General features: G+C 43.7%; 1 protein-coding gene and 1 long non-coding RNA gene across 3 annotated transcripts; one reads left to right on the top strand and one right to left on the bottom strand.

The window, feature by feature from the left end:
* The first annotated feature begins 75,396 nt into the window (after positions 1-75,396).
* On the top strand, positions 75,397-108,417 carry LOC138790007 (uncharacterized). The gene is made up of 3 exons (XR_011362826.1): positions 75,397-75,464; positions 97,787-97,940; positions 108,006-108,417. It is a non-coding gene; the product is annotated as an uncharacterized lncRNA (long non-coding RNA).
* Positions 108,418-108,704: 287 nt separating this feature from the next.
* On the bottom strand, positions 108,705-124,442 carry PDGFB (platelet derived growth factor subunit B). Of its 2 annotated transcripts, none has more exons than XM_069968909.1 (7): positions 124,043-124,442; positions 121,200-121,296; positions 114,414-114,506; positions 113,985-114,178; positions 111,901-112,042; positions 111,061-111,235; positions 108,705-109,366 (listed from the first exon to the last, which is right to left on the bottom strand). In XM_069968909.1, exons 1-6 carry the CDS (start codon positions 124,097-124,099, stop codon positions 111,099-111,101), a joined length of 720 nt encoding a protein of 239 aa, XP_069825010.1. In that variant the 5' UTR covers positions 124,100-124,442; the 3' UTR covers positions 108,705-109,366; positions 111,061-111,098. The 2 variants fall into 2 exon arrangements, with proteins under 2 accessions (XP_069825010.1, XP_069825011.1); XM_069968910.1 differs by having other exon boundaries at positions 111,061-111,232.
* Between the last annotated feature and the right edge of the window lie 19,737 nt (positions 124,443-144,179).

Genomic DNA, 144,179 nt, shown 5'->3' with positions numbered 1-144,179 from the left:
TTACTCTTCAAATGATAACAATGGTGGAACTAAACAAGAACACAAGTCTGGTTTTGACGTATCCAATTTATAATTTTCATGTTCGTCTGAGGAAGATGTTTTAAAAAGAGAAAATCTAGAAGAATAATTACTATCTGATTATATAACCAATTTAGAGTCCTCAAGAGAGACTAATCCTGTACCGGAAAGTAAATTATATTATAATGTGTGAATCTTGTCTTGACAAGCTTTATTACAGGTGTGCTGGAGGTCGTAAGGACAGTGTGAGATGCCAACAGAGGGACTTGGAGAGTTTTCCATCTGTGTACGGAGAGTGTACATGAAATCATTATCAACCTATATTTGAAAGCCGGCCTAAGCTTGGTTAAAAGCCAGACGGGAATATTATTTTATCTCCAGCAATTCAGCAATATTAGTGAGTGGCATCACATACATTAAACAGTTTTTCACCTTGCTAGAATTCTTTTTATCGTGCCAGCAACCCACTACCATCACCGAAATCAATACCTCCATACAACGATTGATTAAAAGTGGAAACACGAACAATTGGAGACCGTTCAATTACTTCAGGGAAGAGCGGTCTGCTCGGATGGCGATGGCCAATGTGGTATGCCAAGACACATATAGAGAGTAGTTTAGTAGGTGTAAAGCCCAGAATTGTAATCACTTGTGATGTTAAGCAAATTGGTTCAGGAACATTTTCGAGGATGCCATTAATTTTCTCTTCGAAAACAACTGGAACATTAAGATTCCATGGTCTGTAGTACAGAAAGATGCGATAGCATTGGAAGTTATAAAGGAATACCCAGCCATTATATAGGACTTTAATATACATAATAACTATGGGGGGAAAATGGCTGCTAACCACAAACATCAGTGCACTTCTTTAGGTTCTTGGGATAACCTCATGAAAAGAAACATTTCTGATGGTTCATGCCTGGGAGGTTAAAAATAGCTTTCATACTAGGTTCCAACATGATGACAACAGGATGATGAGACATATGACATCTCAAGGGACAAAATTTTAAACGAGAAGATATGAAGATGTTATAATGGTGACGGATGCAACCAAATGTAGGTGGCAACACTGTTAAAGAGGAGACCTAAAGTCCTTTTGCCCATAGGTCATGTAACCTCTGTAATCTGGCTATTAGTGTCTGGGGTGGGCCTGGTCTGCAATCTAAATAAATTTAGGAGTCTGAAGTCTAATAACTTGTGGGGCTAATAAGGAGACTGATCATTTATGAGGCTGGTCAAGGATCTAAATAAATGTATAGGTCTGGTCTGGGATCTGAATACATTTAGGGGTCTGGTCTGTGGTCTTATAACTTGTAAGCCTGTTTTGGGGACTGAAAATTTATGGGCCTGGTCTAGGGTCTGGCTCGGGTTTACACAGCGTATGACACCGGCTGTGTCACAAAACGGTCGGTGTCAGTGAAGTTTATCCCAGTCCGTACTACAGTACCGGCAGGGTAAACTTCCTTTCTATTGAATTGGAATGCAGGCTCATCCGTGTGCACCCGCATCCCAATTCACCATTGCACACAATGGTGCCGCACTTTCCATTGTGTGACCTGTCAGGGATGTGCGGCTGCTATTCAATGAATATCGGCCGCACAAAACTGACATGTCAGTTTTTACTGCGGCCGCTAAGGATCCCAGCCGGAGTGTATACTATGTGTATACGCTCCATCTGGGATTCCTTCTGACTGCAGTTCAATGTAAAATTTCCATAAATTTTAGATTGTGTAAACGTAGCCTAAAATAGTTAAGGGATCTAGTCTGGGATCTGATCATTTGTGGGCCTGCTCCGAGGACTGATCTTAGATCTTAATAACTTCAAGCATTTGAGTATGGGTAACATATCAGTACTTTGTTTGTTTCATTATTCCTAAGCCTAACAAAGAATAATGCCATGCTTGGTTGCCTGGTTGTATTTTTTTTTTCATTTGACTCAACAGGAAATTGCAGTCTTTTCAGTGAATGTGTCATCAGAAAATGATCTGTTCTTTAAAGGGGATTTCTGGGCAAAATGAACTGATGAACCGTCCACAGGATAGCTTATCAGTCACTAATCGGCAGGGTGCCGACATCTTGCACCTGTGCTGATCAGCTGTTTGGTGCCGCACTACACAGTGAATGGATTGTGCCTCTAAGTAGTGAGACCCGCTGTGTTCAATAACTTTAAAATGAGGGCAACATAAACTAGTGATATAAATGCTGAACAGATCGGTGTATTACTTAAATCATTTTGTTCAGCCGTTCTTCTAATATGCAGGAGAATAGGATTCTTGCCACACCACTGCCCCCGCCCTCTAGCTGCTGATTGACAGTTGACTGCCTATACACAGCAGGGATAGATAACTGCCAATCAGCAGCTGATGGGCGGAGTTTTCTGCTTCTCATGAACATGCACATAATGGGGAGGACTGCATATTGTCCATGTTATTCAGGAGATCTCTGGATCAGCTGCACGGAACAATGTAAGTGATACATTATTCTGTTCAGCCTCTCTGTCACTAGTTTATACTACCCTGCTAGGACAGCAGAAACCTAGTGACAGAGTCTCTTTAAACCATAGGCTGTGTCCATGTTTTCCCAGACTTCCTAGGGCTCTATCCAGCTTCTTCAGCCAACGGTATTCAAATGCAGAGCAATCCAACTTGTGTTCATCTATAGTCCTAGGTCATTGAGGAGTTAAAGGGGTACTCCATGCCGGGGGGGGTTATATTTTGGTGGATCGCCGGGGAGGGGGTGGAAATTGAAGCCGGAGGTCACTTACCTCCCCTGTTCCAGCGCTGGTGCCCGGGTCGCAGCGCCCGGTACTCCCGTCTCACGTGACGTCTCAAGGCAGGTCTGCCATTTAGCGGCCGAGGCGGAACTCCGGAGTCCGCTTCCTGGTGAAGTCTCAAGGCAGTTTTTCCCAGGAAGCGGACTCCGGAGTCCCGCCTCGGCCGCTAAATGGCAGACCTGCCTTGAGACGTCACGTCTCATGCAGCAACACTAACAGAAAGCGGCCGGGGGACGGGAGTACCAGACGGCGCGATCCGGGCACCGGCGCTGGAACGGTGGAGGTAAGTGACCTCCGGCTTCAATTTTCACCCCATCCCCGGCGATCCTCCAAAATACCCCCCGGCCCGGAGTACCCCTTTAAGAACTCATTGCCTTATTTAGATTTGATGTCATGTCTGTATCCTCCTGCGAGGGGTCTTTTTTGCACCTGTGTTTATACCTTTTCTTCTTATAAAACTTTGTAATGTATGTTAATTTTCTATCGGGCCCCGTTATCTATCTGATCCCCCCCCCCCCCAAAGTCAGGAAGAACCAAAGACGCCGACCAGGATCGTCTCCAGAGGGATAGTCAGTATTAAATGTGTTTGTTTGTCTCTTTTTTTATTGGAACACCGGAGTTGTCCTTTAGCGTGCGTTACAGGATCTGCAGCAGATTTGATGGAGCAGATTTGAATCTGCAGCGGATCTGCAGCATATCCGCAGCAGATTTGATGGCCCAGAATTGATTTGCTTTGAATCAAATCTGCCGCGGATCTGCTGCAGATTCAAATCTGCGCCATCAAATCTGCTGCACATCTGCTGTAGATCCTGTACGTGTAAACGCACCCTTAAGAAGTTTTTCAATAAAAATCCCTTTGACACCTTTAGCAACTTTATTTGGAATAATAATAGATGAAATGCTTCCTAAGGCTCGATTCACACGTTGTAAGAGTGCGGCTGTATGTGCGGCTGTAATTGTGCGGCGGTATTTTTGATGGTTCGTGTGTATGCTGGGAAGTATAGGATATGCGGCTGCACAGTGCACACTATCTCTGAATCTACGGCCCTATCGTAAACGGACCCGTAAAAAATGAACAAGACCATTGTTTGCGGCTGGACATGCGGCCGTGGATTGACAGGCGGTCCGTACGGAGTACTTCAAAAATAGCCGGCAATGATGCCGAATGCCGATGCCTCTAATAGTTAATATATTAAATTAATCAAACACATTTTATTTGTAATCAAGACACTTTCGTTGATCAATAATTTATTTCTAACGAATCCATCATTTTGCAATTAAATATACTGTTAAAAAAAATAGATATATAAATAAATGTATATTTATCTATATATTTATTTTTTGACAGTATATTGAATTGCACAATGATGGATTCGTTAGAATTAAATTATTGACCAACGAAACTGAATTTATTTCCAAGAAAATGTGTTTTATTCATTAAATATTAATTAGTACAGGAAGCTCTATAAGCCGGTAATTCATATGCCGGCAATAGAGCTTTCTGTACTAATCATCACTTTACTTTAATGAAAACATCAAATGTTTCTTCTAATTATGTTATGACAATAACATTATTAGAAGAAACATTTAGAATTATATGTGCGCTCAGCTGATTGGCTGTTCGGCTGAGCGCACATATAATTAGCCGGTCCGCAGTACAGTCACTTCATTGTGCTGCGGACCAGCGAAGAGGACACATCGGGGTGAGTATAGAGCTCTCCCCACCCCCTCCCCAGCACTGCACCCCTCCCAGCAAGGAAGGGGGGGTCAGTTAACCCCTTCCTTGCTGGGATGGGTGCAGTCTGACATCAGTCTGGCCCCCCGGGGGTTAAGGGGGATGCAATACATCCTCCCTTAACCCCTTGGGGGTCAGACTGTAAGCAGCGATCTGTAAAGATGCTGCATACTGTAAGGAGCACAACACCGCTCACAATGATGGGTGTTGTGCTCCTGTTTGTGTTTTTTTTGTGTGTTTCTCCCTTTTTGTTTTTCAGATATCGGTATCCTGGGGATTACGTCGGATTCCATGGACTACGTCGATGACCAGCGGTTGTTCTTTGAATTTTTTAAATAAAATGGTCAATGAGGGGTGTGGGGGTGTTTTTATTTGAATAAAAAAAATTTTAAACTTGTGTCTTGTCTTTATTTCTTTACTTTTTAGACTTAGTAGTGGAAGCCGTCTAATAGACGGAATCCATTACTAAGTTGGGGCCTAGTGTTAGCCGGTATAAAATGGCTAACACTAACCCCCCATTATTACCCCAGTACCCAATGCCACCAGGGGTACTGGGAAGAGCCGGGTGCCAGTGGTCCCGGAGCGTCAAAATTGGCGCTCCTGGACCGGGCGGCAGCAGGCTGGTAATATTTAGGCTGGGGAGGGCCTAAACCAATGGCTCTTCCCACCCTGGTGTTACCAGGCTGCTGTCGTTTGGTTTTTAACCCGGCTGGTTATAAAAATAGGGGGGACCCTATGCGTTTTTTTTTTTAAATAAATAAATAATTAAAAAAAAAACGCATAGGGTCCCCCCTATTTTTATAACCAGCCGGGTTAAAAACCAAACGACAGCAGCCTGGTAACACCAGGGTGGGAAGAGCCATTGGTTTAGGCCCTCCCCAGCCTAAATCTTACCAGCCTGCTGCCGCCCGGTCCAGGAGCGCCAATTTTGACGCTCCGGGACCACTGGCACCCGGCTCTTCCCAGTACCCCTGGTGGCATTGGGTACTGGGGTAATAATAGGGGGTTAGTGTTAGCCATTTTATACCGGCTAACACTAGGCCCCAACTTAGTAATGGATTCCGTCTATTAGACGGCTTCCACTACTAAGTCTAAAAAGTAAAGAAATAAAGACAAGACACAAGTTTAAAATTTTTTTTATTCAAATAAAAACACCCCCACACCCCTCATTGACCATTTTATTTAAAAAATTCAAAGAACAACCGCTGGTCATCGACGTAGTCCATGGAATCCGACGTAATCCCCAGGATACCGATATCTGAAAAACAAAAAGGGAGAAACACACAAAAAAACACAAACAGGAGCACAACACCCATCATTGTGAGCGGTGTTGTGCTCCTTACAGTATGCAGCATCTTTACAGATCGCTGCTTACAGTCTGACCCCCAAGGGGTTAAGGGAGGATGTATTGCATCCCCCTTAACCCCCGGGGGGCCAGACTGATGTCAGACTGCACCCATCCCAGCAAGGAAGGGGTTAACTGACCCCCCTTCCTTGCTGGGAGGGGTGCAGTGCTGGGGAGGGGGTGGGGAGAGCTCTATACTCACCCCGATGTGTCCTCTTCGCTGGTCCGCAGCACAATGAAGTCACTGTACTGCGGACCGGCTTATTATATGTGCGCTCAGCCGAACAGCCAATCAGCTGAGCGCACATATAATTCTACATGTTTCTTCTAATAATGCTATTGTCACAACATAATTAGAAGAAACATTTGATGTTTTGAGTAAAGTAAAGTGATGATTAGTACAGAATGCTCTATTGCCGGGAATATGAATTACCGGCTAATAGAGCTTCCTGTACTAATTAATATTTAATTAAGAAAACACATTTTCGTTTAAATAAATACAGTTTCTTTGTTCAATAATTTAATTCTAACGAATCCATCATTGTGCAATTCAATATACTGTCAAAAAATAAATATATATATAAATATACATTTATTTATATATATATTTATTTTAACAGTATATTTAATTGCAAAATGATGGAATCGTTTACATTTAATTATTGAACAATAAAAGGGACTTTATTAGACAGAAAATGTGTTTTATTAATTCAATATATTAACCATGAGAGACATCGGCTATAGTGCAGAGGATCGCAAACCCCGGTAATAGCGATTCATGTAAACTGTGTTCCCTGCTTTCCCAGATGCATCCAGAGGTGTTTCCATCACTTTCTTAACATTTTATTTCTTATTTTTAGTTGAACCAGATTTCCAAGTAAATGACCGTATGTTTTGAGCCGCATGTCTATTTTTTCCCACGGCAGTAGTTTCACCCGCACATTTACAGCCGCATAAAAAATACAGCCGCACAGTTACAGCGTGTGAACCCAGCCTAACCCGCCTGTACGTAATATTCCCCCCAATATCTTTTCTCTTCTTTTTTTTTTTTTTTAGATCCAAAGCTTGTTTTTTTAAAAAAATATTTGTTCTGTGAATGAAGGTACGACACCAGATGTGATGATCTCGTATGCAACAAATAGTTCACAGAATTTTTTTTTTCTGAACACCAGCTTGAAATCTGCCACCTGAATCTATTCCTGTCACACACACAGCTCACTTTTAAATTTACAATCTTTTTTATTCAAATTGCAGTTGTTGTTATGACCCCTCTCACTTAAAGGGAATATCATCTCTTTATTACATCATCTATATATTTACCCAAAATAGTTTCACCTGTAACGTTGCCTCTGTGGTGCTCATTGCAGTGCCTTGAGGCTTGTAAAGAAAAATTGTCTATACACAAAAATATGTCTGTAAAGAATCCCAACCACATCAATGAAAGTTTGAAGAATTTTTGGAGTTTGAAGTTTAAAGAATTTTTCATCCAAAGATTCTTCCCCCGAGGCCATCATGGTGTATACTGGATGGGGACAGAGATTCTGCTATATGTCTGATCACATCCTCAGTCAGGCTGTCTCCACTAGTCCATCTGGTTCTAAATATTTATTGTGCCCCTCTTTACATACAGAGGCATAGAGAGGTTTACAGTTATGGGATTTCATATATATCTTTCACTGGCTTATATCCCCAAGAGCAAAACTATCAGGCATGTTGAAATCCAACATACTCAGTCCTTTTCTCCCCCAACATCTGACATCTGAAGATGGTTGGAAGGAAGGCGTGCGTATTAGAGGGACAGTCAGCAGTGGCGGATTAAATGTATCCTGGGCCCCGGGCTGTCCACCCAACCTGGTCTGGTCCCCCTCCCCCCCCCCTATAGCTGGTCCCCCTTCCCCCCCTTATAGCTGGTCTCCGTCTTCCACCCCCTTATAGCTGGTCCCCCTTTCCCCCCTTATAGTTGGTCCCCCTTTCCCCCTTATAGCTGGTCCCCCTTCCCCCCCTTATAGCTGGTCCCCCTTCCCCCCCCTTACAGCTGGTCCCCCTTTCCCCCCTTATAGCTGGTCCCCCTTCCCCCCCCCCTTATAGCTGGTCCCCCTCCCCCCCTTATAGCTGGTCCCCCTTCCCCCCCCCCTTATAGCTGGTCCCCCTTCCCCCCCCCCTTATAGCTGGTCCCCCTCCCCCCCCCCCCCCTTATAGCTGGTCCCCCTTCCCCCCCTATAGCTGGTCCCCCCCCCCTTATAGATGGTCCCCCTTCCCCCCCCCCTAGCAGATAACACAAAAAAAAACAACACAACTCACCTGCCGTCCGTTCTCCCGTCGAGCCTCTCTCCTTCTGCAGCCTCCGGCTGTTGTGCGGCTGCCGGGGGTGTCCCGTCCTATCCCCGGCAGTGCGCGCATCACAAAGCTCCCCGTGCGCCGGAAGTCACAGCCCATATTATAATCCGCCACTGACAGTCAGTGTCGCACTGGCCCACCAGAGGATCCTCCGGTGGGCCCCCTGCTTTACAACCTGCACTAACACTTTCTGACATGTTGTTTCTCACTGGTTCTTTAATGGTGGGCCTCCAGGATCATTTCCTCTGGTGAGCCCCAGATACCCCAGTCCGACACTAGGGACAGTTGATCTTTTCAAATTTAGGTTTGACCAACGTTAAGGTGTATGCCCAGCTTAAAGGGGTTTTCTGTGGCTATACACAGAATAAGCTGTCAACGACTGACCAGTGTCTTGCATTATGCAGTAACCAGGACCAGAAGCCCTGCACCATTCACTGTATAGTGGTGGCACTGGGTGACTGCAGCTCAGCTCAACACTTGGCTTCCAGCTCTGTTCAATGCCCAGTGCTGTTTATGGCTTGGCCATCAATCATATAGTCCTGAAAACGCGTTCACACGTTCAGGATCTGCAGCAAATCTGCAGCAGATTTGATGGCGCAGATTTCAAGTTGCAGATTCAATGCAAAGTAACTCTGGGCCATCAAATCTGCTGCGAATCTGCTGCAGATCTGCTGCAAATTCAAATCTGCGCCATCAAATCTGCTGCAGATCCTTTACGTGTGAACGCACCCTAAAGGGGAACTATCAGCAGGTTAGAGGAATGTAACCTGCTGATAGCCCCCTAGTGCCACAGGGCACCGAGAAAGAAGGTATGTCTGTCTCCTCGTGCAGGAGTTGAATTCACAGCCCAGAGCACCACTAGGAGCACTGCCCCACCCCCATTGTGCCGAACCGGCTCGGCGTGATGTAGTGCTCCAGGACATGGATTTAACTACTACCTGCACAGGAATGGTGGAGAGGAGGAAGGTAAGATACATACCTTTCTTCTTGGTGCTCCTGAGCATTAGGTGGCTATTAACAGGTTAGATTTGTCTAACCTGCTGATAATTCCCCTTAAAGAGTCACTGTCGTTATAATTTTTTTTGCAGAAATCAATAGTCCAGCCGATTTTAGGAAACTTTGTAATTGGGTTTATTAGCCAAATCTGCCATTATCTGCATGTAAAAAGCCTTTTCCCAGGTCCCCCCTCCTCTCCTTTCTGCCGTCCACTCTTCAGAATCAGGAAATCTCGACTGTTTTTTCATCAGTCGGATCTGTCTGGTCTATGAAGAGGGGAGGGGGGAGGAGGAAGGAGTGAGATTAGTGGGCAGCTGAGAGCTGAGAACAAAGGATTGCTCAGTGGGGGAGCTATTTAGACCCCTAATTAGAGGTCAGAGAGGTCAGTGTTAACTGTCAGAGTAGAGAGCCTGTGATGTGAATGTAAATTAACTCTTTGTTGTCCTGTTTTGCTGCTTTTACTTTCTCCATTGGAAAACCATGAAGACAGGGGGGAGAGCTTCAAACTGCTTTTTCATGATAAAAATTCATTTTTCAACTAATAAACCCAATGACAAAGTTTCTTAAAATCGCCTGTACTATTGATTTATGCAATAAAAATTTTAACGACAGTGACACTTTAAGGGTGCCATCACACATACAGGATCTGCAGCAGATTTAAGGGCGCTGATTTAAAGCTGCAGATTTTCTTTGAATCTACAGCTTCAAATCTGCTGCACCATCAAATCTGCTGCAGATCCTGTATGTGTGAACGCACCCTTAAAGTGTTACATTAATGGACAGTGTCACCTAGGTGGGACTTTGTGGCAGCTATGCCATGTATCTCTTGGGAGAAGAGTCACAACTGCCATGAAGCCCCGCCTAGATGACACTGTGAACAGATGAAATGAAGCAATTTTAGAGAAGAAGGAAGACGCAGACAAGTGTTAAACAGGTATATATCACATGTGAAGCATCTGAGCTTGTGGATGGTGCGGAGAATCACACATACAGTATGAGGTGTGTGGGTGTGTGTGTGACAGTATCACTTTAAGTGTTTGTGCTATCAGCTCTGTAAATGATTAATGCTTCTCCATGACCAATTTGACTCTTCTTCTGCCTTAAATGGCTAGCATATGTTTTCATTCTGTGTATACATAATAGATATATATATATATATATATATATATATATATATATATATACATACATATACATACACACTACCGTTCAAAAGTTTGGGGTCACCCAGACAATTTAGTGTTTTCCATGAAAAGTCACACTTATTCACCACCATATGTTGTGAAATGAATAGAAAATAGAGTCAAGACATTGACAAGGTTAGAAATAATGATTTGTATTTGAAATAACATTGTTTTTACATCACACTTTGCTTTCGTCAAAGAATCCTCCTTTTGCAGCAATTCCAGCATTGCACACCTTTGGCATTCTAGCTGTTAATCTGTTGAGGTAAGCTGGAGAAATTGCCCCCCACGCTTCTAGAAGCAGCTCCCACAAGTTGGATTGGTTGGATGGGCACTTCTGGCGCACCATACGGTCAAGCTGCTCCCACAACAGCTCAATGGGGTGGTGATCTGGTGACTGCGCTGGCCACTGCATTACCGATACAATACCAGCTGCTGCTTCTGCTGTAAATAGTTCCTGCACAATTTGGAGGTGTGTTTAGGGTCATTGTCCTGTTGTAGGATGAAATTGGCTCCAATCAAGCGCTGTCCACTGGGTATGGCATGGCGGTGCAGAGTGATAGCCTTCCTTATTCAGAATCCCTTTTACCCTGTACAAATCTCCCACCTTACCAGCACCAAAGCAACCCCAGACCATCACATTACCTCCACCATGCTTAACAGATGGCGTCAGGCATTCTTCCAGCATCTTTTCATTTGTTCTGCGTCTCACAAACGTTCTTCTTTGTGATCCAAACACCTCAAACTTGGATTCATCCGTCCACAACGCTTTCTTCCAGTCTTCCTCTGTCCAATGTCTGTGTTCTTTTGCCCATCTTAATCTTTTTCTTTTATTGGCCAGTCTCAGATATGGCTTTTTCTTTGCCACTCTGCCCTGACGCCCGAAATCCCGCAGCCGCCTCTTCACTGTAGATGTTGACACTGGTGTTTTGCGGGTACTATTTAATGAAGATGCCAGTTGGGAACCTGTGAGGCGTCTGTTTCTCAAACTAGAGACTCTAATGTGCTTATCTTCTTGCTTAGTTGTGCAATGCGGCCTCCCACTTCTTTTTCTACTCTGGTTAGAGCCTGTTTGTGCTGTCCTCTGAAGGGAGTAGTACACACCGTTGTAGGAAATCTTCAATTTCTTAGCAATTTCTCGCATGGAATACCCTTCATTTCTGAGAACAAGAATAGACTGTCGAGTTTCAGATGAAAGTTCTCTTTTTCTGGCCATTTTGAGCGTTTAACCCTTAGGGGACACATCCAGTTTTGGCATTTATGACACAGCCAAATTTTTCAAATATGACATGTGTCATTTTATGCCTCTGTAACTTTGGAATGCTTTTATCAATCCTTGTGATTCCAAGATTGTTTTTTCGTGACATATTCTACTTTATGTTAGTGGTAAATTTGGATCGATACCTTTAGCGTTTTTTTGTGAAAAACTCCAAAATGTTGTGAAAAATGTAAAAATTATTGCATTTCTCTAAATTTGAAAGTTTCTGCCAATAAGGAAGATAGTTATACCACATAAATTATTGATTAATTCATATCTATAACAAGTCTACTTTATATTGGCAGCATTTGGTGAACATGCTTTAACTTTTTTGGGGGATTTTAGAGACCGTAATTGTTTAGTAGCAACTTTCAAAATTTTTGTGAAAATTTAAACTCAGATTTTTTTAGGGACCAGATCAGTTTTGAAGCATATTCTAGAGGCCTGTTTACTAGAAAACGCCCATAATTCACCCCATTTTGAAATCTTCACCCTTTCAAGTATTCAAATTGACATTCATACAGTTTTTTAACCCTTTACGCATTTCACAGGAATAACTTCAAAGAAAGTGTGGAAAGTAAAAATTTCCACTTTCTTTGCAGAGATCCCAATTCAATCCTATTTTTTTCATACCAAACCAGCTATAAAAAGTAAAATGTAATAAAACATTTATTCCTCTGAATCTGCAGTTTTTATTAATAGCCCATTTGTGGACATAAAGTATTGCACAAGCGCACAACATGGCTTAGAAGAGAGGGAGCACCCTTTGGATTTTGGAGCGTGGATTTGGCTGGAATAAATGTAGGAGACCATGTTACAGTTACAGAGCCCCCCTAGTGCCGAGACAGTGGGAACCCCCCACAAGTGACCCCATTTTGAAAACTACACCCCTTAAGGAACGTAACAAGGGGTACAGTGGGCATTTTGACCCCACAAGTTTTTCACAGTTTTTTGCAAAAGGGGCCCATGAACATTAAAAATCACATTTTTCACACTTACACGTTAGTGAAACCCCAAATTTTCCAAATTCCAAAAAGCTTGGAGAAGCAAAAGCCCCCCAAAATTTGTAAAGCAATTTCTCCTGAGTAAGAAAATACCCAATTTGTGAACGTAAAAAATTGTACGGACGCACAACACGGCTCAGAAGAGAAGGAGCACCTCTGTCTGTGTGTGCACTCCAACTGTAGCAGTAAATGCAACAACGTTTACTGACACTAACGGAGGCTGATGTTTATTAACGGACGCTGAATTACACTAACAGATACTGACACTAATGGACGTTGATACTTACTAACAGACACTGGCGGTTACTAACGGACGCTGACTGATGCTTACTAACAGACACTGACTGGCGCTTACTAATGCACGCTGACTGACACTTACTAACGGATGCTGACTGACGCTTACTAACGGACACTGACTAATGATTACTAACGGACACTGACTGACACTTACTAACGGACACTGACTAACGATTACTAACGGACACTGACGCTTACTAACAGACACTGACTGGCGCTTACTAATGCACGCTGACTGACACTAACGGACACTGACTGACGCTTACTAAAGGACACTGACTGACGCTTACTAACGGACACTGACTAACGATTACTAACGGACACTGACTGACGCTTACTAACGGACACTGACTAACGATTGCTGGCTGACGCTTACTAACAGACACTGACTGATGCTTACTAATGCACACTGACTGACACTTACTAACAGACACTGACTGACGGTTACTAACGGACACTGACTAACGATTACTAACGGACACTGACTGGCGCTTTCTAACTGACGCTGACTAAGATCTCCCTTATCACTGGGAGATCACAGGGGAGGGGGTATTTATTATGTGTGTGTGCTTTGTGTATACACTATGTGGATGCAGGCTCTGATCTCCTCACATAGCATTCAGCTAGTGGGGGATCAGACCCTGCATCCAGCCTCTGGTCCTCACTGTCAGACACTGTGATTGACAGCTCTGATCACAGAGCTGTCAATCACAGTACAGAGAAGCAATGTGACCAGCGTCATTGGACAAACGCTGGTCACATGCTTCCCAGGAGGAGGCCGTCCCTGGATTCCTGAGCTCAGGGTGAGTCCCGGGACCAGGGGGCGTGGCTATCGCGGGTGAGGGCGTGGCTACCGCGGACGGGGGTGCCGATCGCGGGGGGGCCGCGGGAATCGCGGGGGGGCCGCGGGAATCGCGGGGGGAGGGGGGGCGCCGATCAAGTGCGGGGGGGGGGGGGAGGGCTCCGATCGTGGGGGGGGGGGGGGGGGGGGGTCATCAGAGGCAGGGGAGGAGGAGAGGGAGGGATCTCTGCCCCAGCTTCCCCCGGTCCCGGACCTCAGCAGAGACCGGGACCCGGGGGTTACTGCTGACTGTGCACCGGCATCAGTGGATCGTTACCGATCCCCTGATGCCGGTGATTGCCTTTCCTGGACCCCTGCTGGGGGTCCAGGAACGGCTTCACTAAACTGTCAGCTATCAGCTGACAGTTTAGTTTCAGCTCCCGGTCACTGTTTACATAAACAGTGAGCACTGGGAGCCGGGAAGTTATAGTACGTCCTGGTGCGGAAACTAACCTCCTGCCAGGACGTACTATAACTGCATGGTGCGGCTATGGGTTAATTGACCCCACAAATGTGATGCTCCAGAAACACAATCTGCTCAAAGGAAGGTCAGTTTTGGGCCTTTATACACCTATGTAGATATTGCACCAAAAACCAGACATTTGCAGCTAGAATAGTAATTTACCACATTAGCAATGTATAGGGTGTATTTCTTTAAAGTTAGGACTAGTTTAAAGTTATCTTCATTGAAAAGTACAGTGCCTTTCCTTAAAAAATAAGGGCATTTCAATGTGACCCCAAACTTTTGAACGGTAGTATATATATATATATATATATATATATATATATATATTGTAAGTTCCAGGTACATTTCATGCTATTTTGTTGTAAGCAGGTTATTAGGTTGCAGAACGGTATTAGTCAAATGTAATTCTTCGCTATTCTGTATTTCAAAGTGTAACCATGGGAACTTAAATAAATATAGCTTCACAATAGAGAGCAAGGATAGGAAACGGTATTAAACAACATTTGCATACATTCTCCGAGAACTCCGAGAAAGTTCCATTAGTTTAGTGTGTAGCTTTATCTGTCTTTTTATACCACCCAATATCTGTAATAAAGGGGCTTAAAGGACAACTCCGGCGGGACCCCCAAAAAAAAAAAAAACACAGACACACACAGACACCACACTCACCATCCCTCCGGTGACGATCGCCACTCCATTCGCCCGCCGTCCGCCTCACCGTCACCTGCGTCCGCCGTCCAGCGATGTCTCCTTCTTCCGGGTCCATGAGAGAGAAAAGGCTGCCAGCGCGCTTGCGCACCGGCAGCCTTTTCATTGGCTGGATCGCATCACATGGCTTCCAGCAAGCTCAGCCAATCAGGGCTGAGCAAGCTGGAAGCCATGTGATGCGCTCCAGCCAATGAAAAGGCTGCTGGTGCGCATGTGCACCAGCAGCCTTTTCTCTCCCATTCACTCTCAATGAAGACGCCGAGAAGGAAGAAGACCCGGACCGCCCCCAGCTCTGACATCACCCGACACCAGAGAAGAGGACCGTGACGACCGTAATAGGTAATGTATATATTCTTTAACTTCCGGGGTGGGGGGTCGGAAAGTGGGGGAAGGGGGCCAGACCGGGTATTTAACCACATTACAAAGTTATATAACTTTGTAATGTGTGTTAAATAAGCCAAAAAATTTTTTCGCCGGAGTTGTCCTTTAACTATGCGCGTTCATCGGCTTCATTTGGCTGTCCTGGCATGGATAGGGGTATATAGGCTATTATTATCTGGTATGTTTAAATGGTTATTGTTATTATTTAAAGAGTACCATTGTGTGTCTTAAAAAAAAACAATCATGAAGACTTTCTTGGGCGTCATCTGTGATCCTTCCTAACCCCTTTTTTTTTTTTTTTTAAATCTTTTGCTTTGACATCAATTAGCCTACATCCTCTGCTCACCTAATGTGCAGTTCTTCTAAACTGTGTGGACGTGTACAGGAAGTGATGTCATCTGCCCTCACAGCTGCCACGTAAGGGCAGGCGTGCAGTAAGCAAAGCTCAAGGATAGAGATAATACCTGCAGCACTAGTGTTGAGTGAGCATGCTCGGTCAAGCAGAGTGTTCAATTGAACATCAGGGTGCTGGACATAGCTTGATGCTTAAAGGGGAACTCCACATAAGGAAAATGTGTTTCCTATTAAAAGTACATTAAAAGTTATATAGATGTGTCTATATAATGTATTACCATATCTGTACGGTTCTGCCACACTGGTAGCTGATTGACATCCAGGAAGTGAAGAAAAATGGCCTCTGTGTCAATTCACATTGTCTCCTGCTCCCTCTGTTATCCCCCCTTAGGAGACAAATCTTCCATGCCTCTGTCTCACATTGTGTGTGTTTGCTGAGCACAGGCTGATGATGCAGACAGGGGGCAGGGTGTGATGTCACAGGAGGCTTGGCTGGTTTTTTGGTAGTTTCAAAACTGGGATAGACAGGTAAGTAATGCTATATGCTTCATTTTTTTTAACCTCAACCTGGAGTTCCCCTTTAACCAAGCACTGGGGTGTTTTTTGCTGACAGAAGCTTGACTATTTAAGCAGTTTCCAAGCTCCTGGTATCATCATTCATTATGATGTTGGAAGCACCGAAACGCTTTAAATATTTGCACTAATGTACTGACACCCTGTGTCAGTACAGTAGCATGAATATTTAAAAAGCACCTTTACAATAAAAAACAAAAACACAGCCATATTTACATGCCTGCACTCCTTCCAATGCCCTCCGCTGCTGACTCTCAGCCAATCACTCAGGGCCGTCTTAACAGCATTATGCAAAAGAACACTGCAGAGACACCATCACATGTCTCGACGTCAGTGAACTAGCCAGACCTTCCCTCCGGGAAGGAACAACCAAGCCAAAGGCGCGCTCCAGTCAAGGAAACCACCTCAGCAAGGTATCCATCCACAGACAGCTGTTTCAGGGTTTTTGCCCCTCATCAGTGTGGAGTAGGTTTCTGGCTAGTGGGAGCAATGACTAGTAAGTGCATGCAAAAGGACGCTGGTTGACCTCAGGGAGATCAACCAAAACACCGCAGGGACACCATCACGTGTCTCAATGTCAGTGTATTCTAGAACATTGCCCCCTGGGAAATCAAATATGCAAAAGAACACTGCAGAGACACCATCACATGTCTCAACGTCAGTGAACTAGCCAGACCTTCCCTCTGGGAAGGAACAACCAAGCCAAAGGCGCTCTCCAGTCAAGGAAACCACCTCAGCAAGGTATCCATTCACAGACAGCTGTTTCAGGGTTTTTGCCCCTCATCAGTGTGGAGTAGGTTTCTGGCTAGTGGGAGCAATGACTAGTAAGTGCATGCAAAAGGGACGCTGGTTGACCTCAGGGAGATCAACCAAAACACCGCAGAGACACCATCACGTGTCACAACGTCAGTGTATTCTAGAACATTGCCCCCTGGGATATCAAATATGCAAAAGAACACTGCAGAGACACCATCACGTGTCTCAACGTCAGTGAACTAGCCAGACCTTCCCTCCGGGAAGGAACAACCAAGCCAAAGGGGCTCTCCAGTCAAGGAAACCACCTCAGCAAGGTATCCATCCACAGATTAACAGCATTATGGGCCCCTGGGCAGAGGTGCGAATTGGCCCCCACATCTTTGCATATATTGCCACACATAGTAGCCAATCACCCCATATAGTGCCCCCCAAAGTAGCCATTCCCACCATATAGTGTCCCCCATAGTAGCCAGTGCCCCCATAGTAGCCAGTGCCCCCATAGTAGCCAGTGCCCGGCATAGTAGCCAGTGCCCCATAGTAGCCAGTGCCCCCCCATAGTAGCCAGTGCCCCCATAGTAGCCAGTGCCCGGCATAGTAGCCAGTGCCCCCATAGTAGCCAGTGCCCCCCATAGTAGCCAGTGCCCCCATAGTAGCCAGTGCCCCCCATAGTAACCAGTGCCCCCCATAGTAGCCAGTGCCCCCATAGTAGCCAGTGCCCCATAGTAGCCAGTGCCCCCTATAGTAGCCAGTGCCTCCATAGTAGCCAGTGCCCCCCATAGTAGCCAGTGCCCCCCATAGTAGCCAGTGCCCACCATAGTAGCCAGTGCCCCCATAGTAGCCAGTGCCCCCCATAGTAGCCAGTGCCCCTATAGTAGCCAGTGCCCCCCATAGTAGCCAGTGCCCCCATAGTAGCCAGTGCCCCCCATAGTAACCAGTGCCCCCCAAAACAACAAACCAGTTACTCACCTGTCCGGCGGCCCCAGCAGCTCCTCTCCCGTCAGCGCGCACTCCCTACATCCTCCGGGGCGGTTGCTGGGTACAGAGAGACTGCCTGTGCCGGAAGTGTCCTGCAGCCTCCATCATGAATGATAGAGGCTGCTGACACATCCGGGACACAGGCAGCGTCTCTGTACCCCGCTGCCTGTTCCCGGAGAATAACGGGAGCACGCTGCCGGGAGACATCAGCTGCTGGGGCCGGCGGATGGGTGAGTTCCGGGACCGCCCGCCCAGCCCACCCAGCCCGCCCCTTCTATCGCCGCTTAGCTGAGCCGATCAGAAGCCCAGGAAAGTGCTGCTCATTGCACTTTCCTGGGCTTCTGATCAGCTCAGCTGAGCGGCGATAGAAGGGGTGGGCTGGGCGGGCGGAGGGGGTCGCTTAGGGCCGCTCACTATGCATATGCATAGTGAGCGCCAATAGAGGGGCAGGCGGGACGGCTTCCTTGCGGTGCTCAGCACTGCTTGGGAGCCGTCCTTGCTTTATAGGACGCACTTAGTTTTATAAGTGCGTCTTATAAAGCGAAAAATACAGGTATGTCACAGAGGGCAGGGGCCCCCTAGGCGCAAGGGCCCCCGGGCAGCCGCCTACCATGCCCAATTGGTAAGACGGCCCTGCAATCACTGGTTGCGGCAGGACAGTGCAGTGATTAGCTAAGCAGGCTGTCACTAAGACGGGAACCAAAGCCAGCACCAGAAGGTATTAGTGGGAGCGCGGTCAGATACATATGGCTGTTTTATTGCTTTTTTACTATAGCAGCTGCACAGCATCTTAGGTTTAATAGATACTGTGCAAGACATTTGCGGTAAGAAAAAGGGAGACATGTAGTGGCTGCATGTTTAAGGTTAATTTAAACGTATAAAACATAAATAAAATTATAACATCTATATTAAAAAAACAACAACACATATTATGAAACCATTAGCAATCAAAACCCCTACTGATTTATTTAAAATAAATTATTGTGACAGTCGTTACCATAATGTTTCTAAGCAACATTTCTGTTTTTTCAGTTTTTCAGTTTTAGTATGAAGAAAGTTTGGTAAAATCAGATGTGTGCCACATACATATATGTAAAGGAGGACAAATTGCTGTTATTAGTAAAGTAACTTACATCCCTGTACTGTTTTTCTCCCCCATGAATCTAATAACTTACTAGTTTTCCCTCTGAACTGTGACCCTGCTGTTGCCATGCAACAGTGCACACACTTTTCCACAGTCCCCCTTTGTTACAGGCTCAGTTAAAGGGGTTATCCAGAGCTAAACATGGCCACTTTTCCCCTTCTCTTGTCTCCCGATTGGGTGGGTTTGGAACTCAGTCCCATTGAAGTAAATGGAGCTTAATTGCAAACCACACCTAAACTGGAGACAAAAGAGGGGGAAATGTGGCCATGTTTTTGTAGCGCTGGATAACCCCTTTAAGACAAACTGCCAGTACTTCCTGGAGATTGCCATAGAATCCCTTTGTGAGTTGTAACTAGAGATGAGCAAACTTTTCAAAAGTTTGTTCTGACCGGATTGGATTTTTTTGAAAAGTTCGGTTCGACCGCATTTCGTTTTTCTTCGTATTTCACTACTCATCCTTGTGGATGTCGAAGTGTGAGCCAGCCACCACGTCACATAGGGAGTGGGCTAGTGCAAGATCCCTGCTGATTGGATGTGTTCCGGGCATCATGGGAAAGCACTTTTTCCGTCTGGAACACTTCCTGCTTTCTAAAATGGCGGCTGCCATTTTAGAAAGCAAGAAAAAAAAAATAGGAGCGGACTTCCAAAAATCCGAATCCGACCGGATCCCATAGCGGCCGAACCGGTTTGCTCATCTTTAGTTGTAACCAAGGGCAACAATGCAGAAAAATGCGGGATTAGTAAGTCTATATTTCTCAAACATTTTTAGAAATGCTTGTATCTGTGAAACATGTTTGATTTCACATAATGCATCAGTTTATACCAAGTTTTCCTAATGACACAACCCCTTTAAGAGATGTAAAGGAAATTAAAAGGGTTTTCCAAAAGGTTTTATTTTGAGGTGCTTTTAAATAACAAACAAACCATACTCAGCTGCCCTGTTCCTCGGTTTTCATAGGTGCTCATTGCTGCCTCCCACATCTTATGTTTTTCCTACAGCTGAGGCATGTCACTATTGCAGCCAGTGATTGGCTGAGCATTTCCTGCAAGAATAAGACATCATAGGATGCAGGGAACAGCCGCAAGGGGTGGGCACCGGGATATGTCATAAAGACAGCTATGGGGGATCAGGAAAAGTGAGTATGACTACAATGCAGGTTTGTATTTTATTATAAAAATCAATGTTCCTTAATAAAACAAGTCATCCACAAAATATAACTATAAAAAAAGTAAAACCCCCATTATGCCTATCCACATACAGTATATATATAGCATCATATAACTACTTTGTGCAGCACAATTTTGGTCATAACTAGAAAGATCTAAAGGCCCTGCCCAGTTTGCAGCCAGGCATGACAGGAGCTGCTCTCTCACAAGTTCAGAGCTGACTCATATGAAGATCCAGATCATTTATGAGAATAGGGGGAAATGATACGTCTCACACTGCAGTTTGTAGATGTGACAGAACTGAAAACATTGGGGTTATCCAGGATTAGGAAAATGTAATTGTTTGTCTCAGTTTGGGTTTTGCAGCTCAGTTCCATTGAAGAGAATGGAGATGAATTGTAATACCACATACAACCTGAGGACAGGAGTGGCGCTGTTTCTTTCAAGCTGTGTTTTTTGCAAGTTGCACATGTGTGCTGTTTCTACACTCATTGTCTATGAAGCTGCTGTTGATAGCTTAGTGCAAAGCTTGTGATCTGACTCTAAGGGTGTGTTCAGACTACGGAATTCTCGCGGATAAATTCTGCGGAATTCCGTCGCCTGTACGCGCTCACAGCCGTAGTCCGTAGTCTGAACCCGCCCTTATCTCTTATCCTGTACATAGGGTATAAATGTTATAACTCCTTTAATGTAGTTTTCCAAGATTAAAAAAAACATAGAAACTTTCTTTCCAAACAGCACCACTCTTTTTCTCAGGTTGTGTGTGGTATTACATCTTGGCTTCATTCTCTTTAATGAAACTCAGCTGCAATACCACACATAAACTGCGGACATCGATGGCGCTGTTTTTTGAGGGGAAAGAAGCAATGTTTTTCTAATACTGAATAATCCCTTTCAATATTATAGCCGCATTATTTGTAGTTAAGCACTAGATATTTCTCATTTCATGTTTTCCTGTCATGGTCCTATGGGGGAAGGGCTCCTCATTAACCGTTCACATTGTACAAAACATAGGACTTAATTACATGCAAATTGAATAATATTGTGATTATAATTACTGGGTATAACCCGGAATCTGTGAATGTTATGGTGTTAGTTTAAGAAATAGACATGATTGTAATAGTTTTTTAATTAAAGATAATTAATAGGCGGAATGTTTTAATGGACATGAACCTTGCACCCTCTAATACATAAAATAAATATATAACAGGTTGTGCCTCCATGATTATATAACAAAGACTTTTAAAGAAGCAGTTCACAAAAAAATATTATTGATGTGAGCGCGCCGGATTTGACCGGTGCCGGGAACGAAGCTGCACTGCAGAACACTGATCAGCTGCGGTGAGTATACGTTCCAGCACCTACTGGGGGGGGAGGGGGCAATAATATTTTTTGGTAAACTGCTTTTCTATAAGTCTGGTGTTTTTAAAAATTCGGCAGCCGGCAGAGGCAGGGGCGACTTTGATAACAAGTAGGAACTTATCTTTCTACGCAGTGAGCGGCAGGACCCCTACCGAAAGGAATTTTTCCCCTGAGTTGTGATGACATCACGACTTGGGGAAAAAGGCCTTTCGGTAGGGGTTTTGTGGCCGGTCGTGCCGCTCCCCGCGTGCATGGGGAAAGATAAGTTCCTACTTGTTATCAAAGTCCCCCCTGCCATATTTGCCGAAAATGCCGGACTTTCCCATCTAAGTTTGCTTTCACCTATCCATAGGATGATGAATAACAAGCTGATTGCCGGGGATTCTGACCACCGGGACCCCCATAGATCCCAATAATGGGGGCACAATCTCCCATGATGAATTTTTCACTTAGATATGAATAACCCTTTAAAGGGGTAGCTGGAGAAATAGCTTTATATTTAATGTTGTCACCTGCCACCAAAGGTCACCTTGACCAGTGGCTTAGTGAGTATTTCCTATGTGACAAGACTGACACCAGGGGATCATCATCAGTGGGGGATGGCTACATGGGAGTACATTAGGGATGGTACGAACCGAGTTCGGTTCGGGTTCGTATGAACCCGAACCCTCGGTAATGACTCCTGCTGTCTGCCCGCTCTGTGCAGCGGGCGGATCCAGCGGGAGGACCTCCCGCTGTATCCGCCCGCTGCACGGAGCGGGCAGAAAGCTGGAATCCGGTGCCGAGCGTTCGGGTTCATCCAAACCCGAACCTCGGCGGGTTCGGACCATCCCTAGAGTACATATTACATTCTTACCTTTATCTTCTGTGATAGTAGTAGTTTATTCCCTATGCTAATGAGGCGTTTTGGTGCACTGGGACAGGACTATCCTCCCCCCGATTGCCTGGGGCGATCAGTGCACTGAGGGCGGTAGTCCCGCCCCCAGTGCCCCAAAACACCTCATTAGCATTGGAGATCTCACGGAAAGGGTGCCAAGGATAAAGGTAAGAAACTTAACTTCATCCCTAGCATCCTATGTGCTCTAGGAACATATAAGCAGGTTAGCGGCTCCTAATTTCCCTTTAATCCCAGTTCACCATTTGCAACATCATCCACATAACCTGCAGGACAAATGTGACGTTTTACAACTACAAATAGTAGTCCACCCTACAGCAAAAGGCTAGGTTCACACACCGTCTTTTTTGGTCTCTGACGTCCGTCATTTTGAGGTCAAATAACTTCCGCTATTTTGAAATCAGGGATGTCATTTCAAAATAATGGACGTTACTTGGCCTCAAAATGACAGTTGTCCAAAAAGATGGCCGTTGAACGGTCAGAAAAAGACGGCGTGTGAACCTAGTCAAACAGTGGACTGTAAAAGTGGACTATGTCTAACAAGAAACACAATTAGCAAACTCTATGTGGGTGCTTCAATGGGTACAAACTCCAAAAACAGATCACTACGTAATATTAAAATGATTAAAAAAAAAACAAAAAAATAACAGATTTGAAATGCTAATTTATTCCGGTAGCTATAATCTCCTTTGGGAAAACAAATATGGACCAAAAACTTTACAAGGATAATATAGGTCTCCTGGCACCAAAACCACCTCTAGGTACCAGTGGACTATCCTTACCATATGTACTTGTTGGTGAAGAGACGTTTAAAATGTCCAAAAATCTGCTAAGATTATACACCAGTAAAGGAACACTACAGAAGATTTTTTTTTTAACTACAGGCTCACTTGTGCCAGAAGATTGGTCAAGTGTGCTCCTGGCATATTAGCAGGCAAATGGCAGATATAAAAGAACGCTATCCAAATGAAAGCGGAGGGAAAATCTGTGTTGTCTTATAAAACTTAAGCCTCCTGCTTGTAAGTCACTGGCAGATGTTATTTGTCTGCGTAATTATTGTGATGACTACTTGGCTTCCCCAGAGGTTAGTGTTCCTTGGCAAAATGTAGTTTGTTAAGTTGTTTGTGTGTTTTTTTCACATATTTACTAAAATGACATCAATGAATGAAAATTGGCTTTGTTTTTAAGGGGTTAACTCTTTAAACGGAATCTGTCACTAGGTTTATGCCGCCCTAAATGAGGGCAGCATAAACTAGTGACAGAAATGCTGAACAGATCGGTGTATTACTTACATAATTTTGTTCAGCCATTCTCCTAATATGCAGGAGAATGGGATTCTTGACACACCCCTCCCCCCACCCTCCAGCTGCTGATTGACAGTTGACTGCCTATACACAGCATGGATAGATAACTGCCAATCAGCAGCTGGTGGGCGGAGTTTTCTTCTTCTCATGAATATCCAGGACTACTGGGCTCATGCACATAATGGAGAGCACTACATATTGTCCATGCTATTCAGGAGGATATCTCTGGATCTGCTGCACAGAACAGTGTAAGTGATACATTATTCTGTTCAGCTTCTCTCTCCACACATCTTTCTTTCTTCTAGAACATCTTCTTGGAAAACATAATAAAGTGATGTCCTGGAGAAACCATCAGTGTGGCAAAAACGCAAAATGGATAGGAGAGTAATAGAAGTCCACAGGGGGAGTCTGCCTAGGGCTTGTTGCCAATGCATCAGTAAAAAACCTGCGATACATGGATGGTGCATCCATGTGTCGTCCATTAAAGGGGTTTTCCTGCGGAAATCATTTTCTTTCAAATCAACTGGTTTCAGAAAGTTATATAGATTTGTAATTTACTTCTTTTTAAAAATCTCCAGTCTTACAGTACTTATCAGCTGCTGTATGTCCTGCAGGAAGTGGTGTATTCTTTCCAGTCTTACACAGTGCTCTCTGCTGCCACCTCTGACAACTAATATTAAATACACCCACCAACTTTAAATCTACTTCTATTATTAACATGCATACCAAAGGGACATTTAGGACCTCTGTAGCCATGTTAGCCAAATGTACATCTGTCTGCTTGCCCGTTCTGCAGGTTAGAGATGTTCTTCCCCCCCCCACCCCACTGACCCCCCCCACAGAGAACTACATATCCTTCCTCACCGAGACATAACAAACAATCTATTCAACTCCTTTTCATGAATAATCTACTACCCACTTTATCAGAGTTGCTACTGCTCACCAATACTAGATTTAAAGGGGTACTCCGGGACGGGGGGTATTTTGGAGGATTTCCAGGGAGGGGGGGAAATTGAAGCCGGAGGTCACTTACCTCCCCCGTAGCGGAGTCCCGCCTCGGCCGCTGAATGGCAGAGCTGCCTTGAGACGTCACATCTCATGCACAGCTCTGACTAGGAAGCGGCCGCGGGACGGGAGTACCGGGCGGCGCGATCCAGGCACCGGCTGGAACGGGTGAGGTAAGTGACCTCCAGCTTCAATTTCCACCCCCTCCCCAGCAATCCTCCAAAATACCCCCCGGCCCAGAGTACCCCTTTAATATCCTCTCATAGGATATTAGCAGCGCTTCAAATACTTTCTAGGAACTTGCACTTACAGCCCTCTCGGTTTGAAAAACTAGCCCCACAAGTAAAGGGGTTATCCAGCGCTACAAAAACATGGCCACTTTTGTCTCCAGTTCAGGTGCGGTTTGCAATTAAGCTCCATTCATTTCAATCGAAATAAGTTACAAAATCTGCACCCAAACTGGAGACAAGAGAGGGGCTGTCTCTGGAATAAAGTGGCCATTTTTGTTTAGCACTGGATAACCTATGTACATAAGCATTACATAACTCTATGTAAATGCTTATTATGACTATTACTATGTTTGTACATCTACATGTTCAATAAAAAGACATTTCAAAGAAAAGAAAAAACTGATGTGTTAATGAAGCCCTCTTGTAGGGTACAAACACACACAGCAGATATGCAGCAGATACGCAGCAGATTTGATACTGTGTTCAGTTATTTAGATCTAATCTGCTGCGTATCTGCTGCGTATCGCAGCAGTAAATACGCAGCGTATAAGCCGTGTGTGTTTGTACCTGTAAAGTAAATTCTTGTTTTTTTCCTAAAAAAACAACTCCAGAACATCTTGCTGCACTGTGCCATTCCTCTGCTGTACCTGTTGGACATGTATGGCTAAGTGTGACACTCATGTGACATTTGTATTTTGTTATTCACAATTTGGTACAGACCCATTATGTTGAAGTAGATATATTTAAATTTATAAAATATCTAGTAAAAATTATGTTTTATAATATAGATTTTCTGTTTTGGTTTATCTGTCATGAGAGCGAGGGGCCTAAGGGTCCTATTACACAGGCCAATTAAGACCTGATCAATATTGTAAAACGAGGACCAGTCTGCTAGATCATTTACTGGATCTATTACACAGCAAGGGCTGCACAGACATCGTTAGCCCCGTTACCTGTCCCTGTCTCCTGCGCTCTGCATGCTTCCCGATCCCACCGGTTCAGCTTCAGAGGGGTCTCCGAGCTGACAGGCCGCTCAGCCAATCACAAACCATGGCCTAAGTAAGAACAGTGACTGTACTGTACACTATTAATACAAATTAAAAATGTCAGGAAAAAAGTTCCAAAAAACAAACAAGTACAACCATTTTCTATAAGTCACCACTAACCCTCATGTTTAAGTAGTTGTTTTGACTTTTTTTTTTTTTATTCCATACAGATGAAAGAAAATTGTTGCAGATTGATGGCATTTTGCCACCGGCGGTCTGATCTGTTCAGATCTTTTATAAAACGAAAGTCGTGCACCAGCGATATTGTCAGGAGTCATGTTTAATAACCTGAGATCTAATGCTGTGCTCAGTTTTAAGGTGACCACATCCGCACCAACATCCTGGATTACATTTTGATTCACTTCCTCATAGATGACAAAGAATATGAAATCATTTGCATCTCCCAGACGAGGGATGTACCTAGACTTTTATTTTACTGACTAATCAAAACCTGAACCAGCGGTTTTCAACACATTTTAGGCGATTTTTATATTACACTTTGGGTGGAAAAGTAGCTTTTAATTTACAAAATAGTTCCGAAATTCTAACTCACGCAATCTTTGAAGATTTTCATCCTGTAGATAGAAATTTCACTGTGATTTTTTTTGTGTAGCCTTAGAGTGGATTCATGAACAGCTTGCTGTGTTTTTTAAGGGTAACTTCACACGTACTGGATCCGCAGCGGATTTCACGCTGCGAGTTTGCAGCCAAATTCGCTGCGGATCCTTGTAGTGTGAAGTTAAATGGGTCACATACCTGCAGCGGAATAAAAATGATGTGACCCGGCCCCTTTTACCCCCCGCGGCCCGCAGCCTGCAGCCCCCGGCCTGGAGCATACATTACCTGCCTGTGGCTGCAGCTGTGTGTGAGGCTCCCGTCAGTCCCCATCAGCCAATCAGTGCATGGCAGATGGGGACTGCTGGGAGCCTCACACACAGCCGCGGCGCCAAGCAGGTAATGTATGCTTCGGGCCGGGTATGTGGCCCATTTAACTGCAAATTCGCAGTGTGAAATCGGATCCGGTACGTGGAAAGCTACCCTTAAAGGGAATCCATCACCTGGATGCCCCTTACAAGGATGCTGACGCTATCAATAAGGCCCCATGGCAAGGAGATGAATGGTACCAGAAGGAAGAAAGTCTTGATTTGCTAATAGCAAGTCTCAAAGAGGCGTTCCCAGAGTGCTTAAGCACAGTGGACTGGAACACCTTTCCGCTCCCCCTCTCCTCTCTCTCAGAGTGTTTTGGACAGCTTTTAGCACTGAACCCTGTCCAAATCCCACACGTGTCATGCCTTTGTATTGAGGTGTACAAACGGTATGGCATTGAGCCCCACAGGAGGCTTATGCAGTCCATGCAGTGTGTAACGAATAGGCTTTGACATCCATTTACTAGTGGTATATGTGCAAGATTTGGACATGGATTGGTGCTGGAATCTGTCAATCATGCAGGAAACAAGAACAGCGAGAACATTCCAGCCTGAGCCACTATGGTGCCCTAAGAGTTTTTTTTTTTGACAATTGCAATTAGCGAATTAAAGGAAAAGTCCAGGGGGGGGGGGGGGCAAGAATTCATTACAGGCAGGGGGTGGGATGAAGTGAAAAAAAGAAGATTTAGTCACCTGCTCCTGGACTCAACCGACTGTCTTCTGAGCTCCCCTCCGGCGATGTCTCGACCTGGCTGACGGATGCCCCACTCAGCCACTCAGTGACTGGGGCCGGACACCACTGCAGTCACTGATTGGCTACACGGGCTTTGACAGTGAAGATGGCGCCCATGCATTAAGGAAGAGGCTTGACATTCATGTATTTAGACCCTATTACACTGGACGATTATCGTGCGAATTAACGGTTCGAATTTAAACGATAATTGTTTTGTGTAAATGCAGGCAACGATTATACGACCAACGAAAAATCATTCATCGTTAGTTTGGTGCTGACACCAAAATCATTGCTAATCGTTCGCTGTAATTCCACGTTTGTTCACTAATCATTCAGTGTCATTCCACATCTTTCCTTTATTTGCTGAGATCAGATGGAGTAAGCGATCTTAATAACGACTATTGTTCTGGTGAAAGATTTCAGGTTAACGATAAATGATCTTGTTTATGAACGTTTATCGTTAATCGTTAAAAATTGCTTTGTCTAATAGGACCCATAGTGGTGCATGTACAAGATTTGGACAGGGCTTGGCGCTAGAGGCTGTCAATCACGGAGCAAAGGTGGGAAAGCAGGGAGAGGGTTCTGCCTGCAACACTACAGGGCCCTGGGAATACCTCTTTGAGCTAAGTACAACTACTGCTACAACTTTTAAAGGAACATTAAGCATAAATTCCAAACAAAGAAGAATATATATATATATATATATATATATATATATATATATATATTTTTTTTTTAATGACTGTATTGTTTTTACTCCTTAAAATAGAGTAAATAGAGTGTTGGGCTATGTTAACACAACGTATGAGACAGGCCGTTCTGTGACCCGGACGGTCTCTGAAAAGATCTTCCCGGCCAGATGATCTTTAGGGCCGCAGAGTTCATCCGTGCGCGCCTGCATCAGAACCCTCCACTGCACACTGTGGAGCGAGCGCCACTGACGGGGTTTTCTGTGGCCGCTATTTAATGAACAGCGGCCGCAGAAAACTGACCTGTCATACATATGTATACACTCCGGCCGGGATTCCATAGGCAGCAACGGCATGTATATTTTCGTATTAATCACGGACGTTGTTGCAATCGTCAACAACTGGCGTAGTTATACGAAAATATAAGTTGTGTGAACATAGCCTCAGTGCGCGCCAACCTGGAAGCTTAGACAGAGAGGAATGGGTTTAGGCTGCATTTTACCTACACGGTGAACATTGTGGCCATTTTCAGGGCATTATTGTGTGTATTTTATTTTAACCAATATGTCATGTATCACCCTCTTGCCAGGGGCCATTATTCCCGTATACTTGGCTATTTTGTGAGACCCATATTTAAAAATAGGCCTTAGAATTGATGTAATTCCACTGTGTCTATGAGGGGTCCTGTGGCATAGAATGAAGCGGAGATAATGTGATCTGCATAGAGGTTGGTCTGCTCAACCATTAAACTTATTAAATTGTCAGATAAATGGGTAAAGAAATTAATGGCCCTGAACCCTATAGTGCCAACTTGAATGCTGAAGGAGGCAGCTGGGGGTGTAATTGTCAGCTCCTAGTCACATCCACTCCATACTGTTATGGTGATTCAGACTAGGGATGAAGATGAAAGGACACACAGCGATTCACGTTCACTAGCGGTGTGTATCAGAGCTATTCTAAGACAAAAAGGGCAGAGTGGATGGACCATGTGGCCTTTTTCTGGTATTAATCTGTGTTGCTATGGTGTATGCATCCTCTGCTCTAAGCAGTCGGGTTTTTATTTCTTAATAAAACTGCATATGTACTGATTTATTTTGTAATATTATTATTATTATTATTATTAGAGATGAGTATGCTCGAGTCTGAGTTTGATTACCGGTGGCTGAAGAAGTTGGATGCAGTCCTAGGGAGTTCGGTGAAACATGGAAACAGCCATAGACCATAGGATGTTATCAGACTCCACCCAGATGTCAATCAAATCTGACTCAGAGCGACAGGTCTTTGCCTTCACCATCAGGTCTTCTAGGTACGGTGCACACAGTTTATGAAGGAACTTACTTTTAAATCCTTTAGTTTTCATTTTATTATTCCATAAACAAGTGTATATAATATTAGCAAAATACAAAAAAAAAAATCATAAAAACCAATATCACACAATTCATCATGAATCATCAATAAAAATATACCCTTCCCTATCCAACCTCCCTCCACCCTACACTTGCCTGGCGCCACAAGAAAAATAAATTTTTTTTTTTGCTTTTTTCCCAACTTCCCCATCAGATGCATAGAAGAGCATTCTCACAACCATTCTCACAACCGCTATTACACGCGTCAGCAGCGAACAGGTGAGTGCAGAGGGGGCCGCAGGAAGCTGCGGGGGGGGCTGCCTGGGTGATCGTCCGGGCAGCCCATAGCAGATAGCAGCGGTCTGCTGCCGCCGCTCCTATTCCGCGGAGCGATGGCAGCAGATCGCTGCTATATTAGTCCTTTATCTTTCAAAAGACTGCAACGATCAGCCGACATTGTTCATATTCTATTACACAAGATGAATATAGGCCGTATCCTCTGAATATGGCCGATAAACGTTTTGTGTAATAGGGCCTTCACACCTAATCTTTAATCTTAGTATAAACATATTCCCAAAATTCAATTACCTTATTGCAGCTCCATAACAAATGAACAAAACCAGTGCCTTCCCACCCACACCGAGGACACCTATCATGAGACCATCTTCTAATCTTATATAGAAAAGTGTATCAAGGGAAGGTTGTTCCAGACATTTCGGAGAACAAAGCCCAGATCTTCTGTGGATGTCGCTGCTCGGATCCTTCTGTCTCTTTATATAATCCCAGACAGAATAGATCACAGGTGTAAAACGCAGGCCCTCCAGCTGTTTCAAAACTACAATTCCCATCATGCCTGGACAACCAAAGTTAAGTGTGACACCCCGGAACTGGGTGATGTGAGAGCAGGGCTCTGTGGAGGCCATATCACTTCCAGAACTTCTTGTTCTTCTTCATGTAGAAGATAGTTCTTAAAAACATTGACTGTATGTTTGGGGTTGCTGTCTTGATGATTTTGGACCAATCAGATGCCTTCACCCCTCCTAAAATTTCTGCATTGTACTGTAATTGTCTTATGGCTGGGGGTCCAACTGGCTCTTACAGACTTGAGAACAGGACCCCCGAAACCTCTGTGTGTGGAGTGGCAGTAAGAATATTTGACTGATGCTTCATTTATTCTTTGAAGATAACTGAGTCCTCCTTTATGGTTCGCGATAGGGGATTAGTAGGGAAACTACTGCTCCTCTGAGATGCAATACTCTTGTCCTTGTGATCAATCAGGGTTCCTGTGGATAAGGTGATAATTATTCCTATCACACGGAGTAATAATTGGCTGAATCAGTCGCTCCATGTAATAGAAACAAAGATCAGCCGATGAAACTTTCTTTAGGTCTAACCTGAAATCATCGGCAGTCGACCGCTCTTCGCCACATGTAATAGTGATGCACGGCTGACAGATGACGATTGAACAAACAGTTAATATATTACCTCATTCAAAGGGGCTAGGGAAATAAAAGGTCCCAAAGTGTAATTACTGTACATCAAAAATTAAAAGAACCTTGATTCATGGGAATAAACCCTAGTCATCCCTCTCCAGCAATAAGGACTCTCCCTAATCTGTGGCTATATACTATGGGGGAGGACAGGGGGCTATATACTATGGGGGAGCACAGGGGGCTATATACTACTGGTGAGCACAGGGGGCTATATACTACTGGGGAGCACAGGGGAGCTATATACTATGGGGGAGCACAGGGGGCTATATACTATGGGGGAGCAAGGGGGGCTATATACTACTGGGGAGCACAGGGGGCTATATACTACTGGGGAGCTATATACAATGGGGGAGCACAGGGGGCTATATACTATAGGGGAGCACAGGGGAGCTATATACTATGGGGGAGCACAGGGGAGCTATATACTATGGGGGAGCACAGGGGAGCTATATACTGTGGGGGAGCACAGGGGAGCTATATACTACTGGGGAGCACAGGGGAGCTATATACTATGGGGGAGCACAGGGGGCTATATACTACTGGGGAGCACAGGGGAGCTATATACTATGGGGGAGCACAGGGGAGCTATATACTATGGGGGAGCACAGGGGAGCTATATACTATGGGGGAGCACAGGGGAGCTATATACTATGGGGGAGCAGAGGGGGCTATATACTATGGGGGAGCACAGAGGAGCTATATACTATGGGGAAGCACAGGGGAGCTATATACTATGGGGGAGCACAGGGGACTATATACTATTGGGGAGCACAGGGGGCTATATACTATGGGGGAGCACAGAGGAGCTATATACTCTGGGGGAGCACAGGGGAGTTATATACTATGGGGGAGCACAGGGGAGGTATATACTATGGGGGAGCACAGGGGGCTATATACTATGGGGGAGCTATATACTATGGGGGAGCACAGGGGACTATATACTATGGGGGAGCACAGAGGAGCTATATACTATGGGGGAGCACAGGGGGCTATATACTATGGGGGAGCACAGGGGGCTATATACTATGGGGGAGCACAGGGGAGCTATATATTATGGGGGAGCACAGGGGAGCTATATACTATGGGGGAGCACAGGGGACTATATACTACTGGGGAGCACAGGGGTCTATATACTATGGGGAGCACAGGGGTCTATATACTATGGGGAGCACAGGGGAGCTATATACTATGGGGGAGCACAGGGGAGCTATATACTATGGGGGAGCACAGGGGACTATATACTACTGGGGAGCACAGGGGTCTATATACTATGGGGAGCACAGGGAAGCTATATACTATGGGGGAGCACAGGGGAGCTATATACTACTGGGGAGCACAGGGGAGCTATATACTATGGGGGAGCACAGGGGACTATATACTACTGGGGAGCACAGGGGTCTATATACTATGGGGAGCACAGGGGTCTATATACTATGGGGAGCACAGGGGAGCTATATACTATGAGGGAGCACAGGGGAGCTATATACTACTGGGGAGCACAGGGGAGCTATATACTACTGGGGAGCACAGGGGGCTATATACTATGGAGGAGCACAGGGGGCTATATACTATGGGGGAGCACAGGGGGCTATATACTATGGGGGAGCACAGGGGGCTACATACTATGGGGGAGCACAGGGGAGCTATATACTATTGCGGAGCACAGGGGGCTATATACTATTGGGGAGCACAGGGGAGCTATATACTATTGGGGAGCACAGGGAGCTATATACTATTGGGGAGCACAGGGGTCTATATACTATGGGGGAGAGCACAGGGGGGCTATATACTATGGGGGAGAGCACAGGGGGCTATATATTATGGAGAGCACAGGGGGGCTATATACTATTGGGGAGAGCACAGGGGGCTATATACTATTGGGGGGGAGCACAGGGGGGCTATATACTATTGGGGGAGAGCACAGGGGGGCTATATACTATTGTGGGAGAGCATAGGGGTCTATATACTATTGGAGAGCACAGGGAGGCTATATACTATTGGGGGATAGCACAGGGGGGGCTATATACTATTGTGGGAGAGCACAGGGGAGCTATATACTATTGTGGGAGAGCACAGGGGGGGCTATATACTACTGGGGAGAGCGCACAGGAGGGCTGTATATAACTGGAGGAGCACATGAGGGGCTATATACTACAGGGACACCTTAAAACTATGGAGGCACAGAGGGGTGTAACTATGTAGGGGTACGGAGGGGTGTAACTACTATATAGGGGTACAAGGGACCTAACTACTGTATGTGTTGGAGCCTTAAATATTTGTCTGGCAGATTCTGGAGAGAAGATTCACAGCCAGGGGAAGACTTCAAGGTGGCCCAGGCTGGATGGAGAGAAAAAGAAAAGGTGACAGACTCTGATCGGAGAAGACGCCCCCGGTGAGTCACTGGATGTAACTGCACTCTGTTATAGGGTTGTAGTGTTAGGGGTCATGATGTGGCGGTATTATGTAATGGTATCATTGGTGATATCTTTCTGTTTTGTTTAGTGCAGTTTTTATGTAATATGTAATCACTGTATGGTGGAAATAGTGTTATAAGGTAACTACTGTATGTATTGGGGCTACTGATACAGTGTGGGGGCAAATTCAGTACATTATACAATGTGCCAAAAGGGAAGGGGGGGGGGCACTCTTGAGGGCTGTGCACTGGGCCCACCAATGTATTAAAACGGCCCTGGGTCAAAGCAGCACAGAGGATGTCAGGAGAGGAGGGTGCTTATCCTATAGGAGAGGTCCCAGCAGCACAGAGGATGTCAGGAGAGGAGGGTGCTGATCTACAGGAGAGGTCCGAGCAGCACAGAGGATGTCAGGAGAGGAGGGTGCTGATCTATAGGAGAGGTCCGAGCAGCACAGAGGATGTCAGGAGAGGAGGGCGCTGATCTAATAGGGGAGGGTCACAGCAGCACAGAGGATGTCAGGAGAGGAGGGGGCTGATCTTATAGGGGAGGTCGCAGCGTCCCAGCAGCACAGAGGATGTCAGGAGAGGAGGGCGCTGATCTTATAGGGGAGGTCACAGCAGCACAGAGGATGTCAGGAGAGGAGGGTGCTAATCCTATAGGAGATGGTCCCCCTCTTCCCCCCTTATAGGTGGTACCCCTCTTCCCCCCCCTTAGAGATGGTACCCCTCTTCCCCCCTTATAGATGGTCCCCCTCTCCCCCCCTTATAGATGGTCCCCCTCTTCCCCCCCCTTATACCCTTATTGATGGTCCCCCTCTTATAGATGGTCCTCCTCTTTCCCCCCTCTTATAGATGGTCCCCCTCTCCCCCCCCCTCTTATAGATGGTCCCCCTCTTTCCCCCCCTCTTATAGATGGTCCCCCTCTCCTCCCCCTCTTATAGATGGTCCCCCTCTTCCCCGCCCCTTATAGATGGTACCTCTCTTCCCCCCCCCTTATAGATGGTCCCCCTCTTATAGATGGTCCCCCTCTTGCCCCTTATAGATGGTCCCCCTCTTCTCCCTTATAGATGGTCCCCCTCTTATTGATGGTCCCCCTCTTATAGATGGTCCCCCTCTTTTAGGTGGTCCCCCTCTTTTCCCCCCTCTTATAGATGGTCCCCCCTCTTTTCCCCCCTTATAGATGGCCCCCCTCTTTTCCCCCCTCTTATAGATGGTCCCCCTCTTTTCCCCCCTTATAGATAGCCCCCCTCTTCCCCCCTCTTATAGGTGGTCCCCCTTTTTCCCCCCCTCTTATAGATGGCCCCCCTCTTTTCCCCCCTCTTATAGATGGTCCCCCTCTTTTCCCCCCCTTATAGATAGCCCCCCTCTTATAGGTGGTCCCCCTTTTTCCCCCCCTCTTATAGATGGTCCCCCCTCTTTTCCCCCCCTTATAGATGGCCCCTCTCTTATAGATGGTCCTCCTCTTTTCCCCCCCTTATAGATGGCCCCCCTCTTCCCCCCCTCTTATAGATGGTCCCCCTCTTTCCCCCCCTTATAGATGGCCCCCCTCTTCCCCCCCTCTTATAGATGGTCCCTCTCTCCCCCCCCCCTCTTATAGATGGTACCCCTCTTTTAGATGGTCCCCCCTCTTCCCCCCCCCCCCCCTCCGTGCAGGCAGATTTAAAAAAAAAACAAAAAAAAACTCACCTTACAACCCGTTCCCCCGTCGATCCATCCTCTCCTGTCCTGCAGGCTCCATCTGTCCTCGGCTGTTGCGCAGTCCCTTCCTATGCCCCGGCAGCGCGTGCATCAGAGAGCTCCCCGTGCGCCGGAAGTCACAGCCACAGGCGCACGGGGAGCTCTGTGATGCGCGCGCTGCCGGGGGATAGGACGAGACACCTCCGGCAGCTACGCAACAGCCGGGGGACAGTAAGAGGAGGACTCTTGTGACCGCAAGCAAAACAATGCTTGCGGGCACAAGAGCCTGCAGTGGCGAGGGGGGCCGGGCCGCAGCGGCATTATAATGTGGGCGGCGTGGCATGGGCCCCCCGGTGCCCCGGACGGCCGCCCAAACCGCCCACATTATAATCCGCCATTGGGTACATGGCTAGACCGTAAACCGGTTGGCATGTATAGATGTGGAAAGGGATGTGTAGCTTGCCCATACATCAGTAATGGCAAGGCGGCGTCTGCACACTGTACACTAGTGATAAGCGAATAGTGAAATATACGAATATTCGATATTCGTTTGAATATCTCCCGAATATTCGATCAAATATTCGATCCCATTAAAGTCTATGGGAACAAGTATTCGATTATTGAAAAACATCTATTCGACCACTTGGAGGTAAAAACCGGAAGCTGGGGGATTTGAACGCTTATCGAATATTTATCGAATATTCTGCGAACTATTCGATAATATTCGATCGAATACCTTACTATTCGATTGAACAGTATTTGCTCATCACTAGTGAAGGCATGTGATTGGTCCAAAATCAAGCATGCAGAGCACAGGAGTACAACAGGATCGTGGACAGGTAATATATTAACTGTTTGGGCAAGGGCTGCACAGACATGGCTAACAATGTCCGTGCAGCCCTGCTAAGTGATTATCGTGCCATGTAATAGGCCCAGTAAACGAGCAGCGCTCTAGCAGATCGGCGCTCGTTTACAACATTGATTGGGGCTTCATCGGCCCGTAAAATAGTACCCTTAGGTGGTATGAATCCCCCACTCTCTGCAGATCCTGTCCCAGTCTACACGGCAGAGTTGTCAAGTAAACTGCAGACAACAGAACATGATTTTTTTTTTACATGGATAATCATTTAAATCTCCAGAATGGTGAAAGGATTTGTCATTTTCCAATAAATCATTCCCTTTAATTGTTGGAATTTAATAGCTATTTAATCGCTCTTATTGTAAGCCTCAAACACTCAAGCATTTGATTGTCATCTTTAACAAGTTGTTATATAAACTATGTCAAGACACCTCACATTGCTGGTAATGAATATGTATGAGCACAGAAAAAAACCCTACAAACCAGCAATTCCTTTTCACACCATTTTAGCGGTAAGATAGATAAGAAGATACAGAGCTCTTTCTTTAACAATCAAGCAAAGTAAATATTTTGAGAAATGAAAAATAATAAGTGACATAAATTACTGAGATTTAGAGATGAGCAAAACTTAGAACTCTTGCTTTATGGCGGTCTAGGTTCATTCATTGCGGGAACTGTACAATGGGAATAACTGTTGTAGATTTTGGTGCCTTATTGTTTCCCCACTGGTTTGTCCTCAGTCTGTAGGCTCATGCATGTGACAATGCCTTACCTCTGTGCTCGAATAAGCCATATATATATATATATATATATATATATATATATATATATATATATATATACTGTATATATATATATATATATATATATATATTATTTTTTTTTGGGGGGGGGGGGGGATTTGTATCAAGCCACCACTAGGCTGCTCCAGCGTCAGCTTATCATCCTGAAAACAAAAGATTTCGGGCAGTAAAAATCCACCACGCCCAACCCCTATCTCTACCAGAATCATTTGTTAATGGACACTCAGGAGCCCCCCCCCCCCCCCCCCCCCCCCCATTCACCTTATATAAACAGCTGAACCTGCCACTGTCTGACTTTAAAGCCTATTCGGGCCTTAAAGGGGTTGTCTATGGTTAGAACTAGAGATGAGCATGCAGCATTTGATTGGTGGCTGCAGAATTTGGATACAGCCATAGGCTGTATCTATATTTTCCAGGACTCCATAGGGCTGCATCCAACTTCTTCAGCCACCGGTAATCAAATGATGCACAATTGGGTTCAGACCAGGTTCGCTCTTCTCTAGTTAAAACAAAACGCCTTCTTTCTTTTAGAAACAGCACCTCTCCTGTCCTCAGCTTGGGTGAGGAGTTTGGCAGCTTAGTTCAATTAAGGTGATTAGAGCTGAATTGTAATACCACATACAACCTGAGGACAGGGGTGGCTCTGTTTTTGCAAGAAAGTAACTGTCCCTTTTCTAATTCTGGATAACTTTTTTAAAATCTGTACTCCTGTGGTGTCCCACCACGGGTGTTGTTATTGGTTACACCCTTCGTAAAAGCCTGTACTTTAAAGAGTAAGTGGTAATGTAGTAGTACCAGAGTTTTGCCACAAGATGTCGTTATTGCAAGTATGTATACCCAGATATTGCACAGCTGTAGTACCCTAAGGGTTATTGTTTTGTTTATGTATCACATGGGTCTGTACACCAATGACAGTTCTTTCTTCTCATCTATCATCTCTCCCTTTACTTTTACATACTTACTCCTCACCCACTCCCAGCACACCTTACATGCTCTGTAGGAAGGAAATCACATAGGTAAAGGAAGTGAAGGGTCTTTTGTCTTTGGATTCTGTAGAGGAAGGACGCTCCCTACAGTTTTCTCTCAAGCAACCTCACTTCTCGCTTTGCAGTGTTAAGCTACCACGAGAGAGGACAAGTCAGAGATCATCCTAACCCACGCCGTAGACAAAGAGGAACACAGTGCAGGACAGTATCCACAAAGAAGTAAGGAACTGATCCGGACAGAGCAAAGTTGCTAGAAGCCTATGTACTCTATCTCGCAGTGTGGGTGTAATCAGAAAACTCTGACCACTCTGCTCATCCCATGTAACAAGATCTGGGGCTTGTGTCACCCTCTAGGATGGGTCACCCGACACTGGTGGGCAATAGGTGGTGCAAAGACCAATGAGTCAAAACACAGACACAAGTATTCTCTCCACTCTCAAGTATTCTTTTTTTTACCTCTAAAGAGCACAGTACTACTTGGGTTGGGACTCTCTCGACATCCTCCTCTTTACTCTTCTGATCCCCTCTTCTACCTCTCACCACACAACTCAGTCAGCACGACTGTATCACTCCTTCTACTCTCAGTACAGATCTGAACTCTAAAGTATTAAGTAACTTATCAAGTGTAAAGTATTGTATCAAGGCAAAGCTGTATTATCTGCTACCTACCTCAAGTATCTTCAGAGTAAACAGGATTGTATTTATGCTAAAGAGACTCTGTTATTCCTCGTCAAGCACCGACACAACACACACACCTTCCTTGAGTCATCTCCCCTTTCTGTGGGTGGGAGTGCCAATAGTCTGGTTGGGTCACTACTCCACTCCGGACCACCGTGATAAGTACCCAAGGGACCCCGCAACAGTCCGGCAGGTCACTGTCCACAGGAGAACAAGGTATAGGCAGCCCACTAAACTAAAAGCAGGTGTGCCTTTGTGCCCAACCGGCACTGGCGTCGCCACAGATTACCACCAGGCAAGGCTATATCTCGGCCAACCACCACAGAACAGGCCGCTCCTGTAACGCCTGGAGTAGTGGATCCACTGGACCGTCACCAGCGATGGCACTAACCTCACCAGGGAGCGGAGTCTAAGGGGCCGCTGGTTTTCACCAGAGCCCGCCGCAAGGCGGGATGGACTTGCTGCGGCAGGCGACCCCCAGGTCGCTACCCCTGGCTTGGTTGCTAGTGACGGCAGGCGAGGCGTGGCAGGAGCAGTAGGCAGGAGATGGTGCTGGCAGAGGTCTGTAGGCGTAACCGCAGGTGACAGGCTGAACACAGGAGCAATGGTGTAACAGGGGAGCAGGAACCAGGAACAAGGACTAGGGACCAGGTAGCGGATAGGAATCAGGAACAGGGACTAGGGACCAGGTAGCGGATAGGAATCAGGAACAACAGGGAGCTGGGCCAAACGCTATGGGAAGCATGTAGAGGCTCCAACACGAGGGACAGGGCACGCTGGGATTTATAGGGAGTGATTGGGTGCAACTACCAATTAGGGACGGACTGGCCCTTTAAATCTGAGACAGCCGGCACGCGTGCGCCCTAGGAGGCGGGGACGCACGCGCCGGCCGGCACAGACGGAGACAGGAGCGGAGGAGAGGTGAGGCGCCCCCAAGGGCCGAACTAGCAGCAGCGCCGGGTCCCTGCACAAGGACCCCGGCGGCTGCATGGGGCAGGAGGAGGTCGCGGCGGCGGCCCGGAACACGGGACGCCGCCACGGCCGTGACAGCTCCTCCACACCAGAGGTCACCACACTCCTTACTACTCAGACTACATGTAGTAACTCACTAATGTACAGAATTCTCCACCAGAAGAATTTGTCTTATACCGAGAAAAAAAAACTCTTTTACTCACTCTGTCCCATGTTGTGCCCATTTGTGTGCTGCATAGAGGGTAGCAATGTGGCCGGTGAGGGAACTTCTGACTGCAACATCTGCACTCAAATCATGGTGTGATAAGAGGAGAGACATAACATAACATGACAACATAGTGTGGAAGCAGATGAGAAGGGTTCCAGGAGGTGTACTGTGGCACAAACCACATGTGAGACAAGAGGGACCTGCTATTAGATACAGAGAATTAATTCAGAGTCGAGTTGCGTCTGTAGTGTGGTGTCCTCCGGTGTGGAGGCGCAGCTGGTGACTTGCCAGATGTGTAGGTGTGATGCCAGTCCTGTGGTGGTTGGCCGAGGTATAACCATGCCCGGTGGTAATTTGTTGTGACACTAGTGGCGGTTGGGCACACAGGTATGGTGGCACACCTGCTTTTATTTTAGTGGACTGGCTATACCTTTTTTCCCTGTGGACAGTAACCTGCTGGGCTGTTGTGGGGTCCCTTGGGCAATTATCACGATGGTCCGGAGTGTAATGGTGACCCACCCGGACTATTGGTACTGTCCCCCACAGAAAGGGGAGTTGACCCACGGAAGGTGTATTCCCATTACAATAAATAAAATCTGTGTACTAGATATAAGAAACAGGTATGGAACCATGCCTTGTTATGGTTCTTTATACTTGATAGGCGAAATCTGTACTGAGAGTGAAGCAGAAGATACAGCCGTGCTGGCTGGGTTGTGTGCTGAGAGGTAGAAAGTTCAGAAAAGTAGAGAGGAGGATGTTGAGAGAGTCCCAACCCAAGTAGTACTGTGCTCTGCTGGAACTTCAGAGGTAGAAGAGGTAGAATAGTTGAAAGTAGAGAGAATACTTGTGCCTGTGTTTTGACTCTTTGGACTTTGCACCACCTAATGCCCACCAGTGTCGGGTGACCCGTTCTAGAGGGTGACACAAGCCCCAGACCTTGTTAACTGGGATGAGCAGAGTGGTCAGAGTTCTCTGATGACACCTGCGCTGCGAGATAGAGTGCATAGGCTTCTAGCAACTTTGCTCTATCCGGATCAGTATCCTTTGTGGATACTGTCCTGCACTGTGTTCCTCTTTGTCCATGGCGTGGATTAGGTTAATCCCTGACTTGTCCTCTCTAGTAGAAGCTTAACACTGCATAGTGTATAGTAAGGTTGCTTGAGGGAAAACTGTAGGGAGCGTCCTAGCCTGCGTCCTTCCTCTACAGAATCTCAAGGCGAAAGACCCTACACTTCCTCTACCCATGTGACTTCCTTCCTACAGCGCATGTAAGGTGTGCTGTGAGTGGGAGAGGAGTGCGTGTAAAGAAGTAAAGAGAAAGATGATAGGTAAGAAGAAGACAGAACTCTCATTGGTGTACAGATCCATGTGACACATAAACAAAACAATAACCCTTAAACTTTTACAGCTGTGCAATATCTAGGCATACATACTTGCAATAACGACATCTAGTGGTAAAACTCTGGTACTGCTACATTACCACTTACACTTAAAAGTACAGGCTTTTACGAAGGGTGTAACCAATAGCAACACCCGTGGTGGAACACCACAGTAGCATTTCCTAAATTTACTAGCTCAAGTGACCTTGGACAGACATGAGATTGGGGTCTTCAACACTACTACAAAATACCGGTTGCCATTTACCTCTGCGATATAGAAAATTATTCTCTGCAAGTAAATGCTAGAACTTCTTGCTGTTGCAAAAATCTCGTTCCCTGTTAAGGACTGTTTTAATAGACTAGAAAATCTTACAAGGGCAGCAACATTCCTACAGTGTAATTGTAATAAAAGAAAAAAACACACAGAGCACCCTAGAAACATATATACAAAGGATGGGGTAATAAACTCTGCTGAGTGCACGCTTATTTCCTATGGTTGGGCAAGTATGGGTAAAGCAGTCCATTGGCTAGTGCAGTCTTTCAGGTCTCAAACAGTGGATTGCTGACAGATAGGCTTGGATAGAGATTGGAGATGCCAGATTTATCATGTGCTCCCAGGATAAAGCTATTACACGGTTTATTAGACAATGCATTTCAACAATGGATTGTTCTCCTTGTCAGGTCTTATAATTAAGCTGTGTATTGTAATAGGAGACTATTGTTTGTTGTTGTCCTGTTGTTATAGTGACTGATGTGGTGGTTCGTCATCATGGAAAATTTGGCAATGAAAGCTCAAGTCACAGCCGATTTTCACAGGTATTGGATTTGTTCCAATTGTTTTGGTAACTGCAGAGATGTATGTTGCCCTACAACGGAGTAGGGAACCTTGGCTCTCCAGCTGTTGTAAAACTTCAACTCCCATCATGCTTGGACAGCCAAAGATTTAGCTTTGGCTTGGACAGCCCTAGGAGATTTTAAAATTTTAAGTGAATGTACCAGCGGTACATTGCTTTTCTGTTTTTACCATGAATAGACAGGCCCGCCCTCAGTGGGAGGAATTCCCCTCCCCTCTATGACGTGGCTTTATTGATTCTAATGGAGTCGCGTCAAAGAGGGGAGGGGGTTTCCTCCCACTGAGGGTGGGCCGCCAGTCTCCAGTGCTTCAGGCCGGGCCGGTGCCGTCGCTAGTTCATGGTAAAAACAGAAAATTGATCAACATTCGCTTTAAGGGTACCTCATACACCGGATCCGCAGCAGATCAGCAGCAGATTTGATGGTGCAGATTTGATGCTGTGTTCAGTTATTTAGATCTAATCTGCTGCGGATCCGGTGCAGATCCGCAGCAGAAAATTCACTGCGATACGGTGTGTGTCAAGCTACCCTAAATGCAACCACTATCAGGCCTCCTTCAGACACAAATTTTGCATGGTGTTTTGGGGCTGAAGAATGCCCCAAAAATTGACAACAGTTTTTCTGGTGTGTTTTCACTTTAGTGTTTTTTTTTTATTATTATTTGGCATTTTATCCTCTGTGGGGTTTCTTTTCAATCACAAGTCATGTGATTCTTTCATCATGTGATTCAAGGATTTCCATTGAAGAATTGGGTGAAAAAAGACACCTATTTTATTCCCGCCTGTAGAAGTCTATGGGAGGAAAAATGCCTCTATTTCTTGAAAAAGAAATAGCCAGAGCATGCTCTGATTATGATAAACTGCAACTAAGCCTAAGATCCGCTTAAGAAAAACTATAACAGTATACTATACTATATAAGCATCACAGTTTCAGTCTGGTGGCATAGAATTACAGGATAGGCTTTAGAATGCACAGTTCAGCGACTTTGCTGACAGTAAGCATGATATGCAAAAAGCATCACTGGCTTACTTTACAGTACAAGAGCAGGGACTCCTTTCTTTTGACGGGAAACCCTACTCCACATACCATATAAATTACTGTGCAATTACTGTGCGACTTAGGGCCCTTAGGGCCCTATTACACAGAGCGATAATCTGCTGAATCAGGCCGATTCGGGCAGATATCGCTCTGTTTAATAAAGACAATAATCAGCCAAAGAAATTATCGGCTGACGTTTGTCTTTTATCATGTAATAGCTATGTGCGGCCAAAGGCTGAGAAGTGTGTAAACTAGAACAGAAAACTTTATACTTACCTCTCTACGCTCCCCGATGTCCTTTTAGCTTTTCTCTGCTCACCATAGCTGGCATGTCTGAAGCTGTCTGAGCGGTGACTGGCTGCTCAGCCAATCACTGGCCATGGTGCTGTCCCTTCTCCAGGGCATGCAGCTGTGATTCTTTTTAGCCCATTGCCGTTGTCCCCTGCCTTCACTGTCTATTGCAGAGCAGCTGCACCACCTGCCGCAAACCCTGATGTTCCCTTCCGCGCCGTCACTTGTAAATGTACAGGTCAGGCATTAAGAGTGCTGTCACCTGCCGCCAATCCTGTTCTCCCCTACCGCCAGATGTGCAGCTGCACACAGTGTGCCATTTTCCAGTCACCGGCCTCCATATCATAGGCTGTTCCTGCTGTGCTGTACGAGTGTGCTTTGGTGAGCTCCCCCTGGTGGCCGGAAGCTGCCATATTGTATGTTGTACCTGCTGTGCATGTGACATGTAAATTCTTCTTCATGGAAAACTAAGACATCCCCTAAAAATAAGACATAGCGAATCTTAGGGAGCAAAAATGAATGTAAGACACTGTCTTATTTTTGGGGAAACACAGTAGAAGGACACCAGGGAATGTGGAGAGGTAAAATATACAAAATACAGCAAGGGCTGCACGGACACAGCTAACGATATATATATACATATACAGTATATATATATATATATATATATATATATATATATATACACACCGCCTTCACTTTGCAATCATTGAGCCGTGTAATAGGCTTGGTAAGCAAGTGGCTACATCCGTACATTGCAATGTCCTTCTTTGATTTTTACAGTTACATTTAAGGTTTGTCTGCCTCCATCTTTGTCATGCTCCCTTTCCTATCTGTCAAAGACTGTTTTGTATCTTGTTTTGTAGTCACATCAGACATGCCCCTGCATTTTTAATTTAAAGTTTTTAGGATGTGTTAAATATAACTTATCCTCTAATGAGCTTAAATTAGGGGTAAATTACAATAGCTTTAGTGGTCTCTGGTGGTTTAGAGGTTAAAGGGTTTACTATAGAGATGAGCGAACCTGGAGCATGCTCGAGTCCATCCGAACCCGATCGTTCGGCATTTGATTAGCGGTGGCTGCTGAAGTTGGATAAAGCCCTAAGGCTATATGGAAAACATGGATATAGTCATTGGCTGTATCCATGTTTTCCAGACAACCTTAGGGCTTTATCCAACTTCAGCAGCCCCCGCTAATCAAATGCCGAATATTTGGGTTCGGTTACCCTGATCAGCATACAATACCTCCTGCCACTGGACGTTTGGGTGACTACGGCTAGGACAAGTGGTAAGAAGTTTGATAATTACATCCCTGGTGATATATATGATTGTGAATGGGCTAATGGTAACATCACTAATGATCTGAGATGGTGAAGGGTTCAATGTCCCTGATGATCCAGTGTATCAATGAAAACATACCTGGTGGTCAGTGGTAGTGAAGAATCTCATAGAAACATTGATGATTTTGTTTTTACACATTCTGTGGGACAAACCTGAATATAAGCAGCCTCACCACAACTGATCTTGTTCAGGGCCGCTATATGAAAGCTCTGGTTTTCTATTACTGGATGGTGAGTGCGATCTCCTTTAGCAGATACATTTCAATCACCTGATAACACTTAAGAAAATCTAATTATCTAGCATTACAAAAACATAGCTGCTTTCTTCCAAAAACAGCGCCATCCCTGTCCTTAGGTTGTGTGTGGTATTACAATTCAGTTCCATTCACTTTAACAGCAAGAGAGCAAGAGTGGTGCTGTTTTTGGAAGAAAGCAGCTATGTTTTTCTAATCCCGAATAACCCCTTGACACTGTCACCCCCTTTTTGCATTCTGACTTCTCTACACAGGTGTAAAAGGTAAATTTAGCAGTTTTCATACCTTATTTTATATCATACGTCACGGTGCTTGTTCAAGTAAAAAGTGATCTTTTATCATCTGCAGATTGTGCTGAGTGGGCAGGGCTTCACAGCAACAGCGCCACTTAACCCCACCAACAGTGCCACTGTTGGCCCTGCCCCTCCATGATGTCATATGCACATAGGTCCCACCCCCTTGCTGACCATTGGAACAGGCTGGCCTAAAGGTCCAGGCCCCACCCCTTCTAGGTCGGCCCATACCAATGGGCGTCGAGGGGGCAGGACATATGTGTCGATGACGTCACAGAGGGGCGGGGTCAGTGGTGTAGCTGTAGGCGGGGTTAAGTGGCACTGTTGCTGTAAAGCCCCACCCACTTAGCACAATCGGCAGTTGATAAAAGATCACTTTTTACTTGAACAAGCACCATGACGTATGATATAAAATAGGGTAGGAAAACTGCTAAATTTACCCTTTACACCTGTGTAGAGAAGTCAGAATGCAAAAAGGGGGTGACAGTGTCACTTTAAGTGCCACGTAATGTTCTTTATCATCCAAATGTTCAGAATCCTTTAAAAACTTTAAAATAAATAAAAAAAGTTTGTCTCCTGCCTTAGCTACACATGTTCCTTTTTTTCCCCACAAGTTAGTAGCAACGTAAGTAACAGGTCTAGTGAAGAATTCACACAGCATGACACTCAGGACAGAAATACACCTAGTAGCAAACAGCAGGAGTCTTTGTGAAAACTGACGTCATTTACTGCCAGGAATCAATAGTGAGGAGGAGCTTTATAAATAGAATCGACTCATAGGAACACAAAAGAGCATATTATGCCGAAGTAGATGAGCAGAATGCTAAATATATTGCCCTTATTATGGGAGGAATAAGTCTTTCCGAAACATTTTTGTTTTGATTATTATTCTCAGGATTAGACATAGAATTAGGGCTTTGTGCCTATGTAAAATAATACTTAAAGTGTAAGCCCGGAAAAAGCTGGAAATAGAGACACCTACTCTACTCTCATTGGTTGTCAAGCACATAAGAACATGTTCATGGATTAGGTAAGTATAACTTTAGGAGGAGGCTTCACGATGAGAAAAAGAAGGATTTTCTGATTTTGTCCAGAGTTTTACTTACTAGGAAACTATGAGCAGCAGAGGAATAGCTATCATAGAGGCAGGGCAGGCAGCTGCTATGGGGCCCATGCAGAAGGGGGGCCCAGGGATGCTTGCCATCCTGTGTTCTTCTGCTTAACTCCTTATGTTCTGTTGTGTGTGTAAGTGACCCAGTGTTCACTTACATGCTGCAATACAAGAAAGGGTTAAAAAGCACAAGACAAGGAGATCTTTGCTTCACTGCTCTGATAACCCCTGACCTCTGTTCTCCAGAGCTACTGCAGAGGTCAGGGGTTATATACAGTGCTTTGTGTTGTGCCTAGGGGAGGGCGGACAGTTTTTTTCTATGGGGCCCCATGAATCCTAGCTACGCACCTGAGGAGCAGGTTAGGAGCATCTAACCTGCTGACACGTCCCTATAGCGCACAGAGTGCTGAGGATGAAGGTAAATTTCTTACCTTAATCCTCTAGAACTTTGTAGTTTATTATTTATGTAAATTAGGCGGTTTGGAGCACTGGGGGCAGGACTACCACCATTGGTGCACTGATCCACCTCCGGACGGCCCGCCCATTGAAATAGATTTTCATATGGTGCTCTTTAGTGAGTGACATCACTGTAGAGCGCAGCTCCAAAATTTATTAGAAGGGGTGGGCTGGCTGGGGAGGATTGGTGCACTGGGGGTCTTAGTCCCGCTCCCAGTGCACCAAACTTCCTTATTTACAGTACATGTCTAATAATCTACAAAGCTCCAGAGGATCAATGTAAGAAATTTACCTTCATCCTCAGCACCCTGTGCGCTATAGGGACATATCAGCAGGTTAGATGCTTCTAACCTGCTAATAGTTTCCCCTTAAACAATTACTGTCATCAGACATGGAAAAAATTAGTGATCGCACCAGGTCTCACTCATGATGACACCTGTTGTAATACCGAGATACAATTGATGAGAGAGCACAGCAGAGCACATCTCTATCTGGCTGTCAATCAAATCTGTCTCCTTTGCCATACTATATTCTATTGAGTTAGATGTTCGGCCGGCCAAAGTGAGGAGTGCATTGCTGCAAAACAACCCCCCCCCCCCCTTCCCCCCTCATTTTGGGATCGCAGGAGTGATTCTGATCTGTTACAGAGGTCCAATTGCTATCAATCAATAGATGCTCTCCTATGGAAACCTGCACATTGTTTAAATCAAGTTTTATATTAAGGCTATGTTCACACTACGTAAGTTCATGATTTCTGCGGTACTTATGCAGTGCTGCAGGCTGAGGGAATGCCGACCGGAGTGTATACTCAGCCGAGTGGTGACGTTGACACCCCAGAGATCCCAGAGCCCTGTGGGGGTCCGATGGCAGATTCCGTTGCTCATTGCAGGCACGTAGAGTGGTCAATTTCCCCTCTCCCCCTGCAGGCTGCCAGCTATTAGAAAATGCTGGACTTCTCCTGTGTCACTGTTATTATAATTTTCAAAATCTAAATCAACAGTAGATGTGAAATAAAGCAAGTTTGCAATATACATTGATTAATTTTTGTTGTTATCTTGCTGTAAAACAAAGCTGAACTTACCAGAAATCCAGGTCCAGTCTCCTGAAGGCAGGTTGACTTGTGCTGGAGGAAAAAAAGAGACTAAACACAGGAATTCTGGCCAGTACAGAGAGTCACCGCTCAATGTGTCCATCAGTCACATGACTGCCTTCTCTCTGTGAGCGCTCAGATGGCCTGGGATACACAGGACTTCCTGTTTTCTGACTGTTTCCTGTTTCCTGAGGAAAAAACAGTCAGAAAACAGGAAGTGCCGTGTTTTCTATGATAACTAAAAAAAAATAATAATGAATGTATATTACAAACTTGCTTTATATCACATCTACTGTTGATTTAGATTTTAACGACAGGTACACTTTAAGGTCTATTCACTTCAATGGAACTAAGGTCCAAAACCTAAACTGGAGACAAGAGTAATGTTGTCTCTGGAAGAAAGTTGACATGTTTTTCTAACGCTGGATAACCCCTTTAAACATGTATATATATGTATGATTTTAATTTACACATTTTCTATCTATATTTTAAAATAATCCTGGATTCTTGCAGTTTTCATTTCATTCTAGCACCTAAGCCTAATAATAAGCTGACACTTTCCGTTCTGTGGAGAAATCTTTTCCGCAGTCTCTTCATTATCCTCATGAACAGGATCACAGATGCATAGATAAGATGGGGTCAGACCAATCACAATACGCAGTAGTTATAGCCCACTATCTTCCCACTCTGCACAATGACCTTTGCACAGGTCACAGAGCATTCCTACAAAACTCTCCTATAAAACCAATGAGTCCCCTTCAGTCTATTGTTTCCTTGTATCAACGTTGCTGCTGTAAATCATATCTTTAAATGCTGACCAAATCAAAATTCTTTAGCCAAGTGTCAAGAAGGTGGAGCCAAGCTGCTTAAGTGCTAAAGCTTGGCACATTTACTCACTCGCCTTCATTTTTCAGCTACCCTTTGATTGAGGTACACAGCCCTGTTCATCACTCAAAGAGAGACTGATAGATGTGGCAAGTAAGGAGTTGTGCCACGTGTGGCTCTTGAGCAGCTCAGCTCCACCTCCTTGACCCTTGGCTTAGAATTAAAAACATGATTTTGTAGGTTTGACTATTTTTTTTTTCTGAAAATGTACAGTTAGCTTTTATATCCTAACAGCTATTAAATGGTGTCTGCATGTATTAGCGACAAATGTAGCTAGCAGATTTCCTCTAAGGATCCTTGTTGTTATTGTTAAAGGGGTATTCCCGTCTCTACTAATATATTAAATCTTGTAGGACTCCTCAAGTTAATTATTTTTGCAAAAACATTTATTTTTTTAAACTTGTTGACAGCTCGTCTAGTGACTTGTTACTAACCACGGCTCTGCTGTAAAAGCACTGGTCTGGACAACAGGCTGTCATTACGGGGAGGAAAACGCAGCATATCAGAAGGAGACAAGTTTGCTTAATGAATGTATTTGCAAAAATATATAACTTGATGAGTCCTACAAGTATCACTGTATTAGTTGTAATGGGAATACCCCCTTTAAGGTTATGTTCACACAACGTATATTTTCGTAAAATCACGGCCGTTATACAACGGCCGTGATTATTACGAAAATATATGTTACCTTTCCTTCTATTGGATCCCGGCCGGAGCATAAACACATCATATACACTCCGGCCGGGATCCCTGGCGGCGCTACAAACACCTGACACGTCAGTTTTCTGCGGCCGCTATTTTTTGAATAGTGGCCGTAGAAAACCATGTCAGTGCACACAATGGAGCGTGCGGCTCTGCCCGCTTACTCCATAGTGTGCTGTAGGGAATGCTGATGCGGGAGCCCACGGATGCACCCACATCAGAACTCTGCGGTTAGAAAGATCATCCAGCCGGTACTGCAGGCTGGATGATCGGAACGGCCAGTCTCTTACAACGTCTGAACATAGCCTAAAATGGTAAGGATGCCAATATGGATATATATATTTTAAGCTATGACTTTTATTTTATTTAAACAATCTTATTAATAATGTTGCAAATTTTTATGTAGCTAAATTTATTGAAATAAATTTGGGCCTTTTTACATTTGAATTTTTACATTTTATTGCATTGGTAAATCTGCATATTCCAATGTTATATAGCCAGTGTGTACTGATATGGATTTTTCTTTTACATATAAAAAAAATAATACGCTCCATGTCATGTTGGCTATTGATCAAGCAATTCGTGTTGATATACCATCGTGTCATAATGATCAGCAATTATGTTTGCGTTCATGGTCAACAAGCGTGTTATGGCTAATCAATCAGCCGCTTAACAAAGTTCTACTAAATTATGGTGCACGCTCACTGATTTCATGTTTTACTTCCCCTCTGAATACTACATGTATATTGTTGTTCCACATCAAGAATAAGAATTAGTTTTATTACACAGAGGCCGATATATTCCGCAGCACTTTACAATTCTGGGGATAATATATTTATGAAAATAAGTAATTACACCTGTAACCGTGGTGTCCCACCACGGGTGTTTTATGTCTCTCGTTTGCACCTTTCAAAAAAGCTTCTTACTCCAGGTTAAGTGGTGATGAAGGTAGTTTTATAGTTTCACCACTAGAAGTCAGTATTTTCTATATATATATATATGCTCTTATGTGTTGCACAGCTGAAGTTAGGAATGGGTTTTTGTTTTATGTGTACCATGTGCTTTTGCTGGCCTATAGGAGATGCTCTTTACTTCTAGCCTATCTCTTCTTTTCTTTATTTTGCACACATTCTTTTACACCACTAACTGGACTAGCACTGGCGCCATGACTATACCACCCTTGGCTGAGCTGTACAGCGACAATGATAACATCCAACCATCAGTGCCGTACATCACTAACAGTTCCACAATCCACAACATAACTATCAAGTCAAACATGAGGAGTGAGGCCATGCTCGCAAGTATAAGTAGACTGATGCAAGTGAAGGTGGGTGAGCCAGTTGCCTGCCAATGACTGTATGTGTAGGTCTAAGTGCTTGAATGTTGACTGTAGGGGGGATCAATTTAGGGAAACCTGAAAAGCTGCTAAAGGAGGATGTTAGGTGTAAGTTATAAGCAGAGTGTTAGGCACGGGGGGGGGGGGGGGAGCTTTGTGGGTGAGCTGGAGGAATTTGTATTGTATTACATAGTAACATAGTAAATAAGGTTGAAAGAAGACAAGAGTCCATCAGGTTCAGCCTAGGGGAACCCTACTGTGTTGATCCAGGGAAGGCAAAAACCCCTATGAGGCAGACGACAATTGCCCCATCACAGGGAGAAAAATCCCTCCCGACTCCAATGGCGATCAGAATAATCCCTGGATCAACGTATCACCGGAAATCTAATGCCCATAACTTGTAATATTATATTGTTCAAGAAAAGCATCCAGGCCTCCCTTGAACTTATTTAATGAATCGGTCATGACAACCTCATGTGGCAGAGAGTTCCACAGTCTTACCGCTCGTACAGTAAAGAGCCCCCGTCGATGCTGATGATAAAATCTTCTTTCCTCTAGACGTAGAGGATGCCCCCTTGTCATGGTTACAGACCTAGGAGTAAGGTGACCACTACAAAGACCTCTGTACTGTCCATTCATATATTTGTACATTGTGCTCAGATCGCCCCTAAGACGTCTTTTTTCTAGCGTAAATAACCCCAAGCTTGATAACCTGTCCTGGTCCTGTAACCCACCCATTCCCTTAATGACCTTTGTTGCCCTCCTCTGCACCCGCTCCAGTTCAGCTGTGTCCTTCTTATATACCGGTGCCCAAAACTGTACACAGTATTCCATATGTGGTCTGACTAGTGATTTATAAAGAGGCAAAACTATGTTCTCATCTTTAGCATCTATACCTCTTTTGATGCACCCCATTATTTTATTAGCCTTGGCAGCTGCTGCCTGGCACTGATCACTAAAGTTGAGTTTACTGTCCACCAATACCCCCAGGTCCTTTTCGGAATTAGTTTTACCCAGTGTTTTATTATTTAGCACATAACTGTACTTAATATTTCTACTGCACAGAGGAAGGCATTGATGTAGTGACTGGCACAGGGGGAGGCATTGGTGTAGTGACTGGCACAGGGGGAGGCATTGGTGTAGTGACTGGCACAGGGGAAGACATCGGTGTAGTGACTGGCACAGGGGGAGGCATCAGTGTAGTTCTGGCCCAGCGCCGTTTTCTCTTCGACCCAAAACAACCCCCCCACCCGGGACGCCTCACTGCTCCACATCCTGCTCACTGTCTTCCCGGCCAGCGTGTGCATCCCACCTTCTACAGCGTGCGCACAGGGGCTGTCACAAATTTAAAGTGGCAGTGGGCCCTTAATTGGTTAATTACTCATACTCTTCCCTATAAGTGTTGCATCTTACCTGACCCCCCTCCCCTCCCATTGGAGCCTCTGCATGCTTCCTAGTGTATGGTCCCAGCTCTCCTGTGATTCCTGCCTGTGGTTCCGGTCAGTGTTCCTGCACTGCGATTGCTGCTCGTGGTACCTGCCCTATGTCCAGCCGTGAGTCCTGCTCTGGTCCTGCCTATCGCCTACATGTTACCAGCTGCATCTCGCATGCCTCCGCTAGCAAGCCAAGCCAAGCGTAGCGACCTAGGGGGTCGCCTTCTGTAGCAACCCCAGCCCAACTTACGGTGGGCTCTGGTGAAGACTAGTGGCCCCTTAGACTCCCCTCTAGTGCAAGTAGTTAGTTACTCCCTAGGGGAAGTAGTTAGTTAGCCCTGTGTGGGAGGAAGCCGGTTCAGACTAGTTCAGACAGTGTCTTAGTTGGTGAGACACATGTTTATGTAGAAGCAACCAGAGACACTCAGTCCTTTCAGTCTATCTGCTATATCAATGATGCAGTGCTAGACACTACAAGAGGTAGAAAAGTCGGGGATAACCCTAGCCCACAACGAGAACCACTCTACAAGTTGCAGGGCAGTATCCTACTACACAAGAGGAACTAGCCTGGATAGAACAAAGCTACCCGAAGGGCTACGTATTCTATCACGCAGTGCAAGTTAACCGGGACACCCTCGGACACTTAGCTTCACCTAGGTAACCTCGGCTGGGGCTTGTATCACCCTATTAGGACGAGTACGAGTAACTCGATACTGTAGGGCAGAAGGTGATCAGACTATAGTCTAAACACGGGTACAAGTATCACTCTCACTCTCAAGTATCCCTCCTAAGTTCCGGTAGAGCACAAGTACTACATTGGGTTAGGACTCCCTTGACAAACTTCTCTCCTCTATGCTGTTCCACTCTACTCTAAACTTTCAAGCACCGCTACAACTACCTCTACTCTACTCTAAAGTTGACATATTTTGCTGCCTTCGGTCTTTGCAGCATATGCCGATTCCATGGCCGCGGTCCTCTTAAGAACTATTTTTGGATTTTCAGAGGCGGTTTGTTATATTACTGTGGTGCGACCCAGACCTGAGGTGTCAGTTTTGGGACTTACTCATATACTATCCCATATCTTACTCAGTGACCTCACAAGAAAGGAGGACTCTTCATACAAGCAGAGGTGTTTCAGGGGGAATTATTGAGACCAGCATGCCTGTATGCTAGTCTTAAAGGCTTTGTCTGGGATAACATTATATGTTACTATACTGTCAGGGCTGCAGGGGAGATGTCAGAGACATATACTTACCTTATGGTGGTACTTTGCTTTTATTCTACTGTGTGTGAACTTGGCTTATACGTTGAAGCTATTTGGCTACGATAGAACTATGTTTACATCTGTGTCTCTTTTTTTTTTTTTTGTGTGTGTGTGTGTGTTAAGACAATGGACACCTTGTGAGGCTGGTGACTGTTGCGTGACAGATCTAGCACTGTGTCATGGTTTCTATGTACAATGGCAACCATGGCGCAAAATCTTGTCTTTGCTATTGTGACTTAAACACAAACTTTTTTTTTCTTTTGCATTCCCTATCACCTACCAAAAGGTCATGTTTTTATTTTGGAACACTGCCACTGTAGTTTTTGTACCAAATCCAGAGGTGGATCCAATAGGAAAGAGAAGTATAAGTCCTCCATTTATATTATTTGAATCTACTTCTGGCTTTGACACAAAAACAGCAGCGGCAGGTTTCCCAAAAAGCTGCTGTGTGTGAAAGTCCTGCCTAAAAAAAAAATATCTATTTCAATGTGATCTAATCCAGACTGCAGTACCAACTTGTTACCACCAGATGGCAGCGCTGTCACATAGCTTAGTATTTCTCTAAACAATCTAGAACATTTAGAAACAATCTATTCTTATAATGAAGAAAGCGCTGACAATACTGACATATTTCCATGTAGTCCACCATTTGACAGTTCAGGTTTACAACAAGGACCCATCATAATAGCAACCTACAATTATATCAGGTCTGTGTCTTTAATGTTACTGAGAACAACAGCCTTTATTCTGCTGACACATCATATACGGAGCGGATTTGACACCGCAGCAAATGCGCAAAACTGCATTTCCCATCATACCTGGGCAGCCAAGGCTATATCTTCGGGTGCCCAGGCATAATGGGAATTGTAGTTTTGCAACATTCGGAGGGCCTAAGGTTCTATTTGTGCACATTTTATGTCTGAAGCATGTCCACTTACTGGGTATATACACACAGTTTTTACTCATTGTCATTTTCTCTCACCTACTCACACAGAATCAGTGTCATTGCTAAACTGGCTTCGTTAAATACAGGTGGCTGGAGTTTTTCTGCCATCTAGTGGTGAAATGTAAAAGTACATGACATCCCTGCCTATATACAGGATAGCAGATTAACTAGCTGATCGTTGAGGATCTGACTGCTGGGACCTTTACCGATCATGAGAATGGTTGATGGATGGAGTGTGATGAGTGCGAGCCTCTGTACTGTACTATGCCTCTGCGTTCTCGGATCGGATTTTCATTCCACTGTGAGAATGTAGCCACTGTCTACTTAGTTAACCCATCAGCTGCCGGACTAAACAAGTTAATACTTTACCTGCCCTTACTCCAGCCTGCTTACTTTCCGGCTCCTAAGTTACTGACTGCCTGCTCAGCCATCAGTGCGCTGTCCTGCCGCAGCCTCTGATTGGCTCAGAGAAGAGAAGCAGGTGGGAATGTGGTAGGGAATAATATAAGCTTGTTTAAAGGGGAAGTCCGGCCAAAACTATTTTTTAATATGTTATTACTTATGGAAAGTAAGACAAATTTCTAATGTACATTAATTATGGGAAATGCACATATAGGGCTATTTCCCTTAATTTAGTAGATCAGGGAGACTTCAGATTCTCTAAAATACTGTGACGTCACGAACCGGGGGTGTAATTACAATGGAGTGTCCAGCAGGGGGCGCACTATATATAGAAGTCAATGAGTACCATTGACTTCTATATATAGTGCGCCCCTGCTGGACACTCCATTAGAATTACAATGGATGTGTATGTATATGTAATATACAGTGTTTTTGATTGAATACATTTATGGAATACTTTGGGGAGCAAGTGTCCTTGCTGCCCAAAGTAATCCATAAATGTATTTAACCAGTACATTTGGAGGGCACCTGCTCGGTGCTGTTGCTGCCACATATACACAGTACTACTCCTCCCATTATCTGCTCATAGTATGAGCAGATAATGGGGGAGTAGTACCTGTGCTACCCCCATAACGCCGCCGCAAAGCTGCTCCTCCTTTAGCATGCCCCCTCCACCGCTCCCCCTCCTAGCTAACAATTTCTAACTATCCCGCCTCTCTCCGCCGCCGCTCTCTGCTCCCACATACGGCCTCCCGGTCCGCACTGCATGCCGGCCGGGGACAGGAAGCATCGGGAGCGTCGTGCTCCCTTCGGGGTGAAGGAGCACGGTGGTACTCATTGACTTCTATATAAAGTGCGCCCCCTGCTGGACACTCCATTGTAATTACACCCCCGGTTCTTGACGTCACAGTATTTTAGAGAATCTGAAGTCTCCCTGATCTACTAAATTAAGGGAAATAGCCATATGTGTGCATTTCCCATAATTAATGTACATTAGAAATTTGTCTAACTTTCCATAAGTAATAACTAACATATTAAAAAATAGTTTTGGCCGGAGTTGTCCTTTAAAGCCCGTCAGCTGAAAGGTTAAGTGGGCAGCAGAATGACAATCTGCTGCGAGAATGCAGAGCCATAGGCCATAACTGTTCCATGCATCACAGCGTAACATCTGCTATGATGTGGTATGTGTGAAGATAGCCTTAAAGTGTCACTGTCGTATTTTTAATTTTTTTTCCCAGAAATCAATAGTACAGGTGATTTTAAGAAACTTTGTAATTGGGTTTATTAGGCAAATATCTGTATCCATTATCTGCATTCAAAAAGACTTTCCCCTGGTTAGTCAGCAGCAGAGATCAGAGAACAAAGGATTACACAGCAGTAGCTGGGTGAAATCCATGATTCGGAGGTCAGAGAGGCCAGTGCTGACTTCAGAGGAGATAGCCCGGTGATGTAGCTGTAAATTAACTCTTTGTTGTCCTGTTTTGGTGCGTTATCTCACCCCTCTCCATAAGAGAACCATGAAGACGGGGGGGGAGAGCTTCAAACTGCTTTTTCCTGATAAAAATGCATTTTTTGGCTAATAAACCCAATTACAAAGTTTCTTAAAATCGCCTGTACTATTGATTTCTGCAGAAAACAGTTAAACGACAGTGACACTTTTAAAATCATCTACTTTCCCATTTAAAAAATAATTTAAAAAAATCTGAACACCAAGCAAAAAAAAAAACCACCCCACAAGACCAACAATTCTAAATTCTAAAGAAGACAAAAGGGGGCAACAAAGGGGGAGCTAACTAATGTGTGGGGCACAAGGGAGTTAATGGCAGTAAAGACCACAAATGGCAGCTAACTACAGTGTAGGGGCAAAAAAATGAGGCCTAACTACAGTGTGGGGCACAGAAGGGTGCTAACTTTAGTATGGCACCCGATATGAAGCTAACTACAGTTTGGTGGCACAAAGGGGGGTAATTACAGTGTGGGGGCATAAAGGCTTAATGTCACTGGGGGGGGGGGCACTCTAGGGCCTAACTAAAGTTTTCGGCACCATTTTCAGCATTGAAGGTGCACTGTATACACAGAATCCACACAGCTGCATAGCTCTGTTACTGGTGCTAAAAAAAAGTCAAAGCACTTCCAAACTTTGGGCCGCTCCTTAAAGATCACAGCTGCCAGGTGGTTTGCTTATTGTAAAGATCTCTAAATAATTGCCATGCTGTAACAGTTCAAAGTCTGAAAACTTCTTTAATTTCCTTCAGGTCCATCTGTTTAAACCACTGGGGGGAAGAAAAAATTAGCACAAAAATAAATTAAATAGCATTTTGGCAGTGTATTTCACCACAAATAGAAGCAGGTGCTTGAATTCACAAATGGCTAGTATGGCAACTTTTTAAAAGCTCAACTCTTTCCTTCCAAACATTGTGAATTTTGGGGCATCTTGTGATTTGGAAATTTTGAAGCATTTTTTTTATGTTCAACCATCTGATTTTTATGCTTTTTTTTTGGCCCCCAAAGCTGAAGGGTCACCCTGAGGCTATGTTCACAAAAGCATAAAAAGATGTTGTGGAAGCAAAGCCTAAGGCTATGTTCTCGCAACGTCTTTTATGGCCATTTTGCGGCTGCTATTGTGGATGACTGTCATTTTGGTACCAAAAGGCGGGCGTAATTTGCAAATTATTGTCGTCTCTGGAGTGACAGCCGGCTTAGCCAATCACTGGCTGCTTCGCTGTCCCATCTCAGTCAGTGATTGGCTGAGCGAGCGGGGGACAGATCGGAGAAGAGTGATGAGCGAACTTGCTGAACTAAAACAGCTAAGGGTGCCTTTACACAGAGAGATTTATCTGAGAGATTTTTTTGAAGCCAAAGCCAGGAACAGACTATAAACAGAGAACAGGTCAAGGAAAGACTGAGATTTCTCCTCCTTTTACATCCATTCCTGGCTTTGGCTTCAAAAATCTGTCAGATAAATCTCTCTGTGGAAAGGCACCTCTAGTGCAGTTTATTTAAGTTACGTTCAGATGAACTCGAACTTTGCTTCAAGGTTCAGCAAACCGGCCGAACCAAACTTTTGAAGAGTTTGAAAAGTATTTTGAGCACATGGTAAAAAGCATAAAAAAACAAACAAACAAACAAAAAAAACGATGGCAGAATTGCTGTTTTTTATCCATTTGTTTCCACAAGGGCAGGATATCATGTTGTCTAGTTCTAGACAAATTTGATCTACAATGCACTCACTTTCCTCAGGTCTCACAGGTGGTTTCCTTTAGCACAGACAAACTAGCACAGCCAACCTCTGAGCTCTCCTCTAGCCCTTTTGAGGATATCCTGACAGTGACACTTCAAAGGGTATCTCTCTCGTCAAAAAAAACAAACAAAAAAAAAAACCACAATATTTTTATTGGGGGGGTGGGGGGTGGGGTGTTACGCTGTTCTCCCTAGGGTAAAACTGACTTGTTATACAAGTTCCTCAAGTTAGTATGATTACAGCATTATGTAACTTGTGTAACTTTTATTTTATTTGGTGGCTTTTAAAAAAAATTAAAACCTTTTTAAAAAAATAAGAAATGTTCCTTAAAATTGGTCTATTACCATGCTTATGACGCTTTTATTTTTGGTCTAAGGGGCTGTGTGAGGTGTCATGATCTGAACTTTCTATCGATACCTTGATTGCGTATATGCAACCTTTTGATTGCTTATGCCGTTTACCGTGCGAGATCAGGAATGTGATAATTTAATAGTTCTGGCGATTATGCACTTGGCGATACCAAACATGTTTGTTTATTTATTTTTTTTTATTTATAAAATGGGATAAGGGGGGTGATTCAAACTTTTATTAGGGGAGGGGATTTTTTTTATTAATAAAAAAATTATTTTATTTTTCTTTACACACTAACTAAAAGTCCCCCTGGGGGACTTCTAGTATTACTACACAAATCTCTCATTGAAATCTATGCAGTACATATATACTGCATAGATTAATGAGATCTGCGTTCTATTGCTCTCAGCTGCTGCAGTCCCGCCACTAGACCACCAGGTATGGAGGAAAATAGGCATTTAAATGCATCTGTCAACTTTGACAGCTGCATCTAAATGCCTATTTAGCGGGCACGGCAATTGGACCGTAGCCACCCCACTTCTGAACTCCCCTAGTGGCGCCATGGCGTACATTTAGGTCATGGGTCGTCTAGGGGTTAGTAATCATGATCATTAATTTCCGTCCGTAGCTAGAAATAAACAATGGCTCTTTACACAGAATGGCAGTTGTTTGTACAGGCTAATACAGCTAATACAGATACAGTACATCTGAAGAAAATGTTATGGCCTATGACAGTATCCATGTTTTCCCTAGGGCTGCATCAACTTCTTCAGCCACCGGTAATCACATGCCACATGTTCGGGTCCAGACAAATCATAGTTTGTTCAATGGCAATAAACAAAAAAACAATGAAAAAGAGTTCTTAGGTGGCTGACACAATATCTAGGCATTGATATACACCGCTATCGCTTGTACTCCAGCAACAAAGAGTGAGCCAGGTTGACACTAACAAGGTGAGGGGATCGGGGAGTTCACAGAGAGAAGTTTCAGGCTTCCTTGTTCTTCAATGAGAATTTCACCCACTCGTTTCACGTGCTTCACCCGCGCTAAAATGTTGGCACGCTGTGCGCATAATATTATAATGTAGTTGTACACACGTTTCCACCAAACAAGTCTTAACAGAATTCAAGCTTCCTCGGGCATACACTCAATAAAATCTATGTGCTCTGTTTTTTTTTTTTTTTCCCCTTCCATGTTTCCTCCAGGGTTCTCGCTTTCTCTCGCTCTGTAAAAGGAACGTGTTTCTATGATTTATTAGCTGTTGAGAAATGTTTGCATTAAAATATGTTTTATAGTCAACATCTGGTATTCTATGTACCAGTGCACCTTCATTCCTTACCCACAATGCATTGCGCCGTCCACAACCCTCACTTACCTTGTCAGGCTGGCTTACCTCATTCCAACCTTGCAAAAAATAGTTGTTTCTATGTTGGTATTTTATACAAATATAAATTTTCTGTCTGTCTGGACAGTATCATTCGGAGGAGCAGCGTGCGGGGTTAAGAGTTTAGTCCCCTCTGGGCTCATTTCACGGCAGTAGAGTATATGGGCGATTTACAGGATGGGCTTTACAGTAAAATACTTGCTTTGGAGCGGTCTGATAGAATCTCGGCCTTATCAGTTGTTTTATGTTAATTCTATCAGGGAAGAAATCTCAACCCAAGGTAGGGCATTAAAGGAATTTCAGATAAGAGTTCTACTTGAGAAGTAGTTAGCCCAGATTAGCAGCCATTACCTTGACGGATGTTACCGCTGAGAGAGATTAAGCGAGCAGAATCTCCACTTAGACGATCACAATTGCATCTCGATAGGTTATCTTCCAGAATCTGTATAGGAACAAAGATCTAGGGTAGTGTTGTAGTGTAAGGGTTAAATGAAAGAAAAAAAAAAAGGGAGTTTAAGACTATCCCGAGGCACCAGAATTTTTAGCTCATAAATAGCTGCATTTGTTTATCAGCTCTCTACAGAATATGAATACCTGTGTAATGAGATAGAGGAGATACCGTTATCTCCATCAGATAGTTAACCCCTTCCCGCCTGCAACCTGTGGATTTACCCTCGACGTGGGTGGGACTCAGCCTTCAGCAATGCAGCTGTGAGGTTTTGGATCACACACATTTATGGAGATGGAGAAAGAGCGTGTATGTAGTTAAAGGGGAAAACCAAAGGCAGGACTAAATTAGCTATAGCTAGATAGAGAAGTCTGTCACATCAAAGGGTCACAAGAACCAAGTTCAATGCAGTTTTTCAGTTTTTACTTTGGTCATATCCTGAAAGTAAAATTTATTTTGCTGTCTTATAGTAAGATTATGTGGGGTTATCCATTTTTTTTTTATATTTTGCTGGGGTGAGAAAAAAACCCACATACTCACCCATCTTGGTCCCCTGTGCTCCCTCTATGAGGTCTCTAGGACCCCTGCAGCTCTACTTACCTAAAGGAGTGCTCACAGCAGTGACAGCCTGCTCAGCCAATCTCTGTGTGAGGCAGGATGCTGCTGTGGTTAGTGATTGGCTGAGTAGTCTTCTTCCATTTTTCTTCTTTTTAAGTCTGTCACAGCTGTAAGCACTCCTGCTGAGTAATAGAGGACATCTAAGAGGAAGCCGGGGGACTGAGGTAGGTGAGTATGTCTTATTTTGTATTTTGGTGCCACCCCAACAAAGTATACAAATTTCTTTTGTTATCCGAATAACCCCCTTTAATATATAAAAGCTGAGTTGTTATGGTTAACAAAGACAATCTTACTATACGAACGCTTGAGAAATCTCTCCCAAAGTGAATGTGTTACTGGATTATGAATCAACTGTGGTGGTTTTCCCAAACCAGGAGACCTGTAAGTATTACTTTGGCATTACACATAGGCTATGTTCACACAACTGGATTTTAAAGCCGTCATTGCCGGTGGCCAATGACAGACGTTTATAATGATCATTATAGATGGCCGTCAATGGCAAATAACAGGTGTCTTTTTGACGACCGTCGGCAATGACTCCTGCAAAATCCTGTTGTGTGAATATAGCTATAAGGGAACATTTATCAAGACCGTTGTACTCGTACGCAGGTCCTAAATAAAGCCGGGCCCAGAGCAGGAGTAGATTTTTGCCATAATTTATACCTGCAGGCGTAAATCATGATAAATTAAATGCAACGTCATTTTACCAGAGCTTGTTAATCTATGTAGGCTAAACTGTGATAGGTTGCTATGGAGAATCTTACTATACGTTAGCATTATAGATTTCCTCCTAAAATCCGCAGTGTATAATATATATATATCTTGCTTGTAGCAATTGGGGGGAAAGAAGCTTGAAATGCAGAGGAGGAGGATGAGATCTTAGCGGCTTTGTTTCCACTTCATAATATGAAAATGCTGATTTATAAAATGTGTTATCTCTTCATTTGTTAGCGAAAAGAGAAAAGAATAATTACTTCTAATTACTTTCTATTGCATGTAATTTAATTTCGAGGTGGTATGTATCTTATTTCTATGACAACGATACCTGCAAATTCACATCTGACGACTCCGTGTCCAGTGGACATATAAGGCCATACCAAACATTTTTTAATGGCTCCTCTGATCACTGATCCCGATTATCGGCAGTGAGGGTTCCTACTGATTATAATCGCCATGTGTAGGACCATTAAGGTCCCCATACACTTTATACTTTAGTCTGCCGCACCCGCACTGACAGTGGGTACAGTCATCCATAAAAGGTGTATGGGGCTCTCCCAACCAACCACCGACAGATGATGTCAGGGGAGATAGGGGTCGGGCATGATTAGGGAATCACTGCCTGACCTCTTTGTTCTGAGAGAGATAAGCCACAGCCAGAGCTCTATGGGGTATGCAGTAATCCAGCAAGAAAACAGTTAACCCTTCCCAATCCACCCTCCTAATACATACCTTTGGAGACGGAGGACATGTGATCGCTGTCTCTGCGGACTGGGTTTACTATACAATATGCTTGCTAACCCAGCCCTCAGGTGACGTTAGAGACATCTTGTAACTTCTGTATCAAAAGGTGTACAGTAATAAACAAGACTCGGAATTTGCCAGTAAATGTAGTTTTCCAGTCGGTGCCATCTTGGAAATCTACCATCATTTAGAGAACTCCCGAACAAACAATCAGAGTAGCAGGGAAGTGCAGAAAAGGAGTCAAAGTGACTTTTGGGGAGCAATAAGGTAGCCCAGGGGAGTTTGTGACAATTTATTTTGGAGAATCGTGAAAGTAACCCCTTCCCCATAAAGAACATAGGATCACTCGGCCGTGCCTAACGTTTCTGTGTAGGAGAACGGGGGCCGAATGGGGGCCATCAGTTATTGAAGGTGGATGGCTGCCTTTAGACAGCCAACACTCTCTACTGCACTGATGAAAGGCAACAACCACAAAACAGCTGTCTACAGATGAAGATCTTGTTATATAGTACTTAATAGTTGTAAAGACTAAAGACCAGGGGGGAGATTTATCAAACATGGTGTAAAGTGAAACTGGCTCAGTTGCCCCTAGCAACCAATCAGATTCCACCTTTCATTTTCCAAAGAGTCTGGGTGGCATTAAAAGTGGAATCTGATTGGTTGCTAGGGGCAACTGAGCCAGTTTCACTTTACACCATGTTTGATAAATCTCCCCCCTGGTCTTTAGTCTTTACAACTATTAAGTACTATATAACAAGATCTTCATCTGTAGACAGCTGTTTTGTGGTTGTTGCCTTTCATCAGTGCAGTACCATACCATGTTTGATAAATCTCCCCCAAGGTGTGGACACACTGTACCCCTTAAAGGGGTAGTGCAGCGGTAAACAATTATTCACAGAATAACACACATTACAAAGTTATACAACTTTGTAATGTATGTTATGTCTGTGAATGGCCCCCTTCCCCGTGTCCCACCAGCCCCACCCGTGTACCCGGAAGTGTGGTGCGCTATACATACCTGTCACGTGCCGACTCATCTCCGATCTTCAGTCTGCGATGTCGTCTTCAGCGTCATCGGCTGCTCAACTGTGCTCAGCCAATCGCGGCTGAGCATCTGATGACGCTAAAGAGGGCGGCCGGCACTCAGGACGCTCGGAGGGATTCGGCCCGGCCACCCGAAGACGGCATCGCAGACTGAAGATCGGAGACGAGTCGGCACGTGACAGGTATGTATAGAGCACCACACTTCCAGGTACACGGGTGGGGGTGGTGGGACACGGGGAAGGGGGCCATTCACAGACATAACATACATTACAAAGCTGTATAACTTTGTAATATGTGTTATTCTGTGAATAATTGTTTACCGTCGCACTACCCCTTTAACTGGTTTAGCTTTGGGTCCCTTCTGAGGCCGTTGTCTAAAAGTGCCCATACACCTTATAGTAAAGTAGGCCAGACCCACCAGTGCTGGCTTCAGATGGAGAGGCGGGTCGGGTGTGCTTATCCCTTTTTTTAAGGGGGGAAATGATAAACTGCCGCCAGAGCTTTCTGACTTAGCCCTCCCCATAGAGGACACATTATTGCCAAATGTTTATGTGTACGGGAAAGTTTATGAGCTTTAGTCATCCATTGGTGTGCACTGTGCACCCTTTAAACCATCTACACAGGCATCTGGACTTCACTGCAGGAGACCACTGAGTTGCTACCAGGTTATTAGGAGTGCTCCCAGTATCCATAGCAGTTTCGCCTTGTTCAGCAAGAGACACCAGTTCAAAACACCAAAGGGTCAGGATTAGAGATGAGCGAACCTGGAGCATGCTGGAGTCCATCCGAACCCGAACTTTCGGCATTTGATTAGCGGTGGCTGCTGAACTTGAATAAAGCCCTAAGGCTATGTGGAAAACATGGATATAGTCATTGGCTGTATCCATGTTTTCCAGACAACCTTAGAGCTTTAAGTTCAGCAGCCCCAGCTAATCAAATACCGAACGTTCGGGTTCGGATCGACTAGAACCCGAACCTGGTTCACTCATCTTTAGTCAGGATCCCAAGAGTCTGGGAGCAGGTTGGGCTGGCAGAGTAGTCAAAATAATAGAATAATATAAAACACCTTCACAAGACACGGTTAAGCTAGAACCTTAGCTTAGAAAAGCGTTTCCCAACCGGGGTGCCGCGGCACACTGGGGTGCCGGGAGAACCCGCCAGGGGTGCCGCGGGATCCTGGTGGGAAATGTGACACTGTCTCTTTAAGCATCCCGAGAAGCTGCGGCCGCGCAGCTTCTCGGGATGCACAGATCACTTTGATGTTCCGCCTGCACAGTGAGCGGGCTGAACATTAAAGCGAGCAGAATGCAGGAGCAGGACCTGTCAGCGTCCTGCTCCTACATTCACTCCCATAGGCTGCCGACACTTCATATCAGCAGCCTATGGGAGGCCGGGACGTGACCTCTCCGGCAGGAGTGATGTTGTGACGTGAGGAGGAGTGCTGCTCCCTGAAGCCATACAGCGTGGATTAGGTGAGTAGGATGTTTGTTTTTTAGGGGCACCTCTGGGGGCATTATTAGTTCATGGGGGGGGCACCTCTGGGGGCATTATTAGTTCATAGGGGCACCTCTGGGGGCATTATTAGTTCATGGGGGCACCTCTGGGGGCATTATTAGTTCATGGGGCACCTCTGGGGGCATTATTAGTTCATGGGGCACCTCTGGGGGCATTATTAGTTCATGGGCGCACCTCTGGGGGCATTATTAGTTCATGGGGGAACCTCTGGGGGCATTATTAGCTCATGGGGGCACAGCAGGGGATCCTACATACAGGGGGCATCCCACATTCCTACTCACTTTACTGCACATAACACCAAACAGCGCAGTTACTTTGGGAGTCTACAGGAGGGAGAAAGGAAAGGAAGTTGCTAGAAATGTGCGGAGCCTAAATTGTTTGTCTCGTAGTTTCTGAAAAGATGAAACGTATCTGGAAGGAATCATCATGGAGGTCTGGGCCGGATGGAGAGGAAAAGGGAAAGTGACGCCTCAGATCAAAGAAGACGTCACCTGTGAGTCCCTGTATGACAGTTTTCTTATTTTGTAGAACATTATTTAGTAGGGGTGCCCCGAGGAAATTTTTTTTCCCAAGGGGTGCCCCGAGGTGGAAAAGGTTGAGAAGCACTGGCTTAGAAGGTGTAGCTAGTGATGCAGTCTGACATTCCAGGTAAATGACAAGGATTAGCTGGGGATTTGGAGCCTTTATGAGGCAATAAGGCAGTGGGTGGGCCCAATGGGCAGACAAGGCCATGTGGTAATCAAGTGGTGATGTCAACCAGTACAAGCAGTAAGCCAGTGAGAGTGGACCACTGGTGATACAGTAGGAAATGGTGTAAAAAGGGCCTGAGTTATGGAAACATTATTATGGCGCTAGCTGTGCATATCAGATTCCAGTAGTGTTGGACCAGAAGACGACATCATGTGACCTATATCCAACAGGCTTCTCATCTTTTAAAGGTGCGGTCAAGAAAATATTGCTCCCAGTGTCCAGAGATAACGCCCCATTAATAGCCAAGGAAGTTTTAACCTGGACCAAATCTGAAAGCAGTGGTGGTTTATACACTAAAGACTACCGATTTTAGTTTATGGTGGAAGAAGGTGTTTCCCCCTGTTTGACCATTTAAGTGACATAAAGCAATGTCCCGTGTGCCTGGTCAATAGGAAAAAGTCAGAACTTTTAAAAATAAAGCTCGGGATAGGCCAGCAATATTTAACTGTTCCCCTGAGACACAGCTCCAGCATCCACAGAGGAACGACCAGAAGCAGACAGCTCCAGTCTCTGCGTAGTGGCCATGTTGGGTTACTGCAACTCAGCTCCCATTCACTTCATTGAGAATCTACAACTACAGAACCTTAGATTTACCAAAGCTCAGCAATAAATATGTTCCAGCAATGATTTGCGTTTGCTTTTCTGCTGACCTTATGGAAAATCCCATCCGTATTAGCCATTATTGTGACATTTTGAATTATATCTGTATCACCGTCCATCTGACCGTAAATCTTTTTGAGTTGTTAGTGCGATCACAGTTGGTTAGTTTACATCTCCACAATCTGTTATTCCTTGGGTTCTTTGTGTCTGCTCTTGGGGGCCTCCCATGAACATTTAATATCTCCCACTAATTGTTGCTAGGTGACAATCTCAGTCCCTACAACAATTGAGGTCCGCATGTAATAGATCATGGGAAAGTCGTGTTGTTTTCAGACAACTGAATTCCTCTTTTTGGCAAAATTATTTGAAGAATGTTATAGGGTGTAGCATGTGCTTGAATCTGTGCTGTGAAAATTCTTTATGCAACCCCCATAGGCTGGATCCCTGCCAATAGATGCAGGTGACACATATGCTCTATACACATGGGCAACAAAGATCATTGTTGAAAAGCTTTTTATTCCTTTTATCCAATATTATATATCTTTGCGACATGAAGCTGTAAATACACAATTAGTACAATGTATAGTAGATTTTTCTGACTTTCCCAACATTAACTATTGGGTTTTTTTTATGTGCTGGTGTGATATTTTTACTTTTGTACCATTTACACAAATAGTCTTTTTTTTGTTAGAACTACAGAAACTAAGGGATACAAAATACAGTTGTCCCTCGAGATACAATATTAGGCCAGGTTCACACAAGGTATGACAGGGGCCGTTCTGTGATAAGGCCGTGTCACTGAACGGCCGCTGTCAGTGAATGAACTTCATTTATTTTTAATTGGAATGCAGGCGCATTCAGGTGTGCCCTCATTTCAATTACTCATAGCAGCTTAATGTAAAGTTTGGCCGGAGCCACATTTAACATTGCCTGCACTGTCAGTTTTGTGCAGCTGATGTTCAACAAATAGCGGCTGCACAAAACTGAGATGTCAGTTTTTTGTGCGGCTGCAGTGTATACAGAGCGTTCCAAAGTAAGTAAATTGAACGGTCACTGTGATTAAATAACGTCCGTCATTGCAAACCTGCAACAATAGCCGTTGTTCAATCAAATTATACGTTGTGTGAATGTGGCCTTAAAGGGGAACTGTCAGCAGGTTAGAGAAATCTAACCTGCTTATAGCCCTCTATTGCACCCGGGACGCTGAGAAAGATGGTAGGTGTCTTACCTTCCTCCCCGGTGTCTGTCCACTTTCTGTTAAGGTGCGTTTACACGAAATGATAATTGGCCCGATCGTACGATTAACGTTGTCGGAGTAACGATTTTTTTTCATAACGATCAGTGTTTAGACGGTACGATAGATCGTACGAAAAATCGTTTTGCGATCGTTTTGCGACCGCTTAAGCCTATGTCACACATTGGTTAAATCGGCGAACGACTGTTCACACGGAACGATCTGCGAATTTTTTGCGAACGACAAACTACGATTTGATAACATGTTGAAAGATCAAAATTAACAATTTCTCGTTCGTCGTTTGATCGTTCGCTGCGTTTACACGTACGATTATCGTTCAAATTGGATCGTTATTGCGCAAATTCGCACGATAATCGTTACGTGTAAACACACCTTTAGTCGCCGTAATCTTCAGCCGGGAGCACTGCCCCGCCCCACAGCATCTTTTGGCCCACCCACTACCTCGATTATCAGATCCAGACTGTCTGTAGCATTGTATGTTGAGTCTGGTCTCAAGTTACGATGGTCCAGAAAAGACCATTGTATGTTGAAAATATTGTAACCTGAGGCCATTGTAAGTGGAGAGACCACTGTAGTAAAGAAAATTACACTTTGCTCATTTTAGAACATAAAGCGTTACTGTCATTTGTAGTAACTTTTGACATACCACCAGACTTTCCAAAAGGTACTGATCGCAGCGGGTCTCACTCCTGAGGCCCGTTGCGATCCTGTGAAACAGCTGGGGGGGGGGGGGGGGAGTATGACAGTGCGTGTCTCTCCTTGACATTCAATCAAATCTGACTGTTTTGCTTCATGAAGCAAGAGAGTCAGATGTTAGGTAGGCCGGGGAGTGGAGGGCACTGGCACACACTGCCCCCGGCTGTATCTCTGGATTGCAGCAGGATTTGATTTTTTTGATGACCAACCCAGTGCACATGCTCCAATTGCCATACATCAATCCTTGTTTACAGACTGCTCATTGTTCTTTGTTGTTAGTATAGTGGTGAGTGTCCCACAAAAAGTGTAGTAGATGCTTGGAACAAACTTCCAGTAGATGTGGTTGTTAAATCTACAGTAATTGAATGTAAACCTGCCTGGGATAAAACCTAATAAAGGAAATAATATAAGAGCAGACTACTGTAGATGGACCAGCAGGTGTTCTATCTTTCTATTCCAGTAGCTTAAAGGCATAATGCAAGGATAGTGTAGGGTTTAAATTTATTATTAAATACATTACTATTTATACTGCTATTAATATCTTTCTATAGCCCATACCTTTGTATAGTGTATTTAGAGCAGACACAACAAAACCCTATTACCCAGTGTGAATTAGTTTGTCACAATCAATGTTAATCGGAATCTTGTAAAATTCAGGGGCCCTGAGGAGAGCTCACTGAGCCGTGTCTGGAAAGAGATTAAGAAGGCAAATGTGGTGAATAAAAGTACTCAGCGCTCGCTCTCGAAAGTCTGGCTGTCATTGTCCTAACTTTATTGGCACTTGCCCCACCGACAAGCTGTCTGGCCCTGAGCATATATCAGTCTGGCCTTCTTTTACACATACTTTTTAAATATTTGTCCCATCAATCATAGCGTTTAGACCCCCGATCAATATAGTTTAACGTCCACCATAGTCTACATAGATTTGTGTAAAATTATAGGATTCAGTTTGTTCATATATTTGGGTCTGTCTGTGGAACCATAGACATATACTTTGAAAACATTAATTTTCCACTTATTGCATTTGTAGAATTGTAGACATATCATTGTACACTTTGATGTTTTTGTAATTCTAGTGGGGCAATGTGTGGTAAGACTCTGTCCTACTTGCACCATAGAGATGTATGTGAACAAGGGGAGGGATACGTCATGGGTAAACCAAGCACAGATTGGACATCTAGTCAGAATGTTTTGTGCAGCCATTGGTGGGTAGTGGTGCGTCATGGTGTGAAGGGGGTGTGCCACCCTACTGTGCCAAATTTACTACAATGGATGCCTGCACACTCTTGTGATAAGGGCCCTTACTCCTTATGTGTGACTTGCTGGCTTCATGTAAGTTTCTGTAATGTCTGACTTGTCTGTTAATGTACCCCCATACTTACTGGGGAACCCATGTACCAATGGGGTGGACATCTGGCTATCAATGGAGGGGCATATATCTACTGGGGACCAGCTACCTACTGGGGCACCCATTTTCCTATTTGGGTGGATATCTGGCTACCTACAGTGGACAACAGGAGACACCAATCTACCAAATGGTGGCGTAACTACCTCCTGAGGGCACATATCTACCTACAGGTTGTGGTGCCTAGCTTCCTACTAGGGGCTGACTAACAACACTTATCTACCTACAGGGAGCTAATATCTACTGGGACCACCTATCTACCAGTGGGGGGCACCTGGCTGTCAACAAGTAGGCAACTTGTCTACCTACTGTGGGGTGTATTTATCTACCTACTGGAGGCACATATCTACCTACTGGGGGATGCACTTATCCAACTACTGAGGGCATATATCTACCAACTGCGGGATGCACTTATCCGTTTACTGGGGGCATATATCTACCTACTGGGAGGCACATAGCTACCTACTGGGTGGTAGATACCAGAAGGGGAACCTTCCATCTAAAAGGAGCATTACTACTATTTGGGGCATTTTGGGGTGGGGGTGGAAATTATGTTGGAAATTATGTTTGACAGATTCTCCTGATATGAGTCATTGATGGGCAAAGCCATCATGGCAGGTTGAACTGAATGAAGAAAAGGAACAAGTATGTCTGCAGTCAGAGAAGACGTCACGTTTGAATCACTGTTTGTAACTGGATGTAATCACTGTAGTCTGCAGAGTTTATGTATCTACTGCTATATGATGACTGTATAGAGTAATATTGCTCTGCGTATAGGGTGATTTCTTAAGTAACAGTGTAGAGATTATGAATATTCAGACACTATGTTGTTTTGCTATGAGGTCTCAGAGTAGCTGTATTGTTCCCCCCCCCAGTATAATGGTAATATTGGTAAGGTTGGTTTTGTTATACTGTTTTTTTGTCCAGTAACAGTATGGTCATATTATTATGTCACTGTGTGTCAGTCCTGGTATGACAAGTGTGGGAACTGGGCAGCTTTTCAAGAAAAGGACCACGCCAATAGCATCCCTGCACTGATCAATTAGGTTAAAAAAAAAAAAAAAATGTACCCAATGGTATATTTGTTTTAAGCTTTAGAATCTCTTTAAATTAGTTATCAATGTTTAGAAAAACATGGTCGCTTCCTTCCTTGAAACAGTACTACTCCTATCCTGTTTAAGTGTGGGTTTTGCAGCTCAGTTCTATTAAAGTGAATGGAGCTAAATTGTAATACCACACACAACCTGAGCACAGGGGAGGCGCTGTTTTTGCAAGAAAGTTGGCATGCTTTTTCTAACCTCTTTAAGGCAGGTAGTAACATGTTTAAAAAAAATGACCATGGTAGCACTGCTTGTAGTAGCCCGTAGCATTTCAGCAGGTACTTTATGTTTGCACCACTACCACAATGTCCCATTACAGCCTAATAGATCCCCATGTTCATAGCTGTATAAAATCAAAATATAAAATTGTGCAACTTCAGTGATTAATTCCTGATCTTCAAGAGCACAAATTCTGTAAGAAAATAGGAAGCATGTAGGAAATGTGCAAACAGTTTAAATTGTGTACCGAAAGGAGCAGTCTGTTCCAGCCTGGTCTGCAAAACACACTGTTGTGCAACTGATGGCTAGCAAACCTCAGTAGGAAGTTCAGCTGCGGCCAGAATCTGCTACGTGACTAGTGAAAACACTTGCTCTTTCAGTGTATTTCACATCACATTAAGACAACCACTTTTGTAAATGAGGCAAGAACAGCTTGAAAAACCCCAGAGGGAAGTTAAAGCCAAGGAGCTAAAGTTTATTAGTACATGGCGGGTATTCAAATGTTACCGCCTGTGGTTACTGCCACCTAATTTTGGATGGTAGAGGATAGTCCTAAGAAGGGACCCTGTCTATGTTATCTACATGCCCTAATGGGCTGCCATAATGAGATAAGTTCCTCTATGCTACTGTTTTGTATTGCAGCACACAGTATCCCAATAGACAGATACCATGGCTGACATATAATAGGAGACAAAAAGTGAGAATGCAACAGAATCCAATCTTCTAGTGGGTCTTCAAAACTTTATTGTGCTCACAAGCAATACGACGTTTCGACTTGCAATGAGTCTTTGTCAAGTATAATAGGAGGTCACTATTTTGAAATTACAGAATTGAGCTGTCCAGAAACCTAAGATAAAAGTCAGATGATTGTACCGATATAAATACATAGATACCAAGCAAAAAAGTAATAGGGTATGCTGTTTTTACTTACACTTGATCCTTTGTTTTTGCAGATAATATGGCACCGTCAAGGGTGCTGCCAGCAGCCCACTCCTTTGCCTGGTTATAGGTGGTTACCAAATTTGATTTGCACATCAGATTTGACTGCAAAGCAAATGCATAACATAAAAACGATATAAGCAAACACTGAATTTTTTTTTTTTACATTGCATTACTGTTATACCAGGTTGTAGTACATTGCAGTAGGGTGGCTTAGTGGTAAGCGCTGTTGCTTTGCAGCACTGAGATTCTGGGTTCACATCACTTCAAGGACAACATTTGTTTGAAGTTCTCACTGTATTTGCGTAGGTTTCCTTCCATACCGCAAAAACATACAGATATGTATTTGGAACTTAGGATGTGGGGACAGTGATGGGTTTGAGCAATGACAAGCTATGTAAAGTGCTGCTGAATAAGCTGTACAGATATATATATATATTTATATATATATATATATATATATATATATATATATATATATATATTATATTATATTATTATTACTATACTTAAAGGGAACCAGTCAGCATTTGTTCCGATCAGGCTCCCAGAATTGCTGCACAGACCTTGCAGACCCCCATTATGTCTGGGGTTCCTGGCTCTGTAGCTTCATGTCCCAGTAAAACGCTGTTTAATACTGTGTGCGAGGCAGCGGGTTAGGTTGGTAGGTGATCAAATACTTATTTATTGCAATAAAATGCAAACAATGTGATTTTCTGGAATTTTTTTTTTTTATAGATTTTGGGGGAGATTTGTCAAACTGATGAAAAGTATAATTGTCTTAGTTGCCCCTAGCAACCAATCATATTACACTTTTCATTCCTCACAGATTCTTTGAAAAATGAAAGGTGGAATCTGATTGGTTGCTAGGGGCAACTAAGACAATTCTACTTTACACCAGTTTGATAAATCTCCCCTTTGTCTCTCACAGGTGAAGTGTAATAACCTTTGCTGCTAGAGTGCTTTTGTAAGGACGGGGAGGCAGGGACAAGACACGACAGTGAGCCCTAATACTGAACCCACCAACTGTCCCTACCTACTTGTCTTAAACGGCCCTAGGCGGCCGTGGACAAACGTTCCCTGTACTGGATACGTGGACACAGAACAAGACAAACAAACACAATATAGGATAGTCAAACAAGCCAGGGGAGAACCGAACAGGCAGAGCAGTACAAAATCAGGTAACAATTGGATAGTCAAAAAGTCAAGCAAGAGGTAAGGTAACAAAGTCTAGCAAGCAGAGGGATAAGGTACGGGGAACGCAGGAACAGACAGGGGGAAGCTGGGATCAGGGTATGAACCGAATTACCAGGGCTGGGAGAGTGCCTTAGCTTCCTTTTATGCTGAACAAGAGCCCGGTTCCGGATCCCCATTGGACTGGCGCTCAGATCTTCCAGGATCCAGATAGGCAGAGAAACCAGTCAGTCTAAAGACCTACTCAGCTGCAATAATCAAGTCTCCCAGTAATCAGTTTAACTCTCGCATTGCCAGGAAGCTGAGAAGCAAGCGGGTGTGACAAATAGAAGTAAAACCAGACCCAGTTCACACCAGGTTACTGCACAATCCTGACAGCTTCTTTACGGTTAAATAGGGTATTATTATAAAAAAACACCTTTTGACATGTCATAGAAATGAACATTCAGACTCAGCATGTAAGTCAATGGGACCATGTAAGTCCCAAGATTTCGAGCACAAAGAGCGAAGAGAAATCTACTTACCTGTGCACTTTTCTTCCAACTTGTACTTGTGAACACCCACTAATCGACCTGTCTTTAGGACAAAGGTATTTAAATGGCATGTAAACTTTAAGGCTTGGTTCACACTACGCACACACTGTTTGCTCAATTACGGATGGTGTTATGCAATACGGCCGTGTTTTTTTACGTAGTCTGAACATAGCCTAAAGAAACCTGGAGTTTAGGGAAGACACTAAAGAGAATCATCCCTTAGAGATATGTAAGCCAAAGAGTTTGGCCAGAATCTATGAACTTTAGAAATATTAAGATGGTAATTGTGTGTCATCCGCCTCCATAGGGCTTTATTATCCACCCTGGATACACAGGCCTTGTTCTAGTGGGAAGAGATGATCACTAGGAAAGAAAAGATGATTCTATCTTTACCTCACAAAGAGATGGAGACAGTTTTACCGGCCATGTTCGGCTCCCCCTCCTAATGAATAGCAATGGAGTGCTCTTGGAGATGGTAGTGTGGTGTCCCACCACTGGTGCTGTCTGTAACATCTTAGTAAGTCATTCCCTCAGGTTTTCACAAGTGGGAGATGTAGTGTTGTGTTTTCCTCACTGGGTGTCACTACTGTCTCTAGTCAACTTGTAGCACAGTTGAAGTTACCAAGGGTTAAACTGTTTGTACCATGTGTTATATTCTGTTCTTTCCTAACCTATCACTTTTCTTCTCTCTCACCCACTCACTTAGCCCCACCACTCACAGGATGATTTAGTTTTAGCCCCTGTAGGAGGAGTTTGTTCCTGGTGGAAGAAATTACCACTACCACTCCACTCCACTGCTACCACTCCAGGTTGCCGTGACAAGTGCCCAAGTGACCCTAAACACCCCAGGGTTAATGTAATACTGTGTAATGCAGTGTAATAAAACCGGCTATATATAGTAAAGCTGTACCCATCACAGTAGCCCCGCCTCCAGTGCACCAAACTGCCCAATTAGCCTGATGATACAACTACTAAATACACGGAAACTGTGCTGAGGATGAAGGTAAGAGATATACCTTCATCCTCAGCGCCCCATGCCCACTAGGGAGCTATCAGCAGTATGGGTTACTCTAACCTGCTGATAGTTTCCCTTTAATACATATTGATTTACTATGTACAGTTGCTTCTTGATTTAGTCTTGTGTATTGCATAATACGTAGTGAACAAGTCATAGCCGCCTTACACCTATAGCATATGACTGTTGGAATGAGAGTTGTTACGGTAATTCTGGCGGCATGGTTTAAGTAAAGATTAACCTATAAACCTCCAACACAAATTGCAGGCTTTATTATTACACCATTACTATTATGTCATTGTAAGTAGACAATGAAGTAACCCAAACCTTCCCCCCTTTTCCTATTTCCTTTTCAGTTCTTCATTTTTTTTAATTTTTTTTTGGACTTTCTAGTCAGCAAAACAGGATTTTGTGTTTACTAACCGCTGCTTCCTGAAATTTCCAAGTCCAGAGGAATTTTATCTGCAATTGAAAAACAAAACAGAAGCCTTATGAGTCACCGCAGAAAAATTCTAAGCTTCTCGCCCTTTGTCCCCTTTTATAGTTTCGGTCACAGACAGTCAAGGATGCAGGTTACCATGGAGACGAGGGGACACCACGAACTGCGGCAGCATAACAGGAAACAGAAGGGGATCGGAGTGACAAAAGTTCCCGTTTGGGGGTTAAGAAAAGTCTGATAGCTGTCCTGTAAGTCAGAGGAAATCGAACAATACATGTTTAGTAAAATGTTTTCATGTCATTGTCTTAAGGAAGACCTTTAATCCCTGAGCTGGTGAGGATTATTGTGATATATCATGATCCATATCTGAAATATGTACATGTAATACACTTGTATGTGTCACCATTGTCACACTGTCTGGCCTACCTGGCACCACTGTCAGCAAAAGACAATGTGACGCTGCTAATTCTTAGGCCACAATACTCACAATAAGCTTTTATAAAAAATATTATTTATTTTTTTCAGAAAATTATTAGATGTAGATATAATTAAATTATATTGTACAGTCTATGAAAAAATGAAGGGGTGATATTTTATGATTTTAAATTAAAACTTCCACCATTGCTTTTTTTAGACAAAAATGCAGAAATAATAATTGTACTGTAGTCTTTGCCGTATAAATGCAGGAGATAGCTGAATAATACAAGAGCTTGTTACTAGAAAATAAGACACTGCCTTATATATATATTTTTTTTCAAAGAGGCGCTATGTCTTATTTTCGGGGGCTGTCTTATTTCTCATTCTCCCCCTGGGGGAGAGAGGGAGGTAGGTGGCACGGGACAAGCTCGGGAGGGAGGCAGAGGGGGGAGGGAGCTGAATGGCACCGGACAAACATGGTAGAGACTGCTTATAGTAATTTTGGGGCTGCATCCATCTTCTTCAGGCTTTAAACACCAAGAGTTTGGGTTCAGGTGAACCTAAACTTACTGTGAGTCCACTCATCTCTAGTTGTTACCTACAGAGGTCAGGACCCCCCCTGCAATCTCTTACGTGTCCCCTATCCATGGCTTTTGATTGGACCATCAATAGAATAAAGGAAGGAGGGCCTATCGTTCCCTGGGCCCTGGCACTGATATACCATACTGTGCTGTATGCACAGTACTTTCCCATGTTTATGCTAAGGGCCAGGCAAACAGCAAGGAGCTCCTCGTTTTTCTGGCACTATCCTCAGTTTATCGCCACCTACTTTCCCAAATGGCAATAATGCTTGGTGGCTATCGCTGTATCTTTGTTTTCCATATATTTTCCCAGGTCGTCCCTGGGCGGTATCCTCCCTTTGCATGGAGCCGGCAGCGCAGATGAGTTTTGCAGGCCTTGTTTTTTTGTATATTTGCAGGGGGAGAGATGAACAATAAAAAAGCAACTTAACTGACCATCTTGGCTCCTGCGTCAGCACCGATATTGTGCCACTCCGGTCCTAACTGTGCAGCCGCTTCCAAGTTTGGGGTTATGACATAACAAGCCTTCCCCTCCCCCACTGCAGTGGGATCCCCCTTCCGTAGCATATATACATATGAAGATTAAACTGCCTGGACAATACCGTTAAGGATGCACTTACAATTGAAAGTGACATTCAAATTTCTTCTGCACCTCTATTGATGGAGGTCCAGGACCGTTGGACCAACCCTATAGGTGCACAACTGGAAGTGGTTGGGACCAAGAATCCTTCGAGTTATCCTTTAAGTCCCAAATATAAATGGTGGGCTAGGGCAAAAGCGTTAATAAGCAGATCCTTCATGGTGCATGGTCTGGCATTGAGTTTATATTATCAGCAGACAAGAGATTTTCCTTAGCAGAACTAAAGAGCAGCTGCTTTACACGCCTATACATCTGGACTGCAATCTTGTTCTGCTGATGTGATGGAGAATCTCTCATAAGTTGCAAAGATCAAGGTCCGATAGACCTCCCCAATATTGCATACCCTTCCTCCTGCTACCACTGACAACTGGGAACCCAGAAAGGACTTGCTGGTGCCGCCCTCATACTTGAACATAGTGCTGGCGGCATTACCTAGACATTGCTTCTACCTAAAATCAGCTTTACACAATGCAGTTTAATGTAATTCCAGTCCATCCAGTCCATCATTTTGGCGACTTCTAACAAAGAATTTTGAAAGAATTAGAAGATGTCAGAATTTATTTCGGAAGTTCCCTTTTCTTTTTTCTGTGGTACAGCATGTATTCTTTTTTTTTTTTAGGAAATGAATTCTTAGGAAATCATTGAAAAATATTTTGTTTTCTTTGAATTTGCTGAAATAGCACATTCTATATGGTATGTAAGGTATTTGAAGCCTTTTCCTGAATTTTATGTTTTTACATCACATCTCAGATGTTATCGGTTGTAACCTGCTCACTCTGTCCCATAAATCCTAGTAGTTAGCCCATGAACTTGTCAGCCGGCTTTGGAGATGACCACTTCATGGACATTATATAGACGGAACAGCTAATATTAAATGAATGCAAAAAATGAGAGCAAGTACAGCTATTTCTATGGAAGAGTGGAAAGAAATCTGTGAGAGTGCTGAGGCTTGGTAGTCCTCATGTTTGCCATGGTATGGGTTACTATAGCCACAAATGGGCAAATGGTTTTTCCAGAACATCTCACTTGAGCGGCACAGTAAGAAGGGTTGCACTTAAAGCGACTCTGTACCCACAATCTGACCCCCCCAAACCACTTGTACCTTCGGTTAGCTGCTTTTAATCCAAGATCTGTCCTGGGGTCCATTTGGCAGGTGATGCAGTTATTGTCCTAAAAAACAACTCTTAAACTGGCAACCCCGTGCCCTACAGGAGTGGCCTAGATTGTATATGCATTAGGCTGGCACAACCTCTCTGTCCCTCCTCATCATTAGGAATGCTCCAGGCAGATTGCCTACTATCCGTCAGCTGTGTCAGCCCGGCACATGCAAACAGTAAAATAAAAAATTGTACTAAAAACAGCACTGTTCCAAAAATCCAAATGTGCACCATGGAAGAACGTTATATATATAATTTATTAATAAAGCACAAGGTTTACGCGTTTCAGGAGTTCAATAGTTTTCCCTTCATCAGGACGGTGCAATATCATGTACAATCAGGTGAGTATCCAGTTTAAAAAGACAAAAAAGCCCGCCAAACACACCCTTTTCCCTGGGGGGGGGCAAAGAGGGAGGGTATATGTATTCAGTGTAAAACTTCATACTTAAAAACATTAAAACACAATGAAAAACATCAAGTATATAGTACAGAAAACTGTAAGACGAAGAATAACAGATTAGACCTGTAGATCGCTCCAGCGGAGAAGACAGATCTTGAAACAGATACAGCGCAGCTTGGCTGCTGACAACGGCCGTTGTAAGAGTTCAGTGAGGCTGTTCAATTCAGTACCTGACAGGGTTCAGTCAAGGCTCAAATCCCCATCACGCTGCACAAAAGGGGAGGAGTTACAGCAATACGGAGCTACAGCGGGATCCCCATAGCGCCATAGTGTAGTACAAAAGAGGAGGAGGAGTCATCATCAGCACCACTGAGCTGTTCCTGGCGCTACAGCCCGTGATGTGACTGATAGCCAGTGTGATGTAGGACTGCAGATAGACAAATACTGGTCTAAATCACAGTCGCGCTACTTCTAGTAAGGCGGCCTCGAGAGACTTCTAGCCCGGCACATGGGCTGGATCATTAAGATCACCTGTGCAAATGTTCAGCATGGAGAAAATGTTCCAGTGGCATTACTAATGATGAAGAGGGTGGGGAGGAGAAACGGAGGGGTGGTGCAAAGTTAGGACACAGATATTCTAAGCCCCACCCTTAGGGCACAGGGCTGTAAGTTTAACCCCTAGACGACCCAGGGCGTATAGTTACGCCATGGAAGTCTGTCCCCAGACGACCTAGGGCGTAACTGTACGCCCTGGGTGTTTCTCCCGCTATGAAGCGTGCTCCGGAGTGGAGCGCGCTTCATAGCAGGTGGGGGCCGGCTGCAGTGAGCAGCCGGGACCTCACCGGTAATGACACGCTGCAGCGATCGCGCTGCCGCGTGTCATTAACCCCTTAAACGCCGCGATCGCGGGGCGACCGCGGCGTTTAAGTGTAAGTGACAGGGGGAGTCCCCTGTCACTTACCGATCGGGACCCCCGCAGTGTGACTGCGGGGGTCCCGATCGGTAAAACGGACTGCAGGAGGTCTCTCACCTGCCTCCATGCGGTCCGATCGGCGATCTGCTACTCTAAGCCTGCACAGGCAGGCTCAATGAGCAGATCGCCGATAACACTGATCAATGCTATGCCTATGGCATAGCATTCATCAGTGTACAAATCAGACTAATGTATGTACAAGTCCCCCAAAGTGACTTCAAATGTGTAAAAAAAAAAAAGTTAAAAACACTAACACACAACCCCAAAACCCCGCCCCCAATAAAAGTTGAAATCACCCCCCTTTCCCATTATATAAATAAAACATATAAAAATAAATAAATAGATAAACATATAATATACCGTAGCGTGCGTAATTGTCCGATCTATTAAAATATAACAAGCGTCATTGCGAATGGTAAACGGCGTACACGAAAAGAGGGAAAAAAGTGCGCGGATTACCGATTTTATGTTACATTATATATATAAAAAAATTTATAAAAAGTGATCAAAACGTCCGATCTTCACAAATATGGTATTAATAAAAACTAGAGATCATGGCGGAAAAAATGACACCCCATACAGCCCCGTAGGTGAAAAAATAAAAACGTTATAAGCGTCACAATAGTCCCATTTTATTTATAATTAATTGCCAAAAAAAAGGATTTAATTAAAAAAAATATATAACATTAGAGAATCTGTGTAACCTGCATATGGTTGTGTTCGGACTGACCTATAGAATAATGGTATCATGTCGCTTTTACCATATAGTGCATTACGTAGACACAGGAACCCCCCAAACGGTACCATATTGCATTCTTTTTTGCGATTTCACCAATTTATATCTTCATAAATAATATATTTGGGATTCCATCATACATGTTATGGTAAAATGAATGACGCCATTACAAAGTACAACTATTCCTGTAACAAATAAGCCCTTACATGGCCTGTAGATAAAAAACTGAAAGTGCTAGAGCTCTTAGAAGGGGAGGAGGGAAAAACGAAAACACTAAGATCAAAATTTGCGCGGTCCACTGGGTCATTTTGGGCCTGGTCCTTAAAGGGTTAAAAGTAGTTTTTTAGGACAATGACTGCATCACCTGCCAAACGGACCGCAGGAAAGATCTTGGATTAAAAGCAGCTATCCGAAGGTACAAGTGGTTTGGGGGGAGATCAGATTGTGGGTACAATCTCAGCCTATATAGTTATACTTATAGGACCTGTCAGGATAAATATTTTTGTAAATACATTCATTTAGCAAACTTCTTCTGATATGCTGCTCTTTACCTCCCATTGTTGATAGCTCTGACCACCTCTTTGCTCTAAAAGCAGTGGTCTGGATATAAGAGCAAAAGAGCAGAGCAGTAGTCTGTAACTTAGACAACCAGCTGTCAACAATGGGAGGAAAGAGCAGGCCATGTGAAAAAGAGGCAAGTTGCTAAATGAACGTGTTTGCGAAAATATTGAACTTGACGAGTCCTACAAGTATAACTGTATTAGTGGAGATGGGAATACACCCTTCACCAAGGTTGGTATCTATAGTCCTATAGCAGAAAACTGGCATGTCAGTTGTTTGCGGCGCCGCATGGGATCCCGGCCGGAGCGCATAATATGTGTATACGCTCCGTCCGGGATCCCATAGAAGGAGAGGCAGTGTTCCACACCGTGCAAAGTACTTTTACGTAGTGTGAACATAGCCTTACACTGTGCTGTAGAGAGGAGACATTAGACACACAAAGCAGTACAGGACATGTAGTCAGGGGCAGTCTTGGCATTTCTGGGGCCCCAAGCGAAGTTATGTCTGGGGCCCCTCCTCGACACGCGTTACAAAACAATAGACCGCTGTGTGTTGCCCCTAGTAGTATATACCCCTTGTGCGCTACCGCCAGTAATATATACTCCTTGTGTGCTGCCCCCAATAGTATATACCCCTTGTGTCCTGCCCCCAGTAGTATATACCCCTTGTTTGCTTCCTCCAGTAGTATATAGACCCCTGTGTGTTCTCCCAATTATATATAGCCCCCTGTGTACTCCCCCAGAAGTATATAGACCTCCTGTGTGCTGCCCCAGTTGTATATAGACCCCCTGTGTGCTCCCTCAGGGGTATTTAGCCCCCCTGTGTGCTCCCCCACTTGGATATAGACCTCCTGTGTGCTCCCCCACTTGGATATAGACCCCTGTGTGCTCCTCCAGTAGTATATAAACCCCCTGTGTGGTTCCCCCAGTAGTATATAGACCCCCTGTTTGCCCCACCAGTATTATATAGACCACTTGTGTGCTGCCCCAGTAGTATACAGACCCCTGTGTGCTCCCCCAGTTATATATAGACCACCTGTGTGCCTCACAAGTAGTATATAGACCCCTGTATGTTCCCCCAGTAGTATATAGACCCCCTGTGTGCCCCACCAGTAGTATATAGACCCCTGTGTGCTCCCCCAGTAGTATATAGCCCCCCTGTGTGCTACTCCACTTGGATATAGACCTCCTGTGTGCTCTCCAAGTTGTATATAGACCTCATTCTGCTGCCCCAAGTAGTATATAGACCCCCTGTGTGCTGCCCCCAGTAGTATATAGACCCCTCTGTGAAGCCCCAGTAGTCTATAGCCCCCCTGTTTGCTCCCCCTGTTATATAGCCCCCTGTGTGCTCCCCCCATTTATATAGACCCCCGATGTGCGCTCCCCCAGTTAAACAGACCCCTGTGTTCTCCCCCTCCCATATAGTATATAACACAATAAAAAAAAACAATTATACTCACCTGGATCCGGGCGTCTCCTCTTCTCTTAACTCTTGTGGCTGCAGGAAGGGTTTTCCCTGCGATCACAAGAGGCCGCACTCATCCTGTCCTGGCGCCGATGCTCCAGTGATGTCACTGGAACGCCGGCACCACAAGGACAAAGCTGCCACTTGTGACCGCAGAGAAAACCCTTCCTGCGGCCACAAGAGTGACTGACAGGAAGGGAGCCAATGTCTCCCGCCCTCTCAGTGCTGCTGCATGTAACTATGAGCGCTCATTACGAGTGCTCATAGTTACAGTTCAGATGGCAGCAGCGAGCGGGGCAGCGGCCCTGTCCAGCGGTCTTGAGTACAAGAGCAGGGTGTGGGGGCTGTATGGGAGCTGGATGTTGGGGGTCCCAAGCGATCGCTTGGCGTGCTTGGTGCCAAAGACCGCCACTGCATGTAGTATCACACTATAGTGTAGAGAGGAGATACTAGACACACACAGCAGTACAGAACATGTAGTATCACACTATACTGTAGAGAGGAGATACTAGACACACACAGCAGTACAGGAAATGTACTATCACACTATTCTGTAGAGAGGAGATACTAGACACACAGCAATACAAGACATGTATTATCACACTGTACTGTAGAGAGAATATACTAGACACGCACAGCAGTACAGGACATGTAGTATCGCACTGTACTGCAGAGAGGAGATACTAGACACACTGAGAAGTACAGGACATGTAGTATCACACTGTACTGCAGAGAGGAGATACTAGACACACAGCAGTACAGAACATGTAGTATCACACTGTACTATAGAGAGGAGGTACTAGACACACACAGCAGTACAGGACATATAGTATCACACTATACCGTAGAGAGGAAATACAAGATACACACAGCAGTACATGACATATAGTATCACACTATTCTGTAGAGAGGACATACTAGACACACACACAGCAGTACAGGACATGTATCACACTATACTGTAGAGAGGACATACTAGACACACAGCAGTACAGGACATGTAGTATCACACTGTACTGTAGAGAGGAGATACTAGATTCACACAGCAACATGACATGTACAGTAGTATCACACTATACTGTAGGGAGGAGATACTAGACACACAGCAGTACAGGACATGTAGTATCACACTGTACTGTAGAGAGAATATACTAGACATGCACAGCAGTACAGGACATGTAGTATCACACTATACTGTAGAGAGGAGATACTAGACACACACAGCATTATAGGACAAGATGGACAGGTCAGAATGCTGTGGGCTTATTACAACTCACACACAACCTATATACAACTAGATGCTAAAGGTACCTCTACTAATGGAATTCAATTTGTAGGGATGTACTTTATCATTAATTTTATGAGACAGTTATACTACAATATATCTTTCCATATCAAGTCAGCACCATAAGAACAGAAGATCTCTCCACATTAAAAAAAATACAGGTACAGTAAATTTTGCCACTATACTGTTAATGGTGTCAGATAATATTAGATCATTACAGTAAATGCAATTCCCATGGCTTTTGCAATACATTGTTGAAGGAAACCTTCATAAATACTCCAATAAACCATCAAGTCCTGGGGGAACAAAATGTTTTCCGAGCCTGAATTCTGAAATTTAAGACATCCCCTACTATCAGTCTCTAAAACTGTGGAACATAGATAACTTAGCCAACTTTAGGAAGATTTAGACCACCATAGGACTAGCTAAATGCTAAATTGAATTTTATGCCCGGAGTTTCACGTAAATTTTTTTCTACTTTTTGGTATGTCCTAGAGTAACCATTCCTTTAGTTTTATTTCCGCATATCACTTCTTCTTTCGAGTTTGGATTTCCCCAAAACACATATATTTTTATCGCTATGAGTGCCGCGTGCCTCTGACACACGCAGCCACTGTCTATCCGGTAGGTCGCCCTTCCCACTTTCCAAAGCTCAACTGGACTGATCAGACCTTAAACCATAATAATATTCTGTAATATGTTGCACAACATCAGGGTAGAAAAATTGGATCCTATATGTGCAAATTACAACAATGTGCTACCTACTATAGTTAACTCAAGTTCTTTAGAAAATCTGATATTTTATGAACGTAGACATGAGGGTTCCAGTAGGTCAACTGCATCATAGCCATGTATGTGTATTATAGACTCATAGGCAAGCTAAGTAGTGTATTGCATACTATAGACTGAAAGAGCAAAAATGTTTTTATTCTAAACATGTCTTACAGGGAAAGTAAGTTAATAAAAAAAAACTGTTTTCACATGTCCTGATCTACCGTCACCACAGTTCCAGCGGTGCCTGGTCTACAGCTGTGACCCTCTTCAGTCTGTGATTGGCTGAGGGACCACTTTCTCATGTCGAGATGAGAAAACGAGTTGAGCGGTAGATCCGGGCATTAAAAAAAAAAAAATTGTCAAGCAGATAGCTTAACATATGTGGGGTTCGGCTACGCACAATCTTCCATTCCAACCAATGCTTGAAGTACTTCCAAAAGACACATGGGATCCCTATAAAAACACAAACTTGATAGAACTTATCCATTATAAGGATCACTCATCAGATCCATTAGCCTGTTTTTGAACCAGGATATTTTTATATCAGTGCTGTATTCCATTGTTTTTATGTTTTATTTTGTAAGCATCCATGATTTCTAGTGTTAAATCTTTCAATCTCATTACAGAAGTCGCTAGTTTTATCTTTGAGGATATGTTTTTTTAAAAACTGTATCTATAACTAGTAGTGATGAGCGAATACTGTTCGATCGAATAGATATTCGATCGAATAGTGAGATATTCGAATATTTGATATTCGTACTAATATCCCGCGGATATTCGATAAATATTCGATAAGCGTTCAAATCCCACAGCTTCCGGTTTCACCCTCCAAATGGTCAAATAGATGTTTTATACTAATCGAATACTTGTTCCCATAGACTTTAATGGGATCGAATATTCGAATATTTGCGGAATATTCGTACGAATATCGAATATTCGAATATCTCACTATTCGCTCATCACTAATAACTAGATCTTTAATTTCTTAATATTTCCATTAGCAGTAGAAAGGCTTGTTTTTTGCGGGATGGGTTGTGTTTATGTCACAATTTTAGGTCCATATATTGAATTGTAAAACTTGAAAAATAAACTGCAGTTCTACCATGTTTTGGTGTTTTTGTTTTCAGTGTGTTCAGATGTAGTGGCCATCAACATTAGTGGCGGTATGCTATACTGTTGGGAGTGGCATGTTATTCTATTGGTATAGCATGACACGCTCACTGCAGTGTCTCCAATCTGTAGCTGTTAGTGAGCGAATCATGGGGATCAGTTTAGATTAGACATAGACCAGAAAAACATACAGAATATGGAACTTAACCTCAGTTTGTGACTGGTAGCTGTGTTATGTCCATTTTTGTGCAGCAATTTTTTTTTTGCCATTTACCAGAATCAAAGAAATTTTCTGGTTTTTGATGGGTGAACTGTTTTCTATCACACTTTGATTTTCAAAAATATGCAGTTAAAAAGTACAAATGAATACATTATCTTACAGTCATATATCATAAAATGGCCTTTTCTGAACCCAATCCAGGACAAGAAAAGCATTGTGGAGCGGACTAACAGCTGCCGACAAACCATTTGCCTGCTGATATTGAGTCACTAAACATGGAACGCATGACATTCCATGAAAATTGCAATTTCAAAGCGCTTAAAGAAATGGTGCCTCCACATTTAAATGGACATTAGTGAATATCTTAGGGAATTGCGTGACTAATACGTCCCCAATAAACTATTTATATCCAGGTTTAATGGGTAGAAGTTTAATGGGCCAAAGTTTTTGTTTGTATGGTTTCTGTTGTGTTTCTATAATCATGTGGTTCAACATGCCACAAAAACAATAATAACATAAACAACTAAGAAAAAAAGGAAGACATTTATACATTAATTTTTCTTAGGCAGGAAAAAAAAAACATAGCATCATGTACAGTATTTTTGGGGCAAAATAAAAATAAATAAATAAAATTCGCAATTTTTTGGTTGACATTTACTATGTATTATAAACCAAATATATATTTATTTTATATTATGTTTTATGTTATTTTTTATAAACTTTTTAGGGGTTGGAAAAAATTATCATTTTCTTTTTTTTACCTTTGCACCTCTTTTAAATTGAATTTACACTAAATTTTAAATTGAACTTATTCTATGGATGTATGAGAGTGACATATCAAAGTTACAAAAAAATAGGATAACATCTTATTATTTTTGCATGGAGCCTTTAGTATGGCTGTCTACACTGATATTATGTGGTATTATAGAAAGGATGCTCATATTTATGTTGGACACAACACAAAGCGCTATGCAGTCACTGGTGGTGTATGAATAGCAATCAATAGATTGTGCTCCATGGAAAAACAAAACAATTTCCACTATTATCAGTATCGGCATATATGGCTATTGGTTTCTGAACAATCACTGTTGAATATGGGATATGGGTACCTCACAAAGCCATACAACTCATAGTTCATAGTCATGTGCGTAGATTTTTATTCTAATGATATTTGGCATAGAAATTCAGGCTGGAAATTCATTACATCAGAAGCTCGACTGGCTTGACGTTTCGAGGGGAGGGCATTTGCACTGATTTTTTAAAATGTTTTTTTTTTTTTTTAATTCTTTCCTGAGGGTGAAATGAAGCAACATGCCTTCTGCTCCATCAGTGTTAGAGATTGCAGAATAAAAGGGACAGGAATAGAGATGAGTGAACCTCGAGCATGCTCGAGTCCATCCGAACCCGATCGTTTGGCATTTGATTAGCAGTGGCTGCTGAACTTGGAAAAAGCCCTAAGGCTATGTGGAAAACATGGATATAGTCATTGGCTGTATCCATGTTTTCCAGATAACCTTAGAGTTCAGCAGCCACCGCTAATGAAATGCCGAACGATCGGGTTCGGATGGACTCGAGCATGCTCGAGGTTCGCTCATCTCTAGACAGGAAGTGACTTAGCATCTCAAAGTCTGGACAAAGGGGAGAGAACTCCTGGAGGGCAGCTCAGGCACACTGTAAATTGGAAGGAAAGCACACACAAGGCAATTTTTAGACTATGTACAGAGAAAAAAGAGCTTATATAGCAAACTGTGGTAGCTGTAGGGAAGAAACTAAGCATTTTGTTTTATAAAACCTATGGAGTAAGTGTTTAGGCACCATAATATATATGATTTAAAATGCTTTCAAAGGTGCCTATAGCATTCATCAATTTAGTGTTATTTGGTCAATGTTTTGGACTGTTGGGCACTATTACTGCTACAATTACTTGTATACTGTATGACAGCACATGATAGGAAGGCAATAATATTGGGCACTAGTCAAAATAGAGTCAAATTTTTAGACTGTGACTTTCTGTAGGGCGTCTTGATAGATTTTAACTACATAGCTACAGTCCAAAAGTCTGCATGCAAGTCAATGTACTGCTTTGGACTGTGGTTGTAGCTCAATCAAAATCAAGTCGAGCCCTAAAAATACTTCTTAAGGTGCCTTCACACCTACCGTATCGCAGCAGAAAATCTGCTGCGGATCCGCAGCAGATCCGCAGCAGATTTAACTAAATGAATGAACAGAACACAGCATTAAATACGCACTGTAAAATCCGCTGCGGATCCGCAGCAGATTTGTAAGTGCGGATTTGATGCTGTGTTCATTCATTTAGTTAAATCTGCTGCGGATCTGCTGCGGATCCGCAGCGGATTTTCTGCTGCGATACGGTAGGTGTGAAGGCACCCTTAATGAAAATGGGGATCAGGTCAGATCTGGGACTTGCTTGTTCATAGTAGACATTTCAACCAAAGGACTTGCCCATACCAATCTAGCTTCCTCATGATATGAAACAGTAATTTTACCATACCCAAATATGACTACTAGCAGTTATATATAGTTAGGGTGGAGATAAGAAGTCTAAATAACCATCAGATACAGATATATCAGATATGGTGAAGTTATAGGAAGTAACATTTACATAGACACAGTTTTCCCACCGTAGAACATTAACATGTTTGCCTTCTCGGATATCTTGTACAATAAGTTGTCCTTTAATTAGCGCCTTGTGTTCTCCCTTGACTTCTGTATAAGCATATATCATAAAAGATGAAAGAAACGCCAATTAACCTGTACTCATCCCAGTCAGTAATTTTCCTCTATTCTGGCCTGTTATCAAGAGCTGGAGTTGCACATACCTCAAACATGAGAAAGCGGTGAGAAGCATGTCAAATCCTGTGTTACACTGGAAAGCCAATTTGTCAAGCAGATGGATATATTTTTAAAGATAGATCGCATTACTGAGATTATTGTGTGACAGTTTGTGGCTGCGGCCCACTGTGTGTATACAGAGCCGTCTATAGGAGTCCGTGACAATGTGTTACTACGTATGACAACCACTGACTTACTGAGTCCGCCAGTCTGTGTTTAACAATTTGTTTCATGTATTTGCGTTTCTTAACACGTGTCATGTGTGGACATCAACCATATATGTTAGATGGTAGATTCAGGCGTAGGTCACGTTTAAAAAGGGACTGTAATTTTCATTGTCACGTCCTTTGACGCCCCCCCCCCCCCCCATTGTCATGTACTGTCCCTGAACTAGACATAACACAGTGTGGCAGATTTACTAATCCTGTCTGATACTTAGTGTAAACTTAGACTAGACAGTCTAAGGATGTGCCATATTTATCCCAGTAGCTCATGCTGTATACATAGCTCATGTCTTTAAACTTGACTAACTTTTTATACCGACGCTTGGTTTACTTGGTTTACTTTTCAATATCAAAATATTAAGCCACTTCCTCCCATGAAGCCACACCTTCTCTAAGCCGTCTGCTTTTTTTTTTCAATTTTTATTGAATTGCCCTCTCTCATATTGTTTGGCAAGACATGTTAGGCTCTGTTCACATCATGTTAAAAGTCTACATTTGTCCAATGTTAAGGAAAAGCTCCTGGTCCTTTTAGCCTTTGTCAGGCTGGTTTGAGCCCAGAAAAAAACGTCCCACCAGGAATCTGCCTGCTTGGGCAGATGGTCATTCTGGGCCTTCTATATGGGGAATTACTCCATCTGAGATTCCTAGGCCATATGCAGATTAAGTTTAAAACAGTCTTTTTTTGCTATTGAGTTTTCCACACAATGGAAAAACAGCTATTCGAAACAAAGAAACATAGAAGATTGTCAGCAAAAAACGACCACTTGTTTCATCTAGTCTGTCCTTTTAGTAATATTTAATAAGAGGGCAATGGATTTCGTCATAGAGTGCCAGTAGTCAAGAGTGAGAATACCAGACTCATTTCCATCATTGGACCTGTTGGGCTGCAGGCTGGGCCTAGTCAATCAAGTGGGTAAGAGGGCTACCCCCAGCAGTGATGGGCACTGTAGAGTGTTAGGAGTACTACAAGTGGGTGTCAAGATAACCACTGGGAGCCAACCAATGTGAATAAACCCCCGAATCGGCCCTATCCGTCCGATTATCGTTCCGTGTAATAAAGACAACCAATCATTGTCATCGGCTGATCATTGATATAGGTTCTATAGGTTCTATATCATTTGATATAGGTAACGATGTCCCTGCAGCCCTTGTTATACAATTATCAGGCCGTGTAATAGGCCCAGTAAACGAATGCCGATCTAGCAGATCGGCGCTCGTTTACAGGTATTATCAGGCCCCCATCGGCCCGTGTAATACTACCCTAAGTGGATTGTGACTGTGACTGTTTCCTTGCTGTGGAACTCACATTCCAGTATCATCAGGCTGCTTCCTTGCTCTAGTCATCTACCAACGAGGAAATGCATTTATTGCCATATTAGAGTGAACGGCCATATATCTGCACATTGCTATCAGAGCACCTCATCTGACACCATTGTCTGACACCCTCACCAGTGAGTGCTCTATAGGAAATCTACATTGCCATTGGGACCTTTTCCGCATGCGACTATGACACTGCAAAGTCAAGCAAGACATCTTCCCTATGTAGCATTCATCCTGGCTTGTGCACTGCTGCTATACCCCAAGGTCACGCTCCCCAGAAGGAAGCAGATGGCTGGCAATAGATAGGTCTCCAGGCAGACTAGATGGCCTTTTTTATGTTTCTTATAGCTCTGACACAGTAGTAGTATAGTCAGGAATGTATACAGGACCAGGAACAGGGGCCCCTTTAAATAGGCCACCGGGTCTAGTAAAATTGCTCTCAATTGGTATGGATGGGAGCCCAGCCGGGTCTAAACCTGCAGGAAGAGGCATGGAAATATCCGGTCCCCTAACAACCAAAGGAAACTGTCAGGAACAGCTAAGTCCACTTCTTGGGGTGTGATTCAAGCTGAAATAGCCAAACAGCTTTCATAGAGAAATATATAGTAATACAAATATAACCTATAATATTACTTGCTGATAAGTGTAGTATATATGTACGTATGTTCTGTATACAATAACTCCCATGCACCAGCTTGCTTCTGATAAGGCTGGCCGTGCACAATAGCTTCTCCCCTGTCCTCCCTATAAACATATATATTCAGTAGGGGAGTAAATCTAATGTCAGACACTGCGTATCTCCGAGCAGTATAAAAGATTGGGCATGATGAAATCTGACATCTACTATCGGAGGACTCATAATATGACATCAGGCCTCTTATTGCAGCCATACATGTGCAGCAAGGGGGATCAGTCACCCACTAAGAGATGTCATAAGCCGATAGGAATAGATCATGACCTCTCAATCATTTTCTGCACAGCGTTCTGCTGAACATCTCACATCCTGTTTCTTCCAGTGATCACTAGGTTCTCAGGCAACAGTATGAGAAATGGTATAGAACAACCAAGTAATGACTCAAATGAGTCATTATATAGATATATAAAGATAAATTGTGTAATAAAAATATAGGAAATAATTAACAAAGGACCTAATTTACAGGAGAAAAGAGGAGATTGGTAGATCCCTACAAAACTGATGTCTAATATTGAGGCAAGCCCATTGGGATACCTGCATGGTCACCGGTGAGCATTACACACTTTCTTTTCTTCTCTCCGTAAAGAAGCTGGTTGGTGTTTCTTTAAGAGAAAAAGAAAAGACTTTCGTAGATTGGTCATTGGGAAATTACCACAACGGGTTTGCACCAACATCAGTTTTTTCCTCTTTCTTTTCCATGCTAATACCGTCTTATGTTGGACTGTGGTTGGTGTTGGTGGCATCATGTTATCCTGATATACAGTGTAGAAATGAGCGAACCGAACTTCCTGAACCAAGATTTATTTAGAACTTTGCAAAAAGTTCGGTTCAGTACCAAACAAAACTTGGAAAGATGGCGGCCACATATCTTTGTTTCCTCACTTGTCTACTGTCCCCCTGATGTCTTCCTCTGGGTTTCCGGTCAATGCAGGCATTGAAACCTCATTAAGCCAATAACTGACTAAAGGCCCTATTCCGGGGAATGATTATCGGCCGTATTTGGCCATCGTTCATGTCGGCTGATCGTTGAAGTTGTTTGTCTTTCAACATGTTGAAAGACAAAAGACTTATATAACAGCGATCTGCTGCCGTCGCTCTGTGAAATAGGAGCAGTGGTAGCAGACCGCCGCTATATCCTATGGGTTGCCCGGACCATCAGCGATCACCCGGGCAGCCCCCCCCCGCAGCTCCCCCCATCCCTCCCCGGACTCACCCGCTCGCTGCTGCCGCGTGGAATAGCGGCGGCAGCGATCGGGGAATGAGGAGCTAACGAGCACTGACAGCGTTCGTTTGCTCCTCACTGTCGGCCCGTGGGCCTTAAGATTGATTGGCTGAACAAACTGTCACTCTTGTCTGGGAAGTGACAGCCTGCTCAGTCAATCACTGACTGGCTGAGAGTGACAGCCCGCTCAGGCAATTAATGGCTGCAGTGCTGTCCTGTCTCAGTCAGTCATTTGCAGCTGCGGGGACCAGAGAAAGAGGACACTGGGGGATTATATGAAATAATTTAATTTTTTTAACCACGCTAAAACAGTTAAACACCTGAAATCATTGAGCTGTTTTATGCTGCGTTTACACGGAGCGATAATTCGCCCGATCATACGATGAACGATTTCGAAGTAACGTTTTTTTTTTTATAACGATCAGCGTTTAGACGTAACGATATATCGTACGGAAAAATCGTTTTGCGATCGCTTAAGCCTATCTCGCACATAGGTAAAATCGGTGAACGACGAAACGATCTGCGAATTTTTTGCAAACGACGATTTTAGAACATGTTGTAAGATCAAAATGAACGATTTCTCGCTCATCGCATGATCGTTCGCTGCGTTTACACGTACGATTATCGTTCGAATTTGATCGTTATCGTGCAAATTCGAGCGATAATCGTTCCGTGTAAACGCAGCATTAGTGCGGTTCATTTAAGGTTGAGTTCAGACGAACCCAAACTTTATGTTACCAGTTCGCTCATCTCTAATAAAGTGTACACCAGTTGAGCTTGTTACCTGCAACATCCCTTTATATCAGACAGTGATGCACATACAGAGCTCCTCCCTCTTTCTTTCCGCTCATCTCCATGACTTCTAGCTCTCTTAGGGCCCTATTACACCAACAGATTATCTGACTGATTTTTTTGAGCCAAAGCCAGGAATGGATTATAAACAGGGATCAGGTAATAAAGGAAAGACTGAGATTTCTCCTCTTTACAAATCCATTTCTGGCTTTGGCTTAAGAAATCAGATAATCTGTTGGTGTAATAGGGCCCTTAAAGGGTGTCCCAATTCTGCATATTGATTGAAATGAATGGAAGCTTAGCAACAATAACCTAGCAAAGCCGCTACATGGTCAATGCAGCCATCTGCTTCCAGGTCCCATCACAGTACCAATCAGATATTGATTATCTAATCTTTTGATATTCTATTAATATGTGGAGATGGAGAACCCCTTTAAAGAATTCATACACATCAGCACAAAGTTGGCCAATCCCATCAACACTGGTGGGACTATGTATGACGGCCTCCTGACTTTTCCCCAAAACACATTGGGGAGATTTATCAAACATGGTGTAAAGTGAAACTGGCTCAGTTGCCCCTAGCAACCAATCAGATTCCACCTTTCATTTTTCAAAGCGTCTGTGAGGAATGAAAGGTGGAATCTGATTGGTTGCCGGGGGTGACTGAGCCAGTTTCACTTTACACCATGTTTGATAAATCTCCCTCATTATGTAGGAGGGAGCAGAAGGGGCATATATGTTAGATTTCAATTACCTAATCTTTCAATTTTTGTTGAAATAACCCACTGACAGAATGAATGTTCAGACGACCGCTATTGAAGGTTTAAGAAACTGAAAGATTAGTTTTTTATTCTGCAAGAAATGTGTCATGTGCTATACGGCATTTAGATGTAGAACCTGGTATAAAATGGTCAGGGCTGAACAAATGTACAGTGTTAAAAAGTACTAATATAAAAGAATGTGTGCGACACACTGTGCTCAGATCCATGGAATTGTCAGAAACACAATACATCTCAGTATTTCCATGGCCATGCCGCAGCATAACTGTACCGCCTCCTCATTTCCCCGGCTTCCACGCCCGAATGTGTCCTCTCGGGGAGAGCCTTTGTTTTCACACTTAATTAGTGGAAATTCGTCCAGGTTCCATCACAGAGAATTTTCCTCTGTAGCTCGATAATGTCTAGAAAGTGAATTTCAGTCTCAGATGTCTGGTTATAAATGAGTGTCATGTGCATGCTGCTCCAAAGGAATAATGCACCGGGTATAGTTCTGCTTATTGGGTAATTGCATTACTACTGTAACTAAGTCTGAGCTGCTTGTATAGAGAACAGAGTTGGACTAAGAGTTATTGCTGCCTGAGGCGCCGAGTGTCAGTATAATCAAATAGGAATCCCCACCCAGAATCCATATTCATATACTCTTATTATTTTATACCTGCTTTACTTGTGCAACTGTTGGAACCTTCATCAGATGTTCATGATGTAACATTTTGCTGCTTTTGAGCACATATTCAATTTGTAATGGTAAAGTTGGTCATAGACTCACATTTATAAATGTATGGGGCCATCTTGCCTGACCCATTTAATAAAAAGAAGGATTTAAGTAACACGCCTGTGAGATATACCCCATTGCCTGAGGTGTCTTGTTGCCGTTAATACCGCTCTTTACATGGAAACATAAACTTACATCTTCACCTCTTAAGAACATACAGTATGACGTGAATGTATGTCATGGCGCCGTTAAGGGGGTACGGAGGGGACTCGAGTCTGCTCTGTACCATGCCACTCCTATTTGTATGTACCAGTAATTAAACATTTAAATGCCCTTAAAAAGCTATTTGTGGTGGTGCAGTGGTGGGATTGCCCCCCCCCCGCCCCATGGGCCTCAGCAGCATTCTGATGCTGTCCCTAGCTTGGAAATTCCTTCATACACCCCTCAGGAGCCTAAAGCTATCAAGGCCAGATAACATTAATCAATGTAGTACATATGTGCTGCATTGATCCCTATGAGCATTCATGGTATTGCTAATGGGAGTCCCCTGTGTGTAAAGTAAAAAATCCCATCCCATATTAAAAGTTTAAATCATGCCCCCTTTCACATTTTATAAATTACCAAATAAACATATCTGCTATTGCCTTGTGCAAAATGGCTAATACTGAGTCTTTGTGCATCAAAAAAAAATTGTACAGCAATACTCCTCTGCTACCCTAGTGTATTTTAGAAAAATTAGCCAAAAAAAAAACAAATTACACAACTATCAAGGCACTTGCACCTGATTTTTGCACAACAACCAGAACAATAATAAGTTTCCTCTGCTCAATAAAATTGCATAGATGACACATTCCCCCACCAAATATAAAAAAAAAAAAAATTTGTTACTGAAAGCTTTGGAGTCAGAGGAGAGCATAGTCTCCACTACGGCCTGTACCTCCTTTTCGGTAAGGCTATAGAACAGGATCATGTACAGAGGAGTTATCCCCTTGTCCTCAAACACTTGCGCTAAATCACCCTAACATATATCACATATGTCAGGAGCTCTGAAAGACAAAACTTGGTATAGCTATGTACTTAGCACATACATGTCGCTGCTAGGCATTCATCACATCAACATCAGCTTGGTGGTAAACAGATAAGAGGCCTCCCGCAAAGAAAAACAGGTCCTGGTATATAAATGTATGGACCAATTATGTCAAAGCTAAAAAGATGTATAAGAGTCCCCGGGAACTGATGGATGGGTAGATAAGGCAGCTGTGGGATTGTCCTGGCCCAGCTTGTATCTGCTACCCAAACACATGGGCCAATTGTCGGTAAGGATTGGTACTAGAAATCCTCCTTAGGCCAATATTCTGCATGTGTAAAAGTGTCAGCGATCAGCCGAGAAGCTGGAAAATGCCCAATCCACTGCTGATCGCATCTTTGGGCCTTGATAAAATATATTACTATCAGCAATATATTTAAATAGGCACACAAACAATAAAGGGATCATTTGTGCGATCCGGCCTTCTAAAGGAACTGCAAACTAGCTGGTCTGCATGCTTGTACAGCCCCATATCAGGCCATGTAAGAGGACCCTAAAGCTATGTTCACACATAGTATCTTTTGGTCAGTATTTTTTTTTTTTTACCAAAACCAGGAGTGGAACTGACAGGCCAAATTATAATGTGTGTTTTCAACCCACTCCTGGTTTTGGTTTAAAAAAGACTTACCAAAAGACTGATAAAAATACTATGTGTGAACATCGCCTAAGGCATCACTTCTCCTATAGGTCAGTAATGTAGGGTGCACGGCTCTAGTGGTTCACTTTAACCAGTCAAACTGGTTCCTGTGGTTCTCAGAACGTCACTTCCAGTCCCACAGAGACATGTTAAAAGTTTTTATCGGCCGGAATCTAAGTGTTCAGACTATGACTGATCAGGAGATCAAGCAGGGAGAGATATTAAAAGTTCTTCATGTGAGATGACCCCATAGACTCATCTTGGTCATCGAGCTGGGAGAGAACGCACTGAGCTCAGACATTAACCGATCATTTTAGAGGTATCTCTATCACATATCAGAAGTTTTTTTGGGTGACAGTGTCCATTCTAGTACATCAACTAGTCCAGTTCTGTAAGCTATATTTGTGTCCATTATGATGAAGTGCAGGAGTAAGACGGCACTCTGCAGTGAGGTGGTGCTCGTGGTAGGAGTAGGTCTAAGTAAGTAGTAAAAGATTATCCCAGCCAGTGTCGGACTGGCCCACCAGAAGACTGGAGGATCATCCTATGGACCCTCATCTTTAGAACCTGCACTAACACTGACTGACATGTTGTTTATTTCTGGTTCTTCATTGGTGGATAATTTCCTCTGGTGGGCCACAGATACTCCAGTCCGACACTGATCTCGGCACTCACCAAAGGTGTGCCGGGGTACTCTTTTACTACTTGTAGCCTGATGAAGGCTGAACGTGCTCGAAATTCGCTAATCTCTACTGATCAGTTATTCTTTTCCATTCACTACTTCAGTTGCCACTCTCAAAATGTTAACACAGGGACAACTACTCAATACTTTAGCTTTACCCAGTTTTATTACACCCCTGCTACGTCTTCTCCATGCTATATATATTGAGATTAATGCAGATTAATTCAGATTTTTAAAAAAAAATCAGGATAAAAATGCTTTCTATGTTACCAGCTTCATGTAACTTTTCTTTTTCTAAATAAGTTTGTGGAAACGCAGCCGCCGATGTTTCTAATTAACACCTACCGCAGCTAATAGAAGGTGGCGAGAGCTTAGCAGCAAATACAAAGGGAGATGGTGCATGTGTCAGGGTGATACATTTGCATATTTTCGCTATACATTTATATACTCATATATATTTTTAGCCAAGGCAGGACAGGGTGAAACCGTAGAATAGCTCTCCAAAATGTAATGCATTTATAGAAACCATGAAAAGGTTATTATTATTATTATTATTATTATTATTATTATTATTATTATTATTTTGACAATCTCCCCCAAAATAGGTTTAATCTCAGGGCATCCCCATGATCAGCTGAAATATGGGGAAACATAGTCGCAGAGGGGAGGGGAAACTGGCCAATTGTCTAAAGTTTCAACTCTAAAAGGGACCTCTTCGGCATTGTTTCACTCTCCCCTTAAAGGGGTATTCCCATTTCAACTAATATAGGTAATCTTGTAGCGCTTGTCAAGTTATATATTTTTGCAAATATATTCTTTGGAAAACTTGTCTCCTGACATGCTGCTCTTTCCCTCCCATTCTATGACCTCTTGTATGGAGATAGGATGGACTGCACTCCTTCCAGAATCCTGAAGACACCCATACAGATAAAAGGAACATAAGAGTGGTGCTATAATCATGACACCACCCCCTTGAATATGTCTCTGACTCCCAGTACAGTGCTGTATGCTCCCTATCTACAGCCAGGATTGCTTTATCTCACCCCGTGTGCTTGTCACTTTTCTTTACAACTTCACATTTACAGTCTGTCTGTCTGTCTGTCTGTCTGTCTGTCTGTCTATCTATCTATCTATGCACCTACATATATAAATTAGAAAGAGATAGAGAGAGATGAAACAACTGTGTTTCCTTTCCCCTGTACTGCTCAGGAGGCTTTTAATGTTTTGTTGTTTCCCCTCTCCTTGGTCAGGTGCTCACTTATTGGTGTGATGTCAGTGGTGCACAAGTTTACAGAAGAGGTGTTACAGCTTGCCTGGCAACAGCAAAAAAGATCATGTGACTTTGGTCTCAGAAAGGACGGGGAGGACATAGGAGTGGAGAGCAGACCAGGAAGTCCAATTCAGGTAATAGAAAATATTACACACAAGCTTAGATTATAGGTGAGGATTCAATAGGGTTAAATCTTTCTTAAAGCGACTCTGTACCCACAATCCGTCCCCCCCCAACCGCTTGTACCTTCAGATAGCTGCTTTTAATCCAAGATCTGTCCTGGGGTCCATTCGGCAGGTGACGCAGTTATTGTCCTAAAAAACAACTTTTTAACTTGCAGCCCTGTGTCAAACTGCCGTGGCCTAGAGTATCTGTGCCCTAACCTTGCACCACCCCTCCCTCCCTCCTTCCCACCCTCTTCATCATTAGGAATGCCACTGGCAGAATTTTTCCTATTCTCTGCATCGAACACTGCACAGGTGCCTTAACAATCCAGCCCATGTGCCGTGCTCACACAGCTGATGAATAGGAGAATACCTGCCTGGGGCATTCCTAATGATGAAGAGGGCGGGGAGGAGGGACAGAGAGGTTGTGCCAGCCTAATGCACAGACACTCTAGGCCACGGCAGTTTGACACAGGGCTGGAAGTTTAAAAGTTGTTTTTTAGGACAAAAACTGCATCACCTGCCGAACGGACCCTAGGACAGAACATAGATTAAAAGCAGCTATCCGAAGGTACAAGTGGTTTGGGGTGGGCAGATTGTGGGTACAGAGTCACTTTAAGTAGAGTACCCCTTTCATGTAAATGCAGATGCTATATTAACAACCCAATTCAGATGACTATGGCTTGTGATGATGGCTGCATCTGGTTGCTAAGCAACTACATGCCTCTCCAGCCACGCGTCCTGTCTTGTGCAACAGCCCTGCCAGGCCACAACTCTTCTTCTGTGCTTACATGGCAGTATCAGGTTGCCAAAACATCTGATGCCAGAAGATGACATCAGGCCCTGGTGGCCTATTTAAAGAAGTACTCCAGAGACTTTTTAAAAAATGTATTTTAAATCAACTGGTGTCAGAAAGTTTTGTAAATTCTTTCTATTGAAAAAAATTAAATCTCCCAGTACTTATTAGCTGCTGCATGTCATACAGGAAGTGGTGTATTCTGTCCAGTCTGACTTGGTGCCACCTTTTTGCTGCCACCTCTCTCTCTGTGTCAGGAACTGTCCAGAGCAGGAGAGGTTTTCTATGGGGATTTGCTGCTGCTCTGGGCAGTTCCTGACACTAACAGAGGAGGCAGTAGAAAACTGAAGTCAAGCTAAAAACTCGTCTTCCTGTAGTAGGGCATATAGCAGATTTTACAAATCTGTATAATTTTCTGACACTGTTGCTTTAGAAAAAAAAAATTCCCTGGAGTACCCCTTTAACTTGAGATAATTGTGGCTTCTACTGATAGGCAACCTTCTTCTGTTACTAGGCAACCATATGTTACACAACTCTGTAGACAAAACATAACTAAAATTATATGTCAAAAATATATATTTTTAAATGATTAGAAATTTAGTAACTAACTATAACAAAAAGTTTATAAATTTGCAGAATTGCTTTCTTTTTCAGTTTCACTCCATATATTTTAACATTTTATACTATAACTATATGGGGTTCAGAGGACATTATTACTAGATGGGAACACAGGACACTCATGACGCAGAGGGGGCATTACAACTATATGGGGTTTCGGGGGTATTATTAGTGTATGGGGCATAGGCAGCATTATTACTATATGGTGGCACAGGCAGCATTATTACTATATGGATGCACAGGGGACATTATTACTATATGGGGCACAGGGGACAATATAACTATATGGAGGCACAGGGGACATTATTACTATATTGTGTTCAGGGGACATTATTACTATATTGTGTTCAGGGGACATTATTACTATATTGTGTTCAGGGGACATTATTACTATATGGAGTTAGGGAGGCATTATTACTAGTTGGGGCACAGGGGGCATTATAACTATATGGAGTTAGGGAGGCATTATTACTAGTTGGGGCACAGGGGGCATTATAACTATATGAGGCAAATGGGTCATTACAACTATATGGGGTTTAAGGGGTATTATTACTATATGGGGGCACAGGCAGCATTATTACTATATGGGGACACAGGGGGCATTATAATTATATGGGGCAAAGGGGGCATTATTACTATATGGGGGCACAGACAGCATTATTACTATATGGGGCACAGGGGGCATTATAACTATTTGGAGTTCAGGGGATATTATTACTATATGGGGCACAGGGGGCATTATAACTATTTGGAGTTCAGGGGATATTATTACTATATGGGACACAGGCAGCATTATTACTATATGGGGAACAGAGGGCATTATTACTATATGGGGGCACAGACAGCATTATTACTATATGGGGCACAGGGGGCATTATAACTATTTGGAGTTCAGGGGATATTATTACTATATGGGGCACAGGGGGCATTATAACTATATGGAGTTCAGGGGATATTATTACTATATGGGACACAGGCAGCATTACTACTATATTACCGATCGAATCTGATGCAGGCTATGCATTCTGATGGCATAAGTGTATGGGGACCTTAAGTTGAAAAATAAAAGGGAAAGATAACCTCTCCAATCAGAGAAGAGTTTCTTTATGGGGGAATATTGGCTATGCTAATCTGTGCAGTATATACAGCATATGTGTTCATGGTGTGGAGAGATTATTTGGCTCTTGTATAGAACTATTAAATGCAGCTTTGTTAGCTTTTTGACTGATGTAGTGATATTCTTTAGTGATGAGCGAATAGTGAGATATTCGAATATTCGATCCTATTAAAGTCTATGGGAACAAGTAATCGATTAGTGAAAAACATCTATTTGACCATTTGGAGGGTAAAACCGGAAGCTGGGGGATTTGAACGCTTATCGAATATTTATCGAATATTCGAATATCTCACTATTCGATCGAACAGTATTCGCTCATCACTAATAGTCTTAGGTTTTTAGTTCGCCCACCTTTGCTGAAATATTGCCCAGCTATCTAACCACTCCTCTCAGCAGCTGCCGGAGCTTAGAGGGAACATTGCACAGGAGCACAGCAAACATTAAACTGATGTTCCCATCTGGATAACACATAAAAGCATTACTTGCACACCCAAGCTAACCACCTGCCCACCAGGACATCCCTGCTCTCAGATGCACAATTACAGCTAGTTGTGTACATCTGCTGATAACAACCAATCTCTGACTATGATGGCAGTGACTCCATACACACATCTATGACATAACAATTACATCTAGTCTAGTTCTCATTTCGAATGCAAGCAATATATAGGGCACGGTTCCTAATCCTGGCACATCTCTGAGGGATATTCCAGTATGTAATTACAAATCCAAGCTTGTATTTGGCAGAGTTGATGAGACATGGAAAACAACACGGGTCTGGACAGGCAGATATCAGAAAATGTAGCTAGGAACTGTCCACGTCCATCCAAAAATAGCAAAAAATAGGAATTTCGGTGCTCAGGCATGGTTAGAGTGTTAAAGGACAGGTTCTATGCAGTTCTATGACTGAGCAGAAATTAAAAGGGTTATCCAGAATTAGAAAAAACATAGCTGCTTTCTGGCAAAAACAGCGCCACCACTCTCTTCAGGTTGTGTGTGGTATTACAATTCGGTTCTATTCACTTCAATGGAACTGAGTTGCAAAACCCACATCCAAACTGAGGACATGGAGTCATGCTGTTTTTGGGGGAAAGCTGCCATGTTTTCTAATCCTGGACAACCTCTTTAAAGGGATACTGCACTTAAGAAAGATTTTACCCTGTTTAATCTGCACCCATAATCCGAGCTTGTTTGTAATAGGTTTCTATTACATGAATTGGACCATTTGTCTGCAGCACATCCTGACTCACACCCTGAAGCTGCAGAAAGTCCTCACTTTCTGGTCCACTTTGTCACCACTTCTCTGTGCTTCCCCTCCCTTCTAGAACCAAACTCACTTAATCGCTGTCTCTTCTGTTGCCAGGCAAGCTGTCACACTTTATCTTTAACCCTGCCCACCACTGACATCACGCCAATCAGCGAGCTGCTGGCCAGGGGGTGGCGAAACAAAAGAATAGTGGCAGCCTACTGAGCAGTATAGAGAAAAGGAAACACAGTTGTTTAATCTCTCTCTTTTTAATCTAGTTAGATAGATATTTTGTTTACAGTGTAAAACAGAAGCAGATTGAGCCAGCGATGGACAGCTACAACAAGGTGAGGGAGATACTTTGCATTACACCTCTGAGCCAACTGCCTACTGGGACGTAGTTTCCTGGCTGGTGCCATCTTGGATATAGACCAGCTTTTAGAAAAACTTTTAACTCAGAGTGGCGGAAGCTAGAAATATGGGAGATGGCTCAAAATACTCAGATTTTGGTGGGAGTTCATTTTTTAGCTCTTGGGTAGAATTCCCCTTTAATCATTCAATTGGGACATAAAGGGATTGTCCTGGTGTACAATTATTTTATATTTGCCCGAAGCTTCTGGTGGCAGCTTGTCACTGCTGCTTCATGATTGTTGGTGATGCATTAGGAATACTCTGCACAACCAATTACTGGTGGCATTGTTATTCTGCCTTAGTCAGTAATTGGCTGAATGGGTAGGACCTACTGAGATATCTTGTTTTGGAAGTAGTTACAAGTGGTGGTCAGTGGGGGACCAGGGTATTATAGGGGATAGGTACTATATGGGGCACAATTGGGGGTAATGATTACTGTGTCTGACACTATTAAGGTGGGTGACTACTATATTGGGCACTATTGGAGGGTAATGATTACTATATCAGGGAATTTTAATGGTAATGATTACTATATGTGGCACTATTGAGGGGGGCTGAGTACTATACAGGGCACTATTGAGGGAGGTTGAGTACTATATGGGGCACTTTTGGGGAACCATCCCCTATTTAATGGCAGTATTGTCAGTGAGGCCAAGATAACATTTTGCACTAGGGCCTATGAGGCATTAGCTCCACCTTACTCATCCACATAGTTTTCCCATTCTGCTATGGGGGAGATTTATCAAACATGGTGTAAAATGAAACTGTCTCATTTGCCTTTAGCAACCAATCAGATTCCACCTTTCATTTTCCAAAGAGTCTGTGAGGAATGAAAGATGGAATCTGATTGGTTGCTAGGGGCAACTGAGCCAGTTTCACTTTACACCATGTTTGATAAATCTCCCCCTATGTTTTTATGTTGCCAGTTTTAGGAGAAAATATTAAGACTCCAAAACTTTTGAAGCAATGAATTATTAGCAATTTTTCCTCAATTTTATATGTTTCCGACCAGAGCAATAATTCGAGGGTCACCAATATTGTAATATGGATAAACGGAAAGTTTGGCTTTTTAAAATTGCCAGTCTTGGTATGGGTTAAACTTAGTTTTTTGCTGTCAGCTCACCTCAATCCTGACCCCACAGTCTCAGGAGGAGGAGTAGGTGATGTTCTCCCACCCTATTTTTTGGCACGGCTCTGTGTGTTACAGGAGCAGCTGCTGTCAGCCTGCCCAGCTTCTCTGCCATCTATAAAATCCCTTCTCAGTTTCCTAGGGATATGGCCGCCTCCGGCAGCTACATGATCCTTCTTCCTGGAGTGGGGTTACCTGCAGCTGCTGTCCTCTATCAGTGGTCACCAGAGGGTGTAACTCCTTCTTAGGATATACAGTACGTAACAAAATGCTGTAATCTGGATTTTGGATTGTTTGATACGTTTATCGTAGATATAAAAGAAGAAATAAACAAATACTGTTACTAGAGGTGGCGGAAATATATACAAACCTTCCAAATCCAAGTTTTATAACCAACATGTTTGATGAAGGTGGAGGTCCCAGTATTATTATACATCCCTGCTAAATCAGTGCTAGAATAGCAGGTATTCACGTTTTTTTCGCATTTTCTTTCAGAATTTCTCCTGATATGTACATTAAAGGGGCACTCTGCAGAAAAAAAAGTTATATAGATTTGTAGAGTAATTCTATTTTTAAAAAAAACATTTAAACATTCCAGTACTTATCAGCTGCTGTATGCCTTGCAGGAATTGGTGTATTCTTTCCAGTCTTACACAGTGCACTGTTTAGAGCTATGGCTATGGACAGTTCCTGACATGGACAGTGGTGGCAGTAGAGAGAACTGTGTCTAAATGGAAATAGTACACCACTTCCTGTAGGACATACAGCAGCTGATAAGTATGGGAAGATTTGAGATTTTTAAATATAAGTAAATTACAAATCTATGAAACTTTCTGAAATCAGTTGATTCAAAAGAAAAAGTTTTTCACTGCATAACGCCTTAAACTAGCAACAGAAAAATATACAGATTTGTATAATACCTTTTTAAAACCTCAAGCCTTCCAGTACTTATCAACGGCTGTATGTCCTGCAGGAAGTGGTGTATTCTTTCCATTCAGACACTGTGCTCTCTGCTGCCACCTCTGTCCATGTCAGGAACTGTTTGGAGCTATGGCAAATTCCCATAACAAACCTCTCCTTCTCTGGACAGTTCCTGACATGGACAGAGGTGGCAGCAGAGAGCATAGTGTCTGAATGGAAAGAATACACCACTTCCTGCAGGACATACAGCAGCTGATAAGTACTGGAAGGCTTGAGATTGTTAAAAGGTAATATACAAATCTCTGCAGAGAACACTGTGTCAGACTGAAAAGAAAACAACATTTCCTGCAAGACATACAGCAGCTGATAAGTACTGGAAGGCTTGAGATTGTTAAAAGGTAATATACAAATCTCTGCAGAGAACACTGTGTCAGACTGAAAAGAAAACAACATTTCCTGCAAGACATACAGCAGCTAAGTACTGGGAGACTTGAGATTTTTAAAATAGAAGTAAATTACAAATCTATATAACTTTCTGACACCAGTTGATTTAATTAATTCAAATCAGAATCCCCTTTTAAATAAGAGTCCTTGATGTATCCCAGCAGTGACATCCATTCCATAGACCCATATAGCATCTGTTTAAAGCATACATTATGAGCTTTTTATGATGTATCTATTAGAGCGGCGTGGTCATAAATAATCATGGATGCCACTGGTAGGCATCCGTTTAAAGGATCTGTCAGCCATAGGCTATAATAGTATTCATTTAATGGATACATCATCTATAGCTGTTGAAAAGCTCATGATGTGTCTGTTTAATGGATGCCTGTGACAGATGCCGGACGCTGACATCTGTCACCCATAGGCTAATATGGCTCTATGTAACTGATACATATATATAAGAGGATGCCATTGGATGGAATAGTGTCATCTCCTATGCTATGTCCTCTTTGTTTCTTCACTATACTGATGGACACCCTCTTGGTCTACATCTGACAATGAGACCCCATGGAGACATTTAGCACATACGTTACAAACATTCTCAATGTACACACTAAAGATTGTGGGAAAAAGTGATGAGTCCGACCCCGTACTGGTGACTATAAGCAGGCTACATTATTACAAGTCCATCCATGCCTGGACTAGCCATCTGGGTGAACTCCATTAGGAATGATGAGCACCTTTGTACAGCGATGTGGAATATGTTGGCACTATATACAGCAAATAATTATTATCACAGGAGTCCTTCCATTATATTTCCCATTACTTCTGCATCACAACCTGTATCTGTGTATGAAACTTTGCTATGAGTGAAGAAATATATTAGTATATTATATTGTTTAAGGAGTTTAGGACTTTCCCCCCAGTTTTAGAAAGATAATCCGCAGCTTTCACAGTTCCTTCCACGGCTAATACCATCAAATTAGCCCAGACATTTTCAGACACCAGTATGCGAAATGCCCCAACCAACGATCTGGAACACAAAGGGATGTGTTAAGTTCCAGAGGTCAAAGGTCACTAATGTCACACCTAGGTCACAGAATGCTTTTCTCCAAAATCACCCTCCAGAACTGGAGATAGATCCCATTAAATCTTAAGCCTTGACGGGAGCAGAAAATACCAGGACATCGCCCTTCAGAGCGTCCCAGCAGGGAAGACCAAATGTGAATAGGTGAAGACGACATAAAAAGTAAAAAAGAATATCTTTTGTTAGTCACATCTGCTTTTTTTTTTTGGCTGATAACACTTTTCTTAAGGGTTTAGCTATAGAGGGTGCAGAGATGGCAGTGACCCCCATGGTGTGGTGTCTAAAGGTCCCCAAACACCTTTTACTTTAGTCGGCCGTACCTGCCGTATAAGGTGTATGGGACTCTCCCAACCGTCTACCAACAGATGATGCCAGTGGTGATAGGGGTCCTGCCTGATCGATAATAACCGACAGACCCCTTTGTTCCGGCAGAGATAAGCTGATGTCACAGCTCTCTGACTTCTCACCATAGAGAACACAGGATCTCTCGGCTGTCTCGCCTGAACACCTGGTAGAGCCCAGGATACTTACCCCATCCTGCAAGTCCCGCTCCAGATGCCAGTCCTGCCGCGGAGAAATCGCTGCCTGACGTTCTGCGCGCACCTTATGTAAATGACAAGAGATAAGTCCGACGTCCATAAGAAATCCCTTTTCCTATGAACGTCGGACTCATCTCTTTTTTCATTTACATATCGCGGGCGCAGACCGCCGGGCCATGATTTCTCCGCGGCGGGACTGGCTTCTGGAGAAGGACTTGCAGGACGGGGTAAGTATCCTGGGCTCTACCAGGGAGTTGGGTACGCTCTGCCACAGGTGCTGGGGTGAAAGGTTTCCTTAAAGGGTCCCAAATGCCTTACCAGACACTGCTTTGACACCAACTTATCCCTCTAAGAGCAGAAGGGTCGGGCAGAAAAAATACATAGGGGGAGATTTATCAAAGGGTGTAAAATTTAGACTGGTGCAAACTGCCCACAGCAACCAATCACAGCTCAGCTTTCCTTTCAGCACTGCCTAAATCTGAGCTGTGATTGGTTGCTGTGGCCAGTTTGCACCAGTTTAAATTTTACACCCTCTGATAAATCTCCCCCATAATGTCTGACCCTTCTCTCTGCCAACATCATCTGTCGATGGGGAGTTGGGAGTCCCCCCCCCCATATACCTTTCAATGACTTTAGTACAAGTTTATGGGCACCTTTAGACCATATGGTCCAGCTAGCCTTCTCTTATATTATAATATAGTATTATGTTGATGACTCCAATTTTATACAGCTATAAGTCAAGCATATTGCATATAAGGGGTTATCCTTCATAACCACCATAATGCACAATGCAAAAGCTATGTAAATTTAGAGGACTAGGAACTATATGGAGCGGACTACAAAAACATAACCTCTTCTTTGTAAAAAAAAAAGCACCACCTCTGTCCTCAGGTTATTTGTAGTATTAAAATTCAGCTCTATTCACTTCAATGGAACTGAAATGCAAAACCGACAACCAAACTGAACACAAGAGTGGTTCTAAGATTCCATTCACAAATTCATGATGTATCGGTCCATATGCCATGTATATCATGGATCGAACTCATCACCTCTTACAGGACTCAATGCTTCTTAATTTATTGTGCAGCCTAAACCCTTCGAGAACTCATAATCCCTTTTCATGTTTCATGCCCTGCAGGAAGTTTTATATTCTTTTCAGTCTGACACAGTGCTCTCTGCTACCACCTCTGTCCACGTCAGGAACTGTCCAGAGCAGAAAAGACTTTCTATAGGGATTTGCTCCTGCTCTGGACAGTTCCTGACATGGACAGAGGTGGCAGCAGAGAGCACTGTGTCATACTGGAAAGAATACACTACTTCCTGCAGGACATACAGCAGCTGATAAGTACTGGAAGGCTTGAGATTATTCAATAAAAGTAATTCACAAATCTGCATAACTTTCTGACACCGGTTGATTTGAACAATGTGTAGATGTGTGGAACACCGTTGCCTTACCTGCCCACTAAACCATTGTCTGGCTAAACACTGCATGAATTCTCAACATGGTTAATGGGTCTTATATTATTTCCCAAAATATAAAAAATAAGTATAAAAAATGAAACAAAAACCAGCCGATTCAAAAACATTCTGGTCTTTTTAATACAAATGTAATCCCTTTTAATACAAATTGAAATTTGGTTGGGGTTTTCTTTGTACAATTTAAATATCGAATATAAATTACTTTACATAATAGATCAATATATTTTTTTTTCCGTTTTTATTGACAGGCAGAGCTGTGTGCAAAGAGAAAGGAATTCAGAGTAATGGGAGGGAAATACTGGATACAATCAAGGAGCCACATTTTACTGCCATTATATATGGAGAAAAGAAACACTGTCCAATGAGGAGACAACCTGCAGCTCTCTACTGGCTGTTACCCTACAATTACAGAACTTGGTGCATTGTATGTTGTAGCTCAGGGACGGGGAACCTGCGGCCCTCCAGCTGTTAGGGTCTTATTACATGGGCCGAATAAGGCCCGATCAATACTGTAGACTGCTAGATTGACGCTCGTTTACTGGGCCTATTATTCATTTAGCAAGGGCCGCACAGACATCGTTAGCGATGTCCGTGGAGCCCTTGCCAAAACAGTTAATACATTACCTATCCACTCTCCAGGGCTCCTCCTGCGCTCTGTATGCGTCCGACACCGTCGCTGTAGCTTCAGAGCAGCCTGTCTGAGCTGACAGGCCCCTCAGCCAATCCCTGACGACAGTGGTCCCAACCAGTGATTGGCTGAGCAGTCTGTCAGCTGAGGCAGGCTGCTTTGAAGCTAAAGAATGCAGTGTCAGGGGAGCATTCAGAGAGCAGGAGGACTGGGAGTGAGGACCATTAAAGTATTAACAGTTTGGGCAATCGTCAGCTGTCAGCAGCAAAGCGTGGTCAGCGACCGGTGATTTTAGGTCTGGCCCTGAAGAAATGATCAGCTGATCCTTGCCTCTATTACATGGAGCGATAATTGGCCAAACTGTAGTCTTGCAACAGCTGTAAGGCCAGAGGTTCTCCATCCCTGCTGGATGCCTGTTCATGGTTTACTCCATTAGCTTAAAGCAGAAATACCCCCCCCCCTCCCCCCGCTCTATCCGTCATGCAGCCTCTTCCTTCTCAGTGGTTGCAACATAATAGAAATACATAAATACTGGGCTATTGTGATGAAGGTCACTAAGAATTCAGTCCCATTCCCATTTTTCAGTCTCTGTCCTGCCTCGTGCAATCTGAGCAAAGGAAAACACTTTTTACAAAAATATGTATATATTTATATATATATATAAAAATACCACATAAAGTACATTAAATAAGGTGACAAAATACATCCAGTGAGTTCAAGAGTGGCTTTGTGTTCCCCATCCTTTTTAGCCCACCAGCCCTGAAAGTCAGAGGTTTAAGTTCTTTTTAAGTTTCTGCTTGTGGAAGGAACACGTTCCTATATCTCTCTGTTGTTAGGAGAAAAGAGCAGTGGGAGCGGTGGGTACAGATGGAAAACGGCCTATTTGTCTCTGTAAAGCACCAGCGGCACAAAGTCCGGCATATGAAGCGTCCGGTCAGAAGTCCACGGACCCCATAGGGGCCAAATTTCATCTTGTGTATCCTACAGAAAAACAAAGCAAAATAAAACATAAATATTTAGACCATTTTTGACTGCACAAAGGGTTAAAAGACCTAAACAAATGAATATTTGGAGATGAGCGAACTTACAGTAAGGGTCCTATTACACATGCTGACTATGGTCCGATCATTTTACTAAACGAGCGCAGATCTACTAGATCTGTGTTCGTTTACTGGACTCGGCCTGATAATCAGGCAGTAAGGCCTGCATGGACATAGTTAGCAATGTCCATGCAGCCCTTGCCTAAACACATGACATCTCTCCCCACTCCTGATCTTCTCTCCTGTGTCCTGTAGTTTCCTGTTCCTGTCAGCTGATTGGCCGCTCAGCCTCTGATTGGCTGAGTGGCCTGCTCAGACTGTCCAGCTGCCCGTACCGCGAAGCGGCAAAGAACAGGAGAGAAGACTGGGAGCAGGGAGAGGTAATGTGTCAGGTTTTTGGGCAATTGTTAGCTGTCGGTGGCGCATTGCTATTACACGTAGTGATGCACGATCTGCTGATCATTACCTCTATTATACAAAGCGATAATTGGCCGAATCGGCCTGATCCGGCCGATTATCGCTCTGTGTTATAGGGCTCTTGGTTTGGGTTTGCGCAAACCTGATCACTCGCCATTAGAGTTGCATCAATCTTCACCAAGCTGTGGAGACCGAGCGAACGGGTTTGCATGAACCTGAACTTACTGTAAGTTGACTTGGAAGTAAATAGTGGACGAAAATCTGAATATTCACAATTGGAAATTTTGTATGTGTGAAGTAACAGGATGGAACATGTTACTTCACAGGAAACCAGCAACTTCCAAGTAATAGTGATCGTTATTATATCCTTCAGCATCTGCAGCCTAAGGTAGCATTAGCCGCCGTTACATGCAGTAATAGGATTAGACGGTCTTAAAGGCTACGTACATTATAGTACGATATTTCGAGAAAATCTTATAACTATTTGTTGATTGAGGAGGAAGAGTTAAAGGGAAACATATCTAACCTGCTGATATTTCCCTATTGCACACAGGGTGCTGAGGATTAAGGTACATTTCTTATGGCGCTGATATTAGCACCTTATCTCCTATAGTAATGAGGTGTGTTGGTGCACTGGGGGCGGGACTACTACCTTTGGTGCACCACTCTGCCCTTTCCGCCCCCAGCCCCCTTAGTGAATAGTGCACTGAGGGCCGTAGTCCCTCCCCCAGTGCACCAAACTGCCTCAATAGCATAAGAGATGCTAATATCATGTAAACTGCACCATAATAAACCTATATCTCAGATAGATACTTCTTACTTGCTGATAGTTTCCCTTCAAATGATTGTTACCCTCCATTCTTATCACAAGTTCTAAGGATTGAAGGAATTATGGGGGAGAGTTATCAAACATGGTGTAAAGTGAAACTGGCTCAGTTGCCCCTAGCAACCAATAAGATTCCACCTTTCATTCCTCACAGACTCTTTGGAAAATGAAAGGTGGAATCTGATTGGTTGCTAGGGGCAACTGAGCCACTTTCACTTTACACCATGTTTGATAAATCTCCCCCTAAGTGTTTAATCCTACAGGTGATTGTGGTAAACCCCTATCCCGCTATCCGCCAACACATTTATGATTCATTTAATGTGTCTGTTGGCGCTATACAAATAAATAAAATAAATAAATAGGGTAGTAGTAAATCTCAAATCAAATCCCACCTGCTCAGTCACAGATACAAAGGGCCATTCCCCAGTCACTACGTGTTCAGTAGATGTCTCTGCTCCTTCTTGCTGGGTAGATGCTTATATTTCCTGTTTTTTCGTTTGAACTGTCGTAGTTGAGACTCCTCTTTGCGGTTTATAGTGGTCGGAGGCGGAGTGGTCGCAGTTACTGCTATAAACAGGAAGAATAGTCATTGAGTTCCCTGATGAAGGTATCAATGAAGTATAAAAACCCGTAAGAATGGGATAATTACCTGCAACCATCCTTTGTTCATTGACATATATTATATTCTTTAAAATATCATATATATTATTATTATATATACACACATATATTATTGTTTAGAATATACCATTAAGGAGGAAAAATTAAAGGGGTTATCCAGCTAAAATCTTTTTCTTTCAAATCAACTGGTTTCAGAAAGTTATATAGATTTGTAATTTACTTCTATGCTTGTATGTCCTGCAGGAAGTTGTGTATTCTCTTCAGTCTGACACAGTGCCCCATCTGTCTGTCAGGAACTGTCCAGAGCAGTAGCAAATCCCCATAGAAAACCTCTCCTGCTTTGGACAGTCCCTGACATGGACAGAGGTGACAGCACTGAGAGCACTGTGTCAGACTGAAAAGAATACAACACTTCCTGTAGGACGTACAGTGGCGGATAAGTATAGGAAAACTAGAGATTTTGTTTTAAACAGAAGTATACTGTATTACAAACCTATGTAACTTTCTGAAACCTGTTGATTTGAAAGAAAAAGATTTTCACTGGATAACCCCTTTAAAAGATGATGAAGTTGTCTACAAACTACAAAAACCCGTAAGAATAGAATAACTACCTGCAGCCATCCTGTGTTCACTGACAGGGTGGTGACTTCTTACAGGATGGATAGGCTCACACTTGCACTCCACGTGGTCTTCTAATGCAACTGGGACATGTACAATATTTTTCATGGTCCGATGAATCACAATCTTCTTCACCTGGATCAACAGGGCAGTCATTAACACAAGCTCAGGGATCGGAACAAACAAGCCATAAAATGTTAAACCTTTTACAACTTCTTCACAACGTGCCATAATCCGCTCTGTGTTAGTTAGAAACCTCAATGACACCGGCGGCTGACATTCCACTGAATGATCACACTGTGTATATAGTAGATCTTTCCACTGTCCGGCTACACATATTCCATCAGACAAATACCCAGCTCGGAATGTTCCGTAAAAAATACTCAACTTTTCCAAAGCACGGCGATTTCCTGGAAAGTACCCCCGACGGTGGGGTTACATTAGCCGCACAATGGGTGAGATAGTCTGATACAACCCAGTAGAGTGTGACCATGGATAATTCAGCGCTCGCCTCACCGATGTGGATTCTGTTATTGTATTATGATTTGTAATCATTTAAAAACATTACATTGAAAACGTCCGTCAACTTAACAGCCCGGCTTAGCGCACCATGCTGGCAGGAAGTCTGGCAGCCGGTCAAATATAACATAGCTTTGATTCTATGGAAATTGGGCAGGAGGGATGTTGCAATGGAAGTAAGTATTTATTTTTCAACGGTGATTGTGAATACGTTTAGTGAATTTATAGAGTAGTTTGAAGGTATTGTAATGGTGAGTCATGAATCCTAATATATTTTCTTATAATTTCTGTTGAACTAGAGTGCACATTACCAATTCAGAAGTCAATATAGCTAAATTAAAGCCATACTTAAAGGGGTTCTCCACTCTTTACTTTTTAGAAGAGTCTCTTTAAAGTAAGTTCAATATAAAATGAAACCTTCAGCAATGAATCATAATCTGTGTCGAAACCCAGCAGAAAATGTTTGGTTTTCCTGCAGCGCCACCACAGGATATATAAGACATTGCACAAATATATGCAAATCAATGGTCTGTGTCAGGAATTGGAAACCTTTAGCCCTCCAGCAGTTGCAAAACTACATTTCCCATCATGCCTGGGCAGCCAACGCTTTAGCGTTGGCTGCCCAGGCATGATGTGAACTGTAGTTTTGCAGCAGATGGAGGGTCAAAGGTTCCCCATCTTTGGTCTATGTAATACACAAAGAAAGTCATCCTTTGTAAGTTCCTTATAGGATTTATGAACATGACTTTTCGAATCTGGACAACATCTCTAATGGAAACATGTTATCCCTTCAGGTCGCCTAAACCACAAATCATCCAGATGGTCCCTGTTCTACCTGGCCCTCCGACCTAGATTGATAGATCTCTCCTTATACCCATAAAGGAATACATCTCTCAATCAAGGCTGGTGGGTATTGCATGAAGACTCAATGTTAAAGGCTGAAAATGATGACAGGTACCCTTTAAAGGGAATCTGTCACTAGTTTTATACTGCCTTAAATGAGGGCTGCATAAACTAGTGTCAGAAATGCAGAACAGATCAGTGTATTGCTTTCATCATTTTGTTCAGCCATTCTCCTAATATGCAGGAGAATAGGATTCTTGCCACACCCCTCCCTCCGCCCTCCAGCTGCTGAATAACAGTTGACTGCCTATACACAGCATGGATAGATAACTGCCAATCAGCAGCTGGTGGACGGAGTTTTCTGCTTCTCATGAATATCCAGGACTACTGGGCTCATGCACATAATAAAGAGGACTACTTATTGTCCATGTCATTCCGGAGGATATCTCTGGATCAGCTGCACAGAACAATGTAAGTGATACATCATTCTGTTCAGCTTCTCTGTCACTAGTTTATGCTACACTGAGATAGGACAGCAGAAACCTACTGAATCTTTTTAAGTGATCCATATTTCTTCATGAGCTTAATTTTCATCATTATGACATATGCAATAGTTTTAGATTTAGAATAGCAACCATGCATAAGTTCCATATTGGTTGCTGATCGACACCAGGGAGGATCGAAACACATTTGATGTTAAAGGTGATCAAGTTACCTGGACATGGCGAATATGCTTGCGGATTGCCACACATTTCATGTTCCTTGAGTTGCAACAACCAGAGCACCTCTGCACCTCCACACACGATGGCTGAACCACAAAGTTAGCATTGGTCGGATCCACCAGACTGCGGGTGATTTCAAAGACCTCTGTTCTTGTCTTGCACTGTGCAAGCTGAGCGTGTTCTATATCTGTAATAAAAAAAAACACATCAAGGTCAATAAAGTTGTTTGGTACAGAGTTGTGAAATTTTGGTGTAATGTGCCATTGCTAAAACATGTAGAGGATCGGAGTCGTGAAGCGACACATAGCTCCAGTATGATTATGAAACGAGTGGCTATCCATAAAATCGGAATGTATGATGTCACTCCTAAATGATGCCCCGGGGACACGGTGAAATGGCTCACCCCAGGGTATCCTGCTTACCTAAGCTACGAATGACCCGGGAGTGGCTGGAATTGCCCCTAGGCCAGCTTCTTGTTTCATTCCTGTTTAGCTCGTATACATCGTCTTCTTCATCTATTGGGAGAGACACAAGTTGAGATTAAATTGTAACTTACACTTACTTCAAGGTCAGATTACAGAACACTTTACACCAAATAGAAAGGTACGGAAAAAGTCGTCTGATGCTGTCGATTCCGGTAAGACCGGTCGACTAAGTTCCCGATCTCACCATACACACGAACGTTAATGCATTTTCAATGGAGGGAACCATTGTCTGACAGCTCTAATACAGGGATGGGGAACCTTCAGCCCTCCAGCTGTTGCAAAACTACAATTCCTAAAGCTTTGGCTGTCCAAGCATGATGGGAATTGTGGTTTTGCAACAACTGGAGGGAAGGAGGTTCCCTATGCCTGGCCTGAGAACAAAAGAGTCAAGTCATATCCAACATGCCCGATCCTTCTCTCCTCTGACAGCATCAGACAATCTTGACGAAAGTCAATGGGTTCTGCAAAGTGTATGGGGAATTTGAGAAGGACTGGACATGTTGAATTTAAACACAATTTTTTTTTTTGTTCTTACGTAATATAAACCATCACTGGAGATGTCTGGCAGCATCTTCTTACCCATTCTCCATTGGGAACACATACACACCAGACTGCACCAATGGGTAGGATGCAGTGCAAGGAGCCTGCGGGGGCCCTCTTTCCTGTATGTGAAGGAAGCATTAGAGTTGGGGTCTCTGTCATAGAACTGTGCCCCAGCATCTTCAAGTTACGCCTCTGCTAGGATGGAAAGAATAGTCCTCCATCCCCTACTGAAGGTATATGGCCACCCTGACACTAAAGACTCAGTTCTCACATTGAAAAGTTCACGTCCCTCTTCTGGAAAGTTATTATACAAAGTCACTTTACTATTTAAAGTGCAAAACAATATTTTTCTTGTTTTCTTTACAAAAACATCACGTGTGCACATACATCATAGGGGTCTTACGTGATGGTCACACAACAGTTATAGTTCTTCTATATTATCCCTATTGAAGTATGACTCAAGTCACATGCAATTTACATTGTGTGACTCAGCAAATGATCCACTCCATATAGGAATCGCATGACACCGCTAATCCCGGGCCCAGACAATTGTTGTGGTATGGGTCAGTCAGATGTTATAACCGCATATTCTGATTAACTGTGAAATATAATATCAAGAGTTACCAGCTTCAGTGAATCTGTTCTTGTAATCCTGAGTGCATGCATTTTGTTTAAAAGCAATGCTTAAAGGGGTTATCCAGATTTAGAACAAAGCATAGCTTTAATTTTTTTTGCATAAACGGTGCCACCCCTGTCCTCAGGTTGTGTTTGGTATTACAATTCAGCTCTATTCACTTCAATGGAATTGAAATGCAATCTCAATTGCACCACTCTTGCTGTTTCTATAAGAAAGCAGCCTTGTTTTTATAAGCCTGGATAACCCATTTAATGTTTTTTTGTTAAATGTGCACTTAAAAAACATGTTGTACAGATATATCAAAGGTTGTGTTCTGTTCAGAGCACAACCAAATTATAGAACAACCTGGAAGAAGTTCCTGCTATGCACGTTCTCTCCCAGGACTGTGCACATGACCAAGATGGACAATGTAAGTCAATGGGGCCATCTCACTGTGTGCACAGACAACTGGTTCTAGCAATCAGTTGGGTTCTTTTAAAGCCAAACCGTTCATTTAAAGGGGTTATCCAGCGCTACAAAAACATGGCCACTTTCTTCTAGAGACAGCACCACTGTTTTCTCCAGGTCAGGTGTGGTTTGCAATTAAGCTCTATTCACTTCAATGGAACTGAGTTACAAAACCTGCAGCCAAACTGGTGGTGCTGTCTCTGGAAGAAAGTGGCCATGTTTTTGTAAAAATCTGTAAAAAAAAATTTAAAGCCCAATTAATGAAAACTTTTAACATTTCTTTATGACATGTAAAAAGTTTTTTTTAAAGTGACAGGTAGACTTTAAGCAACTCGTCCAAAGATTATTCTTCACAATTTTTAGCAAATAGCTATCGATAGATAGAAAAGTCTCGAAAAAGTCAACTAGGAAACAAATAGATGTCCATCTTCCACGAGCCAGGCTATCAAACCAATATGAAAGATCCGTGTAAACTACAGCTGCAGAAACTAAGGTCACTCAACCCCCCCGGCTGACAATAACCCAAAGCCTTTCATGCTATTATTGGCACGCTCTACAAATATGTAGGTAAAAGCGATTGAAACATTTACAAAGGAAATCATTTCCAAGGGGATGGACTCTGCAATGATATCACTCTTTTCCCCCCAAAGGACCTTGCTCTAGTGAAAACATGACCTGCTGAGAGATTCCATGGAACAACCAGCATGCAAATGTAAGCACCAGTTACGTAGGCCGGCTACTGTATAGAAGCAATTGCCAGAGAGCCCAGGGGGGTGTCTATCAATTACTAGGAAGCCTAGGGGGTTTCTAATAGATTTCAGTATGAAAATATTAGACATAATGGAGCAGATTCACTTATCCTTAGATGGTGTAAACTTAGACTAGACAGTCTAAATATGCGCCAGAATTATCACAGTGGCTCGGGCTATTTCATAAATGTGGCTGATCTATAGATGTCTTAACCTAAGTTTAGACCGACTATTAGTTGACTACGCACAGCAACATATTTCGGTCCTTGTCCCCTTTCAAGTTAAACTACATACGCCCTTGCCCAATAAACCAAACCCCCTTGTCGTACAAGACCCAGTGTACAATTCCTGTTCCTGTCTAGCACAGTTGGGTCCGAAATTCCGATAGTGATTCCGGGGCCGATATATCATTATGTCTACCATATTTAGCCTATCTACTTTTTATGTTCTTTATGTTCTATAGACCGAATGACATAATTATTTTATCTTTGGACTTTATAAAACAATGACCCACTGGCATTAAGCTACCGGGGGACAATGACACGCTGTGACACGCTGACATTTAAAAGTCCAACAAGAAAGGCATACTGACATTTAGGGTCTGAGTTCAATGATACACGGCCACTTGAGGTCGTCAAAGAATGACAAAATGAGCGAGAGTATTGGCCCCGGAACAAAGAGCTGCTGACACGCTGAGCCCCGTAATAATGACACATTGACTTACACCAATGGGCCAAGAACAATGACCCACTGAGATGTGGAATCCCAGAATGAAGACACACCAAGTCACCAAGTGATAGAGAACAATAAGACTCTTGGGGGTCACAACATTATTAAGAACCCTAGTGAGTTTGAATATACACTGGACACATCCCCCCTGTCCCATCCCCCTCGGGCACAAACACTTATTTTCTTATGATAATTTCCTATTTGGACTTTTTATTACATCTTTGTTAATCAACAGATCATTTGTGTTTAGTGTAAAGAACATAAACCCGGGTTATTAGCACTTTTCACTGCAGATATTACAAGCAACAATGTCATAAAAAGGGATAACAACAGTATATATATCATCACTAGCTAGGACTACAATGACTCGCCCTGCAGCGCACATCTAGTCAGTTTGCTAATAAATGTCATTTAGGGTTTACATTACACTGGCGGAGGTGGAGCAGCGCTAAGGTTATTTAAGGGGGTAAGAAGCTACTTAATAAAGAAGAAGAAGTGGTTAAAGTAGTAACATTGGTCTAAACAGCCAATTAATAACTGTTTTTGTCTAGATTGTATAAGGTGTTTTAATATGAAAAGTCCTTTCTGGGAAAGGAATAAGACAAGACAATAGCTATTATTCCGATTTTAGGTAATAGTGAGAAAGCTATGTTTCCAAAACAGCTGCTTACCACACCCTGTCTGTATGAGAACACACCAAGGACAAACAGTGAATAGGCCGGGAGACGCTGGGGTCCGGCCGGCCACAGGCTCATTGCTTACACAGAGCGTGACCCTGAGTACAAGGTGATCTGGTTGTCTGACAAGTTCATTTATTTTAGTATTTAAAGGATATTTGATAAATTATGTGACTGACCCCCGTTCATCTAACAGTCACCCATTCTCTACCACTGCAGAGTGCAGAACTCCTCAATGGCCAAAAGTCGCATGTCCCATAAATGCAACGGCCACACTGTATTCACACAACTGACTTTTCTTCTCCTGATTGGTCAGACTTTCTTAATCTGGATACAAACCCTTTAAACCAATCACAACCAAGACAGTGGTTGCTGACAGCAAACATTAGGAGACTGTCATGTTGCTACCATCCGTATTAGATCATCTTCCGTTGCTGCCAGAATCAACGGCTTCAGTCTACGTTTGTCTAACACGTATGAGAAAAGTGATAGATGATAGCGGTGAAAGAAAGAAAGAAAAAAAAAGTTCACTTCAGGTTAATTTCTACTGCATTTCATGGCCTGTTGTTGTGCCAGAACCTGAGCCCACCTGAAGAACCTGTTTTGAGCTAAGGAATATGGGTCACGGAGGGACAAGGTGTATAGGATAAAAAAAAGTTCAAGGACTAGAGATAAGTTATCCTCCAGCACGCTTGGGTCCGTCTGAACCAGCTTGTACGGCATTTGATTACCGGTGGCTAAAGATGTTGGATGCAGCCATAAGGCTGCCAGACAAACATGGATACAGCCATAGGCCATAGGCTCTATCCAAATTTTCCAGGACTCCCTAGGGCTGCATCCAACTTCTGCAGCCACCGGTAATCAAATGCCATACAAGCTGGTTCAGACGGACCCAAGCGTGCTGGAAAACCGTAGATGTTATAGAAAAGTTAAAGTGAATGTACCATCCGGTACATCGCTTTAAGTTTTTTACATGAATCAATCGGCGCCAGAGCAGGGATGCCTTTTCTTGAACCGCCGCCCAGTTCCTGTGCATGGCACCGGTCTATTCCGCGACACCGACCTAGCATGAAGTACTGCAGGTGGGCTCGATGGCCCCCAGTGTGGCGAAACCTACGCCCCTCTGTGACACAACTCCTTTGATTCTAATGGAGCGACGTCACACTGGGGGCCCATCTCCAGTGCTTCAGGCCAGGAAAAGTCCAGCATCGTGCACAGGAACTAGACGCCGGTTCTAAAAAAGGACCTTGACTCCGGCATCTCCGTGTTGGCGCCCATCCATTCATGCATAAAACCTGATGGTACATTCGCTTTAATGTAAATGGGGGTCTACTTACTCTCCCATGACACATGATACTGTGGAAAGGAAGGATCGGGCAGTTAAATTTTACTGCCTGATCCTTTTATTTTCCCTAGAGATTAGGGGTCAGACAGCAGTCTTTAGTCCTCTCCCCGATGAAAACACATGCACATGTATCTAGGTTTTCCTTTATTCGGAGTAATGGTAAAGTGGCTTGTTGGTTTCCACCCGTCGCCCAGTACCCAGGGCACATGACATATATGCACCCCCATTGCTGCATCCCCGGCAGAAGTAACAATTTCCCTAACTCAACTAAAGTAGTATGGGAAGACAAAGGGTACCCAAATTTTCACATGGCCTTCTCTGCCACTGTATGCCCACTCTCATAATCCGATGCCAGATTCTCACCAGCAGGTTGAAGGTTGATGCACTTGGTGGGTATTAATAGCCCATCCAGCTGCAGCAGCTGGACAAGGTCTGGATGTGAGAGGGCGGCTTGTGCGAAGGGGGAGGGAGCGCAAAGAATTCTTTTCAAGCACAAGCCAGAGTTTTAGACTGGCACATCAGACAAAGAGGGGAAGTTGTGTCCAGACACAGATAGCGGAGTGCAGGGGTCTGACGTGCGCAAGGAGACAATAGCAAGGAGGGAGGTCGCAGTCCAGCAAACTCTGAGGGACTCCTGGCATGACTTCATGCACACTCAGGCCAGCTCTGTGTGTTATGGCCATTAACCCCTACACTAAGGTGAAAACTATTCCCCAAACATATCTAAATTATAAGCCAGGCCGGTACATTCCTGTAGGTTTAAGACTGCGGATTGGAACTTGCAAATAATTGTAGGCACCTGGTTCCTAGAAATGTTCATGCACCGACATGCTGATAAAAAGCGAATAGCACACAGTATGTACAGAACACGACTGAATTATGGATAATGTCAACACCAGCAGCCCGTTATACAATCCCGAGAATAAGGCCCAGGGATCTCCTGGGATGGAGCCAGCAACGTCCATACCGGATGGGTTATGGATCGCCTTGTAGTCATCAATGCATATTGCAGTATGGGAAGATTGATTTTAAATGTAACCAACCTAATACAACTTCTAGTAAGCAGACTTAAAGGGGTTGTCCAGTTTCGTTAACCCATTCTCAAGTCCATAGAAGAAGGACGCCCCCTTCAAGTTCCTCATCTTTAGAATGAAGAGTGGTTAAAAAACAAATTGCGTCTCTTGCCCTGTCCTGCATTACACACTCAGCCTATTGAGTTTAACGGACATAGGGGGAGATTTATCAAACATGGTGTAAAGTGAAACTGGCTCAGTTGCCCCTAGCAACCAATCAGATTCCTCCTTTTATTTTCCAGAGTCTATGAGGAATGAAAGGTGGAATCTGATTGGTTGCTAGGGGCAACTGAGCCAGTTTCACTTTACACCATGTTGGATAAATCTCCCCCTTTGTGTAATGCTTCACATACCCTGTGGTGGCGCTGCAGGGAAAATAAACACTTACTGTGGGGTTTAGTCATAGATCACATCTGGTCTCTAGAGATCCCAGGACACTTTGCGATCATCTTATTTTTCCAAACTGGAGAACCCCTTTAAGATTGTCAAGGAAAACATTGAACACAATTCTGTAGAGATTTACCTACGGATTCTATCTGCAGCAACCTTCTTATATCTTCTATAGACTTGACAGATCCTCCAGTGATCTTCTCGTACATCTCTCTTGGAATGGGGTCCCCCTGTAAAGAAATAAAACAGAAATTGTTTAGCACCTAAATAAAACAGCCAATGTATAAAAGAGAAGAACACCATAGTCTAGAAATACTATATGAAACATCCCTGGACTTATCTGACCTATGAACTGTCTCACTGTTACTCTGAGTTTCGGGTCTTGAAATATTTCAGGGTTATATAGGATTAGTAAAGCATTGCTACTTACTTTCAAGAAACAGCAACACTTAGTGCTAAGTTTATGTGTGGCATTGCAACACTTGTTATATTGAAGTGAATGGGGCTGAGTTGTAATACCACACACAACCTGAGAGCAAATGTGGCGCTCTATTTGAAAGAGTGAAAGAGTGTTTAATGAGAAACAAAGTATAATATATATATATATATATATATATATATATATATATATATATATATATATATATATATGAAACAAAGTTCTACGATCGCCCATCCCTGTTCCATGGACATCTTTTTCTTCAATCGTACTATGGCTGTTAATGGGTTCATTAACTAATGGATATACTAATGGATATTGGGATCCTGCTTTGGATACACGTTTCATGCTTGTCTCCCTGCCATGCCTCCCTATCACTTTGAACCCTTGTATGATGAACACATCATCATCATCATCATTGCTGTTGTCATCACGTCAAGTGATCCTTGCCAGGTGTATGAATGGGGTCAACTCTAACAAGGCATTGTATCCCTGCAAACAATGCAGCAATTGTCAGTAATGTATCTAGGCTTTTCTATGGTTGCAAGCATATCCAGTCCACACATTAGATAATTTCCAAGACTCCTGAGGGCTGTATCCAACTTCTCCAGCCATCAATAATCCAATGCCGAACAATCGGATTCTCTCAAATTATGATGTATCTTATGATCTGTAAAAATCAGGACCACTAACTATACCATATCCTACTATACCAGTCCTAGACCATCAAAGACAAGATAGACTTTATAAGGAATACTGGGTGGCAAATCCATGACCAAGGCAACTTTTATGAAGCCCAATCTCCACTTTAATAAGGTGTTCAGATCCTTAGTTCTCACAGAGAGAAAATCCCAACCCAGAGGCTGAACAAGCCAGGACAAAGAAAATGTTGGCAAGCGACCTTTCTAGGAAAGAAATACTAGGACTGTAGGGAGGGATGCCAGCTATTGTTCTGGAAAGAGACTTAGTGCCCTGGTGGAGAGAGGTGAGAGGGCTGAACGGGGAATGCGAGAAGCTTGGGGGAACCCTTGTAGATGGGAGTGGACGGAGACAGAAGTCACCTGTGCGTTAGATATAGTACCACTCTGCTCTATACAGTATGACAAGGAGAACCTGGAGTGATTGTATGTAGATAGATATTCCTATGGTATAGGTATACGTGTGTATGTTCTGCATATAAAAAAAGTCATCATATATGAATCTGGAATAAATAGTAAAGAAATAAAAAAAGGGTAAAATAAACATCAATGAACAAAGAAACAAAGAGGAATGCATGAGTAGACAGGAGGTCCAGACAGCCTGACATAGCGCACCTGTACTGGATGGCATCCAAAGTACATGCATGATGACTGGTGCCTACAGATGTAGTATTAGATGGGGGGGGACGCTCCTGTCTATGGCATCAGACTGTATACAAGCTTAGTAGACATACATATATGGTTGGGTACCCGCTGTGCTTTCCTAAGATCGAGGGAGGTTGGAAAACACTCATAAGCTAAGTTCACACTAGGTAAAAATGACGTCCGTCTTTCATTGTGCAAACAACGTCTGAATTAAAAAAAAAAAAACGGAAGTTATTTGTGCAATGACTGATGTTATTATATAAGATAGCTGTAATTTTTTACGTAGTGTGAACCTAGCCGTAGGATGTAATGAAGTGTATAGGCAGCTCGATCAGAAAAAAAAATGACTGATCAATGGATTTCTATGGCACCAACGAAAAAATCTTAAGATTCTGATTGTTAATGTGAGCTATCTCCTTGTCACTGTGCGTTCAAATTGTGTAGATTTGACTGCAGTCCGAAATAAAATGATATGAGTGCTAACAAATGGCAAACTCAGCTCTGCTGCATTGACAAACAACTTCTTCAAAAAGTTCTGCAAAGACAAACGCAACTCTAATGCATTGAGAAACTCTGCTCTGCCCTTTTGGCATCCTGACGCCTAAGGTATGCCTTGTATGCATCTCCAGATATTTATCCCTTTCTCCTATTTTGCAACCTCTGTTACATGTGGATTCCTCCCTGCATGCTGCTCTCTCCCTGCCTGGCAGGCATGTGTGCGTGTTGTAATGCAACCTGTTCTCCCTGAGGCTGCACATACAGTGTGTTCCAGGCAGCTGGCCATACACCCACTTCCGCATACACACTCTGGCACTGCTGGCAGGTGCTGTGGGACTGTGCAGGTCACCTCTACAAGTGGCACCCAACACTCCGCATGTTAGTGCCCAGGTGGAACCTGAACTGCAGAGACTGTAGCCTCCAGGTGAAAACAAGATTCTGCTTAGAAAGGCAGAAACTGCTACAATGTAGCAAATCTCTCTTGGATCTGAGAACACACAGAGATGCATCAACCTGATATAGGAAAGTGATGACTTGGGCGTCAGTTAGAATCTGTTAGGAATTTGTCTGTTAATAAATATTTACATTTAAAAATTTAAAATTTGACAGTTGCCCAGATTCAAATGGCGGATATGGAGGGCAGTATGGAGGAGGGGGGGGGTCACCTGCCCCCAATCTTGTTCGAGACGTTCTTACCTCAGCACGAACCATATGCAGAAGCCAAATAGACATTAGCAGACCCCCAAGATTCATCCTGTAGTCCAAGAGAGAATGTTTGGAACATGTATATAGCAGCTGTCAGATCTTCTTAGATAGTGAATAGCAGGGAGGCTTGCACCCTTCCAATAGGGGATACCCCTCCCCAAAAAAATAATTTTTTTAAAAAAAGGTTTCCTTATTCCAAAGTCTGCAGGATGGAGGTTGTCGTCCAAGGGAGAATTCTAAGGTCGTATGTAGAAAGGGAGAAACAAGATGTGAAAGGTGATAGGTGGCATCAGTATTCCAGTAGGGTGACACAGACGGTGGTCATGGACGAGTCTGAGGTCTAAGGTTTCCTTCCAGAGCAGATGCTGAGAGCTGACCCAAAGCCACTGACTCAAATCCTAAGTGTGCAGTTTTCTATAGCTATCCCAGCTAAGAGGCGTGAGCTGAGAGGGGAAGGGCCAGGCTAGGGAGGGAGGGTGGCTGCTACAGTCAGGACTACTGTGTGTAAAGGTGTGTAGGGAGGGCGTGTAGGATGGGAGGGAGGGAAAGGAGGGAGAAGTCAACACCCTTTAACGGTGCAGACACAACACGGACTGGAATGATAAGGAAAAATCATTTACCAATCCTTCATCTACTAATCCTAGCCACACGCTGACACATCGCTTGCTTTCTTGTGCATTACATCTATGGCAAAGCATTTATCCTTGTCAAAGCCGGGTGACCACAGCGGCCTCGGGGCACGCATAGCGACGGCGGATAGAAAGATCGCTGTTAATGGAGCCGATAATGTTACGACTGTTAATGACCATTGTTATATCATTGAGACTAAAGACGGAGAGTAAAGTAACATTAGCGATAGACTGTACACTTCCAAGGTACATAGAGGCAATGAAGAGATGTTATATGTAGAGTAATCAGAATAACTGGACGGAGGAAATCATTTATATCATTGGTAGAGAGGAGCGAGCGCTAAAATACTTGAATGCTCATTATTTTTTTAATACTCTAAGGATCAATCGAGTCCCGAACCCCATTAAAGTCAATGGGAGATAAGAGTATTTTTTCGGCAGAGGGGAGGGGGTCTAGTGCACCTGAAAACCTCGGAAAGTGATGGACACACCACAGAAACGGGATGGGAACAGCAGGGGGAGCATGCATTCAAGACTCTGTATTAGCTGTATACTGTACACTAGCAGACTAAATCTAAAGACTATACTGTATGTCCGATGCTTTTTTCTGTCGTCACTCGTCACTCGTCCTAAAAAGCGCTTTTGGGTAGTTGTGGATTAGTGCTAGCACTCCTACTGCGTACTCCAATAACACAAACTGTAGCATAGTACACAACTGTGTATACTAGCCATATACCAGTGCCAGTATACTGTACCACTATCGGTATACCGTATAATATTATTATGTAATATTGTTTCTTCTATGGTGTCACACTGTGAGATTACTAGTCCTGAAAAGGACTTTTCACCTACCTATTAAAACTAAGGGCCCTATTCCACGGGACGTTTATCGTTCAGATTATCGTTAAATTGTTTGAATCTAAACGATAATCATTAGTTTGAATAGCAGTTAACGATTAACGACCGAACGAGAAATCGTTGATCGTTTAATAAGACCTGGACCTATTTTTATCGTTGCTCATTTGCAAATCGTTCGCATTGAATAAGACGTCATTCGGTCGTTCGCAGTAGTGACGAACGCAATAGCGACGACAGGAGGACCGCAAGAACGATCATAATTAATGATTATCGTTCCATGTAAATGGGTGAACGATTTCAGGTCTTTCGCAATAGCGGTCGTTTGGATAATTTATCGTTAATGATTATGCAAAGGGCCCTAAGCCCCACACCTGCTCTGTCCCTGCTCCAGCAGTTCTCCCTCTCAGCTAACAGAACGCAAGGGAATCAAGCATCAGGTGACCTGGGAATATATACACCAAGGTCACCTGATGCGGCCAGCCAATCACTGCTAGACCAGCAGCCAACGTGACTATGGAATAGCCGGATGTTCCAGCCCCTGACCTACATGTTTATTGGCTAATTTAAGATGGAGGAGGAGACTTGCTTTTTTACTCGGGTATTGACTACTTTTGAGCACCCCAATACTTAATTGAGTATACTTGCTTATCTCTAGTTCCAGCAAAAAATTAAAGAGGTTGTCTGGCAGGATAAAATTAAAAATGTGTAGTCGGAGTTAAATAACTGCAGGACAGGGGATAGGTGCCAGATCACAGAGGGTCCTGACCCCGCAGTGGTTGTCATTGTAACCGAGCCGTGAAGACATTAGACTGACCCCCATTTACTCCTGCATCACACCTGGGGGGGGTCACTTGCACTGGGAATCTGTGCCACATGCCGGAGATTCATGGGGAGCGTCCTTTTTGGTGTATCAGTTCTCAATAGGCTCCATATGTAAACTGCTTACTTAGAAAATTTTCAAATTAACTGGTGTCAGAAACTTATACACATTTCTAAATTATTTCTATTTAAAAAATCTCAAGTCTTCCAGTACTTATCAGTTGCTGTTTGTCCTGCAGGAAGTGGTGTTTTGTTTTCAGTCTGACATAGTGCTCTCTACTGCCACCTCTGTCCATGTCAGGAACTGTCCAGAGCAGTAGAGCCTTTCAATGGGGATTCGCTACTGCTTTGGACAGTTCCTGACATGGACAGAGGTGGCAGCAGAGGGCACTGTGTCAGACTAGAAAAAATAAACCACTTCCTGCAGGACATAAAGCAGCTGATAAGTACTGGAAGACTTGAGATTTTTGAATAGAAGTAAACTACAAATCTATATAACTTTCTGACACCAGTTGAAAACACTTTTTTCCCCACCAGAGTACCCCTTTAACCTAAACGAAAAATAAAAAAGGGACTTTGCCTGATGACACAAATGCATCCTGTAATACATGACATGGTGACAACGTGACACATAGGCATGGCCGTCCAGTCAGAGAATGAATAATACCAAGCCTGTCATAGCGGAGAGTAGGAGGTCGGAATGTACTTCTCTCTTACAGAATCTACACATTGCTGCTGGTCTGTAACTAGAAGACCTGCCTCTGTATATAGCGGCTGATATCCCTAGGTAACTATATATAGGCACAGTTGTCTCTACTCATATCTAGCTAATGATAGAAACTTTAAAAAGTGATCGTTCGTTTTGAAAAACGAGAGTTTATGAAGTTGTAAAAGTTGTCATTACATAGCTGTAGTCTAAGGAGGCCGCCGCCGCTAGTGTTACAAGGCAATGACATATTAATGGGGACGTAGACGTAAAGATGACTAAGTATCCAATGTTCATTAGAAATCATGATATTAGTCACATGACACCATCTCTACAATGCAGCGTATGTGCTCAGGGCTCCTCCTGGGCTCCCTCCTGTTACTTTATACATTGAATATTGTTTGTGTGTCCATATATCTTCTAGTATGATCAGTATGGCGTTCCTTAGAAAACCTATTCACATTGTAGCAAAAATTATTTGCACATAGGATGTATTAACGTTTGAGTTCTGATACTGTAATGTATTTACCATAGAAAAGTAGTTTCAGTTGCATTTTGATAATCACGGACCAGATATCCTTAAAGGGGAACTCCAGCAAAAATCTTTTTCTTTCAAATCAGCTAGTTTCAGAAAGTTATACAGATTTGTAATTTACTTCTACTTAAAAATCCAATCTTCCTTTACTTACCAGCTGCTGTATGTCCTGCAGGAAGTGCTGTATTCATTCCAGTCTGACACAGTGCTCTCTGCTGCCACCTCTGTCCACAACAGGAACTGTCCAGAGCAGTAGCAAATCCCCATAGAAAACCTCTCGTGCTTTGGACAGTTCCTGACATGGACACAGGTGGCAGCAGAGAGCACTGTGTCAGACTGGAAAGAATACACCACTTCCTGCAGGACATACAGCAGCTGATAAGTACTGGAAGACTGTCTGAAACCAGTTACTTTTTTATCATTTGGACAAACTTTGTTCAGTGGGGGTCTAGGTGTTGAGATTGGATGAATCCATGTTTTTCAGGGTGGCATCCAACTTCTCTAGTTGAGCATTTGGGTTAGGAGAAGTTGCTGAACCCAGAAAGTTTCCTCAAGTCCGCTTAACACTAGTTATAATGAAGGGTATACAGAATTTTAATGGAAGCTAATGGGAACAGCAATTCTGTATTCTGGTGCCATAGACTTCCATTGTAACTGTACACCACTTGTAACATGTGTTTAGAGCAGAGATGAAGGAGCACAGAACATGCAGCTGTCCTCTTCTGCCCCTTCATTGGTGGGGGTCTTAGCACCTTGACCCCCGACAATACAAACTTACAAACTTCTCAAACGTCACTCTTGAAAGGTGGCCGTACATTTCCAATAGCCGTCAGCCAAACCTTCATTCAGCTGAAAGCACTCACTTCTCAGTCTGTATACAGTTAAAGGGGTATTCCTATCTCAGCTTGTTACCCCTATGCCAGTGGCCGGACCCCCAGTGATCGGCTTGTCCTATGAATAGAGGATACGCAGCTGAGATGGGAATACCCTTTTAAATATTCATGTATTCTTGGTGAAAGGAGGAAAGCCGATGCCAGACACATCTCACATTGACTTATATCTTTGAGAACAATAGGGTTCTTCAATACAACAATAAAGTTGAAATGATCTGTTGGGAGAGTCACAAAGCCTCAATACCATTCAGTCAGTAGGTCTACTACAGCCAATCTTGAGTCAGTGGTCACAGGCCATATACCTTGTGACTGGCTACAGAGGTGGGTCTACAGGCAGCAACCATGGTGACAAAGCTGAAGTTGAGGACTGTTAAATAAATCATGAAATCCAGCGAAAATCTTTTTTTTTTTTCTTTTTGTTAAATCAACTGGTTTCAGAAAGTTGCATAGATTTGTAATTTACTTCTGTTTAAAAATCCAAAGTCTTCCCATAATTATCAGCTGCTGTATGTCCTGCAGTAAATATTGTTTTCTTTTCAGTCTGACACAGTGCTCTCTGCTGCCACCTCTGTCCATGTCAGTGACTGTCCAGAGCAGGAGAGGGTTTCTATGGGGATTTGCTACTGTTCTGGACAGTTCCTGACATGGACAGAGGTGGCAGCAGAGAGCACTGTGTCAGACTGAAAAGAATACACCACTTCCTGCAGGACATACAGTAGCTTATAAGTATGGGAAGACTTTAGATTTAGAAACAGAAGTAAATTACAAATTTATATAACTTTCTAAAACTAGTTGATTTAAAAGAAAAGAGAAATATTTTTGCCTTATTATGACACAGAAATACCAATACTATTTATTACTATTGTCCAGTGGTCAAAGAAATATTCTCTCTATATAAACATATAGGGGGAGATTTATCAAACATGGTGTAAAGTGAAACTGTCTCAGTTGCCCCTAGCAACCAATCAGATTCCACCTTTCATTTTCCAAAGAGTCTGTGAGGAATGAAAGGTGGAATCTGATTGGTTGCTAGGGGCAACTGAGCCAGTTTCACTTTACACCATGTTTGATCAATCTCCCCCTTCAAAACTCCATCTAGATGATAAAATATAGAATTATAAGAATACGTCCATCAGATTAGTGTTTATTTCCTACACTGACTATTAATAGAGGTAATAACCTTTCTACATAGAGAAGTGTGAACGTTCTGACACCTTTATTTAGCATTGTCTGCTCCTTCATCTTCTGTGCATGGTTCTTGTGCGGCTTTGTAGAGCTATCTATATGAGTCAGCCTGGTTTGGAAGGATGGCACGGGCTCGGGCACGGCTGGCATCTCAGATAGGCATCCCACAACAGCTATGCTTCTGTTACTCGGGGGAAAGATTAAGTTCGGTTCCCGTCCACCACAAATTCCTGTAGGGTAACGTGCCCTCACAGATCTGTAGTTCAGCTGCCCATTTATCAGCCCTGCCCTGGCATTACTATTCCAGCCCTGCTATCCTCCACTATGCAATGTGAGTGTGCTGCATAAGAAATATGTGTCCCAACAGTTGACCTGAAAGATATCTATTAAAGGGGTACTCCGGCGGGGGGGGGGGAATTCTTACTTCTTTACTTCTATTTAAAAATCTCAAGTCTTCCAGTACTTATCAGCTGCTGTATGCCCTGCAGGAAGTGATGTATCCTTTCCAGTCTGACACAGTGCTCTCTGCTGCCACCTCTGTCCATGTCAGGAACTGTCCAGAGCAGTAGCAAATCCCCATAGAAAAGCTCTCCTGCTCTGGACAGTTCCTGACACGGACAGAGGTGGCAGCAGAGAGCAGTGTGTCAGCATTTGCTCAGGTTTACTCAACTCTAATAACAAGTCTTCCTTCAGGTCTATGTGGAGCAATCTGGCAGTCTTTTCCGGGAAAGATGTAAAAGATATGAACAGCACTTTACTGCTGTCCAACCACTGTCTAAGTCTATGAGGATAAGTTCTATGACTCGAGCAAGTGGTTGAAACACCGACTAGTGACAGTCCCCTATAAATGACTGAATTTTATATATTTTTTTTACATTTATGTTCGTTCCTTTGTAGCTTTTATTTGTCATTTACAAGAAACAGTACACAACTAGCAGTTCAGTTTCTCAGGCTATATTCGTCTATTGGGTTTGTACGTCACGCTTCTCCTTTTTCATCTCATCAATTCCCCTTTTTTCTTTTTTTTCACCATCATAAATAACTCAACTAGATGATCCCCTAAGGGAGTGTGCACCTTAAAAAGACATTTTACAGTCATTCTTCATCACAATTGTGGTTACATTATGGTTACCAAGAAGAGATGAAAAAAAAGACTTCCCAAAAGTAGTAAACTTACTTCTATCCCTAACAATTATTGGGCTTTTTTGGTACTGTCAAAGAGTCCATTAAAGGACCCTATGTACTGTGTCAGTCCCAAGAGTCATCCATGATTGGAAATGCTGTTTTGTTACTTTACATGGTGCTTTCATGTAAACGAAGGTTCCCTTGAAATCTATTCTTTATAAGAAGTGCTCCAAGATTACAATGACTTAGAGGGAACCTTTCACTTTGAAAATGCAGTGTCATCTTCTGCCATCATATTACACAGCAGAAGAAGCTGAGCAGATTGATATATAGTTTATATAGTATAACCTGTAATTTACTGATTTAAATCTCTTCTTATTTTGGGATTAGGAGTCAAGTGGGTGTGGTCCTACCTTTTTAAATGCTGGTTTAGATCAACAAATTACATATTATACTATATAAACTATATATCAATTTGCTCGGCTCCTCCTGCTCTATAACATTATGCATGTAGATTACCGTGCATTTTTAATGTTTCGGGTTCCCTTTAATTTTTTTTTTTACTTATTTCTATGGACAAAAAAGTAAGTGTTATACCGACAACTCATTTTTCATCATGTCATTCGTGTATATGACAAGGCGCAGCTTATTATCAACCCTTTTGTCTTTTTTAGTCAGACAATGAATGCAGCAATGGGGAGTCAACTATGATTGTCTGCCGTCTGTGAACGAATGTGCTTGTTCCTGCATTTTATAGCATTATTGTCACTGTTATGCCCATAAGGTAATGCTTATCTGGACATGGAAAGTGGTTTTCTTGGTAATTTGCTCACGAGCTACTGGAAGGGGAAGTGACTGCATTGTATATGGTTCTATGTAGGATTTCAGTACTTTTAAGAGAGACTGGAAGAAAGGAAGTTAAAAGAGACATGAGTTTTGCCTGTTTATTTAGATGAACTCAGGCTTTCCTGTTGGGGCTGCATCAGGGGCTATTTATAGGGTCAGGAAATTCCCTACAAACTTGTGCCCCTATGAAAGGTATTCCTCTCCTACACTGGACTTCAGCAGACACCCACACGCAAAGAGTTTCCATAGAACGCTGGAAAATCTGTAGGCACATTATCCATTGTATCAGGGATTCTAATACTGTCTTGGCATACTTTAAGCAGGTGACATCATATAGTAAGAGAACCTTGTCTATACATACTCAGATTCAATGCGTGTAATTTATGCTTTGACTATAGTTTATTATTAAGGGTACGTTCACACATACCGGAACCGCAGTGGATTTTCTGCTGCGGATCCGCAGCAGATCTGCGGCAGATTTCATCTAAATAACTGAACACAGCATCAAATCTGCACCATCAAATCTGTTGCGGATCCTGTACGTGTGAACGCACCCTAAAAAGGGTTTTCTATTCCAATTTTATGACCTATGAAAAGGACTAAACAGGGATCAATTAGAGATGAGCAAAGTTCTGGTTCGCAGGAACCTGAATGCTCGGTATTTGACTCCCGGGGGCTGGAGAAGATGGGGCTGCATCCATCTTCTCCCCCCACCGGGAGTCAAATGCTGAGCGTTCGGGTTCATGCGATTCAGAACTTAAAGGGGTTATCCAGCACAACAAAAACATGGCCACTTTTTCCCCTCTCTTGTCTCCAGATTGGGTGGGGTTTGGAACTCAGTTCCATTAAAATAAATGGAGCTTAATTGCAAACCACACCTAAACTGGAGACAACAGTAGGGGGAAAAGTGGCCATGTTTTTGTTGTGCTGGATAACCCCTTTAACCCCTTAACGACTGCGGGCGTAAGTGTACGCCCCCAAAACCCGTGCCTTAACGCAAACGGGCGTACATTTACGCCCGTGGTTTCCCAGATCGCTGCGTGTACACACGCAGCGATCGGGGAAGATGGCCTGCTATAATGTATAGCAGGCCATCCCTGCTTGTCGGCACGGGGGGTGATTAACCCCTCCCGTGCTGACGATCGCCGCTATTGGCTGATCAATTCAGATCAGCATATGGCGGCGATCTGCAGCTTTCCGGGTCACCGGTGACCCGATGGCCCGGAAAGCAATGGCGGTCGGTGCTGTCCGAGGACGACACCGACCGCCATTACTGTTAAAAGTAACGGTGGCCACGGTGCCACGTCCCGATCGCCGGGACCGGCCGGAGCGGCCGGCCGATCACGGCGATATAAGTACCCCATGAAAGGGTTAAATACCTGCTGTGGACACCTCAGCTAGGTAGCTGAGGTGTCCAGAGCAGGTATTGACCCATACTCACCGGATCCAGCGTCCCGATCGCGTCTTCCGGGTTCCGAACGCGTCATCGTCTTCGTCGGTGTCTTCGTCTTTTTCCAGCGGTCCCCATCGGTAATCATCGGCTCCAGCGTCGTCAAACTTCGGCTTTTTCCGGAATTGGCGTTCTACTGCCCCCTAGCGGCTGATAAGTGTATATAATACACATATCAGTAGCTATAGGGTTTTTTTTAGGTTATTTTTTTCCCAATTTTTTTTTTCTATTTTCCGCACCCTATCGCTGCTGAGTGCTGATCAGCATCGCACGTAAGTGCGCCGCTGATCAGCAACTCCTCCTTTTTGGCGTAGAGTGTTTTTTTCCTATATCCTACAGCCACGGTCTGCTTATAAGTGCCGCACATAAGTGCGGCATTTATCAGCAACTCCTTTCTTGGCGTAGTTTTTTTTTTATACTTAATGTTAAAAAAACATGTAAAAAACACCATTACACTACACGGAATAAAGTTTTACACTACACCACTACATACCCCATATACCAATCCCCGTATAAAGATGGCCCCCAGGGTGTTTTTGGTGTCGGACGCATACGCTATTATTGCCTCCGACACCAAAACAGCCAGTGAGGATGAATGGGGGGTCCTTTGTTCCTCCATTCATCCTCATCCTCATCATCCAATGACGTATCTGGGGGTAGCGTAGCGTACGCTGCCCCCCAGACACGTCTTTTCCGCCAGTACCGTCCCAATAAGAGATCACGGTATGGCGTGAAATTCTACAAACTCTGTGAGAGTACCTCAGGGTACACTTACAGATTTAGGGTACGTGCACACTGCGGAATGGCGAAGGATAACCCTTTGTGCATTCCGCAGCTGGCACCCGCCGGCGGACTGATGCAGGCGCGCTTCTCCACCCGTGTCATAGACTCCATGTTATGCTTGGGCGGATTCCATCGTCCGTCCAAAGAATGAACACATTTGACGGAGAGCGGAATCCGCCCGTGCATAGAATGGAGTCTATGACACGGACGGAGACGCGCGCCCGCATCAGTCTGCCGGTGGGTGCCAGCTGCGGAATGCACAAAGGGTTATCCTTCGCCATTCCGCAGTGTGCACGTGCACTTAGAGTGTATGAAGGAAGGGACACCCAAATCCAGCCCCCAGATGCCCCCCTCCCCCCCATCCTCGGAGTTAGTGGGGAGATCGTTCGGGAACTGATCTTCCCACTGCTGGATAAAGGTTACCACCACCTGTACGGGGATAACTTTTATACCAGCACCCCCTCTTCCGGTCCCTCGCTGCCCTGTAGCTTGCGGCACGATCCGAACATATCAGAAGTAGTAATAGCGCCCTAATATTTAACAGGCATGGAGCGGACCCCGTATCGCACCAGGACAACATTTTCCAGGTGACGTCCCCCACACTGGAAAACAGGAGACCCCAGAAGAAGTGCAGAGTGTGGTGTAACAGGGGGATCAGGAAGGACACCATTTTCCAGTGTGACACCTGTCCTGATCACCCCGGCCTCTGCATACTGGATCACTTCAAGGCGCACCACACGTCACTGGGGTTCTACATTATCTAAATTCTGTCCCTTATTCCTATTTCAGGGGTCACGTTGATCCAGGGATTATTCTGATTGCCATTATGGAGTCGGGAAGGAATTTTTCCCCTGTGATGAGGCTACTGTCGTCTGCCTCACGAGGGTTTTTTGCCTTCCTCTGGATCAACACAGGTTGAATTTGATGGACACCTGTCATTTTCAACCTTATAAACCAATAATTGGCCTAATAACCCCAAATAAATTAGAATTGTCCCTTTTCCCCAGCTAAATAGACATGGCCGCCATTCCCATTAGAGGATGCCATGATGCAATTACAAAGCCTCTGTGCGGCCAGGACAGTAGAAACCCCCGACAAGTGACCCCATTCTGGAAACTACACCCCATAAGGAATCTAACAAGGGGGGCAGCGGGGATATGGCCCCCTGGTGATGGCCACATTTGGGACGTGAAAATGAAAAAAATTGTATTTTTTATTTTCACGGCACATGTTCTACATATGTGCCTGTTACCAGTGGGGTCCATATGCTCACTGCACCCCTTGTTAGATTCCTTATGGGGTGTAGTTTCCAGAATGGGGTCACTTGTGGGGGGTTTCTACTGTCCTGGCAGCACAGGAGCTTTGTAATTGCGACATGGCCTCCATCCTCCATTCCAGCCTCTAAATGGCGCTCTGTCCCTTTGGTGGCTTGCCCTTTGCCCATATGGCACATTATGTCCACATGTGGGGTATTTTCGTACTCAGGGGAAATTACCCTACACGCTTTGCATTTATTTTCTTTTTTAACCCCTTGTGGAAATGGAAAAAAATCAAGGCTAGACCAACATTTGGTGTAATTTGTTTTAAATTTTTACTCTAAATCATTAATCTTGTCTTGATTTTTTCATTTTCACAAGGGGCTAAAAAATAAAAAAAACCACAAAATTTGTAGAGCAATTTCCCCTGAGTACGGAAATACCCCACATGTGGACATAAAGCGTCATGCGGGTGCAGGGTAAGCCTCCAAAGGGAAGGAGCGCCATTTGGTTTTTTGAGGCTGGATTTGGCTGGAATGAATTTCAAGGGGCCATGTTGCATTTAAAAGGCCCCTGTGTTGCCAAGACAGTTGAAACCCCCCACAAGTGACCCCATTATGGAAACTACACCCCTCAGGGAATGTAACAAGGGGTGTAGTGAGCATATGGACCCCACTGGTGACGGGCACAAATATGGAACAATGTGGCGTGAAAATGAAATATTAAATTTTTTACACTATAATGTTGGTCTAGCCTTGAATTTATCATTTTCACAAGGGGTTAAAAGAGAAAAAAACACACAAAATGTTTAGAGCAATTTCCCCCGAGTCCGTAAATACCCCACATGTGGACATAAAGCGCCATGTGGGTGCAGGGCAAGCCTCCGAAGGGAAGGAGCGCCATTTGGATTTTGGAGGTTGGATTTGGCTAGAATGGATGATGAATGTCGCATTTATAGAGCCCTTGTGCTGCCAAGACAGTGGAAACCCCCCACAAGTGACCCCATTCTGAAAACTACACCCCTCAAGGAATCTAACAAGGGGTGCAATGAGGATATGGACCCCTTGATGACGGGCACATTTGTGCCGTGAAAGTGAAAAAATGAAATTTTTCACTTTCACGTCACATTGTTCCACATTTGTGCCCGTCACCAGTGGGGTCCATATGCTCACTGCACCCCTTGTTAGATTCCTTGAGGGGTGTAGTTTCCAGAATAGGGTCACTTGTGGGGGGTTTCCAGTGTTTTGGCAGCACGAGGGCTCTGTAAATGCGACGTGGCCCTTGAAATCCATTCCAGTGAAATCCAGCTTCCAAAAGCCAATTGGCGCTCCTTCCCTTTGGTGGCTCGTCCTGCGCCCGCTTGGCACTTTATGTCCACATGTGGGGTATTTCCGTACTCGGGAGAAACTGCGCTACATGTTTTGTGTTTTTTTTTTCCTTTTATCCCTTTGTGAAAATGAAAAATTGAAGTCTAGAACAACGTTTTAGTGTAAAAAATACTTTTGTCTTTTTTCACGCCATATTGTTGGGAAAATCTGTGAAGCACCTGTGGGGTCCAGATGCTCACCGCACCCCTAGTTACATTCCTTGAGGGGTGTAGTTTTCTGAATGGTGTCCCTTTAGTGGTGTTTTTTAGGTTTTGGCACCCCAGAGCCTCTGCCAACCTGAAGTGGTACAGTCAGAAATGACCAAATATAACGGAGCCATTGAAATGCACTAGGCGCTCCCTTATATCTGAGGCTTGTGGTTGCGTCAAATAGCGCAATAGGGCCACATATGGGGTATTTCTATAAACTGCAGAAACGGGGCAATAAATATTGGGGTGCATTTCTCTGGTAATAAGTTTATAATTATATAAAATATTGGATTACAATAAAATCTCTGCACAGAAAATAAAAATTTTCAAATTTCTTACACACTTAGCTTTTATTTCTGTGACTCCCCTAAAGGGTTAAAAAACTTTCTGGATCTGCTTTTGCAGAGTTTGGGGGGTGCAGTTTCTGAAATGGGGTGCTTTGTGGGGCTTTCTAACATACAGGCCCCTCAAATACACTTTAAACCTGAACAGGTCCCTAAAAATATCTGATTTTGAAATTTTACTGAAAATTTGGAAATTTGCTGCTAATGTTTTACGCTTACTATTGTCTAAAAAAAATGAAATATAGTTTAATAAATGCCGCCAACATAATGTAGACATGTTGCTAATGCTATTTAATATATAATTTATGTGGCATAACCATTTTCTGTATAAGCAGAAAAGGTTTAAAGTTGGAAAAATGCATTTTTTTTACAATTTTTCACGTTATTTTGGTTTTTTTCATAAAGATTTGTTATAAGTATCGACTCCAATTTACAAGAAATGTGAAGTACAATATGTCACGAGAAAACAATCTCAGAATCAGCCGGATAGGTAAAAGCACCCCGAAATTATTAATGAATAAAGTGACACAGGTCATATTCATAAAATTTGCTCCGGTCCTTAAGGCCATTTTAGGCCCGGTCCTTAAGGGGTTAAGTTCGCTAATCCCTAGTCCCAATGGTTTCAGTCTTATTTCCAATGGGAGGAAAATGTAACTCAAAGGGTACCAGAATAACACTTGAAAGGGTACCAGAAAAAAAAATCCCACCGTGGATGGTTTGAATTCACGCCTGGATGATAATATTCTTTAAAGGGGAACTCCAGAAAAAAAAAAACTTTTTTTTTTTTCAAGAAGGAAGTGGTGTATTCTTTCCTGTCTGCTGCCACCTCTGTCCATGTCAGGAACTGTCCCGAGCAGTAGCAAATCCCCATAGAAAAACTCTCCTGCTCTCCAGACTGGAAAGAATACTAAATTACAGAATACTGGTAGGCAATACTGGTAAACTTTTATTCGGGCACTGGAATAGAACAGATGGCTTCCTGTTAAGTATTTTAGACTCTTGTTAAAACATCTAAATGTGAATAATATTAATATTTTCCGAGCATATATATAACACAGGGAGTGTTGCTAAACTCATTAGTTCACACATACTCTATATGCTTATTTCAAGGGAAAGCACTAGGAGCTGTCTAGCCAGGGTTTAAGTGTGTGTGTTCCCAGTGCCAGGCAACTACTTGTACTGTATATTCCACCTGGCTGCTGGAATCCACTGTAAGGGTGGCCCAGAGCTACAAACAAGTTAGGATTCCCAGTGCTGTCTGCTGGTGGTAGGGGTAAGACCTGACTCATAGCTAAGATTAGAGTAATATCATCCCCCCCCTTCATTATTAGTAATATCAATTTATAATAAGATATATATATATATATATATATCTCATATATAATAAAATGGATTTGGATTGCAGCATACAGTATACAGTTGGGTCTCAGATATGGAAATGGTCATAAAAGTGCTTCTTCTGATGGCCTGTAAAACGGCTCTCAGAGACTACTTTTAGGTGGTGTGCCTCTTGGTACGAGATCAATGACTGCTAGATAGGCCTCTAAAATTTATGTGAAGAGATTTTGCCCAATTGATGACTTGTCCACCTTCCAATCTGACGAAGTTGTTAGGAGGTGCTAGGATAGGACAATGTGAGGACTCGCACAATTGAGGAACAGACCTCAGACAGCTTAGACAGATCACCAGTAGAGAGGACCATTGCATCCACCAACATCTCGAGCAGCTCACCTTCCAGACACAGGAAGCCCCTTCATTTAACCCCCTGTCTCTGCCCGGATAATTTCCAAGCACCTAGCATAAGGAAATTCAGTGTTATTACCAGGGGCGTTGCTAGGGTCCTAAAACATCCGGGGCCCAGGCCCTCTGAGTGCCGTCATAAGCGCTTAGCGAAGGAGCCGATGCAGAAGCTAGTAACCCCAATGACTGCTCAATTAGTCCTGCTCTATTGCCTCCACTCTTAATAACTGTGGCTAAGCAGGCACAGACAGCTCCTTCACAGCTCCCCCTGTACACACAGCCTCTGGGAGGTCTGCCCTAGCTCCTATCCTCTAGGCCAGTGTTTCCCAACCTTTTCTACCTCGGGGAACTCCTACCAGATAACGTTCTACAAAATGCAAAAACCTCATTCAGTGACTCACAGGTGACGTCTTCTTTGATCTGAGTTGTTCTCTTTCCCTTTTCCTCTCCATCTGGCCCAAACCACCATGATGATTTCTTTCAGTTGCAATTCATCTCTTCAGAACCTGCCAGACAAACATCTCAGGCTCTGCACTTTTCCTTCAATTTCCTTCCCTTTTCCCCTCCTATAGGCTCCCATACAGTAGTTATTCCACTACCTGGTGTCAGTGAGTAGGTAGGTAAGTATGTTGCCCCCTGTAGGTAGGATACTCTGCTGTGCCCCCAAATAGTAATAATGTCCAGTGTTGTGCCCTATAGTAACAATGCCTCCTGCTGTATTACCCCACATTGTAAAATGTCCCCCTGCTGTGTACCCTTATATAGTAATAATGCCCTCTGCTGTGCCCTATATAGTTATTATGCCCCCTGCTGTACCCTCCATATAGTAATAATGCACCCTCTGCTGTGCCTCCTATGTAGTAATAATGCCTCCTGCTGTACCCTCCATATAGTAATACCCCCTCTGCTGTGCCTCCTATATAGTAATAATGCGCCTGCTGTACATACCATAGTAATAAAGTTCCCATCCTGCCTGCAATTAACCCGACCGCCATCCCCAAACACACTACCCCACCTGACCCCTTCCACCCACACACACTACCCCACCTCACCTTCTCCACCCACACACACTACCCCACCCGGCCCCCTCTTTTCCCCATGCTTCTCCCCCCCCCGCTTCTCTCCCCTATGCTTCTCTCCCCAATACTTCTCCCCCCTGCTTTTCTCCCCTATACTTCTTCCCCTTGCTTCTCTCCCCATACTTCTCACCCCTGCTTCTCTCCCCCATACATCTCTTTCCCGTGCTTCTCTTCCCTGCTTCTATCCCCCATACTTCTCCCCTGTGCTTCTCTCCCCTGCTTTTCCCCCCATAATTCTCCCCCCCCCCCGCTTCTCTCCTCTGCTTCTCTCCCCCATACTTCTCCCCCCACTTCTCTCTCCCATGCTTCTCCCCCCCATATTTCTTCCCCATACTTCTTCCCTGCTTCTCTCCCCCCTGCTTTTCCTCCCATGCTTCTCTACCCTGCTTCTCTCCCCCCATGCTTCTCTCCCCCATATGCTTCTCTCCCCCATGCTTTTCTCCCCCCATGCTTCTCTCCCCCATATGCTTCTCTCCACCATGCTTCTCTCCCCCATGCTTCTCTCCCCCCATGCTTCTCTCCCCCATATGCTTCTCTCCACCATGCTTTTCTCCCCCCTTGCTTCTCTTCCCCCATGCTTCTCTCCCCCCATGCTTCTCTCCCCCCATGCTTCTCTCCCCCATATGCTTCTCTCCCCCATGCTTTTCTCCCCCCATGCTTCTCTCCCCCATATGCTTCTCTCCCCCATGCTTTTCTCCCCCCCATGCTTCTCTCCCCCATGCTTTTCTCCCCCCATGCTTTTCTCCCCCCATGCTTCTCTCCCCCATATGCTTCTCTCCCCCATGCTTCTCTCCCCCATGCTTCTCTCCCCCATATGCTTCTCTCCCCCATGCTTTTCTCCCCCCATGCTTCTCTCCCACATATGCTTCTCTCCACCATGCTTTTCTTCCCCCTTGCTTCTCTCCCCCATATGCTTTTCTCCCCCCATGCTTTTCTCCCCCATATGCTTCTCTCCACCATGCTTTTCTCCCCCCTTGCTCCTCTCCCCCAGATACTTCTCTCCCCCGTGGTCCTCTCCCCCATATGCTTCTCTCCCCCATGCTTTTCTCCCCCCATGCTTCTCTCCCACATATGCTTCTCTCCCCTTGCTCCTCTCCCCCAGACACTTCTCTCCCCCGTGGTCCTCTCCCCCATATACTTCTCACCCCATACCTCTCTCCCCCTTGCTTCTCTCCCCCATGCCTCCTCACCTCCACAGTCACCTCCACCTCACCTCCACCGAGTTTCACCTACTGGCCGCTCGTAGCGGCCGCCGGATGTGCTGCGCTGCGGCGGACCGTGGTGTACGCATCCAATCAGCGCGTGCGCCACGGCCCGCCGCAGCGGCCCCGCACTTCCGGTCTCCGCTGATTGGATTGGAGCAGCATGCACGGCGGGCCCTACGGGTGGGCAGTAGATGAGATGAGCAGCTGGTGAGGCGGGCAGCAGCCTCGATCTGCGAGCCAGATGCGGCCATCAAAAGAGCCGCATCTGGCTCGCAAGACCGGGGCTGAAGAAATCCGGGGCAGCAGGCATTTTATTCGGGGCATGAGCCCCGAATAAAACTGCCTAGCGACGCCACTGGTTATTACATTGACTGGACATACAGTGTTATGTCCAATACATGTCTTGTCATTGACAGAAGCCAGCATCACCCATGTTTGCAATGATGTCAGACTAGATCTGTGTCCAACAATGGGCAAGGTGAAGTGTGGAGGCCTCACGGTGGGCGCTTTAATTCTGCCTTTACTGTGGAGTGACACACTGCCCCCTGCTGGTGTGATGATCTGGAGAGCCATTGCATATGATAGTCAGTCACCCCTAGAAGAGATACAAGGACACTAACAGCTCAGTGATATGTACAGGACATCCTGTAGCCACATGTGTTGTCTCACGTGGCTTCCAATCGGGATTTTTGGCATCTCTAGCCTAGATACAAGATGAGATACAGTTGGACATGGAAGCTGGAAGATGGAAGAGTTCCGTATGGCATCAGGTGGCACCTTTTCCAACAGATGTTGCACTGGGCCTGTAGATCCTAAACACTCATAGGTTGGTAAAGCTGGTATTCCAACTGGTCCCATAAATGCTCAACTGGTAATAAATCTGGTGACCAGGCAGGAAAAGGAAGTGTTACTGCCCACTCAATGGTCGCCCACACACAGCAAGGGTTTCCATGTCTCAACCCGATTGTAGCCTTTTCCTGCCCAGTCACCAGATTTATTACCAGTTGAGCATTTATGGGACCAGTTAGAACACCAGCTTTACCAACCTATGAGTGTGCAGGATCTACAGGCCCAGTGCAACATGTGTTGGAAAATATGCCGACTGGTGCGCTACAGAACCTGTATCCTTCATGTCCAACCACATCTCATCTTGTATCCAGGCTAGAGGTGCCAAACAATGTTCTAGAACCTCCTTTGAATTGTACAGTTTTACTTCATAAACTTCCACTCACTTACATATATCATCATTACTTTCACGCATATAAAGTTTTTATTCAATTCTTGTTTATTTGTGGTCAAGGAGATCACTGGAGGCTAAATAGTAAACCATCTCCAGGTGTTGGGAATACCTTGCAATTTTTACTAAAACCATTCAAAAGAAAGGGATTGGGTATGACAACTCTGCTCTGTGTCTGAACTCATCCGAAATCAAAGAGAAAAGTCAGACAGCTTTCCTCTAACTCTTCTTAAATTGACTCCCAATGTAAGTGCTGGAGGCAGGGTCAACTTCATGGAAAAATAAGACCCTCTGCAACAACCAAAGACGGGGGTCCTTCCCAGCTTGCCAGTTTAGATCTCCCAACACATATGGAACCTTGATACTTAGACCGCTCCAATACCCAACCGAGGCCAAAGGAGTGGTTTGTATTTAGTTGCTGTATAGAAGAGCAGTATACAGCCCACATTATACATCTTTTAACCCATGTTACTTGTGATGGACATTGTGGAATCTATTATAGGCATAAGTTGGGGAATTCTTCAGACAACAGTGTTAAAAAAATAAGATCCTCATACACATATGAGACAGTCGTCCATTTTACATCTCTGCCCCAACAGATGAAGGTGGGGATGACAAGGATCAGGCATGTTGGATTTCAATTCTTTTGTTCCCATGGACATTAATCAGACAGAGCTCTCAGGCAGTGGCTTACCTCCCCTTTTCCCATTGAAAACACATTTTGCTGGGGGCACTTTATAAATAAAAAATAAGTCATACTTACCTACCTCGGTCCCCCGCAACCCCTGGTGTGACATCATCTAGTACCATGCTTCCTTCTTTCAAGTTACACACAGCAGGTACTGCTCACTCAGTGGAACAGGGGTCCCACCTCTATCAGTTACTGGCTGAATGGGTTGTCACTGCTGAGTCAAGTCCATCTCAAAAGTAAAAAGAGAAATGACAAGAGGGGGACCAAATAACCCATTTAAGTTTAAAGGGGTTGGCCACTTCATAGTAAAATTGTTCAGTGTACAGTATTAGTAAGTGTACTTACAGCATTTACTGACAGCAGCTCCTTGTGTACCTCATAGACCTTAAATCAGCCCTCCGGGCTGTGATGCCCTGCTCTGTGGTGAGTCTGTCCATAAGATGGCCGACATGGATGAGCATGTGACCATGCCCCACATCCAACTGTCCAACACTGAGACTGTATCTGTCTATGGTGGACACTGGGGGGGTCTGATTTTAAGCTCTAAGAGGTATACAGGGAGCTGCTGTCAGTATATACAGTGAGTACACTTACTAATACTGTACACTGAACTATTTTACTATAAAGTGGCCAATTGCCCAAGTTGCCACCAGCCCTGACTGGGGGTATATATTAGGCCACCCTACAGATTTGTGAGTGAAAGGGTGGTCTCCCCCCAAATAGAGTCCAATGGCCACCTACCTGATAGGTGTTATGAGGCTATAATAAATATATAGGCGAGCAGCACATTAAAGGGGTAGTGCGGCGGTAAAAAATTATTCACAGAATAACACACATTACAAAGTTATACAACTTTGTAATGTATGTTATGTCTGTGAATGGCCCCCTTCCCCGTGTCCCACCACCCCCGCCCGTGTACCCGGAAGTGTGGTGCATTATACATTACCTGATCCGTGTCGCGCCTGTCCGCCATCTTGTGCCAAACGTCATCTTTGGCCGGCTGGCCCGAACACCTCCGATTTTCCCGAGTGCCGGCCGCGTCATCAGCTGCTCAGCCGCGATTGGCCTAGCACAGTTATGCTCAGCCAATCGCGGCTGAGCAGCTGATGACACGGCCGACACTCGGGAAGATCGGAGGTGTTCGGGCCGGCCGGCCGAAGATGACGTTTGG

Source organism: Dendropsophus ebraccatus, chromosome 4 (genome assembly GCF_027789765.1).
Source record: "Dendropsophus ebraccatus isolate aDenEbr1 chromosome 4, aDenEbr1.pat, whole genome shotgun sequence".
Classification (NCBI taxonomy): Eukaryota; Metazoa; Chordata; class Amphibia; order Anura; family Hylidae; genus Dendropsophus; species Dendropsophus ebraccatus.
This window is presented reverse-complemented; position numbering and strand designations above follow the sequence as displayed.

What these genes read in the sequence shown, in the direction of transcription:
- PDGFB (XM_069968909.1), bottom strand. Translation starts at nt 124,099, where the DNA reads ATGAATCTTGGGGGTCTGCTAATGTCTATTTGGCTTCTGCATATGGTT. An exon ending in TGCATATGGTTCGTGCTGAG is followed by an intron (nt 121,297 to 124,042) that starts GTAAGAACGTCT and finishes ATTTCTTTACAG; the next exon opens with GGGGACCCCATTCCAAGAGA. An exon ending in CCGGGTCATTCGTAGCTTAG is followed by an intron (nt 114,179 to 114,413) that starts GTAAGCAGGATA and finishes TTTTTATTACAG; the next exon opens with ATATAGAACACGCTCAGCTT.